Genomic DNA, 139,152 nt, shown 5'->3' on the forward strand with positions numbered 1-139,152 from the left:
AGCCTACCTAGGTAGATTATATAACACGAATTAGATAAAAGGTAGTAGCTAATTAAAATCCTTTTTATCTTAAGGATTAGCCTTTAATTTCTTCGTATTTATCTAAATATTATATAGATAGATACTATATATAAGACTAATCGGTAAGATAGGATAAATAAGAGAAAGATAAGAGGAAAGTAAGAGAAAGATAAGATAAAACTAATTAGATAACTAGGTATAATATACTAATAATTAATATTATTATATAAACCTTAATAAGTAAAACCTTCTATATAGCCTATTAATTTGTTAATAATAAGTAAGAATTGTTATCTCTAGATATTTTAAGCCCTTTAAATATAGCTTATATAGGTAAAGATTTAAGCCCTACGTATTATCTTCTCTAATAATACAGATACTCTTTTAAATATATATAGGGAGGTCTTTAAGGATTTAGCTTATATACTCTGTCTCTAGTATATTATAAAGAATATCGAGACTTGTATATAGTTAATAATCTTAAAGTAATGTTAGCATATATGAATGAGAAATACATCGGACCTTGAACAACGCGAACATATAATTCTAAGAAAGCTGAAGATGCCGCCTATAGTGCATTTTTGGCCTATTAGAATTATCATGTGACCGTTCCGTCCTTCGATCCACTACTTTAGTCCGACAAGTAATTACTCTTGTAAGACCCTAAGAAGACTATTAACGAATAGTAATCTATTAAGACTAAATTTATATAGATTATCCTTAAGGCTATTAAAGGATAGGATAAAAGTATAAAAGGCCTCTTTTATAGAAGCCCTTAGTAATATAATCTACTAATTAATAGTTAAATATATTAAAAAGTAGTAATTTAGTAAGAGAGCAAAGCAATTTATACGCTACTATCTTAATAGAATTCTCTATTATAATAAGCTTACTTCTTCTTGTATAGAAGGAGCCTACGTAAAGCTTAAGCGAGAAATTTGTACCTTAACTAGCGATATTCTTACAATAATATAAGTCGTTTCTCAAGTTATTTCCTATACAAATTTGTAGGCTTTTAACTTAATCTAGGATAAAATATACTATTTCCCTATCTCGCTTTAAGTTTTAATTTTATATAATCTCCTTAGTCGAATCTTACGAAGCGTAATTCGAAAGGTTTATAATATATAGGGGGAATTTAGCTAAGTAAGGAAGCTACTACCCTCTTATACCTAGTACTACTAGAAATCTCTTAGTCTTCTATACAATTATATAATAAAGGATCTAATAGATCGTGGCTAATCTCTTCTTCTATCCTATTTTAACTAACAATACTAGCTAATCCTACTAAATCGGGTAATTCAGACGAATTAGTAGTAAATCAGGCGAATAGGAAGGGTTCGGATTAATAAGCCTATATAGGTAAAGAGGGTTAGACAGCCGAAACTGTAGGAGACTATAAAGCGTTAGTAACGATAAGGGGGGAAGTATTTTACCGGTCGGAAATCTAGGGCAAAGCGAAGCTAAGGTACCTAGGTTTCTATAGATAAAACTATAGGAATTATAGTACTACTGCCTTTAAAGAGAACCGATATATCGACAAGGCGGATACTATCAAACTAGGAGACAAAACTCCGGTAAGGGCGTAGGGCTAGCCGCGGTCGGAAGGCTAAGAAATTAGTGATAGCAGAGAAGGAATTAAACAGAAGGGCACGGCAGGCTACTAAGTAGCAAATTGGCCTAGTTAGTTAGTAGATAGATTGAATCAGATTGTTATGTAGGTTATATGATTATAGTAGGGCTAGTAGGGGGTTATGTAATAGGCCTAGTAGTAGAAGATAGAATAGAAGAAGGAAAGGGTGCGTGTGTGTAAGAAGAAAGAGGGTGGTTAAATTAGTAATTATAAGGGTATGAAATGCTTAGTGAGAATCAGGCAGAAATCAGGCTTTATATCGTGCCGCCAGACTTTTCGTATTGTACCAACAGCCTTACCCTAAAAGAAACACTTAACAAAACTAGATACTACACAGCTATTAAGGACTGCGTTGTATAGTAGGAGATATGACGTTCCTAATTTATATCTAGTATTGAATTCCTAAAAGCTTTCCGTGACCGATATACGAAGACTGCCTAAAAGATAGTTACTCTACTATTTCTAATCGCTAGTGTGCTCCTCTATAAAATCCGCGAAGATATTCCTATTATAATCGTAGCGAGGTATATAAATAATAATAGAAACTATATAAACCCAGAGGATTTCAAAGATATAGACTTATATAAGCTCTTTAACAAACTCGAGAATAAACTTAAATTAGCAGAACTCTACTCAATTACTACTATATCGATTAATAAAGCTTTAACTAGTAATCTAAATCTAAATACTAGTAATACTAGTAATCTAGGCTAATTTAACAACAGCGAATACTATCCCTTAAAGAATATACCCCTAAGGGGAAAAGGTGCTAATATCGGAAAATAGATCGAGGAATAGAAGAATAGCGAACCTTAAACTACACTAAATAGCTATTACACCTTTTGTAGTAGGCTATATATAGTTCGTGTGTGTGTATATATATCTATTGGATATCGAGCTCTAGATTAGAAGCTGGTAAAGGGAATATAGGTTAGTTACCTATAGAAGCACCGTGATAATATAAATAGCCTAAAACCTAATAATTAGTACCTTATCTACGATAATCGAATTCGAAAAGATAGTACTTTAAAGCTATACCCGAATATAAGCGCTACAAGCACGAATCTAACTACTTCAACTAATATTCTACTATTGCCTACTCCTATAATAGCTCCGAAACTATCTACTATAGTATTAACCTAACTATCTATAACACTACTATAGTTACTATTAATTTCTACTACTCTACTAGAACTAACTAATCAGAATTTATTAGCTATAGTAATTTATAAAGATAATCTTTACCCTTAATACTTAGATATAATAGGTTTTGCTTTGATAATATTAGAAGAATCCTATATTTCTATAAACGATTGCCTTATAATAACGATAATTAACGATAATAATTAGTTTAACGACGACTAGATATTATAATTAAAAGATTATAATTTTGAATAAGGAAGAATTCCCTAAATAGTTATATATATAGGTAGTGTAGACTAGAATATACCGATTCTACTTTTAATAGCTACTGTTACGCGTTCTCGAGGCGAATAGATAGTTAATTTAGGTGCTTCGCGTAAAATCTATATAGATAGCTGTCGACATGAGTGGGTGCATAAGCCCATGCTATCGAACTTGACAGAATGCGACGGAACGTCCACGTGACGACGATCTTCAACGATTGACATCAACAGATTGCACACATGACGAAAGAGCTTCAACACTCTATTTCTTCTGATTTCTATGAGATTCTAGTCTGACGTATTGCCTTGATTTCATGAAGTTATAAATATTGCCTGTTTTCCATAGCTAGTTGAATCAAGTTTAATGATTGTGATGAAGTTGGAGAATTCTTCGGGATCCCCTCGAGGGAGATCCCTATCGGATCTCCATCAATATTAATACTAATTAAGGTACTATAACTAAATACATTAATATATCAAAGTAATTACCCTACATCTTTAGACTACTATAAGACTAATTATATTACTAAAAGCAAGGATTTAGTATTTTTGACTATCTCTACCTACTTTAGAAACCTAAATTAATCCATTACTAATTTAATCATCTTCTCGTGAATCTTTATTTTTAGAAAATTAGAATATTTTAAATATTTTATTTTTACTAATTTAATAAACTTATCTAGCTATTCTATTAGCTTTATTACCCTTAATTAAATAACTTCGACCTTATACGGAGGTCCCCGTCAAAAGAAATAAGCAGCGTATTGACCAGCAATATTTTACTACTAGTCTTTTACTAAGCGAATACACACAATCTCTCTTATTCTCTCTTATCTCACTGCTTCTCTTCTTCTTCTTCTACTACTACTACTACTACTACTACTACTACTACTACTACTACTACTACTACTACTACTACTACTACTACTACTACTACTACTATACGTTAATAATATGGCAAAGCAATACACAATTGCTAAGCGCGCAACGGTAGTTGCCTTGAAAGCCTACACTACTAAATCGCCTACCGAGATCGCTATCCTAACAGAGCTATCCGTCCCCTCTGTGAATCAAATCTATACAGAAGCAATCAAGCGAGGATTCGATCCTTATCGTACGGTGGTTGATAACCAATTCGTTGAAGATAAGCCTCGTTCTGGTAGGCCTACTAAGCAAGATCCTTCTACGATTGATATTATCCTATCGAAGGTACGCCTAGATCGATACGGTCGAGAAAAGACGTGCGCTGATCTAGCTAGCGATCTTAGCAAGCTAGGAATTAATATCTCTGCTTCTACGGTTCGCTGTATACAAAAAAAGCTAGCTTTTAGAAGACGAAGCCGACGAGGAAGCCTAGATTAACGAAGAAGATACGTACTAAGCGTCTAGCTTAGTATCTTATATATAAGCACTAGACTATAGAACATTAGAAAAACGTTATCTCCTCTGATGAAATATTAGTGATTCTTTTACACCGACGTAGTAGTTATCGAATCTAGCGAACTAAAGATAAGCGTTTCCTTCAATCTTGTATTCGCGAACGATAGAAAGGAGCTTCTGAATTTATGTTCTAGGGATACTTTTCTTATAATAAGAAAGGTCCCTCTTATTGTTAGCTTCCTGAAACTACGCAGGATAAGCGCGATTCAGAGCAGGAGATCAAGGAAATAAATAAAGAGATTAAACCGTCCCTACGCGAGTAGTAGGAAATTAAGACTGGTGTACAGCGTATAAATCTTCGTCGATAGCCTGCTAGTAAATAGCCTATATAGAGATTTAATAAGCGAAACGGTAAACTTTCGCGAGGATCTAAGGGTAGGATTGATTAGTATCGCTATCAAAAACTTATTATTTTACCGAAGCTTCTTCCTTTCGCTAAGGAATACGCTATTCAACAACCGAATACAATTGTGTAAGAAGATAAAGCCCTAGCGTATAATTATTATATTCAACAGTGTATATTTAACGCAGCGCAGGTACAAAGATTACTTTAGTGCCCTAATTCGCCTGATTTTAATGCGATTAAGCCTGCGTAGCTTTGGATAAAGCGGAGGACTACACGCAAGGGAGCACCTAAATCGTAGCAGGAGGCGGTTACTGTATAGCAGGTAGCTTAGCGAGAACTACTGCAGGAGAAGATCTAGCAGTGGATTAAGCGTATTCCTTAGCATATAGAGCAGATTATACAGCTCGAAGGGGGAAACGAATATAAAGAGGGCGGGGAGAAGAAGTAGCAGGAGAGCGAGCAGGGTGATTGGGAGGATATGTAAGGTAGTAGGGATTGGAAACCTGTAATACAGTATTTTAAGTATTGCTGGTCAATGCGCTGCTTATTTCTTTTGACGTGGACCTCTGTATAGTTTGTAGATTACTACTAAATACGCTAGCAAAATAATTGTTCAGTGAAGTTATACGTAAGATCCTAACTTACTAATTCTAAGTATTAAAAGTTCAACTACACTAATTGTCGGACTAGAATAGTGGATCGAAGGACGGAACGGTCACATGATATATCTAATAGGCCAAAAATGCACTCTAGGCGGCAGATCCAGCTTTCTTAGATATATACGTTCGCGTTGTTCAGGGTCCGATGTATTTCTCATTCTTATATACTGACACTAATTACCCTAAGTATATTTCTAAGAAGATTATTATTATTAATTAAATCCCTAATTCTATACCTTATTTAATCACTAATTAGTTGTTCGATTTAAGAAATATCTTCTATTAACCTAATTATAATTATTATAATATAACTAATATAATAAAACTAGGGTAACCCTGTTGGCACGACCTCAAAACCCTGGCGGTACGACCTTTTACCTGATTTCTGCCTGATTTTTGCTAAGCCTTACATACCTTACAATTACCAATTCAACCATCCTCTTTCTTCTTACACACACATATCCTTTAGCCTACCCGCAGGCCTTAGCCTTGGCATCCCCCATCAAAAAAATCCAGGCTTAACCTAACCCTATAGGTTAAGGGTCTTCCACGTGATAATTCTAGGATATTATATGACATTTAGGTAGAACTAGCTATCAGATTAAAAGATATAAAAGATCCGACCGAAAAATATCAAGATTTCGGGTACTTAGGGGGGTGCGAAAAAAATCGTGTATCCCCCTACTCCCCGGTGCATTGCCTGAATATATTTAAGGTCATATGATTATAGTAGTAGGAGGTTATGTGATAGGCCTAGTAGAAGAAGATAGAAGAGAAGAAAGAAAGGATGCGTGTGTGTATAAGACGAAAGAGGGTGGTTAAATTAGTAATTGTAAGGTATGTAAGGCTTAGCAAAAATCAGGCAGAAATCAGGTAAAAGGTCGTACCGCCAGTAAATCGAGGTTATGCCAACAGACTTACCCTATATAATCCCTACACTTTTCAAAGCAAGATTATACTAATAAACAACTAACAATTAGATAAGCTACGCATATTACTCTTTGATAGGTATATTACGTACTTATCTGGTAAATTCCTTGAGTACTATAGGTAAGCTAGAATCTTACCCTTCTGCTTTATTTCGTACGCTCTGTATCTCGTCTAGCCTCTAGATAGTGATATATTCCTTATATATAAGACTAAATTTAGAAGCTAGAATCGTATAGTATCTTAATAGGGTAGAGATCTAACTAATAAAGCAGTATTCCTACGAGGGATTCGTGAAATTTATAACAAGGCCTTTATATTAAAAATTATTCGTAGGAGCTTTAGAAAGCAAGGGATTTACCTATTTAATCCTAATTTAGTAGTAAAGCTACTTACTAAGCGAGAGGAGAGGGAATTCGTACTACTTACAGGCTTCGATAAAATCTTTAGTAATAATACGCACAGGACTAAGCTATAGCCTCTGTAGGGTAATCGGGATATCTTACCTATTCTATTATTAAGCTCGATTAAGGAACCGGAAACCCTAAGAAGTGTTAAAAAAAGCTAGCAGAAGCTACGAAAGGCTATAGAAAGCCTACTAGATCGACCTAGTAGAGTTAAGAAGGTAGAACGGCGCTAGATACGCTTAGAAACGAAGACTGTTACTAAATTCGAGGAGGTTATTACTAAGGATAATCTCCTTACTAAGTCTACTAAGGTCCGCAGCGAGTACATAAATACTAATCGTATTAAGCGGCAGATTACTAAGGTTAAGGTTTTCACTACTAAGGATAGTAATTCGCGTATCGCTATACGTACTAAAACAGAGAATCAGCAGTAGGTGTAGCAGGTACGCAGGGAGAATACGAAGAAGCTTGCTAAAGAAGAGGCTACAGTAGCGAAATTAGCCGAATTGAGGAGAAAAGCTCTTACTAACAGTGATATTAATCGTCTATTTAAGCCTTTTGATCTCTTTTTTGAAGATAGAGAAGGGGATAGCTCACTAAGGGTATAAATAGTTAGTGCATAGGGGGATTAGCTCTCCAGGCGCGCGAGTAGTATACGCGATATTCGCGCGCCAAAGCAAAAGTCTTTTGACAGCGCCCACGGCACTGCTGGCACAGGAAGCGAAGAGAGGGAGAGAGGGAGACTGAGTCAATTGGTCTATCTAGAACATGGAGACGAAGACGACTAGGAAAAGGAAGAAGAAGCAGAAGGGAACAGAACAGGGTCTATAAGGCCCTAAAGCACAAATAAAAGGAACAGGCCTAGTCCTGACAGGAAAACCCCGGCCTGCTTCATGCAGGGCCAAAGGAGACGACAAACCCTGCAAACCCTCGAGGTTAAAGGGATCGAGTCATCATCTTTGATTTTTATTGCTTTTATAGGCTTCTAGATCGTTGCTAATTCAATCCTTATTATCTATATACGAATTGCTTATGGTGGTGGCGGATAATTTGGGTGCGAAGGTGGTAAATGGGGGGATTTTTGGCGTTGGAACTTGGACTACCCAAACCCGGTAGGGGTTGGGTGGTCAGTGCCACGAGTATCTGGCAGTAGTAGATAGGAAGTTGAAATATCAAAGTTTTTGACAAGTGGGGTGGTTTTTGATAAATGGGTGGACCCTCGTTAGCGAGGGTCCGTAATTTTGGTAAAATGTAGGGGCCGGTTAATCCAAACCAAACGAATTTGTCCTCGAAATCACTACGACACGAACACACATTTAAGATGGCCTTAGGAATCTTCAATCTTCTTCTTAGCTCTTTTTTAGTTATAACTCCCTTTTGCGACGATACTCGTTTGGACACCTATATTTACTAAAACTGTGGACATTCGAAGTGGGTGCGGCACCTACGCCACTCGGGTATTACGCTAAAGATCAACCCTTAAATATCTCCAAGCTCCCCTCTTCTCATCTACCTTTCCCAGCCCAAAGTTTCTTCAGTTACAACATAGATTCTTTCGAGAAACTGCCCCCTGAAGTCATTCAACAGATTCTCGCCAATATCGGTGATTTTGCAGGCATTGAAAACAGCCTGTTGGCATCTCGACGACTCAATACCGTCTTCCAGGCCTAGCCTACCCGTATTATACAAGAGCTGATCCTCTTAAATCCGATTACTTGTATACCAGAAATACAAAAGCTATGCTATAACATCGGGCACCTCAGTATCTCTTCACTGCAATGCCCGGATCTTAAGCACTATCACTAGATATACGAGGATCCGTTAACTTTAGGGTACACAGAATCACGGTATATACTTAAGATAGGCGCGCAGATCCAGCGGCTAGCGTGCAAATGTCTCTCTATTATGCGAGAAGGTCTCATCAAAACTCTTGATAATATCCCCGCGGATTTAATAAGTAGACCTCCACTCCAAATCCAAAATACCAGCCAACCCTTCACCTAGACAGAAGAGTATCGCATATACTAGGCTCTCTAGCATCTGTATCACTACTCCTACCTACGCAAAGCAGCAACCCAGCGATAGAACTAGACAAATCCTTAATCCGCGAACTAGACGTATATAACACCTAGAGCGAAATCGACTATCGCACAGCCGAAAGACTCTAGACAGTATCCGCTGTCCTTTTAGATCTAGGTCTAACCCTGAAATAGCTGCCTAATAACCTAGAAGCAGAAGAAGAACCCGCCTAAACTATCTAGCCCGCTCCGGAAGAAATATCAATACCTTTCTTCCTATTATTTAACCTACTACCTACACAGTCACAAGATAGCAGCCTCTAAGCTACGCTAGATCCTCCCGAGAACACAGAGTTAATATCCGCCTAGATACTCGCGCCGAGACACTGTGCCTCGTATTACTAGCACGTCGCACACCTCTATCTTAGTGGTATAATTCTCACGCGGACCGTGCCTGTATGCTATTCGCTAACGAACATAAAACCGTAGCGACGACTCGGTTGGGTTATCTGGGATAGGTAGCGTATGTATTCTATTAGATTGAGTAATATCGCTCGAAAAAAAAAAATCCCCCTTCCGGATGGCGGTTTCCTTAAACCGGAGCCGCGGAATCCGAGGGATCGGAAACCGGGGATTGATTATGTGGCTGGGAGGAGAAGCCTTGAGGGGACTTTTGGAGACTGGGGATAGGGTTGATGGGATGTTTTGAGGGATTTTGAGGGATTTTGGGGGGGGGGGGGGGATATAGAAGTCATAATCCTCCAGGTTTGATCTTGATATCAACGTGGAACCTTCGAGCTATATGATCTCAATATCCATGGATATTCAAGTACTACCTACGACCCAACTCTCCGTTAAGTATGTGTACGGTTACGAAACAATATAGTTCCACAGGCCGTAAAGTTGTCCGCGTGGACTTGTGGGTTCTTGTATTTCGCCATTTGGCTTTCATTTTATGTAGCACTAGATGTTGTTATATATATGATTTCAAGATCATACAGAAGGATATAACGCCTTTATTTTCTCTATGCCTGCTTCCTTTCACAATGTTTACTATACGACATCTCTTTCTCCGACTCAACGATCGCAAGCAACGGGACCTAAAAAAGCGGTTCAACTCTCTCGATATTGATTAGATGGCAGTTGAGAAACAGTTACTTGTGTGGGGTAAGCTTTATACCCGGGGTAAGGAATTGAGACTCGTGATTGTCTTCCACTATATAGAGGACGGACCTTTCTAGGAGCGAGAAACGGGGGAAGTCGTCTGTCACTAAGAAGATGCTCAGTAAGTGAGACACACAACTTGATACCGAAGAGTACGTATCTAGGCTACAGTCGATCTAGCGGGCTGTCTACAGCTTAATGCGTTCCCCTTCCCTACCCTGCCACCTAGGCCCGCATTGCTAGCAGGATCCTAATAGGAAGAAACACTATTAACTAAGTGAAACGCCTGATTGCTTACGTTGAAGGTAGCAGCGTTTTGGAGTGCTAAGATAATGGTCCTGACACTATTCGTGAAGAGCTCTATATAGAGGAGCAGCACAGGCTAGAATCTTCGCAGTCTAAGAGCAATAAAGGAGCCGTCTCCGGAAGGTGCCCGCCGATCAATATCAACTTTATAGGAACACAACCTTCTCTATAGCTAGCAGCGGTTACTCCTTGTTATGCAATAACAATAAAATGTGCGCTACTATATATATTGGCTCCTGGGTTATATCCGCTGATCGCGGATATAGTGGTCTTTTTGGCCTAAGTGTATGATCATGTGACCCAGGCATGTATCGTAACACTCCTATAGCGGCGTCCGTCCTACCACCCCTAAAAAATAGGCAAGAAATTGATCAGCTCATAATCGACGGACCCCGAGATATAGCTGTGAGAGACTATAGTGTATAACAAGAAACAAACGTCATTAATAAAACCCTTAAGGCCCAATTTCGGCTGCCTTATAATAACACGCTTACTAACGGCTTAGATCTTAAACAGATCTATAAGGATTATGATACAGGATTCTTCATCGAAAAAGGAGTTGCGGTAGGTATCACACGCCGGTTCGTAGGCGATATTAGTAGATAGGTAAGGGATATAAAGGATTAACTACGCAGGTTTACAGTACGAATACGTAGCAGGCGTTATGTTATTAAACGTAGATTTCGTATTTAATAGCCCGCTATTGATTTATTGCGATTCAGTGCTATCTAAAAAAATATAAAATATAATACTAGCTCTTCTGCCCTATATCCCTAGGTTATCTTTAAGTATAATATTATACTGTTACTTAATAATATTTTCTATAACTACGCTAGTATACCGGAAATAACCGATTACACTCCGTTCTCGAGATCCGATAGCTTTAATATATCCCTCGAGGGATATATCGAATCCTTAATCAGGGCTTTGTTTAAATTTTGCTAGTACCGCCGAATATATACCTTTAGCTTAGAGAAAAACTCCTCTATAGGATTAAGATTAGGTGAGTAAGACAGCAGATACAGCAGTTTCACACTAGTATCTGCATATATCCCTTTTATTCGATTAGAGTAGTAAAAAGAGGCGTTATCTATAATAATTACAGACTTCGGTTTAGGCTATTTCCTATAGTGCTTAAGAAGCTGCTGAATAAAATCCTCGAAAACGGCTGTATTAGTCGAGCCTTAGAATACTCGGGACAGGATAACACCGTCTTGTGCGTATACTAGTAAGATCTGCTATCGCTGGTTACGATAGAATTTAGATACTTACAATAGCGTTAGACCTAATAGAGACTAGCCGGTGCGTCTGAACCCGATTCGTTTATCGCATCTAGACTTATCCACGAACACTAGATAATACGACTTAAAGTTAGATAGATTATACAGGTAGAAATCTCGTAGATCAGCGTTTTGTTCCTTTGCTCTCTGTCGAGCTACCTTTTTCGACTACCTGACCGAAGCAAGAGCCTGCTTAAGACTCGAGCTTGTTACCTAAACACGAAACTTACCCTAGAGGAAAAGCACTATCTTATCTATATATAATTCAGGCTTCTCGAGAAGGTAGTTACACAAAGTCTAGATTATTGGGGGCGTAGTGCTTCGTCGCCGGCTGACACGAGTTAAAGAAGCTCTGACATTTCCGAAAAGGCGAAGATTATTACGAATATTAATAATAGAGCGCTCGCTACACTTAGCGGCTTCGGCTATCTGTGATATAGTCAGGGATCCGCTATGTATTATATAACGAATTATGTCCAGCTTGGATAGGGGTAATCGAGGCGCTATTTTGGTAGGGGGGGTAGAAGGGGGCAGAGAGTGTCGTTAACGCGCTGTGGGGGTATATCCTCTATGCTTACCCCGCTTACCCTGCTTACCCCTCTGCTTAGTGGGCAGATAAAATATTTATCTTGAAAGTCCTAGGGGATTCTGGGGTATTAGGAAATACACGTAACTTAAGGTCCTTTTTGGTTCCTAGGAAGGTGCTGGTATTTACTCTATCAGAAAACTTCGGGCGTTGATCAGTGCTAACACTGAGTATTAAATGGCTATATCTAACCTCAAGAAGGCAAGCTTACAGTACAGCTTTTGATAAAGAGGGAAAACGGTATCTTTGAAATGACGTAAATGCTATTTAACCCCTAGATAGGGGATTGTTTTCTGAGAGTGCGAGGAATATGACACGACCTGATGAATAACCAATTGCTACCTTGCCTGCAGATATACCGAATGAAAAAGGATTGGATAGTCGATACTCTGGAGGCAACTACAACAGGATTGATCTATTAAAGGTTATCCAGGAGAAGTCGTTACTTAAGCTAAATCTATATATTTCTGGCAAGGTAAAGCCACTAGCGTCGGGCACTATAGGCTCAGTCGACCCTAGATTTAAGGTGCTAAATATTGTAAAAAGATAGGTGGGCGTGCTTTTATTAAATTAGAGGAAATGACGAGAGTCAATACTAAGGGTAGACACGCATTAGCCGGTGGCCGCATCCCAGATCCTGATAGTCTTATCATTCGACGCTAATGCGAGTCGGCTTCTATCTAGCGACTAGGCAATCGAGTTAACCTAGTTACTATGCCCCTCGAGGGTAGACGCGCACTAGCCGGTGGCCGGATCCTAGATCCTAATAGTTGTATTAGTCGACTCTGATACGAGTCGGCTTCTATCTAGCGACTAGGCAATCGAGTTAACCTAGTTACTATGCCCCTCGAGGGTAGACGCGCACTAGCCGGTGGCCGGATCCTAGATCCTAATAGTTGTATTAGTCGACGCTGATACAAGTCGACTTCTATCTACCGACTAGGCAATTGACCTGACCTCGTTACTATACCCCTTAAGTGTTTAAAGATATAAACTCTAGCTTTTATCCACTACTAGGCTGTTTAAAATCTAACCTAGTTTCTCGTTCTGATAAGACGTCCTCGTAGTACTTAGAGTTAGGCTAAAGACGAGTCCTGAACAGTATACTTAAAGGGGGCTGTTTTCGATCGTACGTCTGTAGTATCGAATAAATCGGGACGTATCTGTTACGCGTTGCCGACTGGTCACTGTGAGTTAGAATGTCCACGGGTTATACTTGCCTGATTCCAACTGCGGGTTCCAAGAGTATCTCGCAACCGTACCGATGCTATGCAAAGCCTTACGTCGGGTTCGGGTCCTGTTGAGTATCTTGCAGAACGTGCCAGAAGTGCGCGCCAAGTAAGTCAATCACTAAGTGTTGCCACTAGGTGAATCCCCTACTTGTAGGTTGGGTTGTCTTAAAGGTGAACTGTGAAGTGCAAAGTACTGAAGGTAGTAACCAAGTAACAATGTGAGATTGATCGCGAAGAACTAAATACATGGTGCTGAATGAGTGTCCTTATATTTCCAGTCCATCCGATCCCCAGCTATGACGGGTCATAGCCTTAGCTATGCTCGGGTCAGACCCTCGAGTATGATCCGATCATATAACGTGATACTTCCCTCATACCCTGGGATATGATGGGTCACGTGATCGTTGGGCTTCCTGATAACGTAACAATTGTGCCTTGTAACGTTATCCAATCCCAATCCTTGCTGACTGATCCAAGTTGATTGGATGTCAGTGTTTCCTTCCCCCGCATTAGCGCTGTTGCGTGAGAGTCTCGTAACAGTATCTTAAACTCGGCCTAGCAGGTACTGTAACACTCCTTTTTTCTATAAAGTATCCGGTTAAAATTAAGAGACTTTCGGAATTTAAATAAACACTTATATAGAGTAAGCCCTCTAGCTTTAGTATAGCGGTTATTCCTTCTGGTATATATCCCAAAATACTGAGGCTTTCGAGCTAATAAAGATATTTCTGCTGTAGAAACCTTTCTATACAGCCTCTATTATTAAGGGTATAATACTCGTCTTTACTACACTAACCTTCTAGGAGGTAGTTAACCTAATATATATAGGGTCGGGTTAATGGCACTACATGAACGTTACTCGCACTACAAACTAAACCACTTTCGGACGACCGCCAATCCACCCGCAAAAGGTACTTGCTACCTTTGCATAAACTCTGCCAATCCCTTATGTATACATACTGCTATGCATAAGCGTCTCCTGCGGTTACTTTAGAATGTCACCTTGACCTTAACCGTGTGGTTTTTGCAACCCGCGGTAATAAGGTTATTAGTGTTGCTATAACAAATAGTGCTGCATAGTAACACCCCTTCTACCCCAAACCCCTTAGCTTATAAACTCGGATTTCCCTATTTCCCTCCATCTTTTCTCCTTCTATCTAAATCGCTCAAATCCGTAGAGTTTATGAAGTAGGTACGATTTCCTAATTAGGAAGCTGAAATACTAAGGAACAGGTCGATTTCACTGGCTCTTTCGCCCTCCCTTTATACCCTTCACGCCCTTTACACCCTTTATACCCTTTGCAGCGCCCTTCGCCCTATTTACACGCCTAATATAATCCGTTTTATTCCTTACAATCTCGAATCCAGAGGGATCCCGCTTCTTGGACCGGGATAACTGCGTTGACCGGCGGGTTACTGCTTTATGACAGGTATTGGCGATTTTCTGGCGGGCAGCGGCAATAGCGGCCTCTTTCGCTGCTACTACCTTAGGATCCTTTCGAGCGTGATTAGCTGCTCTAGCAGGCCGACCACTTACTTTGATATTCGCAGGGTTATTGATCCGAAGCACTTGCTTCAAGTAAAGTGGCTAGTAATCATCTTTAGTCGATGTTAGCAACTACTACTGCTGATAGAACTGCGACCTTATAAGAGGCTTATTGCCTTTTAGGGCTACTAAAATCTCGTGAATACAGGGTAATCCGAGCGCCTACCGATAGTAGTAGGTGCAATCCACTACTATTAATTTATTCGCCTAGTATATAACTAGCTGCCGAGCAACGAGCTGTAATATATACAGGGCTACTTAACCTAATACTAACCGGAATAAGGGAATAAGGAGGTTATTAGGGAGCTTTTGATAGTCTTCCGCGAGCGATTAGTTGATTTTAATATAGCGCTCCTTAGCTGCGGTTCGAACCGTATATATAACACTTAATAAATCACTAACTGAGGTTTTGGTGAATTTTTTGAGATATGTATAGGCCCCCTCGACCCGGGAGGATAAGGTTTCTTCGAAGTGGAGCTTTTGGTTAGTGTAGTAACGGAGAAATCGCTGCTTTATACTATCCTTTATCTACTAATTAGTGATGTATTGAATTGCTTCTGCAAAAACCTTGTGTTTGAATTCCTTTTTAAAGCTCTTTTAACAAGCCTCTATCTTATATACTGTAGGTATAAAGATAACTTAATTAAAAAGCTCTTTCGCGGATTACTAACGCGTATTTGTTTCTAGTTAAACGTCGCCCTCTATCTTAAGATAGACTAGTATATACTACTAGATTATTAGCTGTAATCGCTTCTTAATATTTATCTAAATATACTATATATATAGTAAAGCTCTTGTATCGGGTATAATAGTATTAAGGGTAGCTAATAAGCTTTCCGTATTATCGGAGAATATAGTGGTAGGAAGGGGGATCGAACAGGAATATAGGAAATTATATAGCTTCTCTAATACCTAGCGGTAAGAGCCCTCCTTTTTATTAGAAACAAAAGCAACAGTAATATAGAAAGTGCCTCTATTCGCTGATCTTCCGACGATATTAACTATAGGTATCCGAAAGCGATTAGTCTTATAGGTAATATTAATCTATAGTAGAGAAGGGTATCAAGCTAGTAGGTTAAGGCCGGATTAAGAGACGTAGATAACACTCCGAATACGCTATTGACTGCCCGCCTCTGTATCCTAATCGAGTTCCTAACTATCTAGGCCTAAAAGAAGAGCTGCTATAGGTGAGTAGCCCTTAAGTAACTCCCTCCTCGCACGATAACAAAGGTTGCGGATATTTCTTCTGTTAAGGCAAATTAGAGCGCGGTAAGGGTTAATTAGGTCGGCACTAGATTTGCAACTAGCTCCTTCGTCGAGGGCTTTCGCCTTACGTAAAATATCGAGTATTTCTAGGTTAGTACGACCCTCTATAAATAGGCGAACTACCCGGTCTCTAAGACCTTTAAGCTAATAGCGGCGGTATATTAGATACGTAGATAGTTCAGAGGCTATATAGCTACTATAAGAGCCCTCCCTGACCTTAAGGAGCTAGCCGCCCTACACTTTAGATAGATATACAGCGAAGTAGCAGCTGCAGCGGCGAGAGGTAAAAGATCGCCTGCTAGATAGAGGTTTATCGTGCTTTACGGGTAGGCCGCTGCGATCGTAATATAGGTAGGCCGATTAGTCGTTCGAATTCTTTACAGTAATAGCGTATCCCTGTAGGGCGGCGTATCGATTGAGGAGAGCGCGGGCTTCCTGACTAGTAGGTACCGGGATTAGCTAGTTAGTCGGGGGCGGTAGGAGGCCACTAGGTAGTAGAAGGGTTAAGGCGATTGGAAGGAGGGTAGGGTCGGGCAGAAGAAGGGCTATATTAAGCACGGATTTGAGCGATTTGGATAGCTTCGAGGGCCTGAGGAGGAGGATATTAGTAAGGATTCGGCTGCTTCAGGGGCCTCTAGGGGCCCCTGAAGATATAGCTGCTCTAGAAAGCAGTAAACTATAGCTGTTGCCGAATAAATAGTGATGGTATACGGAATGTAGCGATTTAGGAATGTTGGAATGTTAGAATGTTGTAGAATTATACTCCGTACGGCGGTTGTTATGGCAACACTAACGAAATCACGCGGTTAAGGTCGAGGTGATATTCTAAAGTAACCGCAGGAGACGCTTACGCATAGTAGTATGTATATATAAGGGCTTGGCAGAGTTTATGCAAAGGTAGCAAGTACCTTTTGCGGGTGGAGTGGCGGTCGTCCGAAAGTGGTTTAGTTTGTAGTGCGAGTAACGTTCATGTAGTGCCATTAACCCGACCCTATATATACGCGTATTTTATAGCTAATAGAGGATTCGAACGTAGGTGTGTGACTTCCTCGGTCGGAATTCTAGCAAACCTTATATTAAGGATATTATGCTAAAGTGTCTTGAATATAGTTTGTAGAGATCGTAAGAAAATTGTAAGATATTTCGCTTCTTAGTCCTCCGGAAATATCTCGATTCGCGCCTTTTCTAGCAGAAACTCCTTTACAGATTAATAGACGAAAACAATAACGTCCTTACGCTAAGTAAGGAACGAGCTACAAATTGCGATAATCTCCAGTAAAGCTTTATCGTTATCGGAGAGATCATTAGGTATTTCAACTAGGGCAGTTAATTCGTTAAGAGTAATAGGCCGATACGCAATTGATATAACAGCCAGTATTCGCTTATAGAGCTCAGTATCTTCCGACTTTCTAAACTGATCAATCATTCGACTGTATAAAGTATCTAGTCCAGACAGGAACTCCTTAAGCTTCTTTAGGATATACCTCCGTGATACTTCCGGTCTAGCAAGAGCTTCACAAACGAGGGCTACCCAGAGGAAAGTGCCTTATGAGTGTGACAATAAATAACCGTAAACATCATCGCGGAGTCATTATACTTTTTAACTTCTGCCAATTAATTAACCTTATACCGAATGAACTGTAGCACAGCGTTAGATACGGATATCTCGTTTAACTCTAACAAGATAGGCGCTATCTGAGTTGTAGTATTCAGACGCTCTTCGATACTAGGCTAGTTGCGGCTCGAGACAATCTACTTTACGTATAAGTAGGTGGATAATTCCTGGACAACTAAGCCCAGAAGGAGAGGGAGGTTTGTTGTTGTTATGATATACCCTAGCATGAGGTTATCCCTAAGTTTTAGTGCCTTAGGCTTCCCGGACCTAATAAGCCGGCAGGCTTTCTGTAGAGGTTCGCTAGGGCTTCGTTATTAGTACGTGTACGAACTCCTGCAGGGAACACCCTTAACAGAGGTTATATAAGCCTTGTGTTTCACCCCGCTCCTATTTCTCTACTAAGGATATATCTCCTTCCTGTTTAAGCGATAGGACTATATATAAATTAACCTATATTAAAGAGGTTTTACAATCCTTAAGAAACAGATTTTAGCTATCTTACACAATTAACTTAGTCCCTCTCTCCTACCTAATTGATAGGCCTCTATCCTAACTTATAGAGTATATCCTTATAATTTCTGTTTCTTCTTCTTCGATTACCTAGGAGAAATAGCACTAAGGACCCGTTCTACTCCCTCTACCGAAGGGGCACCGAACCCTCCCTGTATCGTAGAAGAAATTCTAATTACAATCGACTAGGGTTTAACCTTAACCGATCTTAATACTAACCTTATAGCTACTTAAGCTACTATAGAAAAGCTATAGAGGCTTAAAGAGTTATAAGACTAAGCCGAAACGCTTAGATTATAGCTTATAGGACAAAACCTAGACGAAACTCTATTAAACCTATACTAGGACCCCTACGAATTATTAGGAAAGGGTTAGGATATTAAGCTTAAAAATATTCTTATATTTACTCTTAACTTTTTATTATAATAATAAGAAGAATAGCTCCTAGACCTTTAATAGTAATTCGAAGGAGATTTAAGGCGCTATTATAATAGTTAGACTTAAATCCTTAGAGTATTAAGTTATATAGATATAACCTATTAGTAGAGATAGTACTAATATATTAACAAAAAGGTACTAATTATTAATTAAAACCTTAAAGAAGATTAGCCCTACTTTAAGGATTAGACCTTAACCCTTATTAAGAATATAATTAGTCTTTAATTTAAAGTAATAAGCTAGCTTAAAAGAGCCTACTAGCTAAAAGATAAGGACTTATAAGAGTTTTATACCTATCTAGATACCTTAGAATATTACTTCTTAAGGGTAGCTAAGAAAGAGAGAGCTCTTTCCTTCTTTACAAAACTTCTATATAATCTTTAAAATAATATCTACTACTATATTATAAAACTCTTAGGGACCTATAAGAAGATAATTAATATTATATATTACTTCTAGGACTTATAATAATTAGAGACGAATTAAAAGCGAAAGTATATATAGACTATAGATAAACCCTTACGAAAGAGGAATTTAATTAAGAGAACTTAAGATAATAAAAGATCTTAAAAGCCTTAAGCTAATAAGAATATATTAATAAAGAACTACTTAAACCTTATTAAAAAGGATAGGAAATATAACTAATACTTTAATTATAAGAGCTAAAAGTATTGATTTAATAAATACCCTAATCCGCTAAAGGATAAATCTACTACTACTATATAATCTACTATATAAGGAAATAATAGCGAGATAGATTAAATCCTATAGATTTATCTCTCCCTATAATAGGAATCTAAACTTAGTTCTTGTCGGATTTACGCTGTGTGCATAAACCCTGAGGCGTGTGCTTGTAGGCGCACACAGGTCGATCGAATGCCACGATTATGGAAGAGAGACGAAAGTGCAATAGAGGTGGGTCGGCAGCGAACAGGTTGAACAGTGGAAGGTCAACACAGTTTAATCAGAATTGCCTTGAGCTCTATTCGTGATTGGAAATGGTGTCAAACTTATTCAATTAACTAGGGAAACAGACAGTATTTATAACTTTGGGTACATAGCAGAATGTCACAGGAAAAGAGTCATGAAAGTCCGAAATAACATGGGGGCATACGAGAGTGTTAGGAAACTCGTTGCTTTTTCCATTTGATGCAGTAGTTGATAATTAGCATCGTATATCATGAAGCGGTGTATATAGATGCAGATTTATGCATCCGATTGCATTAGCGCGCGTATGCATGCACACGCTCGCTTATTGCGGGGATACGCACACACACACATGTTGACAATTACTACTCTTAATAAAGAGGAAACTATATAAATCCTTAATAATATCGATATATAATTAGATTAGATATAGTAAGATCTAAGGGGTAAAAGCACTACTACTACTAAATTAAACCCTACTATATCCTTATAACCTTCTAAAACCTTATATTTGCCTTACTTTTAACTTATTTCTAATCAAAACGATACTATTTTAAGTAATTATAACGAAATCCTTAGAGATTAACTAATAACTCCTCTACTTAATCTAAATTTAGATAAATCTTCTAATAATTCAGACTAATCTAGCTAATTAGACTAAATATAGCTATTTATACTAATTAATAATACTAACTTCGATAGCTCTAACTATAAACCCTTCTCTATATTAAAGCGACTGTAATCTGATTTAGATACTAGCTAAGGCGTAGATAAGGTTAAAAACCCTTAAATTAACCTTACTTTACTTATATAGGCCTTCCTACTAGATTAAAGTAAGTAACTAAAGGTACTAATTTTATTAATTCCCCTATTACCCTTTAGCTATTATTAACTAGTTAGCTACCCTTTCGAAAGTTAATTTCGTTAAGCTATATAGATCGAATTTAATAAGCTTCTAGATATATATATATATATATTTAAACTAATTAATATAAACCTTATTATATAAGTATATTAGATAAATTATAAAGATATTAATTAATTAGATTACCCTTACTACTAATTAATCTTAATAAGATAGGTATTTACTTATAAATCAGATAAATTAGGTTACCTTATATAATTTAAAGTACGCTTATATATATAAGGTAATACCTAAATCCTTAATAATTAAGATCCTTATACTAGTACCCTTATTATTAGAACCTTTTATACGCTTATCGCGATTATTATATAATATAACCTCGAAACCTTTTAGATAGATATAGTTAATATATTCTTAAATAGCTTACTAAAAGAGGAAGTCTACTACTAATACCTACCTAGCTTAGGCTATAAGAAATCAATAATTATTTACCTATATAAAGTAGTATATAGTCTATAAATCGCTAGTAAGAGATAAGAAGATAATATTAAAGAGATACTTCTCTTACTTAGATTTTAATTATACCCTAATAAACCTACCCTTTATATTAATAATCGTATAGTTATTATAGTATTCGTTAATAATTTCCTTACTACCTATTATCGAAGTAAGAGTATATACACTTAATAAATTAAAGACCTTCTCTTATAATAATTTAAAATAAAAGACTATAGCGAATTAACCTAATTTATTAGTATTTAAATTATACAAAGCTAATTAAAACAAAAGACCTAGCTTAATTAAGTAATATATATTAAAAAAATAGTGTCGGATTTACGGGGTCAGCATAAATCCTTCGGCGTGCACAAGCAAGCGAGTGTGCACGGTTGGTCAAATCAGTATACGATTGGCGAAGAATCGTATAGGTCAGGTCGTCGTACGATTCGGCTCAGAATCGGAAGTTAACTTATAATAGAAGAATGCTCCAACTTCATCACAATCATTAAACTTGATTCAACTAGCTATGGAAAACAGGCAATATTTATAACTTCATGAAATCAAGGCAATACGTCAGACTAGAATCTCATAGAAATCAGAAGAAATAGAGTGTTGAAGCTCTTTCGTCATGTGTGTAAGTTGTTGATGTCAATCGTTGAAGATCGTCGTCACGTGGACGTTCCGTCGCATTCTGTCAAGTTCGATAGCTCTTATGGGCTTATGCACCCACTCATGTCGACAAATAGCTACTAGATTTAACCTACTAAATAGTAAACCTATTAAAATACTACTATTAATTACCTAAAGGCTTAATCTAATACTATTAGGACTAATTAATCTAAAGATTATTAAGCTTTATTAATAAGAATATAGATTAACCTTATTCCTTACTATTTAGACCTAGCCGGACACTATATTTACTAACTAACTACTAGCGAAATTACTTATTTACTATAATAAATAGCACTTAAAAGCTATTAATTATCTAATTTCCTACCTATATTAGACGAAATACCTTTCTCTCTATTTTAATAGCGAAATAAGAGCTTCTATCTTTACTATTACCTTAGATATAAGCTTTACTAATAATCCTAATTAAAAGAGCTCCAAAGGATTTATCTTTTACCTATTTAGAGGCCTAGTTAAGTGGAAATTACGTAAGTAAAAGACTATTACTGTGAAAGGCTGAAGCAAGACTTGATTCAATCTAACTAGGCCAACATGCTGCTTACAAAAAGCTTGGAGAAGAGAAGGAGTGGATCAAGCGGAACAACAATAGAAGTAAGCAGACAGGGCGGTGGCAGAACGGAACGTGCGGGGAAGGCTATGTGGCAGGGCCACATAGTAAGAAGCGGGTCTAACCCGTGACATTACCCCCTCCTAGGTCAGAAGGGTGATCTGAGTCGTAACCGTCTGAATTCCAAAACGGCGACGAATCGGGGTCGTTTCGGGACTGGTCCGTTGCTGAATCTAAACTGAGGGATTTAGACCGTTTATTCGCGGCAAGTCGAAAAGGACACGCAGATATCCAGTGACTACATGCACCGCAGTAGTAGCAAAGCCCGTGCTTCGCGCGCTCGGCGATATTAGCGGGGTTATTAAAGCCTAGTGGGAGTGGCGGTTTTGATAGGCGCACGCGGTTTAATTTCACTCGAACTGGTGATGATTGGGCGGCGTTTATACGAACTGGGTCAAGGTCCATTAGGTCTAGCTGGCTTTGGCGAGTCTGAGTCTGGCGAGTTTGGTTCTGGCTAGTCTGGTTCTGGCTAGTCTGGTTCTGGCTAGTCTGGTTCTGGCGTTGGGTGACCGGGCGCTGCTGGCGGCGGTCATGACGTTGGAGTAGTTCTATATAATCATCGTATTCGAGATCGAATAGAGTGTCATACGACTGCTCAAGAATCTGGCGTAACGCGGGGCGTAGTCCGCGGTGTAGCGTAATCGTACGAAGTAGATCCTGCTGGTGAACCTTAGCTTCGTGCGATAGACGTTCGAATCGGGCGAGGTAGGCAACTAGGCTTTCGTCGTCTTTCTGGCGGATATTGGCGAATCGGAGAACTGCATCTTGTTTCTCACGAGGATTATGACAAAGACGTTCGAAATACTGGAAGACTGCTTCGGGTGTCGGGTTGGTTTCGCGAAGATGTAAGACTGAGGCTTGCTGGGGTGGCTCAAGGCGATCGTATACGTAGTCGAATGCTTGTTGACCGGCTAAGCCGTCCGACCGTAGCTTTGCTTGAACAGCTGGAAGCCACGTCTTTAGACTAAATGGTCGGCCGTCGAATCTAGGCGGGTCTGGTAGTCTGAAATGCGAGCGAGTAGGCGCGAGGGTCTCTAGCTGGCGTTGCTGGTCGACGAGTTGTTGCTGGAGTTGCTGAATTAAAGCAAAAAGGGGCTGGTTCTGGTCCATTTCGGCGGGGAATCGGGGGTCTGGCTAGGGGAAAACGAAATTCTGGCTGGCTGGCTAGTACGACTCGATCACGAGAAGGAAGCTTTTTGTATGTGAAAGGCTGAAGCAAGACTTGATTCAATCTAACTAGGCCAACATGCTGCTTACAAAAAGCTTGGAGAAGAGAAGGAGTGGATCAAGCGGAACAACAATAGAAGTAAGCAGACAGGGCGGTGGCAGAACGGAACGTGCGGGGAAGGCTATGTGGCAGGGGCCACATAGTAAGAAGCGGGTCTAACCCGTGACAATTACTATATTAATAATAGAAGCCGAATTACTTACGATTAGCTACGTAGCTAAGTAGCTATACTAGATTAAGCGCCTATTCTCCTTTATCTAATTTAACCCTAACTAGTTAAATACAATTTAATATAATAATAAGTAAACTATTGATCTACTTATGTCACGGGTTAGACCCGCTTCTTACTATGTGGCCCTGCCACATAGCCTTCCCCGCACGTTCCGTTCTGCCACCGCCCTGTCTGCTTACTTCTATTGTTGTTCCGCTTGATCCACTCCTTCTCTTCTCCAAGCTTTTTGTAAACAGCATGTTGGCCTAGTTAGATTGAATCTAAGTCTTGCTTCAGCCTTTCACATACAAAAAGCTTCCTTCTCGTGATCGAGTCGTACTAGCCAGCCAGCCAGAATTTCGTTTTCCCCTAGCCAGACCCCCGATTCCCCGCCGAAATGGACCAGAACCAGCCCCTTTTTTGCTTTAATTCAGCAACTCCAGCAACAACTCGTCGACCAGCAACGCCAGCTAGAGACCCTCGCGCCTACTCGCTCGCATTTCAGACTACCAGACCCGCCTAGATTCGACGGCCGACCATTTAGTCTAAAGACGTGGCTTCCAGCTATTCAAGCAAAGCTACGGTCGGACGGCTTAGCCGGTCAACAAGCATTCGACTACGTATACGATCGCCTTGAGCCACCCCAGCAAGCCTCAGTCTTACATCTTCGCGAAACCAACCCGACACCCGAAGCAGTCTTCCAGTATTTCGAACGTCTTTGTCATAATCCTCGTGAGAAACAAGATGCAGTTCTCCGATTCGCCAATATCCGCCAGAAAGACGACGAAAGCCTAGTTGCCTACCTCGCCCGATTCGAACGTCTATCGCACGAAGCCAAGGTTCACCAGCAGGATCTACTTCGTACGATTACGCTACACCGCGGACTACGCCCCGCGTTACGCCAGATTCTTGAGCAGTCGTATGACACTCTATTCGATCTCGAATACGATGATTATATAGAACTACTCCAACGTCATGACCGCCGCCAGCAGCGCCCGGTCACCCAACGCCAGAACCAGACTAGCCAGAACCAGACTAGCCAGAACCAGACTAGCCAGAACCAAACTCGCCAGACTCAGACTCGCCAAAGCCAGCTAGACCTAATGGACCTTGACCCAGTTCGTATAAACGCCGCCCAATCATCACCAGTTCGAGTGAAATCAAACCGCGTGCGCCTATCAAAACCGCCACTCCCACTAGGCTTTAATAACCCCGCTAATATCGCCGAGCGCGCGAAGCACGGGCTTTGCTACTACTGCGGTGCATGTAGTCACTGGATATCTGCGTGTCCTTTTCGACTTGCCGCGAATAAACGGTCTAAATCCCTCAGTTTAGATTCAGCAACGGACCAGTCCCGAAACGACCCCGATTCGTCGCCGTTTTGGAATTCAGACGGTTACGACTCAGATCACCCTTCTGACCTAGGAGGGGGGTAATGTCACGGGTTAGACCCGCTTCTTACTATGTGGCCCTGCCACATAGCCTTCCCCGCACGTTCCGTTCTGCCACCGCCCTGTCTGCTTACTTCTATTGTTGTTCCGCTTGATCCACTCCTTCTCTTCTCCAAGCTTTTTGTAAACAGCATGTTGGCCTAGTTAGATTGAATCTAAGTCTTGCTTCAGCCTTTCACAACTTATATAAGAGAAATCCTCCTTCTAAACTAAGCTTCGTTACGTAGATATTTATTAGCTTTAGATTTAATAGGAAGTTTAAGCGAAACAGCTATGAGTTAAATAGATTAAATTAGCTAAAATACTAGCTAATAGACTTACTAAGCGCTTTCCTGCCGAAAAATATACTGTTTTCGTTTAATAGCTAGGTATAGAAATCCTCCCTTTTCGCTAGAAGGATCCCTTTATCCCTATACACTGCTTTATAATATACGATACTAATTATTAACTACTATATTAAATAGAAAAAGCAGTAACTTTCCTAATACTTTCGTATACCCCTATATTATTTCGGATTTTTATTAGTCTTTTCCTGTGATATTCTGCTATATACCTAAAGTTATAAATACTACCTGTTTCCCTAGTTAAATTGAATAAGTTTAATACTATTTTCACTTACGAATAGAGCTTAAGGTAATTCTAATTAAACTATATTGACCCTCTACTATTTAACCTGTTCGCTGCCGACCTATCTCTATTGCACTTTCGTCTCTTTTCTATAATCGTGGTATTCGATCGACCTATATACGCCTATAAGCACACTACACTAGGGTTTATATATACAGCGTAAATCCGATAAGATAGCTAAGAGATAGGTAAAGGAAGGGAAACGTGATTAGTAGAGTATCTAGTAGTAGATATTTTATCCTATTTAATTAAATAAATACCTAATTTTATATTTAATCGGTATATTAGTATACTATCTTTCTCCTCTAGCGTATAATCTCTACTATTTAGATAGATTCTAGCGCTTATAGCTTATTCTGTAGAAATTAGGTTATTATAGAATTTAGGGTAATATATAATATACTTTAAGAGAAAACTAGTTCTATTAGGAGATTATATTAGCTTTAAGATAAGCTCTCTATATCCGAGGATAATAATCTTAGTATTTCTTACTATAACAGAGGAAACAACTAGCCTATAGTTTAATAGTAGATCTCTATTGTTTGTAATATAGATAGATACTCTAGTATTATAACACTAGGTATTATTCTTCTTAGCTAGGATCTAAATTATACTTATAGCTTTCTTATTATTAGCTCGGAAGAGGTCTTTAGCTTACTATTTCGGGATATAAGTAGAGAAAATATCCCTAGTTATTGTTTCTTTATCTAGTAGAGCTTACTCTAGCTTACGCTTATATATATTCTTCTAGTTACCTAATCTAACTAGCTTTTAATATCTTTTAACTATATAATCTATAATAGGGTAAAGGATATATAAGGTTGTATTGTCTCCTAACATAGAACTAAATATATAGTATATTACCGAGAGTAGGATCACGTGCGCAGGAGTAGTATATCACGTATATAGAAGTAGTATATGTCGACATGAATGGGTGCATAAGCCCCCAAGAGAGTGGGTGCATAAGTCCATGCTATCGAACTTGACAGAATGCGACGGAACGTCCACGTGACAACGATCTTCAACGATTGACATCGACAGATTGCACACATGACGAAAGAGCTTCAACACTCTACATTTCTCCTGATTTCCATGAGATTCTAGTCTGACGTATTGCCTCGATTTCATGAAGTTATAAATACTGCCTGTTTTCCATAGCTAGTTGAATCAAGTTTAATGATTGTGATGAAGTTGGAGCATTCTTCTATCATAAGTTAACTTCCGATTCTGAGCCGAATCGTACGACGACCTGACCTATACGATTCTTCGCCAATCGTATACTGATTTGACCAACCGTGCACACTCGCTTGCTTGTGCACGACAGAAGGATTTATGCTGACCCTGTAAATCCGACAGTATATTACGTACACAGAAGTAGCAGAAAGGAGGAGACCGCTTACTACTATCCGGCCTTAGCTAAGTAGAAACCTTAGGAAAAAGGTTCCGGGGTCCCGGGATCTTATCCTCCCCTACTAAACTTGATTTCGCCCCGAGATTGTATATCCGTATAAAGGAGCGCGTAGCCGGTAGTATCTATCTATAAATAGAAACAAAGTAACTAGATATATAAAAGAAAAGGAGGCAAAGCCTAAAACTTATAGCTCTCTATAAAAGAATAGCAGAAATTAAAGGACTTCTAAATATAGAAGGGGCCGGGCGTAGTTAGCTATAGCTATAACTTTAGGTAGGTATAACTAATATATAAAGGAAGTAGCCGAATTTAGTAAACAAAGAATTAATAAAAGAATTAATATAATATAAATAGACACGTTTCCTCTCTCTTAAGTAATTTCTTCCTACTTCACTATCCCTCGAAACTATAACTTCTTACTCTCTCTTATATCTGTAAGATCCTACTCCTAAAATAGGTAAGAAAGCTCTAAGATCTTAATAAAGCTTCTAAACTAACACGTATAATAGTAACTACTCGCTCTTAAACTAGAAGTCCTAAGAAGGGACTCTTATAAACTAATTCCTTACTCCTAAGCGTCTTTCTGTCTATTAAAGTAAGCCCTTATACTTATCCCTCCTTAACCCTTAACACTATAATAGCTTGTCCGGTTCCTTTTGCCCTTAGCCTTAACAGAAACTCTAAACGTTAAGTTATTACTAGAAAGCGTAATAGTACTACTACTACTACTTATACTTAAAAGCGTAAGGCTATTAAAGTAGTAGGTAGTAATAGAAATAATAGTAGTAGTACTATAAAGGTAGCTAAAGCTATAACTTAAACTAACGCCCTAAAGATAGTAGGTAATAGTAGTACAAAAACGATATGTGCTAAGACGGCTGATTCTGGCCCTGTTGGGGCTACTTCGGATTCCAAGAATATCTCTTGATCGTACCATTGCTAGACAAAGCCTTACTGCGGGTTTGGGTCCTGTTGAGTATCTTGCAGAACGTGCCAGAGTGCGCGCCAAATAAGTCAGTCACTAAGTATTGGTACTTAAGTGGGCTCCTCTTCTTGTAGGTTGGATTGTCTTAAAGGTGAACTACGAAGTGCATATTTGTGTCCTCGATTATCCGCCATGTGTCAATCCCATCCATTATTTGAACCTCCCTCATACGTCTCCGCCCTATATAAGGGAATCCTTAGCACTCCCACGGACCATATTGGCGCGCTCGAAGAGGAAGCGACCTGCAGTCAATTGTGCCAGTTAGTGACTAGTTATTAACCTGTCAGAAATCTGACGCTAAAAGGTGCTAACGCTGAAAGGCGCTATATCATTCATCTGCCGGATATACTCGCTCCATCAATAGTTCTACCCATCCCGAGGCTTTCCTTCAAACCATGGTTAGAACTTTGGCCAGCATTAACGCCAGGATTATTGAACTAATATTCAACGGTCATATTTTGCCCTTACAAGTCGGTTCAAGAATCATAGTAGTGTATTCTTAGAGGAACAGCGATGCGGCGGGCTACCGTTATGCCATAGAGGTGGCCCAGTGGAGGTGTCCCAATAAGATGTCGTTTGTGGAGGGTTGGTAATCCGGACACGCTTGATGCGCGCTAGATGCAAGGGCTGGCGAGTGAAGGGAGAGAGAAGTTCTCTTCGGCCCTTCAATACGAACAAGCCTGGACTGATTGGTGTCTAAGCAGGAATTGAAAAAATGGATAGCATTGGCAAAGAGGCCATGAGGCGAGGTCCATGCCACTCGTCTCGCCACCGTTGTACTGGCACCTCTTGGCGTCGTCCAAGTCGAAGCACAGCTGCCATTTGTATTCGATCTGTTGTCTTATCCATTGACCTTCAAATACAATAGTAAATCTTTGCTTTACTGGAGTACTGGACTCTTCGCTGGCCAATAACTGAAATAGTAACTGTGCGAATGGAATAAATTTTCCTGATTTTCTAGACGAATGTTAGAGTATCAGGCAGTATTAAGACAGATCCGATGCAAAATAGCCGAGGATCTGAGGGAGTAGTTCACAATACCTTAGTGTTCTCATTGCATTCCTTAGTCCGCACCATGCAGTCAGGGAGACGCTTTACAGCAGATATTATAGCCTCATGCGTCAAAAGCTCTTTCATAATTCTGTAAAGCCGTCGTACCCTCGATTAGAAAACTGCACGTCCCTGAACCAAGTCAAGAAGATGACTTTCCCACTTGTAATCGCCATTCCGGTAATTTATACACCCCCCAGGTAGTACCCCTCTCTCCTTGATCCTGGAATTTGCCAATGTAAATTGTTTCGCCTCGCCGGTGCGCTGACACTCGTTGAGGCCGATGTGTGAGATCTCTAAGATCTGATACACGGTGAGCACGAGGCCTGCTGACCCCCGTGGTGGAACTATCGCTATAGAAGCAAAGCCCAGACGACGTGTCATCGGATGTATCCTCCAGCCATCGCCATCCACTTTTGCTATCTTGCTCGTGGTGAAGGTGGGAATGGAAATGGTCATTTCCGCAAGGCTTAGTTAACTATGTGAATCTTGACCAATGATACGGGTGAGTATTTGAAAGTGTGATGGCGAGTCATTGGCTGCATTAGTGGTAACTTTCTGGGTGTACTGTAAGAGTACCCTTATTTGACTGAGGCTGAATGGGGAGTGGACACCGACAAGGGTTAGACGAACCTGTCCTGGCAGCATCCCATTCCGGTGGAACAAGCGGCATCAATGTGCTACATATTGAGTCAAGAGAGAACCAACCAAAATCCATGACACGGCGACTCTAGGCAAGATTAAGTGGCAAGTAGCAAGGTTCTTTCGTGCAGCGAAAATTACCTTGCTTCACATTGAATAACCTACCTCTTAACATTGACTTTGATGACATGATTCTTCCCAATAATGTTGAACCCGAATAGTCTATTGGGCAATGTTACAGGACTGAAATTTGTGCGTCAAATGCAATGGCGGACGACAGAGGAGTATTCTATTTAGGGGACATAAGCCCATAACCTCAAGAGTTTCATAAGTGCTAAACCTGCCTCTGGTGAGAAGACACAACTTGTCCGCAGCTGGTGGTTTATATGAGGGGAAAACCGGACCGAATACAGAAAGATTACACTATAGGTGTTGCCCGATTTGGACCAGCCGTGCCGGTCAGAGGGCAGCTCACCACACGATTCATGGCTGTGGTTGCCTCCCATTTGGCTCTTATGCCCAGCCAGACTGCAACTAAGCAGCGTAATATCACTTTGCTGTCTTAAATGATTGCCTGTGCCCTGCGACGCATCCTACCTAACATTTCAACTGTCAGAGGCGCGAAGCACAGTCATCGGCCCCATCACACCCCTGTGACGTGCGAATTGAATACTTGTGGGCGAAGATCGTGGTGGATACTAGACAAGGATAAGCAGTCAAGAAGCGGTAGAGATCAAACGCACCCAAGTGTGACATTATTTGAAGGACAATCTCTGGGGGTTTTTTTGTCCAACATAAATTCAGAAGCAAAAAGTAGACAGACAAACTTAGGCTGAATGGATAGTAAGCAGACCTCAAGATGATGACACACGGGCGAATTTGATGGCGACTGTGGAGAGCAAAGTACTCAAGGTAGTAACCAAGTAACAATGCGAGATTGATCGCGAAGAACTAAATACATGATGCTAAGTGAGTGTTTAAATATCCAGTCCTTCTTGGTGTTGGTGAATTGGTACTAGGCCGCTTCCTTGGCCTGTTGGATGAAAGTTCGTTCCCAGCCACTCCTTGGTGCGCAGGAATCCACCTAAGCTCTACTCGGACGCCATTGGCTGCATGTCACTTGATCAAGCCCAGACAGCCTTCCAGGTAGACCTGTCCTGACGACATACGTGGCTGACAGAGCGCCTTCAATGCCGCTTGGCTTTCCGCGAAATTGACGATGCCGTTTCTGGCCTGTTCTGTCCTAGCTATCCTAGACTTACTCATAATATCAACAAAAAGCTGGGTGCAACGCCAGTGGATGGCTTTCTAGGCAGCAACTCAATGTAAAGCCAAGGTGAGAGAAGCGAATTTTGAGTTAACTTGCATCCTTTTTTTTTCTTTCGTACAATTTATCGCACATACAAAGATACTTGCCAGTTAATCATCGATTTGCCCAGGACTGTCAACGTTAACGACTTTATCATAATTGGCACTCTGCCATTGAGGCTAGTGTATATCCCTAACCGGGATTGGACTTATGTGGTGGCCTTTATCACCCAAACAGCCTTGTTCTTTAAACTCATCTCATGGAAAACCAATCCTGCCTCTCATTTCATGTGTGTTACATCATTAAACAGCACAAATGAAGTCATTTGATCCCTCATTCCCAGTTTCTCTAATTTTCACTTCTTCCTCTGAATGCAGTTTGGTTCAAAAGCTCACCGGGAATTTTGTCCGAAACAAGACGTGAGCAAAGTTTCCTAACCTAAACAAAAGTCTGGCGAATCCAGATCCCATTTTCAATGGCAAGATCCACGAATTTGAAACCAAGCAAAGCATACTGCAAGAAATTAATGGCGGTCCTTCCAAATTGCGAGTCGCAATCAAAAATGATTGATCGAGGTAGGGCCTCGCCGTCACGAAAGGAGTTATAGTGACGTAGAAGTATGCCTCGACGAATGTGCGAACAAATATCAGAGCTTAGGCACACAGCTTCAAGAAAAGGAAGAATGGGATTCAAGGTTGGCATCAGAAAGCCTGACGAGACTAATAAAGTATCTACAATCCGGAGGGTCAATTAATCTAACTATCTGGGTGAGAGAAGACTCTCAATATGATTGATTCTAGTAACTCCTACTCCCCATTGAGAGACTACCAGAGTGTGTTATTGACAGAAGCTTCGGCATTCACTTCTATGAAGTAGGATCAAAGATCTTGTGAGGCAGCTCTGGACGATATGTTCTAGGCGTGGAAGAACGTGCGCATGACAGCCAATGTTAAACCAACTCAGTTCAATCAAGCTCGAAGATTGTCTATCCTTGTCCGACTTTATGAACAAAATACACCAAGTCAAGGCTGACCTCAGAACGGTCAAATACAATATGGCCGACGACATGTTCGCTGACGCTTTACTTCCCGGTCGCCCTCCATATTAACGTACATTTAAAGATAAGTATAATAGGGTTCGCTTAATATAGGTTACCTTTATGAGTGTCTATATTTGAGGAAGCCTAATAACTTTAACTGAATGAGAGGAGGGCCCGAGATAAGGCTAGGAAGGATGCAAACAGTAATGTGACTACTATTGGAAAATTAAGTTTCTCTAAGCTGGTTTTGGGAGCCTTCTTGACAGGCACTTCCTGTACAGCAGATACATGGCTAGCCGACACTGGAGCAAATATGTACATCGTCAGTGTCATCAAGTGGTTCAAGGACAATACTTTCATTTAATGAATTCAAATATCAACACCGCAGATGGATCTAATACCCTTGAAATTAAAGAGTGGAGGAACTGTTCAGCTCATTCTTAAGAGCCTCGATGAATTCCCAGTTAGAGTGCCTATGCTCCTCGAGCTCAGTGCAAGCTATTCTCAGGCGTCTTGTCTTGTTTATTCGGAAAGCAAAGGCCACAGGCGTCTATAACGGCAATCACATGACCTGGGTTAATAATTATGGACACCCTATCGGAAACGCCGTCATTGAAGAGGGTCTATATCGCCTGGACGCCAACAAGATTTCCTATACTCCCTAGTAAATCTGACACAGTCGAGTGCTGTTGCAGCCACAGTTGACTTCGATGACCCTCTGGGCTGCTTAATGTTGTCCACCTGCTCCTAATTTGGGCTCCATTGACCTGAAAAATAAATGTCTGTGGGAGAGAAATCCATCGTGAGATGGTGTCTTTGCCTTAAAATCTTTCCCTCCGGCCCCATGAGCCACGGCGGATAGACGTAGGGTCGGTGAGTGGATTGCATTTTTTTAGTAGGTGGTGATCGTATGGTCTTGGTCAAAAATATTGCTGCGGTCGATTAACAAGGAAGGTAAGTAAAGGCTGGTGGTTTTTACCTGGGTGAATGAAGATTGGGTCAGGAACCACTGTCTCAAACAAGCCGGGCCAGCGATAAGCCCCCGGTCTTGCATTCGATTGTTATATGCTTTTGCAGGAGGCTTCCAACTGTTAGCATCAAGTTTTTTTTTCATTATCACTATCGTAAGCATAGAACGGTGAGGGTAACACGCTGAAGGCATGGGTGTCGAGACAACACGTTTTTTTAAGCGTGCGGTCTGACCGAATGGGTGTAGTTCACCAGCAGCTTGAAGTCACATTCTTGCCCATATTGGGGCATCCCGCACGACATAGAAAGTTAACTTGATCCATAAGTTATCCGTACACCCATCCAAAATTGCGTCTATCCGCCTACCTACTTCAACCATGTGTTACGAGGCAGACTGTCAGCAAACTGTGGAGGATTAAGACAGCCAACCAAGCACCTTTAAACAGGAACATCTGCAGGAGTTGTGTGTATTCAGTCTTATCAAAAAAGATATATATCACATGGAAGGTGTGTGTAGAAGCAAGTGGGGACGGCTTGAAAATGGTTCTCACTCGTTTCATGATTTACCACAAATTGCTGACATGGCCCCGAGGAGAGGCAAATAAATTCTAATACTGATGGGCCACCAATGCCTTGATAGCCCTTTCTTGGACGATATCGTGGGTTCAGCTTGCGCTCCCACAATATCAGAGATAACCAGATAGTGATTCCTCTCCCGCCTTTCTCATCTTTTAAGGGGATGGATCCGGTAAATTGAAGTTGGTTGGACAGGCAGAAGTCCCCTTCTGAAAGATGTACCAAGTGCTACTCAGGCTGAGCCGTGAAATCCATGCCGCCTGGAGTGAAATCCGCCTGGTATTAATAAAAATGTTTGATGTTTGATTTAACTATAAGGTAATTCAAGAAACTCCATTGAAAATGAGAGCAAAGGACAGCCAGAAGTTGATTGTCCACCACATTGAAAGAAAAGCTTTCAGACCCTAGGTGATGTATGACAGGAGAATTTTTCTCGCGTTATGAGGAAGTCATCATTTCCCTCGGTCAGTTGAGGGTATTCCGTCGCTATCTGAGACAACAGATTGGGTAAGAAATTCTTGGTAAGTGTGGGAATCCAGTAGCTCACAGCCTCTCGCGCAAGAATAGAACAGATTTCTTCCAATTCTTTCTTCTTGACGGTTGTCCAATCATCAGTGAAACCACAGGTGCCCATGTAAAGACCCCTACTACTAGCCTGAGCCCGCGCAAAGAATATAGAGAGGTGACAAACCCCGGAGAAAAACCCTTGTTGTCCGAAGGTACCGGGATAATTTCCTATGCGCAAGAGAACTTCTGCCCACTCCTTTTCGGCATCTGTGAAACGCTCCTGTAGAAGCAAGACTCGTGCAGACGCGACAAGTAATCGTACGCGCATCCACCGGTCCACAATATCCAGATCTGAGACAGCTTCAAATTCTTGAAGTTCATTTTTCAAGTTCTCAATATCACCTAAAATTTGGTCATATTTGTGTTTGGAGATGTCTGTTGTCACTTGAGCATGTATGGCTTCGGCAATTTTGACATCAATCAGGGATATTTCCAAGCGTCTACGAGCTCTGGAAAATCGGCGATGTTCACAAAGAGAAATGGTCTTGATTTCCAGCTCAATCTTCGAACGTGCAAGCTCTGAACGGCCTTCTACACAGAGAAGATCAGCCAATCGGCAGATGATTTGGAAGCGATTGGGGTCGATCCCATTTTTTTCACTTTGAGAAAGGACAGGATAATAACCCATTAGGAGGACAGTGGCTTCCTCCAGATGGCCAATGGACTGATGGAGTTTAGAGACCGTGGACAACCTTTGAACAGCGATAGACAACTCCAAGGGCGAACTTTCCGTCGTCTGAATCGGCCATAAGTTATTTAAGACAACCATCTCTCGCATGGCTCGAGCAGAGTGTCCAAGTTGTATGAGATTTTCCAAATGAGACAGCAGTATCAAACGTTTGAGTGTGCGCATTCGCGCAGAGTCCACTTCAATGTATTGAGACCAATTTTGAAAGAAAGCAACCAACTTTTCGGAGAGAGAGAAATCCCCTTGTAATCGTGCAATCTGACTTCGCCGGAGAATAATGGAAACTTGTAAATGGCAGGGAATCTGATCGCCAAGAAGCTTGACGGCATTGTCGAGTAATTCCATATGGAGAAGTGAGGAGCCCAGTCGGGCTCTTGCAATGAGGACCTCAGCTAACTCGAGCTTTGTCGAATTTGACAGCGGTAGCTTATTTGGCTTGCGTACGTTGTACAACTGATCAACAATAGGAGTGAGAACCCTGCCATCTTTCCAGAAACTATCAAAATATTCCGTGTTAGCTAGGAGGTTTTTGATAGAACAAAGACTGACACGGTATAATCACCTTCGATCAAGAATAGGGTCGCGAGGAAAAACATGACACACAACTTTCAGGGCGAGAATCGACCAAGGGTGACAGTTTCCCGAGGTAAGAAGTAAGGGATCCATTTGGTGGGCCTGGGCTGTGATGCAATATGACTTTCCGGAACCAATCTCGTAATCTTCGAGACGGATCCACGAGAAGGAGAGTAATTCCCGTATCATCTCATCAAAGCACTTAGGCTCCGAAAGCCCACTGAGTAGGCCAGTAGATTCCACATCGAACGACGCGCGAATTGGAACTCCATATTCGTTCCAACGCCATTGAGGACAACCCAATCTTTCGAACAATAGTTGTGGTACCCCATACTTCCCAAAAGCAGCCAGAAAGTTCAACAATTGTAAAGCCGGAGCGGATGGAGGAGGAACATCTTCAGGAGGTGCGGTAGAGCACGGTGTCCCGAAGGGCTGTTCGATTCGCCTCCTCTTTGCACTGCGATCTGATCCAGGTGTGTTAACATCACGTTCCTCGGTCGCAACATCGTTCAAAAGGGCTATATCTTTCATCCCAGATATGTAAGAATTGCCGGTGAGAGTCGAAGAGCTTTCTGATACTAAAATTGTCGATCAAGGTTAGTTAGATCCATACGCCACAGAAGATCGTTTACCAGCAAATCGTAAATAGCAAACTCACATAAAAGTCTTGCCTCGATTTCCAGTGGTTCACAACGCAGCGAGTCTTTGTGCCGAATGGAATATATCAAGATGGATATTAAATTTTCCGAAGAAGTAGTTTTCAGCGACTTTGCGGGGTAACTACAGATCACGAGCAGAGCATGTGCCGGCCCGACATAGTTAGTTATGAGCCAAAGTATTGAGTCAACTTGATGGGCTCTGTTGGTGTAATGATTTGTTATTGGTTGCAGGTTGTGAATGCCCTTCTTAATATACGTTCGTATAGATGTGGCGGTCGCCTTTCCCAGCATTGTAATGCGGTTTTTGTTGGAGCCAATCCACGAGGACAGCTGCGGCCCCGCCGCGGTGATTTTTTTGGCTGTTTCATCGAGAGTTTCTAGAAACTCCACAGTTTCCTTTGAAAATATCTTTGTCTCTCCAGCAGCGATTAATTCGCAACTGTTTCCGGCCTCGCATGAGGATTCGCCTGTCTGGCTGGTGTCGTTCTTCAGCAAGCCTAGAGCATACTCCTGTAGTACATGCAGTAGGTTTTGAATCTCCACTAGTTGCTTGCGGGATAACTCGAGCTTGTCACAAGCAAGAAAAGACGAGAAAGTGAATGACCTTTCCTCATTTAGATGGATCACAATATCCATGGTGCTCATTGGATCCACAGATGACAGTTGATCCATGAAAGAGGGCTGCAAGTGAAAGAGGGCTGCAAGTGAAAGAGGGCTGCAAGTGAAAGAGGGTTGTAAATGAAGGGGGGTTGTAAATCAAGGGGGGTTGCAAATCAAGGGGGGTTGCAAATCAAGGGGGGTTGCAAACCAAGGGGGGTTGCAAACCAAGGGGGGTTGCAAACCAAGGGGGGTTGCAAATCAAGGGGGGTTGCAAACCAAGGGGGGTTGCAAACCAAGGGGGGCTGCAAGTGAAGGGGTGCCTTACGTGTACGAAAGCGTGGTCTGTGTCATGCCAAGGCTTTTATCTTAGCGTTACTTTCCATAAATTCCTCACATACGGTGGACACCCCTAGGACCCACATTGCCTTGATTATATAATATTCTGCGGGCCGTAACTCCTCCTCTAGTACTTCACGATATCGATGTCAGTCTCAGAAACCTTAGCCAAGTAAACCCGATAGGCTCTGTTAAGCGGAAAAATAGATGGATGATGGAAAATATATAACATATAACGCTGTATACATCTGTGGGTGATCCTATCTCCGAAATATTGAAAGTGGTATGTCCCATTCTAGGCGGTCTGGATGTGGGTCCCGAGGGGTGTCCAAACTTTTGCGTAGTCACAGTACATACAGTGAGTGGCCTTTCAGACGGTACTTTCGATTACACGTGAAAAACTGCCCTCAGGTCCCATACATGGCTGCGCGATGATACTTCAAATAGGTTACGTTACGTACGTACGTAAGTCCTGGCCAAGCGGATCACCAGACCACGGATCACATGGCGCTAGTCCTCGGTGTTACCATAAAATACAGCATAATTCTGAGGTGCCAGACTTGTCAGAGCAAGTACAGTATGCATGTCTCGGCAAATAGATAAAGCGGAACAAAATGGTTAATAGAACCAAAAAGTACATCCTACGATAAGGTACCGCTCAGTACGATGTATTTATCTGGATTATCAATCACGCCCGAAATAATTTTTCAGTTTATAAAAACATCTAGAAGGATATCATTAATCAACGCCGAGGTACCACAAGATCATACAATCAACCTTTAGCGTTGATATTTGAAGTCATGGGATATCGAATTTAGTATGGTATTTGGGTGTGTTAAAGCTACGAGCTTGCAGTGAGTTACATAATGTCGCTGTATGTTTCACTTTACTGCATATCCATGCACAAGAGGATTTGGTGATGCTCGGTTACATTGCATGGGCGTATGGGGCGGCAGAAGAATTAGTGGCGGTGGAAGACGGCAAAGGCGCTTAGTTAATTGCAGGCCCAGCCCACCTGTTGAGTTATCAGACAAGCGTCACATTCCATATTTTAGTACGGCTACTCTTTTTGATGTGGCTATCATGCAAAATATTATCTGTAATTCTTTTCCGGCTTGATTTTAAATATAAATCGTAGTCGCTTTGTCTCCCAATCTGTTTAAGCGTTGAGATTGTTTCAGCGACTCTTCGGGATCGTTACGTATGAGATCCAAGGCTCCCAATAGGTCCTTGCTCAAAGAAGAAATGCCATCCTTCTGGTGACCTGAAAGCATAAGTGGAGTGGCATCACAGTGGGGTAACCAGGGGCCATGCCATTTTATTGGATGGTATTGGATCAACCGGCTCCACATTGAGACTCAAGAGGACTGCGCCAAGATAGGCCGTGTAAATGATATCCGTGCCCAGCCTCTTTGTACGCCCCATCACCTTCGGGGGTTGGGGCTTCTATGCGAAAAGTTAATCTACCCGAAAAATCAATCCCCCCATCTTCACAGAGTCAATTGACTGCTCATCAACCACCAACCATTGAAATATGCCTAAATTTGATGAGAATCAGCTCCAAAAAGCCGTTTCTGCCGCTAAAGAGCAGGGAAACCCGAATTTGGCCAAAATTGCGCGTGATTTTGGCGTTGCCCGCCACCTGCTCCAAACGCGTCTTGCCGGTCGCGCTCCTCACTCGGCGCGTTCCCCGACTGGCACTAAGTTATCATTGCTCCAGGAGTAAGCTGTGCTTCAATGGGTGGTACGGCTAGACGAATTGAACGTTTCGCCTACCCACGAGATGATTCGGGGGTGTGCAGATGGGGTTTTGAAGAGGAACACGTCTGAGGGTAGCGACCCACCTCGAGTCGGCCGCTGCTGGTCTTATAATTTTATCAACCGACAATGCAAAAAACACCATCAATCAGGATTGGGTCTTCAAAAACCACGAACCCTGGAGAAGAAGCGTATAGACACTGCGATTTTAGTGATATTATCAATTGGTTTGATCGTCTTAAGGTTGTGATTGAACAATATAATATCCAACCTATGAATATATACAATATGGATGAAACCGGGTTTCCCTTGGGCAGGGCTCATCACAGGCTGTAGTAACAGTTTATAAGGAAAAGCGTTCCCCTACAGCTATTGGCGAGAACGTTACTGCTATTGAATGCATCGCAGCTGATGGGTTTATTATGGACCCCTTCTTTATCCTTAAGGGAGATCATCATCTCGAGCGATGGTACGAACGCGCTGATGATAACTACTGGTTCGCTACGTCGAAAAATGGCTGGACTACAGATGAAATTGCATTTAATTGGATTTTACTCTTTCACTGCGCCACATATTATCGAGTATCGGTTTCGAAAGCTGAGAAACGACTTCTTTTATTCGACAATCATGGCTCGCATTTGACTCGGGAATGGCTTGAATTTTGCGATGAGCATGGTATATTATGCTTCCCGTTTCCTCCTCACACAACGGATATACTACAGCCGCTTGATGGGAATCTCTATTCCTAGTTATGAAGCACCTTTTCAGGAAGTATAATAACGAAATTATGCGCTGGGGTGGTACGGCTACGGACAAGGCTGGTTTCCTGGCCTTTATACCGGAGGTCCGCAATAGGACGTTTACCCCTGAGACGATTATTCACTCCTTCCGCGACCGAGGAATATGGCCATTTAACCCTAGTATTGTTGTTGATCCGTTAATCGCTAAGGAGCCAGAGCTCCCACCGCTCCAAGTCTTTAGTGGAGATCCAGACGGGGAGGAGGCGGAAGCAAGGTCTAGTGATACTGAGGAACTAAGTACGCCTACAGTTCCTACAACGATTCGGACTGTTAAGCGTCGCACTGGGCGTCTTCTTTCTCAGGCAGAGAAATTAGGTATTGAGGCGAGTCATCAGAGGTTTATAGCTAGTCTTGAGAAGGCATGCAATGATATCATCCAGAAGACCGAGCTGTGGATGATAGCCGAATCGAACCTTGCGCGAAAGGCTGAGGTTTTGGGCAATTTATCAACTAATCGGTCGAAGAAGAGGCTTTCTGCGACTGGTCTAGTGCGAGGAAAGGATGCAAAACGGTCAATTTTGAGAGGAGGCTCAAAAATGAGGAGAAGGCTCGGAGGAAGGCTATGGCAACCCTCGGAGTTCTTGGTGATGAGCAACCGCAGCAACACTAGGGAAATTTAATATTGCGTGTCTTAGTACTAAATTGTATACAGAATGCAAATATTTCATTTATGAATTGTTATTATCTAATGGGGGTAGGTAAGAAACCGAATATTCGTGGTGAAGATGGGAGAATTGATTTTTCGGGTAGATTAACTTTTCACTAAGAGGCCCCAACCCCGAAGGGGGTGGGGCGTACAAAGAGGCCGGGTATACGAGAAGTCTCAGCAACCCCCTTTCAATTGCAACTCCTCTGTAGCATTCTGCTTTTGGAGGGAACTAAAGGGTCACGAAATTTTGGATATGCAAATATTCCACTGGTCTTCACGGGTTATTCAGAGCTTAGACAAGTTCTGAAAGCCTGTCAAGTAGAATCAAATGGGACACGGTCAGGTCCAGACCAGAAGGCAGGCTAATGAAGTTAATCTCCATAGCACATTCTTAACTAAAGAGGAACGTGAGTTACTTCAGGTCTGGAAAATGGCGAAAGCTGTTCTCAAGCAGTCACGTTCTTCGTCACCATCTCCATCACATACAGTAAGAGCATTCGCAGTACTTCCACTCTACCTGCAGGTCAGTCAGATCATCAGAGATGCGCAAGAACATGCACAAGCCTCTTTGAGACGCATTGTACGTACAGTAACGTATATATACCGTAGCGAGCGGAATAACCGTGCTGAAATATTGCAGAGGTACTTCCCTCAAATACCAGGGAATATCCATCGTACTCCGCAGTTCAGCTCATCAAATTCAACAGGCATTAATTTTGCCATGTGATTTTTGATGCTGTTTGATCAATATCAAAAACGAGTCCAACAAGATGGGCTGTAATAAGGGCGAAACTTGCCCCTCAAAACGCTGCTGGGTAAGGAATGCGCAACTTGTACGTTTTAGGCCGCTCCTGCTGCTTGCTACTCCATCTCCAGTAGGAAGTATGCAGAGAATACATATTCCCTCAATAGAATGTAACCGGCCCCTTACAAATATTACATATTTGTAAGGGGCCGGTTAATTAGCTCTCTTTGTGACAAGATCTGCAGTCAACAAGCCGAGGATCAATTCTCTCCTCCTTACAGAAACGACAGTAACTATTGCTGATATTGCGGCATTGTTCCTGGCGCGCTCCTACATTGAACAGGGAGAGCGTGGATGCATGCAAATCGGTAAGGCATTAGTATAATCCCCAAAGATCTAAGGAGGAAACGGCGGAAAGAGCGCGTTCTAGTTGTGTAGGTTCTCTGCTACGGTTAGTAACCTCACGAATGCATAGCCCAATGTGGAGTCAGCACCATTCTTTCAGAGTATGTGGAAATCAGACCATTGCCTGTTAATACATACCCAGAGAATGCTTGTGTATTCACAAATTTCGCCCATTGCCGTTGGAAGCCGAAGTCGTCATGAGCAGGGTTGTCCTTGACAGGAAGCACAGGTATTTGAGAACGGCTAAGCAAAGACATTAGACAATCAAGTTTTTATTAGTGAACTCAGGCAGTCAAGAGGAGCAAGAAGAGTACAGGTTGGCCATAAAGGGTCACCTGTCGCTGTGATGGAAGACCATAGCTTCAGATAGGGCCCATCCACGCTCCACCTATAGGGAGGCAACATGTCTCTATGTAATGGTTTCTACGAACAGAGGGAAGACGGGAGGGACAAAATGGAGACTTGACTGCGCGTGAGATGACGTGCTACAGGCAGAGGCAAGCAACTGATTCTGGCGAGGCAGTTGTAGGAGGAAGGGGCCATCAGAATGTCGCTGTTTATATCACGTGAGGCTATATGCATTGTGAGGCAACTCCAATAAATCTACTCCCTATATTGAATGATTTCAGGTCTGTCCGTTTATCATTCCCATCAATCTAGCGACATTTCATACGCATGGAGCTAAGAAGGACCGAGAGATAGACTTCATTGAATTCGCGCCTATAGTGCTTTGCGAGAGGGTAGTTCCGCGAGGACCTTTTTAAGCTAAGCAATTAAACATTGTCAAAGCGAGCTGAATCGGTATAGACTAGTATGCATTTAGACGAATGAGAGCTATCGGAATCATACAGAAAAGATTGATTGAAGAAAGGAAAGGACTCGAACGAATGGAAAAGGGGCCCAGGTTGAGCTGTCCCCAGGCGGTGTAACTGAGTATTCGAGTGACCGTACCGATGTCGAAGGGTTACCCGCATATTACATACAAAACGTAAGGAAAATTGTGTGACACATGGACCAATCCCATGTCACTGTAATGTTCATCTCCAATTTTCACGACAAACATCCTCTGTGTATGTCTTTGTTTCAATCACATCGAGGAAGCCACCCACCAGATGAATACTGCCAGTGACAAAGGCCATAACGGGCACTCCACCCTGCTGAACGGAGTTACGTTCCGCCAGGTCCCGCACGAAGTCAACAGCCTCTTCGATAGTGCTGAATACTTGGGTCTCGGTATTGTGATCAATCTCATTCCAGGCGGCTGCAAGACACTTCTGTACGCGGAGCAACTCGACATCATCAGCATTTGTGTTCATGCTAACAAAATCGGGACGGACGCCAGCCAGCTTGTATGTGATATTTGTGCAGAACAGTGCGTGTGTAAAAGGCATGTCGGATTCCAATGCAGCGGCAAGGGTCTCATGAAGGGCACGAGCCAATGCCGGGCTGTCCCGGGTTTGTTGGTTAAAAATCAAGATTCGCAGCTTGTTCATGCCAAAGTCACTCGATGAATCGGCATCGATATGCGAGGCAAACCACTGGCCAGCCAGGTGGATGCTCTCCAGCGTGTGTGCTCCATCAATATACCAAGCCACATTCTTCTCAGACCGAGTCTCACAGCGGCCACCCAGCCGAGTCTCCTCGAGCCCGGTTTTAAATTTAGCAGGGAGGGAGTCGGCCATAATATTGTCAGAAATTTCCGGCACACCAGCCCTTCTCAAGAACTCGTTAGCTACGGCAACTGCAACAGAGGCATTAGTATATTGGAAGTCGCCATTCAGTCCTAGTTTCACTTGGCGGAGTTCAGGATGCTCGACTACCACATCCAACTTAATGCCTTTAGCAGCAGCGCGCTCAGCCAACACTCGCTGCGCATTTGGGTCCTGCGGTGCTGTGAAAGCCCGAGCCGAAGATTTCATAATACCACCCTTGTGCCACGCAATATCCTCGATCGTAGGACCCAGCATGAGAGTGTGGTCAATTCCAAGACTAGTGATAGCGGTCACCTTGGGTTGCTCAATCACATTCGTACAATCGTATTCTCCTCCAACACCACACTCAACTATCGTAGCATCAACGCCTTCCCTCAAGTACGTGTGGAATGCCATCAGTGTGAGATAACGGAAGTATCGCGGCTTGGCGCTAAGAGGATCTTCACCAGCAGCCTTAGCTGCATCTTCCAAAAGATCCCATACTTCAAAGAAATACTGCGCGAATTGTTTTTCGGAAAGCGGCACATTATCGATCTTGATGCGCTCGCGGACGAAGAGGAGATGAGGGGAAGTATAGAGGCCGACTTTATGGAGGCGCGGGGAGGATTGACCTGGCTCTGACCTGGTGTACTGAGATAGGATGCTCGAGATGAATGCGGAAGTTGAGCCTTTGCCCTTTGTGCCCGCGATGTGGACCAGGTTTAACAAATCTAAATCGGAGGGCTGCACAAAATTGAGTCCAACATTAGCACAGTTTATACAGTATAGGGCCTAAGTTTTGCAAACCTTGTGTCCAATGCGACGAAGCCACTCAACTGTCTCTGGGAGGGAGCGCATATTCATATCCTTCCGTGGTGTAGTTTTTCTGAGCTCCTGCACGGTCGCAGAGCTCGTCTGTAGTGAATTGAGCTTTGCAATAGCAGCCTAAGCACAATCGCGTGAGCTTTTCCGATCGACACGGTGTGCAACCTGCACTGAGCTGGGAAAATACATACCTCGTAGGAGCGAGCCATAACAGGCGAGCGCGTCAATTCGCGCCGTTGCGGACCGGACCTCTGCAGAGACCTCCAAGCCCTTCTCATGGACAAGTGATACCCTTGTTTGAAATTTTAATTGAGCATGCGGGCACGACAAGGTTTCACGGAAGTTTTTAGTTCTACAGCTTCTCCAGGAAATGGTAGCGACGAATCTGATGATGTTGGTTACACCTCGCCAAAACCCGGATACCCCTCTCTCTCATCACCTGGACTAGCCTCTGATTAGTCAGACGATTTCTGTCCGCTCCTTTGCAACGCCAAGAGGGATGGTTTCCCCAAGGATCAGTGGGCCAGAACAATTATGATTTACACGAACCACTTAGTAAAAGGAACAGCGGTTAGACTACGAACAGGATCAGCATTCGCTGTTCCCCCGACAATGCTACGACGCCCGCCGGTGAATGAGAGAGAAGAGTCTGCGACAATTCTCGCCTATTATATGAGCTCTCAACGCTTGCCTTCAAAGGTTCCATGGCCGACCAAAGTGAAGACCCACTTCGAGGACGGCGGGAGCTCAAAAGGTATATTTTGTTGAGGTTTCAGCAGTCTTCAATGCCGCTGAGGCCTTGGTAGATAGTAGGTAGTCCTCCCTGAGGCACACTAGCCTTATACGGTTACGTGGATCTTCGGGATGTGTGTATAGCACACTCCCACTCAAGGGTTATCTTAGTCTTAGATATCTTCAATATTATCCAATCGCCGGTATATGCTATCGCTCCTCCTAGATCCTATCTCCTCATCTCAACATATGTTCCCGCATCTAACGTGCAGCCATTCGAACCCGCTCCAGATTGAGATAGATACTTTGGAAGACATTGGAAGGCAACGCCAGCAAAGGCGACCGACGTAGTAAGCTCAATTAATATAAGATTCAATAATCTCCAATACTGGGCAACTTTCACCCAAATTATGTTGATCTGTTTGCTTCCTTCATCGCAAATCGTGTTTGTGTGGCAAATTGTGCTAAGCTTCCATGGTCCCCGACCAGCCGTTTCCTACGACACCAAGCATATATTTCTTGGTAAACAGATCATCCCAATCGATTTGTACCGGGTATTATATTTTTTATGCAATGTCCAAAATCAATGTTTGTTCACGCATGAAATTCTTAGGGTACCTGCCTGTTTATAGAGGATTGTAATGTAAGGGATTCTAATTATAGAATTTCCTGGCCATGTTCCATACAGTCGACGAGATCGAGATCATAGGGTACATTTGGCATTTCAAAGTCTAATAAACAAATTAAAATTGTCTTAGGAAGGACGGAGCAACATAAGGTCTTAATTACATAAATAAAGATCAAAGAAGCTTCGGCAGTCTTGAAGGCTGCTGGAAACTCGGCAAGACACTCATTCTCGTTCTCAGAAAGAGGGCTTCGCTGTGTCCCAAGTCTCAGGTGAGTTGTCTATATGGCTGAAGATTTCTCGTGACGGAACCCTGATATACAAGCGCGCTGTCTCGCTCGCGGATCTTCGATATGTCGCTAGGGTAGTCCTCGTACTCTCACATTATCTTCGTCCACTGCGATTTGGGTGATCGGGTTTCGCCCCCTCCCCCAGACAGAAGGCCTGAATCCCCCATTTTTTCTCCGTATAGAGTCACAGTAATCTCCAAATGTTACACCGTCACCCATCCGTATATATATATATCTATCTTGTAATCAACAACCAGCGTCCAATAAAAGTACTCACAAGCATTCCGACTTTGTATTTCCACGAATCTACAAATGATCATTATCGGCCCTCCCAACCGGCCTTTCTTCCGTTAGAGCCTTGGCATTATTTCGAATGATGCGATATGCGTTATACAGCCCAGAGTTAGTCCATTTTGCTTTTATTAATTGATGGAATTCTGCAATTAAGTCGCTCCGAAGTCCCTGACACTCTCGCTTCAATCGATCAAGGCCCTGGTCAGGTTGTACGGTTCTCTTTTGGGGCTCTGTGAGATTCTGAGGTGCGGATGCATCCCGTATGAGGCTTGAGTTGCAAGCAAGCTTGAGCAAGGCATTTTGGGACAGGGCTTCCCATGGAGGAAGATTGGGGATCATCACTCACAGAGACATAGCGAATGTGCTGCCACGCGCATGGCCCATAATGACGTTCCTTGACTGTTCGTCCACATTTCCTAGAGTGGTGACGTCAGTTTATAATATTCACATTGAAGTTGAGCTCAATTTGCCTTCACTTGAATTACTAGCAGCCCCGTTCCGGTATTTGTGTAGGGTTCCTATTTTCTTTGAACCCAGCTGAAGCATTTGTAGACTTCTTATATTCTAGCGCCGTATCATAAGTCAATGCGCGTCGTGGATCCGTGATCCAAGAGCCCTCATTACTCTTCATAGCTCTTCTAAAGATTGGTATTCCTTTGGCACTTTCTTTGATGTGAATAGGGGTAAAGGGGTGCTGAGCCGGTGTTCCGGTCCCTTGGTGAGGGTCCAAATATCTCGGGGACATCTAATACACTCACTGGCGAATGTATTATCGACAAGGGATGTCCTGGACGACATAAAGACCCAGGTTGTTGTTCCATTCCGTATAGATGAAAACAGGCCTTGCTTTATTAGAATAGAACGTACATATATCATATAGATTTAAATACTTACGGTACGCCTTTGTTCCCTTTGCCTTTGTTAAGTCTGTGTGCAACTCTCACGAGGAGAACGTGGCACGTAAGATCCTCGGGGTGCTTCACCACATATAATTCAATATCCTTCCATTTTAAGGAATTGTCGACCCTCATTTAGCCGAAAGATTCGACTAGTGTTCCAGAGAACTCATCATTCTAACTGGGCTTGCCAGCCAAAATCAGAGAATGCAATACTGCACACAGCAAGCAGGTGAAGGGTCGAGTAAAGAAGGTCGTCAATGTTGACTGACGGCTGAATTTTACCCTGCGGACCAAAGTCGTACTCGTCAGTAAGCGTGATGCATACAAGCTTCAATAGTAAGTATTTGAAGTGGATTCAAGCTGGTACATACCATAGTCATAACTCGGCGAAGATCATAAGGAAATCCGCAGTGCATTTGTTCACCCCCGTTCATTCTGAAAACCTCCGCAAAAAGGGGAAGCCAGAACGGTATTCCACATTGTGATTGTCCAGATACCATCGAAGAAATCCTTCAATAGCCCTGAAAGTGATATTCTTGAGCCAATATTGAGTACCACGGGGGTTCAGTTCTTGCCTAAAACTAGCATCACATGTGAGTGGCCTGAAAAGAACCAGATGGGACAAAGTAGGTTTACTAACCTTCCAAATTTGTGGTCTATGTCTTTAATTTATAGCTTTGTTGTATCAGCATGATCGCTGTTGACTTGTGTCTGGCTGCTGAACGAGTAAGCTTGGCTTGAGTTTTCTTTTGAAATCATGGACCAACAAAATTTCGTCAAGTATGGAAAAAATATATCTCGCAGAGAACAGATAGACTTGAGGTTTATATTCAAAAGATCCTTTAAGGCTTATCTATACCTTTGCTGTGCGATTTACGAGCTGGGGCTGTCTCTGCGGTGTACACATTTCTCATGGGAAATTACGCTAAGACTCATCTGGCTACGGCAGCCCCTAATTGCTGCCGTAGATGGGACCTCTAATAGACAATGAGCACCACTGCCGGTCGGTGGTCATAAAACGACCTGTTGTGCCGCCAGGCACTTGCTGTTCAGGAATGAAGTCGCAACATCGGAAATAACTGCTACTCGATGTATGAGAAAAAAATGTTCATTGAATATCAACTTGGACTTCACGTTGTGTATATACCCTCATGTTTTCCCTCGAGAAGAACGGTTAAGCTTCCTTTTACAATACAACACAAATTGTATCATCGGGATTCCAATGCATGGGCATTGGATATGGGGCTCGAAGATATTACAAAGAGAGCAGGACATAAAAGTAAAGATTTCAAGGCTGGGTCTGTCTGAGGAACCAGTTGGACTCGCCCCACAAGGGCAGGAAGATCAAGACGCCTGCTCCGCCCAATCTTTCGGCAAGACAAAGATATTGCCGGCCCTTACGCGAATAATTTCGTCACTTGTTCTTGCGAGGTCTCCGACGGACCGGTCCACTTGTTCCTGCGTCGCAAGATGAGAGAAGAGAATGCGGGTATGGCAGCCCCTTCGAGGAATCTATGCGCCGTGTGGTCGGGTTCTGCAAGGAAGAAGGCTTTTGTGGACCGCCAATTTCCAGATAGTCTCGATCGGCATAGCCTCTTATGTCTTGGCCGCCAAGTTGTTCCGACAGTTCGAGATCGCTCGATTTCTGGTCCCCCTCACTGACGGGCGGCGGCGGCGTCGTTGACCTCTGGGAAAGCGATCTCGCAAGGCCTGCCTCCAGCCGCCTGGAATACCGTAAAAAAAAATTCCCATAGCAGGTTCGCGAACTGCATTCCGTTCAGTCGCCTCACTCTCAAAGTTCAGATGCACTTCCCCCTGAACGAGGCCCCAACTCTTCATTCTGGATCCAGTCATCCACATTGTTGCTATCTCTCTGCATTCAAACCGTATTGGTGAGTGAAGGAGAATTTTCCTTAACGGCCCATGAACGCACATTCATCCTGGTGAGCAAAGGCGAGGCTCCTGGGATGATGATGCCTGATCGTGGAAGAAGAATTGCAGTGCGGTAGTGCATGTGCCTTGGCGGACCTGGCAGACAGTGGCCCCGAGGACGCGTCTAGACATGACGGCGCTTATGGATCATGAAGTTCGGGAGGAGGTTGGCATCGTGTGAGACCGGTTGGGTAGAGGGACGCTACCAGGCATCTTGGATTGGACTTTTCAGTTCTTCTAGTGAAACTGGAAACGGGGAGCATTATGGCTGGAAAGAACCTGTGATCGGGAATATAGTTTCATCACCGGCATGGCAGGGCATAGCCTTTGTGTGATGCTGGTTGGAGAGGCGAAATCTTTCCTGACAAGGTTTTACGAGCAACCATTAACAGACCCCTTGCAAATATTACATTCGGAACCTGCCCATTCAAATGCTATCGCGGCTTCAGGAACTACAATAGGCGATCGCAGACCTGGAAGGCTCACATCAAGGCCTGCAGATATTCCTTCAAAGTGATGACAGAAAGGCCCCGCTACCTCGTCACGAATTTTCAACAATGTATATGTCTAATCTCCCCACTTTTCCTCGTTTCGCCGATTCCTTTCCTAATTCAATCAAGCTCTCACAACCTATGTGGCTATTGCAACATGTTCCCCCAAGTTCGGGCCAAGGCTAATCCCACATGGGATGTGGATAGGTAAGTGCCCGCACTAGGTGCATTATTAAAAGGCGACGGGGTCAAAATAAACTTTGAGAATACCAATGCAACGAAAATGATAACAGATAATCAAGGGAAGCCAAAACACTAACCTGTATGTAATTGTTAGTGACGCGCCGCGTCGCATGTGCCAAGGATGCGAAGATACATCGCTTCTTCGGTGATTTTTATGTTATACGCTGTTAATTGGCGCAGTGTTAGTGATATAAATATTCGACGAAATACAGGTGCGGCTGGGCATGTTCACCTTAATTCTCAGTGATACTGGAGCGATGCTTGATTGATGAGACGACAATGGATATGAGGTGGAGTAGTTTTGGGCTAGAATGGCAGAATAGGTTACTGTAGTCCACCGAGGACTTTACTATGGGGTGGACATACAGAACTTGTGAACTAGTTGACACTTCAGGAGAGACTAGTATAGTAGGTACCATCCATGTCGACCGCTATCTTGACTGTCCCTGTCTAGAAAATGAATTCAGCCACGCATCTATGGCCTGCTCTTTTCTGCTTTTATAGTATAGGTCTCGTCGACATGTGTGTGTGCGATACCCCACACTAAGCTTGCACATAAGGCATACGCCGGGCCAGTCAGATTGATATCTGATAGACGGAACGGCTACATGATGATCATTGACTGTCACATCAGATGGGAAAAGCAATGAGTTTCCTGACTCGTATGCCCACCATGATTATCTCGGGATTCACTAAGTTCTGTATGATATTTTGCCATGTTATAGAAAGATGAAATACTGTCTGTCTTCCAAGTTCAACACCTTTGACCACTCTGTCATAACACAAGCCTCACACGCGATGTCTTGGACAGGGCTTTGATGCAAAAAGTAATAACGGGGAACAGATTTCGGGGTTTGCAGAGTAACTCACAGCAGCAGAGCATCGTCCTGGCATCTAACTACCGAGAACCCGAAAAGAGTCCCAAAGAGCAAGTGTCAATACAGTAAAAAGTAGTATTCATGAAGTACAGGAATATAGGATCTCAAATACGAAACCGATTCAAGAATAGAACAAGATTCCCCGAAGTTGGTTTGGGACAGCATTCAAAGATCAAGCAAGAAACAAAGGAAATGGTCAGACGTGAAGACGGAGTTAAGGAAGAGGAAACGCTGTACCTTTATTGTTTCTCTGGATTTGGTGCTTTGCCGGATGCGTTCATGATGTTGAACCAGTGATTCTAATACATGATACCAAGATCGAACCAACGACCACTTGAAGTAAATAGGTAGTATTAATCCTCTTTCTGGCTCCTCGGTGAATCAGAACTGAGAATATATCATGAGAGCATCACTACAAAAATTGGAGGCATGAATTCACCATATACGTGCTCAAATTTATATTATGAACAACAAAGTTGCGCTGTAAAATTTTTACCATGAACACTCGAAAGCCATGGGAAGGCAGGTATGGTAGTCGAATGCGGCCACTGTCGGGTCGTGTCAGCGGATTCAAGTTTCTGAATGTAGGGCCAAATTGAGTTCAGCCGATGCATCAAGAATCTAATATGTGCAAGACGGGGGCTAAAACTTACTTGGACTGGGATCACAGCACGTCGTTAACGGAAATACTATTGGAGCGAGATGTGAATGGGAATTAAATACTCTATGAAGTCATTCGCTTACGGTACTTGTGCTATACATGTCAAAAGGAAAGCTTGCCATAGTCGACTTTCTGAGTTTTGCATCCACCAGCGTCTTTAACTTCCAGAATGATTCACATATTCACAGGACGGAGAGAAATAGGTCAAGACCTTTGCCACCTGCCCAACTAGTCAAGGGCGCCTGGCTGCGCGAGCAGCTTCAATGAGACACGGTTCAATAGCATGCAATTTGGCCTCCGATGGTGCATGGCCAAAAAAGTTGACGGGGGAGTAGGATTGGTTCCAAAGTTGATCACGAATTAAAGCTTCTTCAAGTTGGCATTGGAACCGAAGATTCTTCGGAGGTTTTGACTAAAGATGGTCAACACATCTACGACAGAGCTCGGCTTGGAATCGGCAGCTCTGTGGCGCATCTGGTCAGCATCCGATTGAACAATTGATAACCCGGAGCCTAGGAGCCGCTGTGGTGGGGTGACGTGCCCTTCTAATGTAATAATGTAATAGGATATTATACGACGGTTATAAGGAAGGAACATATGAAAGAGTAGAAGATTGAAATTCCTCAAGTCTTCAATGGTAAATGACGCCGCCAAGCGTAGAATAGCAAGTAAACTCTTCCTCCAAAACAACAACCAACCCAATCTTTGGTGACATCAAACGTTACCCATATGACATTGCAAAAAAAACATCCGCACACGCTTCTTGCACAACGATCCGTGGAAACTCTGCTTTTATGGCCAGGGAAATCTGTCGGTCCACAAGGTTGTTGAACTTCTTGCGTCTTCAACTTGATCTTTCCGATTGGTTCACCAATTCCGTTCTTGTGTATGCGAAAGGATGCTCCCCTAACAAAGCTAACCCAGCACAATCTTTCGATATGGATCTCAGGCATTTAAGCAAAGAGATCACTTACGAGCCCGGCAGTGTTGAAAAGGATCCCCTAGTCTTTGATCAAGCGTCATAGCGTCATAGGCCAATTCGTGTATTTGAGCGAGACACATTTCGTAGTAACGGGATCGCGCCACCAAACTTTTCATCTTGAGAGCTCGATCCTGTTCTTCATTATTCATTTCATTAAAGCCCGCTAGACTCGGTAGGCCATCCCCAAACTGATAGAAAGTCGGAGTACCCAAGAATTCAGGAAAACGGGCCTGTAAAAAAAGAGGCAATACTTGGGAAGAGCGCCAGCCAGTTATACCCTGAATACGCGTGGGGTCATCTGGTGAAACGATAATGTTCTTGAGGTGTAAAGCAGGATGCCATAGCACTGGTCTTGATACCTTTTGAGCACGATCTTCCGATGACAACGTGGTAATGATGTTTGAAACACTCTGCGGCAGAAGACGGCGTTGACTAAGACACAGAGATCCGTGACCTTTGCTTTCCGCGTCTGTACTTTCATTCGTATTCAGATCTTGTTGGATGAACGACAGTGCAAAACCCTTTAAAGTTTCACCTAAAATCGTGTCAACTATTGTTCAAAGGAAGAAAGCAGAATTAAAGGTGACAGACATGGCTCTGCGTCCACAGTTTTGCCAACGCAGAACAGGTGGTCACGATCTAACGTGTCCGAGATAGAGATTTTCTTGAGATCGGCGGGGTAAAACTCCCGTAAGTAAAGAGCTCCATATGCGGGGAAATCCAGTCTTGCAAGGGCCCTTTCAATTTGGACAATCCGTTCAATGATATGGTATTGATCCAAGGGCTGTAAGCTATCCCACGACTTTGAGAGGGTAACACCAGGGACCTTCTCCGTAATTATGTATTCCGCACCAATCTCATTTGTCGGTTCTGAGCTCCAAGCGACGACTTTTGGAACTGGAACAGCTGTGTAAAGACGCACTGGACGGATGTTAGCCTGCGGGACAACACTTATAGGTAAGACCTACAAAATTCCATAGTCGCCACTTCAGAAGCTGTGGTGTAAAAGGCGAGCCCAGAATGCGGAGAGGGTATTTTGGCTATGAGTTCGCGCCCATCATCCATTGCGAGGCGGAAAAGTCGGTTTGAGTTGTCTTTCAGTTCATTGCAGCTAATGCACGTCGATTTTCCATCCAGTGAGGCTGCCAAATGACGCAGTTTGGGAATAAGAATCTCATAGCCTTCGTCGGCTAGGCGTTGTTCAGGCATCTCTGGTTCGTTATCTTCAATTCTTCTATGCTTGGTCAAAGAAAGGGACGTTGTTGAGCGTGGATGTAGTGAACCCCAGCGGGTCGAAAATCGGTGGCGTGACGAGGGGAGAGTTGAAATCACTGAGTGCCAACGAATCGCAATAGGCCGAGTCTGCCTCAGCATGTCTTGCCCGCCTGAATTGACGGTTGAGGGTAATAACGTGTAAAGATTAGATATCAATACCCAATCGACACGTTGCACATAGTTGCGCTGAGATTCGAGTGAAGCCGTCAAGAACCGTAGATGATAGTCTTCCTCGTGGCGGGGCTTGTGGATGTGTACAAGCCGGAATGGTGTAACGTAATTCCGGGTAGGTCCGCTCCAACACCCCCTCCCCCACTTTGCAAGTCATCCAACCAAGAATCCAATGAGCTCTGCAGACATCTTGATCCGGCTGAATGCAGAAAGGCCATTCATTCTCTTTCTCGTTTTCCCTTGCCTGTGATAAGCCTGAATTCTCTCGCGAGCAACTAGTGAAGATTCGAATCCTACTGTATGTATTGCAAAAACACGCTCTAGGCATGCTCAAGCTCGACCACAGCAAGACGGGCTAACCCTCATACAAGACTGAACTGCGTCACCAGAGAGACGGAGATATCCTCAGGGAAAACCGCAAATTTTCTCAGTCTCTAGAGGACACAGCCAAATAGATCACCGCGGCGAGGCCACAGTTGTCCGCGCGGCTTAACACCGACCGCCACCGCAAATTGCTCTTGAAAAGCACTTTTGCCCCATCTCTCGAGACGTATATCAAGGGAGGTTCTCACAGGTTGAAACCGATATTGAGTCATCGTTCGTCGAAGGTAGGAAGCCTTGGAGAATGGCCTCTGATTCTAGAGTATTGATATGCGTACGTCCGTTTTGAGCAAGGCCATTGTGGCAGCCTTGCTAGGATGAAGGTGGTGAGAACGGGCCAGCCAGCAGTCTAATGTAGACTGGGATGAGAAGAGGAAGAGCCCCTGGTATATTTGCAGGCATCTGCGAAGAGCTGCGTGATAGTGTGGTGGCAGGGGCCTATCAGGAGTACGCCGCTAAGAAGAGACAAGGAGTTCCTGCACCGTTTCAAATCTGCACGTACCTCGCAGGGGATACAGCGGCGCTCGCTACTCTCATGTGGGAAAGTGGTTTGGAAGGAAAGAGACTGTATCCTTATTCTTCTTAGCCGAGCAACTCTTAACAGAAGGCCCCGCTCAGGCCAGCTGCAGCGTCCAATGTGGCGCGGCACAAGGTTTCTACTGATAGATGAGCTTCTATTGCGATAGAGTCTACATGGATACCTAGGACAGTAACACAAGTTCCTTCCTGATATTGCGAGGGAAGGTAGATTGTCGGTGATCCTATTGTAAACCTTACCGAAGTCGCCTGTATTATGGTCGGACAAAAAGGGAGCAATTACGAGGAAGGTCCTATCTGACGCTTCGGTCTACGACCGCAGCAACAGGTGGTCCATTATGGCAAAACTACTCTCTTCTCACTCCTTATGACTGTGTTAGGTCACCGATAGAAAGATATTCACGAGGGGAGTGATGAGGGCTTAGTAGACTAGGCTATTGTAGGGGCGTGATCAGGGTGGGAAGGCGTTTTATGGGTTTTGGCATTCATAGACCGGACAAAGCCGTGATCCCTATTTCCCGCTGTAAAAGCCACTGTGTACAATTCCCAGCCGTCCCGAACAGCCGGCCGTTTCACAACCGATTGTGTCAACGGACATTCAACAATTTAATTAAACATGGCAAATTTACTTAAATTTATCCAGTGACCGATCTCCTTGCATCTACTACACCTAGGCGCAGCCCTGGTAACCGGCCTATCTACCTAAACAGGCAATTCGGCCTGAAATTGCCGCATGCGATTCTACTACCTGATCACCTACAGTAACCATTGTTGAAAGCAGACTTACCCTTCAGCCTTTGCTCATGCCTTTTCAACTTCAACACCCGCCTCTGATATGTCTACCCCCTCGAGTTTTTTTTTACTATTGTGACACCCAGCACTTGCTGCTCAGGAATGAAGCCGCAATATCGGGAATAATTCCTGGTCTATGTATGAGAAGAAGCAAGTTCATTTTCTAGGATATTTCGAATTTACCAACTGTCGGCCGATTAAGGCTTCACATGTTTCAGATCAAGCGTGCATATCAAACTATCCAGGACCGGCGAATTAAGGAATTTCGCCAAATCCGAATCAACAGCTTTGTCTCACGTCCGCGCATTTGGGAGCGACTGATTCTAGTCGATCTGAAACCATCCACATTCACCCAGTACCAGCAGGTATGGCAGCGTCTGATCTGTTCTGCCTACCGCAGTAGTCACTCGGATCAAAAGCTCATCTTGGGCCACCAGTTGACGACCATTCAATTTGCCAAGTAAGACCTGCTGGAGGATCTTGGGATGCAGCTGTTGGTAGAGTCATCTTAAGCAGTCTGGGATTGGCTAGATAGTGCCTGTCTTGTACTTCTGATTGCTTGGCTCGTTCAACCACTCAAGGAAGACCTATTTGAGAGCACTGTTATAGCCTTCCTTGCTGTTATTGGTGTGGATGTCGAGCGTCAGGCATTTCTGGAACCATATGGCTAAACCCGCTTTCTATCGGCCCTTGTAAAGATAGCCCAGATGCTGGTGGTGGAGCAGGTAGTCTAGATTACCGATGGCATCCCTATGGCACACCCATCAGATGCGCTGGATGATATGCGCAAGCGATTCCTGTTGTATGTTGTTCAAGCACCCTCCAGCTGGATTAGTCGTCTGGGCGCGTGTGACAAAAAGGTCTAGAACAATAAGACTAGCCTGGGTGATATCTATTGGAGTGATGACCAGCAGACCTTAAGCTATAAGGGGCTACACTTATCCATGAAGGATTTTCAGCGCTTTGCCCGGACTCAGCTGACATCGGGTCAATCTGATCTAGCGATTTTTTTATTTCATGAAGATGAGTCTCTTCAGCCCTTCACTCTACACTTCAGCCTGTTTTCTCAGTCTTACTCTTGATTCCGGAAAGCTCCTTTGCCTGCTCTCCGCCTATCAACCAGTCAGTCCCAAGGTGCTAGTTTCACTGATCTTTCTACAGGCAAATAAGCCTTCACGAGATCCACAGAATGGGATGTATGGCATTAACGATTAAAGCAAAACACTCATTTATTCGCAAGAAACGGTCAGATGCTCACATCCAGTGGCAGCTCATGAAATATCGCACCCTTCGCAGAAGCTCAACAAGACCTATTGGCTTGTAAGCCAAAGCTCATTCTGCAGTGACTGAGCGGTCATTCGATTTTTTGGATCTATCGTCATCATGGACCGAAGCAGCAAGAGAAAGTTGTGCTTTTCCTTCCCACTCAGACACTGAATCCACCTGTCGAGGCTAGCCGGCGGACGTTCAATGGGGTCTCTGATTTGCAGGCTTTCATTGAATAGCCTCTGTACAATCTCTGGGCTTCCTTTCTCCAGGAGATGAGAAGGGAATGGACCAAACAGGGCGTCAATTTCCTCAATGTGATGTTTAATGTGATAAATACCACCAGTCGCGGTAGCTCGGCCGGAAAACATTTGCACCGTATCGAGGAGCTCGGGGAGCAGAGCGCCTAGGTTCCATATATCAACTTCCTTGCCCCATGGTGCTTGCAATAAGACTTCGGGAGCTCGAAGAAGTCTTGGCTGTATGATTTCTGTCAAGTGGCGTGATTCCCAGCTCGCCGTCCCCCAGTCACCAAGGACGACTTGAATTTCAGAGAAGTCGTTGCGATCATCGAAATTGAGCTCCCCGAGACTATTTCCTGGGTTTTGAAGATGCTCCTCGATGATAGACTCATCTCTGATTTTTACCATGATATTGTCTTGTTTTATATCTAAAGGTAGGAAGGTATTAACAGTGTCCGTCTGACTTATCGGATGTTCTTACCGGTGTGGATAATTCCCAATGAATGAGCATATTCCAACGCAGAAAGTAACTGTTTCGCTATCCGTTTCATGATGGAGGCAGGGATTCTAGCATCCTCAAAGAAGAGACAAAAATCTTTGATGTTTTCCGCCGTAGGCTTCAGGACGAGACATAGATGGTGGTTGTAAATGAAATGATCGAGAAGACGAGTGATATGCTGGTAACCAGTATGGTCTGGATTGCCTTCGCTAAGACGTTTCAAGATATCCAGCTCGAAGGTCTCATTTTCGCCACCGTCACAATGTTCACGAAGAATTTTGACCGCGCTGTAGGATCCCAGTCTACAAGGAGATACGATCAGAGAGGACCTTCAAATTCATCTTAACAACTTACATCTTATCCCTAGCCAACCAAACAGTCGAGTATTGACCTGATCCGAGTTGTTTGGTGATTTCATATCTATTGTTTAAAATCTGACCGACCGAAACCGGGTGGGCGCTTTCCATTTTGAATTCGGGTGGGATCTGAAAAGGCAGGCCCTTGGTCTGCCTTTTAAGCTCCCGCTGTGTTTGTCATGTTTGCTTGTCTGGCGTGTAAGGTGTAAGCCCATCGGTCACCGCCTTTGCTTGAGGGGGACTTGAATTTCGCTAGCCGATAGGCTTTGGAGGATTTGTGTTTCAACGGATATTGTAGTGGCTGCCTCGCTTGCCCCGGCCGGTAAGATAAATTGGGGTTTTCAAACATACAGTACTCCGTACTGTAAAACGCAACAATCAACTATTCCGCGCTGTAAGCAATGCTCAAAAAAGTACGAGGCCAAAGCGCGCCACTAGACAGGTATAATAAGCTCGTACAGTCCCAATGCCTACTTGTGTATGTACCAACAAATCTTGCTTATAAGGGAACTTCCCAAAAATTTCCATCATTATGCCCATTGAAAAGATCTCTTATGCCAAAGGTCACCAAAAAAGCGACTCTGCAGATAAGGCAGTCAAGGAGCATGGTAAAGGGTTGGAGAATAGGGGAGCGTATGAGGCGTACATCCGATCAGCACCCACGTAAGCCAAACTGCAACGTGATTGTATCTTAGCAAACTCTAACAGGGTTAGGGGAACCTGGCATTCGAATGACAACGACCCCAAAGAGCATTTGACGGTTGACTATAAGAAGGAGGATGGAGCACATGTGACTACACACCATGTGTACAGACCCGAAAGTAACAAGTAGGGTCTGATTTCTCAAGATTGCAACTTTTCAACGGTCTCTCCTCATATGGGAAGTTATTATGGGTTTCAACCACTCGATACCAGTGTGCTCAAGTGGAGAGATCGCATGGGCATATTTAAGCTAGACCTGAGTCTAGACGCTGTCAACGAATGGATAATAGCCAAATTGGACTTAGTTCACCAAACCTCCACGCTTCAATATCAAACCTTGCACGAATGGCTTGTGTATCTCCTTGGCTGATTCGGTCGATTAATTTCGGGAGAGGAGGATATAGGTGCGCAGTGGAAGCGAACATCGCTTCAACATGGATGAGGCGATCTAGTCAAGCAGATGTCCAACCGTTGTTTGTCGATTAATAGGTCTAAACTGCTGCTGCTCATCGGGGGCAGGCGTAGGTTGACACAACTCGGGGCGAGTGCAAGGATTCTTCACTGATAGCCCTTGTACGACACTGGCAGACACAGCGGTAGGATTCGCTTTCAAAGATAAATCGTTGGAAATCCACATTGCGGTGGTCGTTTCGGGACACATAGGCTTCATAGACTACACATAGTTGTCATTCTGATGCTGAGCGAGGTCAACTAGATATCTCATGGGAGTTCTTGGATAAGGCCTATTATTGCAGCTTCCGAAAAACTATTATTGTTGACTCGGGAGCTTCAGAACCTGCCAACAGATTAAGAAGCAGTCGATTATCTTGTTCAGATGTTGGGTTGATACATATGGATAGACTACTACAACAACGAGGGAAGTCACCAGAATTACTGTGGAACTACCCATTGCGCCTCACTGAAGAGAAGATCGGTTAAGGGGTGTAAAAAGCTTACATTGGAATGAGTTATGGCGTTGCTCCATAACTAGTCAATTCAATTACAAAGCACGATTTCGCAGATCCAGAGCCTGGCTCCTCGAACATTTCATTCTCCACCCGCGCATTTTATCAGTGATCGCGATAGGAGTCGAGTAGTCCCAAAATGACGATATTTGGAGGTTGTGGGCATACGGCCTGAAGTTGTCTTACCAAAAACAGGTCTCACCCTTCCAAATTTAGGTCCCCTTTCTTCCTCTACAAATGGTAGTTATCTCTCTACCAAGAGGATACATCCTTATTACTCCAAAGGATAAGTGGTTGTGAATCATGTTGCGTTTGACCGAACTGTAAGGGATATCTCAGAGAAGACAGTAGCAGTTCTCTCAATGAAAGTACACACAAAAGTCTACGTAAAATTGGGTAAATATGGAGTATATCCACGGATGCGTAGTATAAAACAGTATAGCTATGCTTTTCATTTCAGTAATGACCCGCATTATTTCACTTTTTGGGTGGAGAGTTCCAAAGTTCTCTTGAGATTGAGCGGGTGCGGCAGGAAGCGGTTGCAGAGGGATTGACGTTATTTACAACATGGTGATTTGAGCACTCCCGCAGCTCCTCTAAGTGACTTTGAAGAACTTCAACCTTGCCTCCCTTTTACCGCCCTGACTGACCCAGCCCATTTGTCTGCTTATTTTCCTGGTACTCATCAGCATCCAAAGATGTCGTTCAACATCTTCAACCTCCTATCGCACGCAATGTAATGTGACAATTGCACCGTGAGGGGAGGTATGGACCACGGAAATACCCACAGAGATCGGATAAGAACAGAACTGGGCGATCAAACCCTAGCATACCGATCATTTAAGGGTAATGTTTTAGCAGCGAAATGGGGATAAAAAATCACCTAGGAACCAAGTCCATGTAGAGGCTAAGGACAATGACAGTTCGGAAAGGACGAGCTACAAATAGCTGGTATCAACAAGGAACTTTCTACTATTCATTCAACGTTCAGAAACAACAACACCATCCATATATCTGCGAGCTCCAAAGACAAGGTCGACCTGAAACCTCGTCGATATCTGCACACTTTTCCCGGCTTTCAAGGCAGTACTCCATCTTGGTGTCCTTCGGAGATACACTACCCACGAGGGTATTGTGAGAATGTTGCTCACGTACGGTCTTGGTATGTGGCGGCTCCATGTTTTTGATTCTTTCATCCCATGTTCCCGTTTCAGCCAGGCGTTCAAGAGTGTAACAAACACATAAATCGATGTACTTCTCAGCGAGTTGTGTGTTATCCCATAATACTGCACATTTAGCAGCACGGGCTAAAGGATATAGTCCTGGTTTAGGAATATTGAGTTGTTGCTCCCAATTTGCGATGGATCTCAGGCGCTGCTTGATTTCGGGAGTTAATCTGGCAGATTCGGCTCCAGTCTGTACCGCATCCATTGATAGGTAATTTTGCATATCGCAAAAGTGCTACAGATTCAGTCAAAATTTGCCATATCTGGAACGGAGCGTGGAAATTACCTTTGCCAGTTCAAAAACTTGCTCTACATTCAAAATTTGTGTGTCCAGGCACTCCATCACCGACCTTGTCAAATTTATTTCACGCTGCTGGAGGGTTTGCAAATCCTGTCCTTTTTCGAGGAACGAGCTGACCTTGAGCTTTCGGTATAGATGATGATCAACTTTGGTTATTCTCTCGGCAAGAGCTCGAGGTTCAAGTGACAGATATTCGTCCAGAAATGTGGTACTAGAATCGAAGGGCTTGTCCCACATGTTGGAAGCGTCTGAGATGTAAGCCTTGAGGCGCACTGCCAGCACCTTTTTGCGTCGGAGCAAGATATTATGGGGTACGTATTCGTGAAGCTGATCTCTCAAGGGATTGGTAATAAAGTGACGAAGATCTTCAACCAGGTCTCTCTTTCTTGTATGCTTGTTAACCACATAGTCACATGCGTCTTGAACCACGGTGCGTATGAATGGATCAGCACCAATCGTTTTGTCCTCCAGGTGCTTATGTATGTCAGTTAATATCCAAGAGCGAAGAAACAGACAGAAACACACCTCTTTCATCAAGCTTAAGTGCCCTCCGGACTTCATGCTATAGGGCCGTTTCACGTAAAAGCTGCATATTTGCGAATACAGAAGCTCATATTCCTCGAGGAAGTCTCGCAAAGTGGGCGTAACTTGACCGCGGGATAGCTCTACTAATGCTTCGAATGGAATGAGCCCAACTTTATTCAGGCTTTGGTATATCAAACTCTTGACGACCATTCCCCAGTTATCGTCCCGAATCTGATTCGGATCAAAAGTCCAGCCCTTAAAGAGCGCGCCTTCTAAGCCAGGCGCCCTCCTCAACCCCGGTCTTCGAAATAAATAATGGCTCCAATTGCCATTGAAGAGCTCCGAAAGAAGACCCTCCATCTTTTTGCTGCTTGTGGTGGGAGTGGAAGGATCAATTTCGGTTGAAATATCGCTCCGGAACGAAGCAGAATGGATATGAACTAGTTCCCATGCTATTAGCCTAGGCTGTCGATTTATATCAAAAGGCGATGAAATTTGGAAAGCCTACCTGATCTGGAACAATCCACGGAGGCGTTGAGTATGCTCGCTTCCATATTTGTATATTCGGTGTCATCAAGAGGAGAAGGGATACTTCCGTTATATACATGATTCCGGCGACTCTTGCTAGTGTTCAGCCCCCATTTCTCGTAGTCCTGGGTAGTGAATATTGATGCCCCTCAAGCATGGCGTTAAAGGCGATGGGCGTGTTCGATAGTTTCCATATCGAGTCGCTGGCTAGTAACCTAGCCAATAGTACGGGGCTGTGAATCTTCACTAATGCGTGTGCGGCCGAACCACAGGTTTTAGCTAAATTCGGATCATGTAGCCATGATTGGTTGGTCAAAAGCTCTAGCGTCCTGCGCTTTCATAACATCATGTGCACCTCTGAGGATGATTGATAATCAGTGGTTCGCTTCCTGCCTTATAGCGTAGACTTTGATTTACCGAAATTAGGATCGTTGTGTGACTGCTCCACAGCGTCAATCACAAATTACACGTGCGAGTGGAGGAGAGGGACTACAGAAGACAAGACAGGTATCATTTCGCGAAACTGGTGTATGTTACAATCTTTGGCCAGAGTGCGTTGATACCAGAGCGTGAACTGGCCACAATCGGCCCCACCGATACATAAGCTTTGCAACCCCCCTTGGTTTGCAACCCCCCTTGGTTTGCAACCCCCCTTGGTTTGCAACCCCCCTTGGTTTGCAACCCCCCTTGGTTTGCAACCCCCCTTGGTTTGCAACCCCCCTTGGTTTGCAACCCCCCTTGGTTTGCAACCCCCCTTGGTTTGCAACCCCCCTTGGTTTGCAACCCCCTTGGTTTGCAACCCCCCTTGGTTTGCAACCCCCCTTGGTTTGCAACCCCCCTCAACCGGGGATTTCCCCGGATTACAGTATCATAGCTAGAAACCTAGATATTACGTAGACTGCATAGCAGCTGGCGAGTCAAGGCCTCCAAACGCCTGATTGCTAAGGCTGCAAACCTAGGCTCAGCGACCCCTGACGGAATAACAGTGGATACTCCGAACAAGGAGATAATTACCTAGTTAACTAACTTAGTTAACTTAATCCCACATGAATTAATCATAATTATGCCCGCATAAATTGCCAGAAAGGGGCTTTATAGCAATTCAAACTGGGATCTTGAACTGCAAATCCGGTAGAAGCCTCAACATACCAATAGATCGCTGGTCAGCTTGGATTATAATTTGCTGGAAGAAGCACGGAACGTCTTTTTTTAGAATCACAGGTGACAGGCCATCCCATGCTTCCAACCTGTTGTTTCTGCAGGTATAATATCGAGCCCTTTTCTACGTCTGCTCATCCCAGAAAGCGTAAGTGATCAGTGTATTGTAAATTTGTACTGTATATCCTTTGAGTTACCATTTTGTCTCGTTATATAAGCGCTTGCCTTCTGGGCCTTTCCCTGACCTTCGATGGGGTAAACCCCGATGCTTGTCCCATCTCTCCTCACATACTGCAACGGCCCCGGCCTCTTTACCTTGTAATCGTTCACCACCTCGGACAAAGTGCACATGGTGAATCCGAGTCGTGATTGAGCAGACTATACCAATAATGAGTGAGAATCCGTCCCTCTGCAGCCGAAAGAGCTATACCAAGACCATGTGAAAGAAAATGTGAGTAAGTCATGGAAGGGCCACTGGCTTATCCCCAAGTCCGCCCAATGGCACGTGATCTCTGCTGTTTCGTAAACTTCCAAAACCAGAGATTACCATCTCTTCTTTCTACACCCGTTGCCACTCTAAGCGCCTACAAATACTCCCCTATTGCTGAATTATTGCTCTGGACCCTGTCAATATTTTTGATCTGCGTCCTTTCTAGATACAGATTTACCAGCAGGTAAGCTCCTCGAGGTTTAAATATCAATCTATTAGCCTTATCAGCACATTTGATCTCCCGCTAAATCCTAGTTAACAAAATCCTAGAACCTACTGGTGAAGATGATACCCCCAATGGTTCAAGCATCTGAGGACAAGGGGCCATCTGAAACCGATCACATTCTTGCCGACGCATTGCGACTACTACATTTCCTCGATGATGAAGAACATTTCCGGAATTTGCAACCTGAAGAGAGGAAGCTGATCTGCATAAGTGTCCTCGACGAATACTCCGAGGAGTATGGTATGTGCTTCTCCTCTCAATAGATTCACTTGGCATCTTGGACTAATTCCTCCAAGGGCTCCACCGCAATCCGGGGGTGTGCACAACTGAGCACACAATGAGAGCGTTGACAGCAATTTCGATCCTGCGCGATGCTATGACGTTAAAATATGGAGAAGTGGATAATATTCAGGAAATGTATACAATTCCTACAACACAGATTTTTGGTAGATGACAGCGATTTATCCCACTCGAAGCATTACAGATCTTTATTCGTCTTTGACTACACTGATATGTTATAGTGAAATTATACAAGATTGATTGTTCCTGGCACTAGTCAATTATGTACAGGTTCATTTTCATCTCTAGTCTCCTAAACTTTGGCCTGTAATCAGCAACAAAAAACGTGCTTGAACCAAGCCCTGCTCTCGCAGAATAAACCACCATACAAGGAATATTTAGACCTTCTGATGAGGTTCCAGAAGTCAGGGTAAATGGACATCTTCTGGTCGGAAACTCTCTATCCAAATCAGTCAGCATATAGAAAAGGATAGGCGGGTAAACCCAGAGATGGCCAACAACTATCACGAGGATGGAGATGTAAGTGGCTGAAAAGATCGATGACCTTTCTTTTTGGCCTTCTCATTCATGTCAACAAGTAGTTCTAAAGAGCGACCCTGCTCCAAGTCCAGTAATACCTCGGATTTGTCCAAAGACGAACTTGTTTGCTGCTTCGACAAATTCTTTATTTTGGAATCTGGATCCGCAAAAATTGATAATTCGATGGACTCCTCGGGTAATCACGGATATGATCCGGCCATAGAGTACGTGGATAATTGCAATTGACTTGTAATTTTGTTACACGGCTAGCATTAGGGGTAACTCGGAAGGAAGGGGGCTCTGCGGTCATGACCACGGCTCAGCGCAAAGCAAAAGCACCGCGAATTTGGATATTCCACCTCCGCCGAGCTTATTACATTCGCCTCACCGCACCACTCACCACAGATGTCGGAATATGGACCATTTGGGTTCTATCCCTCACCCCTGATAGACGGGTATGCGACGCACGGTATGCCGGTACCGCCTCCCTACGTCTCATAGCAACTTTCGGTGGGATCGTAAGTCAACGCAACAACCACCACTCCACACAAGACAGCCTCCGAGCGAAATGAGAACCTCCGTCTTACCCCCTTCCAGCATGTCCCGGATTCAAAAAGCATTTACAAGAAGGCCAACGCAACGTAGAAAGATCACCGATAAAGACCGACGAAAGATCTGTTTATACCATGAAGAGAACAAATCAGTCAAGCAGGCTGACATTGGAGGTATGACCAGCCATACTACCCTCCGCACGCCTTCTTTGACATCGGAGTATATTGACTTGGATTTTTGGTAGTTATTCGGAGTGGAACGAAGGTAAGTCCTGCGGCCTTGCTCACAGTTTTTTATACTACAATTTGCCCTGACGTGTAGTCCCAGCACCGTTTCGAAGATTTTACGCCAGTAAGACAAGTACTGCGACCTCATCAAAGGGAACAAGTCTCCAGTCAAAGGGACCAAGGTGGCTCAGCGTCTGATATTGAGAAGGTCAATTGATTTAAGCAAGAAAGTAGCTTGTTATTGGCTGATATCTCCCAGAGTGCGATGATTGAACAGCCCCCTTCGGTCATTGGGCCACCCTTGGCAGCTAACAAGGAAGCCTATACAACGATAAAAGTAAATGACCCATCAAGCATGATTGAACCCAAATCCAACGGCTCGGACACAGAAGCGCAGTCAAGGAGACTCCCTTCGAAGGCAAAGGTCTGTGAAAATCCTACCAAGGATGAGACACGGCATGCCCTGGAGCGCGCCATAAGATATCTGGAGCATCAGCCTAATGGCGTCGCTGCCGATGAGTATCGAATTGTCGAGGGAATCATGAAGGGCCTACAGTAGTGATGCAAGTTCCCCGGTGGGAATAAGAGTGAGTTTGGAGCGTTGAAGGTAATAGTTGTGGCTATTCAATTACCTGGCGGATCCAAGCCCTGTGCTTGCTATTCCACGCCACCAAGCTCCCATATTCCACCCTCTTCATCCTGTTCCTCAATTCTCGGGCTTTCACGCAATAAGGTAATTTGGGTGAGTATATGTGACATCTATTCTTGTACACGTCGCAATCTCTGTTGAGGCTGGGGATAACTCGCATCCGATTTAGTGAAACGAAGCGTATTTTCGGATACCTGTTCCAAAGTAGCCTTTCCATGGGTGCGTACAGTAGCTCTCGAGACAAAAGCCCCCATGAAATCCGGGAAAGAACAAACGCCTGGGTGAGCTTGAGCGCCAAAGAACCGAGCCAAAAGTACGAAAGCCTGGCCCGGGTAGCAACCCCTTCCCTTCTGCTTGATATTATAAACTATTGGATGGTGCGTAAAGCAGGCAATCTTGATGAACCTTGGGATCTTCTCAGGTTGTTAGAATTATTCGGGGTCGTAGTACTGGTGTGGCTTTGTCCTTGTCCTTCGTAGGCGGCTGCGAATGGCTTGGGTGGACTCATAGAAAGGGACTGAATAATCCGATACATTGTTAGCTCAAGGTATTCAACAGCTAGCTTGACCATATAAAAAACACAGAGGAATAAAATTTCTCTACCTTGATGAAGGGCTAGCTTTACTTCTTGTCTGCTGACCCTAGGAGTGCCAGCTGGTGAGATTGCTTTTGAGACGCGATCAGTAGCATGGGGTGCGAGTGGGAAAAGTGAGAATGGGAAGGAGAGGAAAGAAAGTAATTTCACTCCCGGGCCGAACTTTTCTTACCCAATTTCTCCACAGGACGGGTCCTTCTTCGCCCGAAGGTAGTTCCGTCCACATATTCTTCTACAACCATCCACGCACAGAAGTCTTTGACAGGCCCAACCCCAACAGACCCGGTCTGTTCTCGCTCTTGCTGATTGAGCTAGGGCCCAGCAGGGCAACCCCTGGCCCCATCACGTACTTTCCAGCTTGGGATTGCACCTCACTTTAGTATCCTAGTCCTTCTTTCTCCGCTGCAACCCCCCTTTAATATTGTGCCTGTGACCCTCGATTACACCGATTCTCCCAAACGGCTGGCCAGTGCATTCTTATGGATGTAATCAAAGTGATCCTGGACCCTGGCATTCGGAGAGTGTGACCTTGCTGGGATGCGTGCATCAGTATTGCTATTTTGAATGGGGACGAGCTACTCCTCGTTTCAAACCCTCGAATTCAACCATTCTGCTCATATCTAACATCCTGCACCGCGGCACTAGTCCCTGATCTTGGCTGCGATCTTTACCTCGTCCTCCCCGACACCTCGCTAACAAGTGGACACGAGGACTGACCCTCTTATGCAGGTAAAGGGAGAGCGTGAACGAATTGGTGCTTCACCTAGAAGGCCATGGACTACTACGGTACCGAATCACAGGTAATAGTTCTCCATTTTACCTTATTTCCAGGTTAAACTAATCTGTGACGACATAGTTTCGCTTCTCTCAGATTACTTCCTCAAGTCCCGCTGTCGAAAATTACTCCCTACACCCGCCCTACCTTGGACACCTTGTGCATTATACTTCCTAATCTTCCATGAGCGGGTCTCCTCCCAGAGTGAGTCAGAGGACATACTTTCGCTCCATCTAGTTCACTTGAGGGGCACAGTAATGGAGTTTTTGTTGTTCTGGATTGAACTGCCAGATTTGTTGAATGTAATCTCCCAGTGAAATTGCTGGTCGTCAACATCTCTTCAAGTCTCCAAAAATCTACCAGAAACAGAAAGAATCAAGACAGAAATATTAAACCAAATTCTAGAGGCCAGTCCAGAACAATGATCGACGTCCCAGCAGGTATAGTGTATCTATCTTCCCAATTATACGTCAGATATCGAGTGTGCTTGTAACGCCCTGGACACTGACGGTTCCCGGAGATCCAGAGACGAACGGCGCTATCAATTTCATCCGGATAATGCAAAAAAGTCTGCAGGGGGCTTCACGTACCAGCTCAACGCACCGCCACTAGCTTAAAGCAGCACCTGACTTAACGATTGAAACTAAAGGTTTACGCAATAAGTTGCGCTGGAATTTACCCGATTATCACGTTGTTTTCCTCATAATTATGAATGCAATCCATTAGTTAAGGGGCTTCGCAATCCGTTGGTGAAAGCAGCTTTACATTTACTACGTGAGAAGTGTCAGCATACATTTTACTTGGCAATGGGGTTGGATTGGATGGCGTCTAAGGAAAGGTTGTATTTCCAAAAGTGCCTACCGAGAGACTGACTGATACAGTACTGTGGAACACGCTCCCCACGAGCCGCACTCCTGATGTTTATCTGAAGCGATATAAGGATATCCAGTCGATACAGGCCGAGGCTTAGAGAAGACAGGAGAGAGAGACAGGTGTCACAATCGTGCGATGAACATCTCATGGCATAAATTCTGCATGACAGATTCTGCATATATTGGAAGGGTATCAGTTACTGACTTCCTCGTACACACGCGACTCCTTGATCCATCAAATTTCCTAACTAGTACCCGCCACTGCTTTCACCCTGTTCAAGCCATAAAGGAATAAGTCCTTATATACAAGTTAGATGGGCACCAAAGTTCCTCTTTATGACTCCTTGAATCATCTCTGCTAGGCCTTCTTGCTGCAAACGCGCGAGGGATAGGCTTTGTCCGCGCATTTTAAGTTGAATATCCGAGTCCGATGCTTTTTCAACGTAAAGAACCCGATTGACGTCATTTTGCGGCCTTTCCCAACAGCGCAGAGAGTGGAATATGTGCTCCAGGATTGATAGTGTTTCACGCTGGATGACAAGACGCTTGGGGTGTTTAGCAATTGCTGGATACTTTGGATCCCACAAAATCATCTCCTTCAGTGCATCCTCGTTGATTGATAGAACATCGCTAACTTCATCTCGATTGAAAATAATCGATGAGTTTCCCTTCGGCATTTTGAGTTCAATGTCCCAGTTACGGTCGTTGAATAGCCATACATCAAGCCCAGAGACAGCATATGCGAGCGCAAACTTGATCAACCATTTGTTTGGGCCAGTAGTGCAGTTTTTGTGGTTCCAAAAGTAGAAATAGACATGACCGAGAGGTTTTGCGCCTAGAATGCATATCCCGCTCTCCTCTAAAAGCTCACGAAGCGAAGCAAGCTGGAGAGTATTGTCATCTTGCTCGACAGCACCTCCTGGAACTTCCAATACGAAAGGCCGTGAGGTGCCAGTGCCAGCCCGCTTTTGCATATGAACCCGCTTCGTTTCACAGCTGAAAAGAAGAGCTTCGACACACCTGCCTTCGATAGGAAAACCCAGATCTCGCAGTCTTCGGTGAATACCTTCCGCGAGGGTGTCAATATCGCTGATAGTAATTGTGTAAACTGTCTCGTGCTCGAAGATCACATCATGCAATTGCATGGAGGAAATTGGGACCACTTCAGAACAGCGGTGGATAGAATGTGGCGAGATTGCCATAATGGGTTGAGATATCAATCGAAGCGTCGAAAGAGAAGGGTAGATTGTAACTTGTGAATTCAATCTCCGAGGAAGCGAGTTCAATATTTAAAGTCATAATATTGCAACTGTGGACATCTAGGCTATCTGAATGACGCCAAGCTACGTACTCCAGTAGCACACCGCTCTTTCGCCATGTCATTGCGGCGACGCAGCGTCGTGTCATGTTGGCGTCTCAATAAGCGCTAGCTCTAATGCGCTAATTGGGTGGGTCTTTGTGCTTGGGTCGGTTCTCGCTCATTATATGAAAACAGAGTGTTATTCTCATTTGGAAGGAACCCTCCATAAGAAAGACCCAGGTATGGGCCAGGGCGATGCGAAGCTATGGTACAGATTAGGGAACAATTGACATAGCTGTGCCTATCTCTCTCTCTGTATCTGAGGGAAACTAGGAGGAGAGAAAACCAGTATCAGGACAAGTGACCTGTGCACGACAGAGCTGTGGCCTCTGGCGCTGTGACAAATCCACAAGCTGGGACTACAATGCCCGAGTGGCTGACAGGACGCCCTATCCTGGCAGGGCTTGTGGATTTTGGTGATCTGAATGAAATCTCACATGGAACCAACCAAGTGTGGGAACATGTAGCAATTCGGAGGTCATTTTCTCACCGATGTGGTCCAAGCCCAGGGTCTGAGATGCTGTTTGGTAATAAATTTGCCATAAAACTGCCATAGTGCCGTCCTCTCCGAAGCAATCCACATTAAGGCTGAATTTCAGTTTGGGATCCAGTACACAGCATTGATAGCCGACTGCTTCTGGAATTTAAAATGGCTTGTAAATAACTTACAGGGACTCGGTGTGTGTTTCACTGCACTCAGTCCCGGCTGATGGCTTATTATGTGATAAATAGGATTCCTGGAGGCCGATCGTGCAGACCTCTGCCACTCTGGAATGACTTCAACAACTGCTGGCTGGCACTTTTCCAGAAACAGTTGGATATGAAGCATGACTTAGCCGCAACCAGATATATGCCAACAAAGTATACTCCATTGACCTTGGACCGCATGGAAGCTATGGGCAACCAGCTCATCCAGCTTTGTGACCATTTAGAGCCACATGGACTGGTCGATTATTAGATGGGAATTCTGGAGGAAAAGATCCTTAGCAGTAGGTGTTTTTTGTTCAATGATACGTGTTTTTACCCTAAGCTTCTGGTTCTAACAAAGTGAGTCTTCAGTTCTTGGTCAATGATTGGATTCAATGGAACAACCACTTCGTCCGCAAACGAACGCCAGGATGGCTAGAAGGAGCTAACGGAGCCCTTAGCTCTTGCTCCCACATCCCACATAGAATATCTTGTATTCCTTTTGGAAATAATGATAAAAGTTCTTTTCAGCCAACACTCGGGAGTTTTGGGAATATGTTTCTGCAATTATGAGGGTCTGTCCGGGGGTCTGTCGATGGAAAATCCGATATAGAGGGTTCTTTTGATACGAATTTGTGGGCCGTTGTGCTATCGAAAAGATTGGATAAATAGTGTATTTCAGCTGAGGCAGACTTGTTCACTCGGTGGTAATTCAACGGATTCTTAAAGTGGCCGCTGGAGAATGCTAGCGCCGGGACCCAATCATTATGACTATAGCATGGTATAAACAGTTCCCTAGCTCCTCTCTCTCTCTTGGCACCAATGTCATCCCTTCTCTTTCTCAGGACCGAGCAACCTGAATTGATTGGTCTTTAATACTCCACACAAACAACATTACAACATGGATGGTCTTTTGGCACTACGGATTCTATAATCATGGGCTTGTGGAATATAGTGAGCTGCAAGCCACATCGCCAGGTGAGGATATGGTCAAGGAAGTGGTGCTATCATTCCGATCGCGGCCATGAAATGTCTGAGTCCATGCAGGATGGACCGGGGAATCGCGTGACGCATAGAATAAAAATTGAAACGTGGCATCCAAAACAGTGATGTATGACCTCATTTGTAATTGTTGCATTTCACGGAAACACCCTTCTGCCATGCCACAGTTTTTCAATGTAGCAAAAGATTTAATAAATGGCATCGGCTAAAAGCTATCAGTATAAGCGTTCATCTACCCCTGTCTTCTATTCTTTCTCTCATCTCTACCATCACTCTACTTGAAAGATCAAAATGGCGGATCCCACCAAATCTCCAGAGGATCCTCTCCAATGCCGTTTTCTCTTCGAGAGCCTCGAAAATTCACGATGGGAGGATATGATGTCTGCGATTGAGTCGGGTATATTCTCTAAATTCCGTGGTTCACACGAGGCACCCCATTATCTCTTTTAAAAAAAAATACAAAACGAGGATACATCACGTTTAATTAAAGCGGCAATCGACACGGCCTTCAGGAATCCGTTGCTACGACCAAAAATTGAGAGGGAATAAAATCTGTACCATGTTTATGATGCCAAACGCCATGAACACGAGATAAGAAGAGACGCCCCTATGATCTCGCCTCGTAGACAATCAAACATTGTCCGTCGTGTTTTAACGGCCCTCTGGATTATGACATGGTCCGGCCTTCTCATTTCCCAAAATGGCTATATCTTCTTTTGGCTTGCACTCGGGATTGGACGCAATGTCTTGATGCAACGACTGGTATCTTTAATGAATCCCCAATGTCTTCTTGAGCCCTTCTCAATGAGAGAAAAGGAAGAAGAGAGGTCTACAATATTCCAGATCTCCACGTTGGATCGGGAGTGCTGTGCCGTCTGCCGGGCACGACTTAAGTTATCGCCAATCAGTGCAACTGGTGTAGCTTCACTAGGGGGCAGGACATTGAGAACATATTTGAATTTGTCGATATGGATCTTGCAAACCAGCTGATAGAAGCGGGATTAGATACTGGGAAACCCGGCCCAGAAAATGCATCGGTTGGCTAAGAATCGCTCGTCGAGTCGACCCTGAGCCAATGTTGACCTGGCTATTGAGCCGCGGCCACCAGCCCCCTCCGAGATTCCTCACATATGCCGCAACATGCAATCTATTGCTACGACAAGGTGGCTCATGCATCATTCTTCATTCACTCAAGATTGGTGTGACGCTCTCGATGTGGCAGCGAAGAGCACAGATTACACTAGTGTGGAACTGATGACGATCATTCTATAGAAATCAGCAACAGAGTTGGGGACAAACGCAATCGTGTCTCAAAATGTGGATAAGAGATTGTCAACGGAGTGTGCCTGGAAAGAAATAGTCTCGAAAATATCTCGTTCCCCTCGAGTCATGCACTGCACTACTCTCGCCTTCCACACACTGTCCGTCTTGCTCGATCAACTAGGTGACCCTAGTATATACCCAAGTGTACATATCTCATTGTCATTCATCTGGAGACTTGCTCTCCACCCTCTCGCCATGCAATCAGTCGAAGCATTCATCCCGTGGGTCAGAATCGGGGAATTGCTCAACGCTCTCATCGACTCTTTCATCAAGGCCCTCGTTGAGTCCGACATCGACCCCGACAGCAAGTTCAACGAAATCGAAGACAGAAGAGGATATGTCGACACACCATCTACCGGAGGATTGCCTCATCCGCGGTCAATCCTGGAGCCAACTATACTACCCCGACAAATTTTTTGAAGGAGCCCCCTCGGAGGACGACAGACCGGTTATTGAACCGAGTACCACTCCCATCCCTCGCATGAAAAGATGCCTCTGGCTAGGCGTGCAAATAGCAACGGTTTTTCGCATTTTTTCTTTCGTTCTAGCGCTTGAATATGTTCTTGATAGAGATGGAGATATATAAAGGTGATCGATTTGACGTGCAGTTCCGTCGTTGGATAACATACGAAAATCGCAGGTTCAACATGACACCGGGCGCGCTTGGGAACGCACAGATTGCAGAATCTTGCGGAGGCCTTAATAGCAGCTCAACTTGATCTTTACATTTCACGACGATACTATGTGATATGTGGGCATACTGCAATTCTCAACGATCACTAGGGGTACAACGCATCCTGGGAAAGATTCAGCTTATTCCACAGACAGTAGCAAAGCCGACGTACTTCGATACTTTGACCATATGTTGGAATAGAAATAGATGAAGGAGAAAATTGTGACAGCTGTTGACTAAGCTCCAGTATAACATAACTAGCCCAATGGGTTTATCTATATTATACCTGGCCCTAGCGTACGTTTCAGAGTAATCCCAGTGATAGACCACACTGATGCTGCGCCGCGGTCTAGCCACATTCTGCCGGGTAACCTTACACAAACTCTTCACAAAATCTCAGTCCCTTCTGGGCCAAAGATGGGTTTCCGGCGTGTAGCGTACTGTAAGTCCAGGCTGAATGGGATGAAGGAGGTGTAAATATATCATCTTGAAACCATGTATCAAAATCTTGGAAATCCGCCAGTAGCAGTCTTACCGTATTGCGCTACATGTTCGAGAGTTCAATTAGAGAGGAAAGCACCCACGGATGCTGTACCCATGGATGCTCTACCCATCATATCATAAAGGCATCCCAAGTAGGCATCTGCTCTCCACTTAAAGTGTACAAACCGGAAGCTAACGAAGCAATTTGCGCGAATGGAAACCCATCGCTCCCAGGGCTATGAATACCATCAGTGAGAAAGTAACCGCAATTATGTTCCTGCGATACGTGGCGGATGCCCCTTGGACACTCTAACGACAGCAGAATTGCAATCGGGTGATCCGATAACCCTGGCCAATACGGAAAGTCGAAATAAGAACACCAAGTATCAGTTTAGGCTGACATAAATAACATACCCTTTTCTCGTTTCTCTTGTGCGGACTAACAAAAGATAAAAGAGATGACGCGGCGGGCAAAGCATACTTCGCTCGTCACAGGGTGCCTAAAAACCTTCCAGTTGACCAACACCACGACGTTTCAACCCAAGTTGAATAAACAAATAGCATGAAAGGCGTCAAGTAGACTTATGCTGATCCATTATGTGACGTAGATCTCACCACGTGGAATTCACTATTTGCAACCCCTGCAAATGTACTCAAAAAACCAATGTGAAGTTCTTTACGAATGAGATCAGGCCGACAGTGTCGACAGCGAATGCCGATGATATTTTGGCTTTTCTAAGCGCGTCCAGTCATTATCAGCGCCCGGTTTTGATGTAGAGTGGCTAATATATACATAGCACGAAGACAAGAGAACCAATTACCGCAACAACCTATTAACAGACGAGCATTTTGACTCGCCAGATGAGGTCCGCGGACAGTCGCCAAACCCGATCAAAGCAGAGCGCGCGTATAGCATTCCTATCACCACGCCGGACTCCTCGCGTTGGGCCAACCATATCCACAGCCGCATCTTGTACAAATATCTTTTCCTGGTGGAGATGTTATATTAGGCTGTCAACCATCTGTTTTATTCTTTTACCAAGGCGACGGCACAATTTTTGGTACCCTTTATTAGTTTGAACATAAGTCGATCTTCCGACGGATGTTCCCGATCTTAGAATCAGACTTTCAGGGTTATTTCCTAGGTAGTCACCCAGGGATCATAATCTTTTTCAACCGCATCTGCATATATAGAACGTGCTTCAATCTAGAACGCCTCGTTGTGTAGGATATTATCGGTATGCCAACAGAAGGCTACGCAGTCCCCACATGGTGAAAGTACATCAATGTGTTTATCAAATATTTCGCTCTAATTGCCTAACATTCAGGGAGCAGACATTTAAAACCGGGGGGCCTTACGCCCACTTCCCCTATAGTGTTTATCTTTCTACATATATCGAATCTGTCCTCTGTCCTGTCCCTGATAAAAATAGCACTGAAAAAGCACTGACATTTTTCCCTGAGCTGCATCCTTATCTGTGTGACGCGGGCCAGTCACCCAGGCGGTGTAAGCGCAATTTAGAAGATAGGGGTGCCCGGAGAAGAGGTGCCTTCGCGCGAGCAACCGCTCATTGAGGACTGTTCTTCCTCGGCCTCTTAAACCGGCGCAACCCACTGAGCGACTTGAAGATCAAGCATATGGCCACGGTGATTAAAGCGACAGGGCCAGCGCTTGACGGGTATACAGTTAGGCTTTTGACATAGATGCCCCATATAACATTTGATGGACCGGCAAGCCCCGGCTCGAGGGCAAGGGTGCAAACGGAGGATGTATCTGAGTACATCGACCATAGCTTCAGTGACTGTACTGTGATCGTAATGGCAGCTTAGGTCGTCACACTCCCCCGAGAGGTGATAACTGTTGCAAATCTTGTGCTCTCTAGCACGGCGGTGGAATTCATCCAAAACATCCGCAGACGGACAAGGACAATAAGTGTCGAGACGTTCGTTATCCTTATTGATGGCGATATATTTCTTGGCTTTGAGGCTCATTGGCGGCAGGTGATTGGAAAGAAACTCCATTGAGCGGCCTTCGATAGTTGGAGTAGACCACGGAGTAGACCACAACTGTTTCGGCGACTCATCCGCGGGCTTAGCGGATAAAATTTGACCCGGCATAACGTGCTGCTTGATGCAAGAACTACCGTACTTGCAGATACCCTAAAATAACGTCAGTGAGACTGGATCAATGTTTTCATAGTGTGAGAATCATGCCCTTTGGTAATGTCTACAGATCGGCTTGTTGCTGCCATTTATGGTTATGGTAGAAGCCATCTTGGTATTGGCGGTGGCAATTGGTTTGGTGCTAGCAACAGGTGTAGACTTGAACACAGACGGCAGCTCTCTGATCGGTAGACCCAGCTCTTCGAAGTCCCCGTGAAATGAAGCGGCCCTGATGAGGGTGATGCGATCCCCTCTACCTCTATATGGGGTCAACAGAGAGCCAAATCCAGAATCGTGACAGCCCGCAAAGTAGATATGTCGGCACTGATTGGAATCCGCAAAAAGTCGGAACATCTCTGGCTTGCGAAACAGCGATCAGTACTTGCTGAGAATGTTGGCTGATGCCAACTCGTTCGGTGGCCGTCAGAAACCCACCTCTGATTTTAAAATCGCTGCCCTCTTTCCTTTCAGCAGCATCGACAAAATCAAAGAGATCTTGAGCTCGGTTGAAAGCCGAGATGAAAGGTGCCAGAGATCGAGCTTCAGAAGCACATAGGCCTGTTCGGGCGAGAGTCCTGGACAATCCAAGCATATTACGTAGACACGGACCATAATCCGACACTGATCAGCCTGCATGCCCAGTGTGGAGTCCATGAGCTCCCTGACGGAGTCGCTCAGCTCACGAGCTGCTTCAATGCCACCTTCGGCACCGGCTTTGATAAAATGTTCTCGGAACTAGAACAACCAAAAATTTACAGGTTAGCTGGCAAAGTGATGGTCATTGGAGCCATTAAACGTTTCTTACGAGATATCCATCACCATCAACGAGCACCAGCACGAACGGGTTGCGATCCTATCCCGATGTCAGCCTTGGCATCTCCCGCCCGAGCCCAGAGTTTGAGCTTCGTACCTGACCACGAGCTTGTCTCTTGTATTTCTCACGGCCTTCCTTCACCTCTTCATAATCACTTTTGAGGGAGCTGTAGTCGTCCAGGAGGCGCTTGAATTGCTCCAGAACGTCCTGAAGAGATTTATGGTGCTTCGTATTTTCCTTTGACACGATTCCGAGGTGGTTGGTCAAGGATGCTATCTCCGAATTCTCCCGCATGTTGATTGAGTAATCAGGAAGGCATACGCCCATCCCACCGAGCAGCAGAGTTCCGCAAGGACCATGGACATTCAATCGAAACACAGAGCAGCGGAAATTCCTTGATTCTGAGGGGAGCTGATACGATGGGGAAAGTCAACTCCGTTGTCGCAGGGTGGGCGGTCAGAAGAATGCGTCAGGAAATGGCGATCAGCATCAACAGTACCTCCAAAGTTTCCGCGGTGATGAGGCTCAGTATTGTGACGGAGTACTCCGTACTTTCGCTGCCTTTTACATATCACCCATCGGATACGTACTGTATGTAACCTCCGAGTCAGGGGTATTCTCGACGGTATTTCAACCAGTAACAATGCTCTTTACTCCGTAGATCTTATCTCTATTTTCTCATTGGTGTTTTGTATACCTGTAGTAAACTGTATCCTTGGTATGTATGGTTTATACCTACTGTGTATGACAGCAAGGTGACGCGGTATTGTACGCAAGGATGGGGCTAATCCACCAAGGGGAACAATCCAAAAGATGATTTGATTAAAAAGATGCAATGAACGGATGATGCGAGGACTCGCTAACGTATTCAACCACCGAGTGGTCATTACGGCCAAACCACAATCGCCTTGTCCTCTTGACCGCGTAGGGTCACCATACAAAGGCCACAGTAGCACACGGTATACTCGCCACGAGACCGGTGGAGGTCAGTAAACATGTGCGATGATTATGAAAAATGAAAACCCCTTTGCCAGGCGACCGACCCACTCGTCTCTCCGGGACCTTGGAAGCTAATGGTGGATTTTGGCCGGCGACGGTTGCCACGTGATCAGGCGTTCCTCCCACGCTTCGGAGCCGGCGCGTTTGTTGGTTCCTGCTGCCCTGGCCGACAAGATCCAACTCCTGTTCCACGAGTGAGGCGCGCATTACTCAAGACAAAGGACGATATGGGTAGGAGCTGCGTTCAGTGCTCCTTCGCACGATGCTGCTGATGCATTCCGATCGAGCCACACTGGACCAATGGAGCCTTTTCGCGTGCGGCTCAACTGCATCGATCACTATCAAGCGACCGCATCAAAGCTGGACCCTCCGCTACCCTTTCGGGATGACGATTCCGACGAAGATGCTAGGCCCAAGGTGCCAGTGATCCGAGTATTCGGGGCGACCGAACGGGCCAACGAGTATGCGTCCATGTCCATGGCGCCTTCCCTTATCTGTACATCGAGTACAGTGGGTCCGTGGCTCCTGAAGCGGGTTCGTTGGATCAGTAGGTCTTGCGCATGCTCGACTGTTCCGTTCATTCACTCTTTCTCCAGCCAACTCGGCCATCCGTACTCTCCACATCTCGATCGATCATGCTCTGGCGGCTATTTTTCGCAGTAATTTTCATGACCGGAAGACCGCGTTTGTCGCACATCTCACTTTGGTCAAAGGATTCCCTTCTATGGATACCATGTCGGCTACCGGACCTTCTTCAAAGTCTATCTCCTCAATCCCGTCTATGTCACTCGACTAGCAGATCTGCTGCACGAAGGAGCCGTGCTGAAGCGACCGCTACAGCCATATGAGAGCCACCTCCAGTATATCCCGCAATGGATGTGTGACTACAACTTACACGGGAGTGTTTACATGGATTGTGGCAATGTCATGTTCCGACGGCCAGTGCCGGAATATTTGGAACTGAACAGTCTGGACCATCGACCGCTCCATTTGTCCCGAAAGCATTCTAGAGGACCCTACCCTTGCGAAGCAGAGTCATTGTCCCTTGGAGGCAGATGTGTGCGTACAAGACAACCTCAACCGACGTAATATCAAGGAGCGTGCACTGCACCACGACTTTACTGAATTCTTGCGACCGGCTGCCTTCAACGAGCGGTTGGTTCCGAGCCTGGCTGGTCTATGGCAGGACGAGACTCGGAGGCGCCAAAACGCATGGGAATCACCGATCCTGGCAGCACACTATTCAGCCGCGACGAATTAGTTTCGATGTCTGCTAATCCCCGAAACCAGTCTAAGCCAGGATGGTTCCACGAGGATGAGTTCCACGAGCTGGCTCTTCAAATCGCCGTAGAGGAGAAGAATACTTATGACGGGAAGGATGTCTCTTTTGAGACGTTTTTGGACGGACAGATTATACAAGATATTAAATCAGCCTTGAATAGCGTGGGAGATTTCTATCCGGACGGGTCTGACAACTCGACCCGACAAAATGATCACCACCTGCAGCAAGCACTGGATGAAGAACCGCCGCATTTTTCCGTCGATGAGCGGCTTGCACTTACTTCCCAGACTGGCGAGCAATGCTCTTTGGGCGTCGATGAACCGGACGGCATATCGACCGAATACCCGGTCGAAGAAGAACCACGACAGCTTCCACCGCCTACGAACGAAGCTATTGACGAGAGCTTCTACGATGGCGTATTCGACGAATATCCCCAGCCCGGCGAAGCCGCGGACTCTTGGCACATGGACGCCACCTTGTCCCGAATTTCGCTGGAGTTTCTCGTAAAGCGCCTTCCTACCTTTCAATTGATCTCGAACCTAGCAATGAATTGCTTGATGATGAACGAGGAAGCGCGGGATCTTGCAAAACGATCGCATCGTGAAACACTCGATCCTGACCCGTCACGACCAGTCAAAAAACGAAGAATTTCTGGGAATGCTGAAACGCCACATGCGCGAAAGGAGTTCAGTGAAAGTACCCAACCCGGAACTGTAAGAAGAACCAAATTGGGCCAGTACGAAGCTTCACCACCATCGTCGGCACCAAAGTCATCTGCCCCTCAGCAAACGATTCGCCCACGGGCGGCTTCGCAGATGACCAACGGTCGACTGAATTTTCCAGTCATCAAAGACCCGAATGACCCATTCAATATCCTACGATTCAGCCAAGGCGACGACAGTTCATCAAAGAATGGCCTCGGATCCTCCCAACCTGTGCCAAACTCATTTCCCTCTAGTTGTTCGACGAGGAGCACCCCGGGTGATGCCAGCGAAGCCGGTTTACCTTTCAACTTGATACGTCATTTGCCCTTGACGGTAGTAGAGAGAAGAGTTGCGCTTGATCCACATGTCGCCAAAGTCATCTCAAGACTCCATTACTCCTTCCTTTTCCGCCGTCTACCACCCTGTGTCTCTTCGAACCCCCTTCTCCCGGGACCACGGAAATTGAGACAACGATGAAAGACTACAGCCGTCCCCCTGTGGTCTACCAAGAAGCATACTATAGCACGGAGACGGGTGTGCCGGCAAGGCCTCGCCAGTATGCCGGTCGAGAGTTTCGATTAGAAAGCGATACAATACACTTCCTCCCTGACTTTGAACCGTCGGCAAATGCGCCGGCGATGTTTGGCAATCGGCTATCTTCGAGCTATTCGATCGAGAACAGCAGAAAAAGATCGACCAACAACTCCGCGAATCCTGCACCTCGAAAGAGTGGGAATTTGCACCTGTCCCGCCCATCTGAGCGGAAGTCGCCGATTAGTTTGAAAAGCTGGAAGAATCACGCCGATCCAGGACAAGCAGTACTATAACGAAAGGGCCCAGAAGCCCTGTCACAAATTGAAGGCCGACACGAAAGCACCCGTATGGTTGCAAATCTCAGGGGCGAAAACTACAAGTGTGGAGCACCAGACGCAGTACATGAGTACGATGAGCTTGGAAGTCCATGTCAAGACTCGTGGAGCTTTATTGGGGAACCCCGACGAGGACGAGATCTCTTGCATCTTCAGGTGCATTCAATCCGAAAACGAGGACATCGAGGTGAACAGTTATCTACCCGGTGTTCATGTGGAAATGATCTACCGGGGCGACAGTGAGGAACCGAAAGCGAGGATCTCTAAGGCTCTCAAAATAGAAGTTGAGCATGAGCCGACTGAACTGGACTTGATCAACCGACTAATTGATATTGTATTGTCCGGTACCATGACCCAGATATCATCACCGGTTACGAAGTGCACCTCACGTCCTGCGGATATGTGATTGAACCAGCTCGAAAGAAATACGACTTTGATCTGTGCGACGAGCTGGCGCGAGTCAAATCGCAGTCTCACGGCAACTTTGGGAAGGAGCCTGATTGGTGGGGGTTGGAACATGCTCGTCGATTCGAGTGACCGGCCCGGCACACGGTCAACATTTGGCGTGCCATGAGAGGCGAATTGAATCTCCTGAATCTCCTGCAGTATACCATGGAGAATGTAGCTTTTCATCTCCTGCAGCGTCGGATCCCTCACTGCTCAGCCAAGGATCTGACACAATGGTATCAAAGCGGAAAGCCACGCAGTATGCTGAAGGTTGTGGAATACTTCATATCTCGAGTCCAAATGAACCTGGAGATCCTCGACGCGAACGAGTTAATTCCGCGAACGAGTGAATAAGCGAGACTGCTGGGAATTGACTTCTACTCGGTTTTTGCACGAGGATCGCAATCCAAAGTGGAGTCGCTGATGTTTCGAATCGCCAAACCAGAGAATTTCTTGCTGGTATCTCCCAGCAGGAAGCAGGTGGGACAGCAGAATGTCTTGGATTGCCTGCCTCTGGTCATGGAACCACGGAGTGATTTCTACACCGGCCCGCTCGTGGTTCTGGACTTCCAGTCCTTCTACCCGAGCGTGATGTCCTTCTACCCGAGCGTGATGATCGCATATAATTACTGTTACACGACTTTCTTGGCCCGAGCGGTCCGGTGGCGCGGGCGAGACAAGATGGGCTTCTTGGATTATCAGCAACCGCCGCGGCTGTTGGAATTGCTAAAAGACAGTGTGAACATCGCACCGAATGGTATGATGTATGAGATTTCTGGCCATGAAGCCCCTTCTTGATTTCAGGGGCATAAAATCACATGTTCACGCAGCCTTGTTCGTCTCCTCCTTGTGCGTTTTTACGTCTCTTGGAGTTGCTTGATAGCGTGTTTCTGCAAAATTAACATATAAGCATCTGTATTGGGCGTGTACAACACGGAATAACTCACGAGGAGACTGGATTCCATCCCAAAAAGCGCTAGCTCAAACAATCGGTATTCCAACAGTGCTCCAAGTGATTGTGTATTTCGGCTAGTTCATCGCCGAAGGCAGTAGACACGGAAAAATCCCAGGTCGACGCCGCATTGCTCAAACTCTTGGTTCGGTTGATGATATCCGCTGTTTCATGTGATAATCTGTGGGTCATGGATCCCATGCCACAAGGACTATATGAGAGGCATTTCCAAGAGGGATTGTCCGTTATTGATATCTCTTCCGAGGAGTATCAGCCACACTACGATCCTCCTTTAGCTCCTTGGTCTTAAAGCTTTCTTTGCTTCGTGCTCTGCTCGCTTCCTAGTAAAATTCAAGATTCAGCATAAGTCTCAAATCGTCATCAGCTAAGCATACCTTCGTGGTATCCATAAGAGTACTGAAAAGAATTGATTCAGCGAAGACTTTGAGTACGAAACTTGAGTTTTTCAAATGGAAAGGACCAATAAACCAACTACTAGGAGTGGTACAGTCCATCACTGGCTGCCAGTTAGGTGTGCAACTCATTGCACGGGACAGAAATCAATAAGCGAAACAATACGAACGGTTATGAAGAGGCATGTGCCAATTGGATGATGATGATTGGTGGTAAAGGACTATCACATTGGCAATTATCGGGACTTGGACCACCATTCCACTACGTCTGCTGACAATTTCTGCAGCCCTTTATCCGACATGTATCCTGCGACCTGGACTTGGGAGCTGTTTCCATCACTTTTGTTGATCGCCACAAGCCTCTCTGAGACCTTTATTTGATAGTTGGTAGTTGCAGTATTCGCCCCTGCATTCTGTGGTATCTTGCCTTGGTTTGTTGAGTTCTTCAAGTCGGTGTTAACTGACTCCAAAATTCCGAGTAAAGAATCACAAAGTTCACGACAATATTTGAAAGTTGAAATGTTTTTTTTCGTGAGTTGATCCACATCAGTAGATGTCACCTTTGTAAGGTTTGTCTTGGCGTCACTCTCGAGGGCCTCAAAGTCTGCGATTGTATTTTCTATCAACTCTTTGACTTCGTTAGCCCCCAGACCCGTGATACATGAATCCTGACTTTAAAATCGAAAATATCAGTTAGTAGTCATTCTCTTATTCGTGAAAGCGTAGACTTACAGTGTCTGAGTTTCAATTGCTGCGTCAAGAACCGATTTATAGCCGTTGAAGATCAGTCTCAAATTCTCAATCTGACTCTGTCGGTTGTTTATCAAAATTCTTCATTGATGTTTAATGAATGAGCTTTCTCCATCAGTCATCGATTGAATGGTCTGTAAGACTACCCGAGAGAGCCAATCGCAGGTCTCCTGTAACCTTTGCAACGGAGGATCGAGCCTGGGAATGATGGCATCAGAGGCGACTCCCACAGTCTTCCCCAACCGCTGTAAAGTCGCCTTTACAGACTCGACCTCCTCAATCAGGTCGCGTAAAGATTTTTGTTTCGTTGGAACGGCTTTTAAAGTCCTCAGAAGACCATCATTGGCCAGGGTTGCTGAGGCTACAGTGCCACTTAACGTGTTGGAAGAGTTGGTGTGACAGGCCATAGATTAGGAAGTAAGTGTCACATAGGAGCTGGCTTCCAAAAACCACAAGGGTTCACCTCTTTAAAAAGGAGCCATAAATTGGTCAAGGTTACTTCCCCACCAGGCTTGGAGATCGGATATGTGCCTAGCAAATAAATCCGGGCCTACATGCGCTGGAAAAAAGGGAGGTCGACGTCAGGCGACAGATGGTTGCCTGCACAACTGGATAGAAACAACTAACTACGAATTCCAAAACTGACTAAACTGACGCAATTTGGACGGCAAAGTGTTACACAACGAAATCATGTACCTTTGTGCAGGGTTTGTTAGGTCAAGTCCTCGTCCTATTCCTGCTTTGGTCGAAGAGAAACAAATCCAAATTCATCAACATGAGTCGGAAAATTGTGTACCCTTTGCGCACTGGGATTGCTCGATAGGGCCCGTATGCGTATGGAATTGACGTCTGGGAGGCCAGCAGGCCCGGCTATTTCAGTGGTATCGATAGGATCATCGTCGATATCGTTGCCCGACCGGCTCAAATCAACATCATCGGGGTCGAGTTGGAAGAGTCTCAAAAGACGGTCTTGCACATCCTCGGTGCTGCCTAGCGCACCACTAAGCATCGTTTGCGGATTCAACCCAACTTCTTGAATCCACACCCGAAAGCCATGGAACTTGGGATGGCACAGCCCATAATAATATGGCAGGGCATTCGATGGGATTCGCGTGCGCACCCTGTGGAAGTGGCTTATCCACGACTTGGCAGCGTATCGGAAGAACTCACCAATGTTTCCTGTGGGAGGCTGTCCTCGTTCGCCGGATTTTGAATTTTTTGCCAGGCAATAAAGGTATGTCACGCACACTTCCAGTAGGAGAGCGTGCGACACAGAGAATGAGAAGGTGTGCTGCCATACAGAGCCTTCTTCCACGATACACTGGTGACCACTGTTGGAATAGTCATTGAATGGACTGAGCGGTAAGCCTTCGGCCATGGCGTGGTTATCAGTATCGTTAATGGTGTTCCCAGAAAATACTGGAGCCTCTTCGCCAAGCTCAATCTCGAAAAGACCACTCATTTCCTCCGACCCCTGGAGATTTGGCGACCTTGCATCGCAAGTTGGCGTGGTAGCAGCATTTCGATACTGTGCGGTTGGCCTCAGCAGAAATTCTCGTGCAGTTTCATGGACAAAGTAAACCCTCTCCTTGATAATTCGCACGAAATGTCCACCGAGAGCCTTGACATGGTTTTCGAGTGGATAAACCAAGTCGGAGTTAACATTGTCAAACGTTTGAAGGCTAGGTCGTGTAGAGGACTCAGACACAGCGAATGTGTCATGATCGGGATGAACGGCCAATGCAACGCTGAGTTCAGCCACTGTGAGGGGTCGGATTGCTGCAATCATAATCTGTAGCATCTTTCTCGCTTTTTTAGGATCTTTCCGTGCTTTGAGCAGCTCAGTATAGATGGCATCGACGCTGCGGCTCTGGAGAATGGCACGTAGATCTCTCTGAGACGCTCCTGCCTCAGTTCGCTCTTGCAGTAACCTGATGATTAGTGTTGTCCACAGAAAGGTCCTGTCGGCGCGATCGATGAGCTCGGCCATAATATCTGTCAATAATTTTTCAGGAAACCCTTGAACCACGAGGCCATTAATAGCAGCTTTAACAACCAACTCGATGTCCCTGGTAATTGCCTCCGTTTCATCCTCTCCCCGGAGCCGAATCATCGAGCAAAATGGCCCAGAAGTTTCTCCAGATTGAGGACTCCTTGATTGACCCAGCTTGACTTGGTTCTGGGCTTTGTTGAAGGCAACCTTTATGGAATTGTCAGGTCGACTTGTGATCAAGATCTTGATTAAGATCTTGGCCACTGGTCCGTCTCCCCAGGTAACAAATGAATCCAACATGAGTCGTATCAGTTGTTCTCGAGAAACAGGTTCGCATTCATCAAGGGCATCAATAAAGCACAGGGTGGGTTTTGCGTGACTATCACTAACCGACCGGGTGAAGATCTCCCATAAGGTGGCCAAATTATCCAGGCTGTGCCCACTTGTCAGGTGCTTGCTGGCATGTTTTGCCAGACTTCCTTGTGCTTTGTAAAGCTGATGCAATATTGCCTGCATTGCATAAATGGCATTGCTCTGTTCCTTATCGTCTCTTTTGAAAAAGAAAAAACACAAGTTCTGTGATGACAATTCGCTGTCTGCCTGCCGATGATAGTCCACCAAATAGGAGGTGAGAACGGATTTGCCACATCCAGGGTGGGCAGATATCCAAATAAATGACGATGGGGTTTGCAACCACTGTTCGTATGCACGATGCTGAAAGATCCACGTACATGTTCCTTCTATGGGGCACAGGTTTCGACCCTTATGATCTTCGTAATTAGACGTCCACAAATCCGAAAGCAATTTTTCTTTTCCCATTTGCTCATTTCCCGAAGGACCTTGCAAACAATGTTAGCCCAGACACTGGAAGGTCACGGATAAATGCCTCACCATGCACATATTTTCGGGCCATATTCGAAAGGTTCACCCACACAGGTTGGTATCTCTCCTCGTTTTCGTCAGAGAATTTGCAAATACTGCGATGATCGCCATTCATCGGGAGGGCAGTTTCGTTAGACCATTGTAAGATCGCAGAGTGGTTTTCGACAACCTAAAATCTAAGCACTTTGTAGAAACTAAGCCAACACTGTCCTGCACTCACCCGACAATTCAACCTCTTCATCATATCGGTTTCATAGAAGCTATAAATCTCCAGGTCCTTCCCACGTTCCACGAAGGACTTGGATATGCTGGCCAAGATGCGGGAGTTGCTTTCCAAGTCTCTAGACAGCCTCGAATTGGTGGTTGTACCAAGTGTGCCAAATCGGATGATATTGCTGAGCACAGTACCCCAGCTGGCAAGATCAGACCCTTGATGGGGTGTGCCAAAGAAAATCACTCCGACGACCTTCTGCAGCAGTGGTCGATACCTTGCCTTTTCAAATGCCCGATTGAGTGTCTGTTTGAAAACAATTCCGCCTAGACTATGACAGATGAATATGATCGGCCGACCTGGTTCCTCCTGGCGCTGCCTTCTAATGAACAAGTCCTCCAGGAGCTGATCCGCGAACAAGGAAATGTCCCCGGCAGATTTACTCATCTGCACTGCTGAATTGTAACCAAATGACATGATTCGAGCGTTCGGGATCTGTTTCGGGAGGAGATCTTTCAGCCAATTGACCTCTCGCCCGTCAGATACGGGTGTTGCCCACGTCTGGAAATAGTGGCCATTTAAACCATGGATCGCAACAATGTCAACGACAGCGGCGGTATCGGGTTCTTGGTCAGCAAAGATAAACATGCCAAACTTCTTGCTCTTGGGCGCCGCTCGCCGTCGTGGCATGAACTGTCGCAACATTATTGACACTCAATATGCTGTGACAAGGAGAGACTAAATGTAAAAGTGGGCTAGATTTGAATATGTTGATAGACACATCAACATCTGTTTCACGGCTAGGACCTTTGGGTCGACAGACTTAGTACGAAGGCTTCAGCTCGTAACCCCTCTCCGACCTGAGTGCCCAAGGACCCCAGGCTTCGGAGGGATGTTGTCCCGTACCGAACACCGTCACGTGGCTGCGACACACTCCTCCTCACCAACAGGGCCCAAATTGTACTGTATTAAATTCTAAGATCAGACCCTTATTCCAGGTACTGCGCCTAGGACAAGGGATAACTTCCCTCCCGGCTGCTGCCGACATCTGCCCGGCAAACACGCCCTTACTTGCCTCTACGTGAAAACAAACTTGTCACAGCTTTGTTAACTAACCTGTTTGCCCTCTACAAGCTGCACTACAGGAGATAACCACGACAACCACTGCTACAATAGAGCTCTCGAGGGCCAAAACATTTTCAGCCCAATACAGTAATTGTACTGACGATCCCTAAGAACTACAATTTTCTGTGACAATGCAAACAAGTCCAACACCAGTGCTGACGAGAGACTTAAGAATCAGGCAAGTTGTTCCTTGTTGAAACAGTACCAGCAGTGGAGAGTGGAGAACGGAGATACTATAGTTAGTTAGTTAGACCCGCATGTATTAGTCGTTATTGTGCCCATCAATTGCCAGTTAGGGGACTTACAGCAATTCAGACTTGTTGATATCTTGATATCCGATCGATACACGATATGATTGAGTAAACAGTATTTCCGACTGTCATTTCCCTCTTGCCACTCATGTGTCCTAAGTGACAATCTGAGAGGCTTACTGGACACCAGGCATTGCAAATAGTGGCTTGCCGTATTCCCTTACCTGTGGACTACTGATGAACCTGCTTATTATAATCCTCAGCTCGTTAACCACAGTTCTCTCGACTTGACGCGGTGTACTGTAACGCCTTTGGTGGAAGCTACCACCAACAACTCATGACCATGTTATTAGTTTCCTCAGTAGAATCTTCTGCTTGGAGAGGATGGCTTCCTTCAACGATGATGATACTAACTGACCTGAACTGCTTGATCTATGGGAACCAACTTCCTCGTATGCGCCCACCACCGGATCCATAGATCGAGATCGCGAATGGACGCCATAAGTAATCTGCCCTTCACCCGATCTCAAGGAAGTAGTTGGTGGATAATCAGCTTCCTTGCATCAACATCCGTCCGATCACCCAATGTTTTAACCCACGTTGAACGTACAGATAGAAGCGCTTGGGATGAACAAGCCGGAAGTCCAGATCATGTCCACTACTAGTCTATCAGATCGAGTGAAGGCTAAAATTGAAAAATCAAGTTATGGTTAAAATACAACATAAGACTGACTCAACCGCCATCTCGTAAGTGGTTTTGGTTGATTCCAAAGGTGTTGTGTTATGCGAACTGACCTAGTTGACGAAGTAGGCAACAGATCGATATCCATCGGCACGGCGGGCCTCTAGCTTGCTATTATTGGCATTGTCGCATGCTGCATTATTGCTAGCTCTGGCAAAGCACGCTAGGCCAAGTAGAAAAAGAATAATAGGCCTCATAATGAACGAAATGGAAATTGATCTCAGAGGAAGGCGGTTAGGTAGAACAGCAAATGTGAAGTGGTACAGCAGAACAGAAGGAGGAACAGTATTTATAATGTAAAGGCATCCACCTCTTACGAACGGGCCAGACCGAAAGCATGCTGTCCCCAGCCTGACCCCGTGATAATCTGAAACATGGCGGCGAGTGGGGACTGAAAGCCATTGAGTGAACCAAAAAGGTGTCGCAGGATTGCTGCTGTAGAGGTTTCCAACCTAGACCAGACCAGGGGAGCTACTATTTTGTCACGGCCGAAAACATAATTTCTAGGTATTGCAGGTTCCTGTCTCTACAAATATACAGTACTGTAGTATGTGTATATTTGTAAGGCATCTTATAATGAGTCTTAGAATAAGACAAATGATTAAGAAGAACAGGCTATCTACATTCCGGGACTTGATCCTCTACTGCATGTAACTACTTCATGAACGCTTGGGTTCCATCACAAGGGATAAACTGCTCTATTGGTTCTCCTGTCATCTGTACTGAACATTTCGAAAGTTGACTGCTCTACCATTCTTGCGAAGCTCACTCAAAATCGGGAATGACTTGTATAACCGAGACATGAAGGTGAGTCTAATCCTGAGCCTGGTCCTCTGTCTGCCATTTTCGTTTTCGACTGACGCAGTTAGACCGCGTTTCTTCAATGGAATGCGCATCAAAGAAGTGGCGACGAAGGTTCGTAACGTTGGTATAGTCCTTTCTCAACAAGGATGTGGACAGAAGAAGACTGTTGATGTTCCCAAAGCGTCAAGATGTTGGTCAATGTGATTAAGGAGTGTTGCCTTAGCCACCCACTGTTGAAATCTTTCGTCCGATTTTTTGTCTTCATCGCCCAGGCAAAATGGACAAAAGCCAGGGGCAACAAGCGTATAACGGAATGTTAACATCCCACATCGAGGCTGGAGATTATTAATGCGGCTTTGGCAGTGGCCAATCCAGGCTTGCTCATCGCAGTACATTTCCGCGCAGAGATAGCAGAACAGCACAAAGTTCCGCTGGACACGCCTATGGGCGCGCTTCTCGTTCCTATATCGTTGTTGGTATTGTGGCCCACCTAGTGATTGTCTTCGGCACTGCAAGATATGTTTGCCTTCCCTTGAAATGGTATTCTACTTTGGTTAGTCCGGGAATCTTCAACAAGCGACAGAGGATACGTACTGTGACATAAGCTTGGAACATATCGGACATCGATTTTCCTCAGGTAAAAGACCGGGATAGTAAACGACACGTTCCGTGGATGTGAAAAGCGCAACTATATCCTCTAGGCATTGTTGGCTGATAACGCTATCCAATGAAGTTTCCGTGAAGAGGGATTCTCTGAGACGAGCATGCTCTGGTAGATACTTCTGATATATGTTGAATAAAGACGTTCCGTCGCGTTCCGTGAATTCGTTTCCGGAGACGTATTCGTCGTACGCCGAATGCCACCAATCTTGGATGAATGCCTTCTTCCAAGCTTCTAGACATTTGGCTTTCCTGTTATAGAGCTGTGTGCGTTCAACAGCAAGTTGTTCATTTAGCTGGGGCTTTCCAGCAATCTGTGCAGTCAGGAAAGCAATTCTCCATTTCATAGCCTTGATGTCATCTCTCTCTTCAAATGCTGTGATAGCAGCTGCATCTAATCTCTGGGGAGCATTAGGATCTCTGTGGTGAGCCATGCTCTGCTCCATGTTGCGACACTCATAGTCAGGTTCCAAGTCATAGAATAAGGCCTGAATATCCAAAGACTTGAGCACAGATTGGTATTTAATATGCGTGTCATGGTTTTGATGGTCAAGAGCCTGGCCACGGGTCGCTTCCGACGCCTTGGCTTAATGAGGTCAGTGTAGATTCTGTAAGAAAACTGAAAATGACTTACGGTCAATGCAGTTTGCAACACCAGCACGAATTCCGTGTACGCGCAGTTGGTCCTTGAAGCCTTCACGCTGAGCTAGACTCCCAAAGTTGTAGTGCATAGAGGAGAAGGACAATGCTTTGTTTTGCTGAGGTCCTTCCGGAGTTACCATCCTAAAGAAAGGAAGATCTTTTATATTCTCATTCCATTCAAGCGTGTATGATTCTCTCCACTTTGGCGGTCTCACGGCGAGAACGTCGGTCACCGTACTGAGCCCCTTGTAAGCGCCGTCAGCTACGCCATGCACTATCACCCAGAAAACAAAGCTCATCCCAATCAATATAGCTATAGTTCTATGAAACGGTGGTGTCTTTTCATAGGGAAATTTAAAGGCGTGGATGCCAATTCCATGGCTCAAAATGATGCATTCAAGATTTGGTCTGTTTAAGGTGAATGGTCCTTTTCGAAGGTAACGCCAATTTTCTATCCTTCTACGTTAGCTGTTAATGTTTCCCTTACTTTACATTCTATCAAAACTTCAGACTCCCAGACGAGGTGATGCCAGAGCGTCGCCCATTTTTGGACTTTGGTGGGGAGGCCACTTGTGGCACATCCCACTTTCAGGATGTCAGGATACGGCTTTCAGGATGTCGACTTTCAAAGACTGCTGAAACGATTGTCAAGCAGGCCAAGAAATAAGCTCATGTCAACGAAAGATCTCCTATTGTTCAGGCTTGACTACATGAATTACACCGTAAATGCCTTCAAAACGCGACAAATTTGTAATAGGATTTGCGGGTGGTAAGCAGCGACGTAAGCTCGAGTTTGCTTTCAATATCTTGTCAGTTTTCTATTTTTCCTCTCTTTTTTTCTTTGTTTACGGTATTACATAAATGGAAATAGTTTAATTATTGGTAAATATCTGCACAGAGAGCATCATACGTCCATTTTTCCAATTACTGGGAGAACTTCCTGTTCTGTTTCGTTGCAACAATACCCTTGTCAGAGATTAGACTTTTCGTCGCAAAACGAGCTCTAAGAGATGACTTGGAGGGAGACGATAGGGCGGGGGAAGCATACAGCAGCAGGAAGGGGTAATTTAATAACACCGTTCCAAACGTGACAAACTATTGAGAAGGGTCGCAAAATCAATAACGTCAATCCCTCCGCAACCGCTTCCCGCCGCACCCGCTCAACCGCAAGATACCTTGGAAACAAAGACCCCAAATGTGAATAATGTGGGCGATAATTGCAATAAAACCAGAGTTATATCGCTTGAAACTACCCATTCATCGATATAGTTCATTTTGACCCTAAATTACGTCGGGTTTTGTGTATATTCATTGCGAGAATTGCTACCGTCTGCTTTGAGATATCTCCTGCAATTCGGCCAAACCCAACAAGGCTCACAACCACGTATCCTTTGGAAGAATAAGAAGCTATTCCTTAGTAGATAGACAAATTATAACAAAGTCTACGAAGAACTTAGTCTTCTCCTTACGTGTTATATTTGAAAAAACCATTCATATGGTCATTCGTGAAACTACGAGGATACATTATTTGCTTACTTAATGTGATATGTAAAATTACAATACACACTGTCCTGTAAATAATCTGTCCTGTAAAAAACCGAAGTCCAAATTTGACCTTCCTCTAGTCACGTGCTTTGCTGGTCTTAGTCCCAAAATGATATCATTAGGAATCTGGCAGTCTTATTCACACACCGAACATCCTGAATCGCCGCAACCTGGTAGAAGACACCAATTCATGACAGTGCAAGATCACTGTAAAACTCGATAGGAGCCTTATTATCCAGCCAAGCTGACAGGTGTACGGGTATAGCGAGCATTCTACAGATCCAGTCTCTCGTGATCTCACATAAAGCCCAACCCCCATGATAGATCCTCCATCCTCCCGGCTCCTGGATATCCATCGTGCGATTGTCGTCATCCTGAAACTGAGTGGCGCAGGTGAGTATATTGAGAGGGTCATTAGGGACTGGGAGCAATTAGATATTAGGGAAGATGGGTCAACAAATTTGGGTTCCCTGGCGGGCCTACGGCTTGGTGCATTAATCGCACTCATCTTTGTGCTATTTACATAACGTTTGCGAGCGATCAGGGTAAATAACGTCATACATACACGTATACTGTTACATTTACGTTGTCACTGATTGATGTCACCTATTGGCGCTTGTTCGTCCAAACGTAAGCTATAGCAGGCATATACTCCTATTAATTTCTTTTTTATCCGTGAGAAGGTATCAAACGGTTGTATCCGGCTTTCTCATCATCTAAGGAAATATGTTAAAAGCATCTTACATTCCAGAATACGCGACTAACGTGGAATGATACCGGAATGTGAGCCCTGGATAGCCATCGCGCTCGTCGTTGTTATTTAAAAATTGTACGTCTTCATGTGTTGCTACTGGACTCTCGGTTGTAACAAAAATATTCTATGCTGATCAATCATGCCTTTGCCGACCACTTCCTTAGAAACGTCCAGGAATCCGCCCGAGGGCACACTGATCAATGCGCTTGACTATGTGACAGGAGAGCACCCACTCCTACCTGAATCTACGGATTTAGTTCTTCGCGATGCGGAATCTTTCAAAAAGCAGGTTATGCAACACGAAAAGTTTTGGTGGGACGTTTTCGTCTGTATGCAGCAACGCGTGCAGGCCAGCACTGGCTCAGAACCTACCGAAGCACACCCAGCTTTTACCAGCGATACCTCTCCACATGAAGAGAGCTCGACCGAGAAGATAAATCAAAGGGTACTCGGCAGTGAACTCGGTAAGATCGGCAATAAGGAAAATCCAAGTCTCAGGCCAACCGCCAACCCATCTGCGAGAGGCACTTTTCCCGACATGAAGCCTGAGGCTTCTAAATCGAGGTTTACTCATGGTCAAAGCATCCCCGATCATGCACGGCTCCTTCAGGACTTCTCGGAGTTCCAGCAGCGGTTACAACTACTGCTGCGGAGATTGGATGAGCAAGAAGAAACAACGAGATTGTGGAAGAGTCGGGCCGAAGACAATTTTTGCAAGCTCACCGTGCTTGGAAAGGCTGCCCTTGATGCCATTAGTGATGCGGAAAAAGCCACACAGCTCAGGGAGCTTTTGGCAGAAAGCGGGGCTGCGCGTCCTGCGATCCCGCCTTACCCTATTCCCGGTCACCTCCTAGGACTCCCAGGATTTATCAGCAGTTTGCTATTCCCGTACTGTATCTAACGACTACGGTCATGGTTTATGAAAGAACCACATGAGCCCTTCTTTTGCAGAGTTGTTTAGCGAGAACCTTTGAAAATCATTGTTATATCTCCGATTTTTTTTAGCCTGTTTCACATCGGAGTCCACTAGCAACTCTTCAAATACTGTGTAGGCTTGCTCTGAAACCTTCCCCCTTGGTTGTCAATTTGTTTTGTGAATTGATGATCTATGGAAATACCCACAAGCGTCCAAGAGCATTCTCGGCACAATATTAGAAATTCGTAGGGCATACATTTAAAAGTAACCTAACTTGCAAAAGCCGAAAAGACACGACATATCAAAAACTAATAACTGAACAGTACTCCTTGAAGCCCCAGCTTTGTATTTCATCTTCAGCCCTTCGTACATCATCACTGCAAGACCTTTTTGGTCTGCGCCCACTGCTGGAATTGGTCTTGCGCTTTCCAGCCTGAGAGGCCTTTGACCCGCCAATAGGAACTGCATCCACTACCGTATACTGTAAGTAGTTTGGCCTTTTGGTATTATTTACATGTCATACATCTGTTGCAAGCCATTGTTGAAACAACTTGAACCCTTCCGTCAGAGTATCCTCAGAATCCGTCAAGCCTGACTCAACCCATTGATTGGCTTCCTTCAACCTAGGTAGCTTCTCTTCAACGCAGGCCATTATTTTGGCTCGCATCTTCAACGAAGCTTTCTGGTTTATGATGGAGTATAACTTGATTGCCAAAAATCCCGTCAGTCCCAAAGCACAAATGCCAGCCAGCAAAGGGTTTGTCGCAACCAGTGCGCCACCTGCTGCTTCAAAACCGATGCCACCAGCGCTAACAGTAAGACTGGCGGCCCCGACGCCAGCACCAGCACCCAAGATACCTGTGACTTGACCTAAATCTGAAAGTATATGAATGGCAGATTGTAATGAACTCGCTATAGTGGACGGTGCGAGCATATGAGATTCGATTGTGATTTGGAGATCGCGTCTCCGGCGACATAGCAGGTGATAGATACGGGGAAGCTTTTTGTCCGAGGCCCCAGATATATCAAGAAGATGAATGAAAAGCATTGCGACGTCATGGCAGTTCCACCACAGTGGGTTGTAATAGGGCTTCTTTTGACGCGGCCAGTCATTCTGCCAACAGTTCCAAAGGATGACGTTGACTGTACCGTGTTAATACCTCTACAGTATAAACAAATTTCAGGATCATAGCTTCTAGGCTATGTTTCCTCGTTGGAGAGTTTTGAAACGAAAAAACTCACATTGATTTGTAACATCATTCAATTCCTGGTTCGTCCATCCGGTTTCTTCAATCGCCACGATCCTCTTAATGTCAACTTCGTCCCATCTGTTGTTACTGATTTGATTTTCGATCTTCCCAAAGTGTTCAAAAAAATGAGCTTTCTTGAACTTTTGTAGGAAGTTTAGCCGCGGATCGTCCCAAACGAATGCAGGTATGAGCGCTGCTGCGACATGGTATCGAAAATCAGGCAAGCTGCAAAGTCCTGGCTGCACACGTCGAGTATTAAATCCCGTCTCGTTCCATCCCTGACTTGGGGGAACGTCCATGGGCTGAGAGGGTCCAAGTAGGTCGGTGCGAGAGGCGACGAGGAAGAGTCGATACTTTGCCGATCTGCTTGATCTATGTTTGTTAATATGCAGTGGTTCACTGACGGGAAAATCTCACTCCAACCTTTCTTTTTTTGCCATCTTTCTCGACTTGGTGGTTACGAAACCGCTTGAGCCTAGGCTCAGTAGAAAGAGGATGGCCCCTCAGTGAAAGAAGAAGCGGGGAACGGATCGACAAAAATACAATCAGCCCTTGTAAGATAGGCATCCATTACCATTCTCTAAATCACATGGTAATGCCCAATACATACTAGTGTCGCTTGGCGCTTGAGACAGGAAAATCCATCAACAAACGTTGAGTCTTATTGCTATTTTCCCTCTAATTCAGAGCCCAGTCAGAACTTCGGCCGCAAGCACTCCATGGTTAAAGATACTGACCGATCTTACTGGTATATTTCCCATTCGTTTGATCATGTAAAGCCGTAAGGGTTATACAATGCGTACCGAAACTTGAGTGCGACTACCTAAGTACATATAATTACACGGGTGAATGATCATTGGAAATGCCAAATATGCCCTGTAATTTCTTTGACTGTTTGGAATATGTAGTGCGTAGTCAATCGCAATCTAAGAATAGCAAAATAAACGCGGCCTGTCAAAAGCTAATAACCGAGCAGTACTCTTGAAAGCCCCAGCTTTGTATTTCATCTTCAGCCCTTCGTACATCATCACTGCAAGACCTTTTTGGTCTGCGCCCACTGCTGGAATTGGTCTTGCGCTTTCCAGCCTGAGAGGCCTTTCTTGCCTCAAGGTTGCGCTGGGCCTCAATTATATCCTCGTAGCTCATGACTTTAGCATTGCCCACCTTGCGTGCTGGTTTCGATGTTCGACTTCGTTTTTCATTATTCTGTGCCAACAGTCGCTCATCGTCATTACAAAGAAGTGCACAGTCCGCAAATGCCTTCTCCGCAGCGTGAGCAAGACGGTTGACGAGAAACTTAGAATCCTCGTCCCACCCACGAGCTTCTTTTTGCACCTTACGACCCAGTGATTGTAGACCGTCAGCCGTGATGGGTGTTTGTGGTTTTTGGAGCAGCTCTGCACTGGCAGGGTAATGGGCTACCTTAGCAATATTCCCCCTGTTGGAGCCACTGGCTCCTGGCGGCGGCTGAATGTCCTTCAATACCAGGTCAGGGTTCCAAGGAAATGATACAGTTTTAGACCAGCCCGCGTTGATGTTACGGGGCGTTATGGCGGAGTTTCGCGCCCGGCTATAAAGGGAAGTGAAATGCTCCAACCGCACAGCATTAGCTCCACCCCGATAGAAGAGCTCTACTTGTTCCCGATAGGCAGTCTTCAGTGCACTGAACACGCCCACATCACATGGCTGAAGCTTATGCGAAGTATGCGAAGGAAGTCGGCAGGGAATGATGTTATTTGCTAGACAAAACTTCAAGACCTCGAGGGACTCATGCGTAGCAAACCCGTCGTTGATCAAAAGGCGCGGCCGCTTACCAGCACGAGCTTTGGTTTGAGGGTCAAAGACATGCTGGATCCAGTACAGGTTGATGGAGCTGTCTGTGTATCCGTTCTTTGAACAGGCGAAATGCCATCCGGGAGTGGGATAAGTGGTCCAATTACTACGGTGGGTAGAAGCAGGCCAAACGACCAGGGGATTCAGAGACCTACCATCTGCCGACAGGCACTCAACGGCAGTAACCATTTTCCGTTTTACAGCAGCACCGCGATATTTACACATCTCCTCCCGCCCAACTAACACCTTGAGAGCACCCAAAACGCTCAGGAGGACGCCTGTCTCGTCCATGTCATAAACATTCTCAGCGAGGATCGCCGGATTGTCCAGCTCCGTCTTGATGACGCGAAACCAATCCTGCACCTTGTCGTAGATGTTGTGATCATGTCTCTTCCAATCTATTGCTTTAGTGTCCTCGATGTCAGCTCTGGGTGACGGGTGTAAAATGCTTGTGGCCAGTTCTTCCCTGGTGGGCGAGTGTCTTCATTGGCGACCGGGATTGGCATCTGTGATGAGCGTCGGCGGGCGATCTCCCACGCCAGAGCACGTAAGAATTTGACCGGGAGGGGGTAACCATTCTTCGATAACCTAAGAACGTATTCCAGCGATGACTTTTCTTCCTGCGGAGTAAGGTATTGCTGTTCCACAGCTCGCTCCTTTTTGGAAATCCTACCATGGTCACGATCGCGTAACGTAGAGCTTGGAATACCGCTAGACTTCGATAGGGCTGAGTAATTTTTGGGCTGGTCAGACCGTTCGTTTAGGGCGAGCACAGTTGTTGCTGGGTCGTTGTGCTCGTTTATCGGATTCAGAGTGTTTGGGTGTGACAGGAAAAAGTAAAACTGGCTCTGGAGGTGGGCAACACGATTGACCCGAGAGGCATGTGGGCAGGAATCTCTAAAATTAGAATTCCTTACATTACATGCTCAGTACGCTTTGTATGTAATGGGCTGTACAAAAACCATCCTTCATAAGCAGCCATGTACCTTAAGACTTTTTCGTGCGAACAAACAATGAAATTCTTTCAGATGTGGACAGTGTGTAGAGTATATAATTTCTACAATTGTTAATCGGAGGTATCCGATTACCAAGAACTATAACCTTAATTTCGTAAACAACGACTGGTTAGGGACCATGGAAGCTTAGCACAACAATTTGCCACAGAAACCTTGTTAGCAACAGAAGTCTATTTGCGATGAAATATGCCAACAGATCAACGTAATTTTAGGTGAAACTTGAACACGCTATAATGAAGATATTAAATTTTTTGTTCAAATTGAGCTTCATGATCTGCCACCCGTTGGTTGACTTTGCTGGCATTGTCTTCCAAAGTACCTCAATCCCAAGCGGTTACGAGGGGACACGGTTGCGGTGGGACGCACGTTACTTCATGATTAACCAATACACCTACGAGGTCGTCTGTGTAGTTTATTTAGACAAATTTTCACACTAATATCTGGTGATGCCCTCTACATGTTCGCCATTATATAGCGGTCTGCTACGAAGTTGAAATCACTGAAATCACCGAAATAGACACTGCCACTACTTAGTCGGCTTTGTCTGTGATCTACCTCAAATCGCGAGTCCCTTCGAGACGTGGCCTTACCAAAGCTCCAATTAACCAGGGTCAAATATAGGGTCAGGTTAATGGCACTACATGAACGTTACTCGCACTACATACTAAACCTTTTTGGGTCAGTACCCGCCTTGGCAACTTTTCACCACCAAAAAGGTACATCCGAACCTAAAAAAACCTACGGTCTACCAAGGCTTCTGTCTAGATATTTCTATGAATAATAAGCCCTTTTTTGCGGTCGCTCTTAGGGTCAGTATCTACTTCGAGCACGTCACTATATGTTTACCTATTATTCGATAATTATTATGGCTATTTATCATAAGAACCAGAGGAATATGACTACACATAAAGACAGCGATATTTCTGTAGGTCTTAAATGTACCTTTTGCTGGTGGGGCGGACGTTAACCGGAAAGGGCCTAGTTTGTAGTGCGAGTAACGTTCATGTAGTGCCATTAACCTCACCCCAAATATATATGGGGAGGAATCATGGAAATGAACAAGGCAGTCTTTGTGGGAGGTGCGACGAGCACAAGTTCAGAAACCGAGTTTGGGCTTATTTGTCGTCATTGGCATTGTGTTAAAGTATTGGAGCTGATGAATGTTACTTTGCTTTATTCGATCTAACTACTGTACATCACCAGCTTGGTATTTCTGTCGTGCGATACGGCGGTTGACTAGTCTCTAGGTCAAATACAGTAATCTTTACTCCCCCAGAAGATCATTCATCTGTGAAACCAAACTTCAACTATCTTGCATATTTCTTCGGTCGGGCCTTTCAGTAATCCCTTTGCATTGCAGTCAGTACATCTGGCGCAATAGTGACGATGGTCCAGCAACATGAAGTATATTTTGTTGGATTTCGAGGCAAGAATGGCATCGACATAACAGCTGCGTCTGGGGAATTTTAACTTTATTGTCCTTTCAATCTTTTTACTAAGATCAGAAGAAATCATAATCACCACCTGAATCCATAAACAAGTGTACAGTACCAACCATTAATGCCTTCCATATCCAGAAACACAGAGATACTATTCAACCCCCTAATCATATGATGCTCTAATCCAGATATGGCTATAACGGTATCTAAAAGGTGTTTCGGATTCGTACGGTAATATACAAAACGAGTGGACAACTTGATTACTCTATGACGATGAAGCCGATGACGAGCATAGCTTGGCCCAATCTCGGATCTCACGAAGCTATTATACCTTGGTATCTTGTTTAAAATGCAGGTTCAAACGACCGCGTACAGCGGTGTCCGGAACAGTACCTAAGTCAACCAGATCACTTTTGTTCACAACTGTCTTGCGGGTCCTCCCTCCCGCTTAGTCGCAAGCAACAGCTTCGTTAGCGCCTCGTGGCCCGACAAGGTGGCCACTGGCGACGGCGTCAACCATGAGCCCGTTAAGTTGACATCCACCCGTCCAGTCGCTAGCAACAGCTTTACCACGCCCACATGACCCTTCCGAGCGGCCCATAACAACGGCGTGCGACCGCAGGAGTCTCTAGAGTCGACATCCACCTTTCCGGTCGCAAGCAACAGCCTCACCACTCCCTCGTGGCCATTCCTGGCAGCGCGAGACAACGGGGTGATGTTGAAGTCGTCCTTTGTGTCGGCATCCACCCTCCCAGTCGCTAGCAACAGCTTCACCACCCCCTCATTGCCGTATAAAGCGGCCCATAACAATGGAGTGTTATCGTCAGAATCTCTGGAGTTAACATCTGCCTTTGCGGTTGCTAGCAACAGCCTCACCACCCCTTCGTGTTCACCGGACGCAGCTTCTGATAACGGCGTGCGACCGCAGGAGTTTCTAGAGTCGATACCCACCCTCCCAGTCGCTAGTAACAGCTTCACCACTCCCTCGTGGCCATTCCTGGCAGCACGAGACAACGGACTGCAACCTTGCAAGTCCTTTGAGTCGACATCCACCCTCCCAGTCGCTAGTAACAGCTTCACCACTCCCTCGTGACCATTCCGGGCAGCGCGAGATAACGGACTGCAACCTTCAGAGTCCTTTGAGTCAAGATCCACCCTCCCAGTCGCTAGTAATAGCCTCACCACTCCCTCGTGACCATTCCGGGCAGCGCGAGATAACGGACTGCAACCTTCCGAGTCCTTTGAGTCGATATCCACCCTCCCAGTCGCTATTAATAGGCTCACCACCCCTTCATGGCCACCGAATGCAGCTTCTGATAACGGTGTGATGTTAATGCCATCCTTTACATCGACATCCACCCTCCCAGTCGCTAGTAACAGCCTCACTACCCCCTCGTGGCCATTCCCGGCAGCGCGAGACAACGGGGTGATGTTGAAGTCGTCCTTTGTGTCGGCATCCACCCTCCCAGTCGCTAGTAACAGCCTAACTACCCCCTCGTGGCCATTCACGGCAGCGCAAGACAACGGTGTTCTGCCGTCGCTATCGATCACATTAACATCTGCCCTTTCCGAAACACATTTTTGAGCCGTCGCCTCGCTACCCTGTAGGGCTGCCCATAATAGAGCCGAACTTCCAGAATTCAGCAAATTGCGTCGATATAAGTACGGATTCAGTAGAGAATAAGTATAGTAGTTGGCTTTCGCCAGTGAGTTAATATCTTTCTCGGCATCCAGAAAATCTGCAATGAGAAGGAGTAATTCGGAAGGCACACTGAGCAGAGACATTTTCTTGCTCTATCTCGAGGCTTTGGACACGCTCTTCTTTTGCTATCTGCAGAATTGTAGAATCTGAGCAGCTAGCAAGAGGTCGTCAGTTCATTTCTCTTCCTAATTCCGTAGCATTCTTATCATTACATTGTCTATGGGGGCCATGTAATTTACACCCTATTCATATTTGGCATAGGGCATTATGTGAATCGGGGTGGAAAGACCACTTTGTTGTTCCCGAAATGGAATGCTATAACGGACGCCACGATACCGTCTTCGCTGACTTGACGGAGTAAAATCTCTCTATGAGATGCGCCACGGTCCACCGATTCACTTTGGTGTAATTTTGCATTCTTGGATTGCAATGCTTCCATCAAAGGAAAAATCCGACTTGACTGAATTGAAGGATTTAAAATTCGACCATAATGTCTGGATTGTGTAAGCCTATCCGAAAGACCGGGCTGATGAGGCCGCATCAAGTCGGACCAGTTTCTGTACTTTGATATAGATCTTAGATTCTCAAACCTAATAAACGGGAAATATTCATATACACCTTGAAAGCTACTCAGAGTTCAAGACGTTCGCGTGGGAAATGGGGAAAGAAAAAAGAAACAAAAAACTAAAATAATCAGCCGCTACGAATAGAAATTTTATTTCTCTAACGGTCCAGTTATGACTATCAACTTCCTGTCCAGTGCTTCGTCACAACTAGTCAAAATTTAGGGGGTGTTGACAGAATTCTGTTTTGCTCCATTGACCACAACGAGACTCGGACGGGAACGGCCCCTTCTCATTCTACATATTCTCATGCTTTGCTTGCAGTCTCCTTCGTACTTCGATCACTCTGACTAAGTCTGGTATCATGGGGTCATGCCCAAAAGCCACACTTGACCAGATGGTCTCTATCATTGCAGTTCTGTTTTCTGTAGCTACACTGATCTGCTTGACCATCGTATTTGTTGGATGCACATCGCCATTCTCTCCTTTTAATCTGTACTTCATGAAGGTGATAAGGAGCCGCCTACGCAACACCGAATAGAATAACGCTGACTGAGATCTATAGGTTGACCTGTCCGATTTTGCACAGATAAGCACTCTTCATACCCGCGGTTCACAGGAATTGACTCATAAAGACCATACAACAGTCACGGTACAGGTAGGAGATGCGGAAAGCGGTAAGCAGCACGAGACTGCCTTCTTAGATCATGTAGCTAGACCAAGACGGAGCTATCTCGATACGCTACTCACAGACGTAAAGGGGGAATTGCCCGCTTACTACCACATTGGCCTTCTGGGTTATTGTGAAGGCCAAAATGGTACGATATCGCGCTGTACAAATCCCGAAATTTCATTTTCATTCAGTCTGTGGGCGACATTCTCTACTTACGCCGCCAAATTGGCTGCATGGTTAGGAAATGGCAAACAGAGCTTCCTTTCCGGAAATGTACATCACTCCTATGCAATCATCTGCCTGTACACTTCGGGCTTCGTCACAGCATTCTTGACTTTGGCTGCGAGTATCAATCGCGTCTTTTTCTCCAAAGTCGGTGGTTTTCTTCTGGTGTTCTCTGTGGTAAGCTTTCTCCTATTCCAGTAACCGTATTAACGCTGACCAGACATAAATCACAACTGTACTGTTGACTGTGGCGACCTCTTGGGTAATCAGCTTCTATAGCTCCTATACAGAAGAGGTCAACCAAATTTAAGGAGAGTATGGTGCCCGGGCAAGTCTTGGCACTCACAGCATTGCATCCACATGCCTGGCAGTGACATTCTCTCTAGCATCAGTCTGCTTGGCTGTTTTGCGGACCAAGATTTAACCCGGTGGCAGCGTATTCAATCGTTTGATAAATTTCATCCTTCGGTTTGATTTTTTTTCCTTTGGCTCCTTATGTCTTCTTTTTTTTGTGTCTAACTAGCTACAGAGGCATCAAGACCAGAATATGACTAGTATCTGCTATCGCTTCTATCCAAATGGTATCGCATGCCCTTTTCCTGACAGTTGTTCTACTACCAGTTAGGATACCACTGATTTAGATGGGTTATGTTTAGTCCTCGTCTACGTGGGGTACGTATTCCTAAAGTACAAAGTATACTATCCGTCAGTTGCTTTTCATTTGAGTTCCTTTCGTGGACTGACTAGAACAAAAGTTTGGATACAATTTGGCTAAGGCGCTTCAATCTGCTCTCAGCTGCTTCAGGATGATACTTTCACCTCGGGCCCTGCACAGTCAGAATGGACCTGATTACCAACGCGTTTGGCATCAAGCCTATATGTTCCCCTGAAAATAATCAATTCCCTTACGTTGGTCAAGCAGTGACCACCTTTTGGAACTGGGTTTTATTCAGTCTCAACGGTAGAACAAATACAAAGCCACATCGCTGCCACAAACTACAAAGAAACCCGATTTAGCCAGTAAGGGGCCTTCTGTTTGATAGTCCATGACTTTTTGGGGATACTACCGTGTTTTAAATGAAGCTAAATGGCAGAGTAAGAGAGAGCTTCTCTCGTATACAGAAACAGATTAAAGGTCAAGTAATAACACTCCATTTTTGATCATTTCATCTTTACTATTCGGAAGGTTCCCAATACCCTAGTATCGACACAATTTCATTACGTGTCTGAAGACTAATCCTTATCATTTCAATCGTGTAATGGGATCGATAAGGCGAGATCCTGGCACTAGTAGTTTATCTAGACAATCATGCCCATTTTAGCTTTCTTCCGCCACTTGCAATATTGATCGTGTCAAAAGGAATGTTCTAATCTGTGAACAACGTTAAACATATCATGCATTGTATCGAAATTGAACAACTTGACAGTGAATCCTAGCTCAAGGTATTGGTAGTATCATCCGCCGTATATCGCGAATGTGCACCACGGGCACTTTACACCTTGCGAAAATATGAGTTGGCGATCCTGAAACCTTATAATCTTTTGCGATCTGGTGTGGCTTCAAGGGTCCACGCTTCGCCGTTGTAACAGCCTAGCTTATTGAGAGTTTTCTTTGTAAGTGATCCGGCCATAAGAAAAAAACAGATAATTAACTGAATGTCAGGGGAGCTTCAAAGATTGACTCATGAGGGTAATAGATAATTTGCGGTTGATGTAAGAAGTACCTCTACAATATTTCGCCACGGTTACTCCGTTCGCCACGGTATATATACGTTAGTCAGTCCCTTAAACTCACCTGAAATCTATGCTACTATTTGCTCTTTACTTATGGTTAAATCAGTTCCCAAAACTCCCCTGGTATGTTGGCTTGTGACAACGGCCAACCGTGGGCCCTTGAAACCCCCTGGATCGCGAATATGCTATCCATACGTCGTTAACGTTACAAAATGCCTCAGTACATTCCTTTCTATTCTTCATTAGAATGGCGAGTCCGGGTCCTATCCACAATTCCGTCTGCCTACTAGAACTACTGGCCATTACTGTCCTAGCTTACTCCGACGTACTCCTACTGCGATCTTCATGCCCGTCATGCCTAAGTCACGTAACGTGCGTCCCGCCTCGACCGTGTCCCGTCGCACCGGCTCAGGATTGAGGCACTTTGAAAGACAAAGCCGGCAAAGTCACCAAGTGGTGTCAGGCCATTAAGCTCAATACGAATATCCTTCACGGCGACCAGTTGATTGAAGGCGCCAATTGAAATCATATCTCCACCTCATTGGAGTTCGATATCTATTTCCATCAGAGCTGCACCACTATGGACTCATTATATCTCACCAGAGTGACGTTCATAATAAATACCTTTAAATGACCCATGCGCTCGTTTGCGAGATGTCAGTACAGACAGGTCCACGGGCGGGGTTGGCGTGAACTAAGGCAAAAAAGAGAATGACAGCAAACTCTCAAGAGAGCCGCAGCCATGCTATTGACACTCCATTGCACTAAATGCAATGTTATTATTAGCGCATGGCCTTCCGCTGATGTGAAAATGGAAATTTCAAATTTAGTCACCAGCCCGGGTATGGCACCAGCCCGGGTATGGGTTGGATTTGGGGGGAACGAGAAAAAGATGATTCCTAACATATTCTAGATTTGTCACTGTGTTATCAACATTTAGCACGCATATGCAGCAAAGAAATGTAGTGGAAGTCAAAATTATACATTAATGTAGAAATGGAAGCGATACCGTGCTGGATTTCAAGGAAGCCCAAGGGCTAGCACTGTAGAGCATCAAACATTATTAGGCATGGCTTTGTATAGCAGGTGCGTAGCGGCCATTCTCCAGTGCATAATTATTAAGCAAGATTTACTGGCAGAATTTACGACCAAGTCACGTTTCTCCACAATTAAACTATGTACTTTCGAAGTAGCCACATAATCTCTCATAAGGGCTTATCAAATTCACGTTTACAATAATCTATCTAACTCATAAGGGCTTAGTTATGAGGCAGAATTAAGGCTAGCTTAGGAGGGGGGAAGGGGGTGGAAAAGGGAAGAAATAATCCTTAACGGAGGTAGAGGAGGCCAAGTATTAAGGAGAGAGAATGATCACATGACTAAGATTCAGGGATTTTCACGTGATTTTGCCTAAAAGGTAAGGTATCAGTAGAAGGGCGGACCCAGAGGCGGTCAATCATATACATGATTTAGCACCAGTCTTGCTTAATAATTATGCACTGGAGAATGGCCGCTACGCACCGCCGTATTGGTTCTCCATACCACCGCTACAACTTCAACACTGCCTGGCTCAGGCAAGTATTTAGGCACATTGAAGTCCGACAGGTACTAACACCGCGCCCAGAAAGTTTGCCAGGAGTACGGTGCCGCTTTTGAGTCCCCGATATCGAGAAGCCATCCTTTAAGAACTTATCTTCCAAGAATTATAGGAAATCTGCACTGTGGATTAGACAAAGCATCCTAGATAATTTTGTCGTATTGTGTGGACCTCTTCCTTCGCGTATTAAGGACACCTCTTAGCAAATTGACTTCAGATGCAAGGGCCTTTGTTCGGTCGTTTATAGCTTGCTTTATATTATCACAAAAAGGTAGCCCCCTCCCCCCGTCAATGGCCCCTCCTCTTTCAAGGCAATTTTGACTGACCATGGGAAAGTTATAAGTCGCAATGCTATAAAAACGGGCTATCTAGAACATTGCACAAGGAAACACAGAATAAGTCTGGAAGAATGGGAGGTCACCATACTCGAAAATCTTGACTGGAACCTACAGATGTCTACTTGGTTTGAAGCGATGGCAAATGTCACAGAGCAGGGGGTAGAACCCGTTGATAGGGAGAGTCAGGAGTCGTGTAAAGAATACAGGGGGTTATATTTTCCAAGAATACCCAGAAACGTGCCATCATGTATTCCTTGTATTATCAATATGACTGACACATCAATGCCCCACGTTATAATTGCCCCCTAATGAAGAATTTCTTACCTTCTCTCCACACTTATGCATGGCGCCTACCACAGTCCCTGATTATAATGCGCTCCTCGGAATTCCCCTGTCTGCGGATTCGGTTATTATCAAGTTGACATACAAAGGATTGGCCTCGGCTAAGCATCCAGACCGTCGAAGGGACGAGCCTAATGCGATGGCTGAATTCAAGTGGTCAGCTTGAGTACTAGCATTCCAAACTTCTGTTATCACTGATGCTATGATGAGCTTCAGGAAGCATACGAGCGCCTTTATTATGTCGACAAGCGCCGAGAATACGACAGGATATATTAATCAGAAATACGTCCTACTGAAATTAAAAATCGAAGCATAGCAGAGCTGGACAAACAGCTTCGAGAGCTCGAGGATAAGCGCGAGGGGCCGAGTTTTGATTAACGAACGTCAAAGAAGAGCCGGTTAGACTATACGCACAGAGAGATAGTCTAAAAAGACAAACAGAACGTATGGTGAGGGAAAAGGCTACCAAGGAGACGTGATGGCTATACTAATGCTCTTTTCTGCCAGGTAAAGCGACAGAATTTGCAAACCGGCAACAACAACTGTCTAGCATAGTTACTGTACCAGGGTAGAAGTATTGTAAAACAGAATCTTATTCTCTGGGCCGGAAATATGGAAGTCCAGGTCTCTTTAAGATGCTCTCCAAACGCTTCCTCGCCTATGTAGCTGGCTTCACGCCTTTCACTTTTATCCTCACCTTAAGCTTCTCTTCTCTCATAGTATAGCAGCATTTATTTTCACAAGAACGCTTTCTTCATCCAAATCACTTGAGCGGAATATGGGTTCTGTCAGCCCACCACAACAATCACAGGGATGTTGACTCTTCGCTCATTGAAAACCCTCTTTCTATAAAAGTGTGTAATCTTACGAAAAAGTATTCTAATCATTGGTTTTGATATCTCATTGGAAGAGCAATTCCTTTTCAACATCTCAGTATTCAAGGGTGGTGTACCACGCCGCCTCAGGAACCGTAGTGATCATATCTTAGGCCTGGTAAAAAATTCGATCAAGAACACGGCCAAGTAGTACCAAAATTCGGCTAATTTGTGAACTGCTTGATGCAAATTTTGAAAGTTTGGGTCTATATCGTCCTGTTCCACGGTAGTTATACATACACTGGCTTCTCTAGTAGTGCGAGGGCCGATATTTTCCTTGTTTGACGAATAAAGCTGAGGAGTCTTCCAAATTTTGTCAACTTCTGCACACAACAAGAACAAACCTACTTACCTCAAGTATCACCTCGCTGCTCTGTATCGGAGGCAAGTGAGTTTCCACGGAGGAGGTCAATCCAGGGTTAGACCGTGTTCGCGGCATTACGCGAATATGAGGTCCAAGCTTTACTTATTTTCGCGGTAGAGCTGCGAGCATCAAGGACATATAAGTAGCAATTCAAAGCTTGATGCCCATTTATTTTCAGAAATCCGGATTGGATGCAGTCTTAGTCTCTTTTTTACTGTGCCTGTATTTGGACAAAGGCAATCGATTGATTGAATTCAAATTTATTTTTATTCGATAAATCTTCTGGGCAGCCCAGTGCTACGCGGCACCGCCGGAATGGAGAACACAAAGGTTGTCCCTAAGCGAACTTGAAGCCAACGGGTGCCCTTCAGACTACCACAATTTCGCAAAATACAGTACTAGTATACGCATAGCTAATCGTTATACGAGTTTGGTCCAACTCACCTTCAACTCTGGGAGTACGTAGTGATATCGAGTCTGGAAGTAAGAACTGTGTTCTATAGCTTCCAGGGGTACATTAGATGTAAATCTGTGTACTGTGGGAAGGAGACCTGCGGATGGCCATGAACGTAATATTCACGCCTAGGGCGTTGGCAACGGCAGCATGTGCGTCTGGGGGTAATCTGTTTTCGAAATCCCCTGTATGTATTCAAGAAATGATTAGTTACTTACCGCTATTACCAAATACTCGCTAATTTAGCAATAAATCGATTTTGTTCCATTCTCTGCACTAAATTATTTCCCGACTTGGTAAGGCTACTTCGTTTTATATGTTCAACTCCAACACACCGTATACGGCTTAGTGTCCTCTACGCAGTGTCTGGAAGGTAATCTGTTTTTGAAAGCTGCTGACTGTATTATGACCTGGAAAAGGACAATTAGTGCCATTCACGGAGTCCCGACCGGTCGTAAATTACTTAAATTACCTTTGGAGCCAGCTAAGTTAATCACATCGCGTGGCTGAGTCACGTCTTACGCGCCACGAACGCGTTGGCACATTGTACATGGGGGGAAGGGGTGTGGGGGTGAGTTTACGAGTAAGTAAATATTCTAATGTTACAATACTCCTAGCCAGAGCCATACCTATCTTGAGTTTTTCAATCTCTCGTACTCACTGCGCTATCTCTTCTTTGACCAAAGATACGGCTTCTTATGATGCATGGACCTGATCTCGTAAAAGGTCATCATCAGAGTGTGTAGTTGTTTGACATGTCACTACTCTCTTGTCCAACCCATAGAGGGGGAGTTGAATAATTCCCCAGGTCGCGCTGTATTCTTAGCTGGGATGTTCAGGAAGCTTATCGAACGCATCCGAGTTTCAAGTAACTCTTATGCTACTTATCCTATGGTATAGAACAACATAGACCTAAAGTCTCGCTTCCGTTAATATTTCCAAGCAGAAGTGGCAAACGCAAATTGAGCTACCCTGTGAAATCGGAGGATCGTTATAATAGGAATATACATGAGAGAATATCGATTACCTGATAATTTGTCACCAGCTGGCTTCAACAGTTCCACTCCTTTCAGCTAATGCATTGGCCCAACAGGTCAATGATGATAAATTATTTGAAAGCTTGCTACTCATCAGTATCTTCTCAGATGGCACAACTGTAGCTGCTGTGTGAGACGAGACGGCGGTATCCAACCCTAAAAAGGGAAGCACGACCATCATCAAAGAGGAGGAAGAAAAAAAGGCCGCAGTACAAAGAGCAAAGCAAACGAAACTTCTTCAATTTTCATGCCTTCTCTTTCACTCCCGCCTCCTGCATTACCGTCAAGCAGGATGGCAATGGCATCTGTTCCTCGTCGTCGAGCTTCATCTCCGGAACCCTCAATTGCGAGCCAAGAATTTGGAAATCATTCCCTCGGGCCGCAGTTTCTGCGAAATCTTTTCCAGGCGGGCAAGGTACGCAAAACTCTTCTCTCGTTCGGTGAGTTAGAGAAGTGGCGTCAAGATAATGAGTACATCCTCGACGGCTATCGTCCAGCGTCAGGCTCCGCTCTAGATTCATTTCGCAGTTGGTTATACATTCACAATGAGTCGGTGAACATATATTCTCACCTAATACCAGCTGTCGCCTTTCTCCTTGGCGAGTGGTACATCCCAGGGTATCTTACAACAAGATACCATAACATTACGGGCAACGATTCCTTCATTTTCACCTTCTTCTTCTTGAGTGCGGTCATCTGTCTGGGGCTGTCAACGACGTACCACACCATGATGAACCACTCCTACAAAGTTGAACAATTTTGCCTGCGTCTTGATCTGGTAGGCATAGTAGTCCTGATGTTAGGTGACTTTGTATCGGGAATCTATATGGTCTTCTGGTGTGAACCATTACAACGCAACATCTACTGGTCCATGGTGAGCTAATAGAGATGCAGCCATTCTTTAACCTTATATCCCATACTCACTTTGACAGACTGGAATTCTAGGATTGCTTACCATCTACATAATGGTCAATCCGAAATTTCAGGGCCCGGCATTTCGGGAGTTCCGGGCGCTTACGTTCGTGACAACTGGTCTTTCTGGCTTTGCACCATTAATTCATGGCATCAAGATGTTTGGTGTTTCACAAATGATGAAACAATCAGGATTGCCCTATTATTTGATCGAAGGAGGCCTACTTCTATCCGGGGCTTGGATTTATGTAGTATGCCTCCAACTTCGCACATGATGGAGACTGATTCTAACTACTACGATTCGACAGAATAAGTTTCCGGAGAGATGGTACCCAGGTAAATTCAATATATACGGCTCATCCCATCAACTCTTCCACATCCTGGTGGTTTTCGCTGTTGTTGCTCAATTGACAGGGATATTGTGGGCTTTCGACTATAACTACACCAATCGAACGTGCGTTTAGAACTCCTCAAGAACAACATTGCCACAATCACAGCACCACCCAGGGTTGGTCTCTCAGCCCTGCAAGATAGACATAGACGCCGAACGGCAAAAACTACCACACTAGTTTGGAAAGCAATAGCTCCTAGCTGAGAGCTGGATGCCCTACTTGCATTTTATGGAGGAGGATATCTCCGACAACGCTGTATTGTACTGTACAGTCCCAGTACATCATTTCAATGGTTCCTTCTCCCATGAATCGTAAGAAATAGCAAGAAACGTCAGCATGGGCAAAATAGACACCCATTTCTCTTGTTTTCTCATCCGGTATACACTTTCTTGCTGAAATAATTACCCCGCCTTACCTTATTTACAATAAATCAGAAATTAGCATGAGGTGTCTCCAATGTAAGAGCTGTTTATTCGCAAACCAATACCGTGATTATTCCCTTGGAGACTTGGAACCTACTTTTTGATATCTTCCGTCTTGTCACAACTTTGGTATTGATCTTCACCCGATACGAACCTCTACTATTTCATGAAAGTGAAACGACCTAGTTGTTGTCGGAAATATATTTATTTGATAACGCAGCTTGAAACGACCGACTTTGCACGGCTAGAAATTTTTCATCATCGACGGCTCAAAATAGCCGAGATGGAAACGTATCTCTCCCGTGCCACTCTAGATTGACAAACCGTGACAGACATCGCTGAAGATGTCCGCGAAACATCGAGCTTGGCGGAGCTTGCCATTGTCAACATCTACGAAGATCCTGGAGTTCCGGGCAGATCTCAATGCCAAACAAAGCTTGATCATAAACATCACTAGCGTCCACATGCGGCCATAGCAAAGTGATGAGATTCCACTCCGAAAGTCCCCTACATCTAGCTACAAGATACGGTACTGCTGATGTGGGTGAAGGACGTGTACACTAGCCTGGACAATACAAACCGTAAACGGCCTCTTTCCTAGCAGCTTACTATGGGCACATATCTATGGCAAAGTTTCTCATTAATGGAACGGACGTAAATGTCACTTCAATGATAAAATATGGCTTCAACCCGCTGTGTTGGCAGCGACCATCAAGGCCACCGCGCAATGGCGGCACTTATTTATCTTGTCAACTCAAGTATGCTTTCTGTCAAAATGAAACCGGTCTTCTCATCAGCACTTTCCTGAACCGCCTAGAGCTGTAGCTCAGTTCTGCAATCAATATACAGCCCCTGTCGACAGGTAATACGATTTCAAACAGTCGGGAACATGCAGCATCTTGAAATAAGAGAGGCGGTAAAGTAGTTCACGGGCTGACCACTCGCACCAAAGACTCTACTCACTTTGCTCTACTATTCAACTATCTTTGCTTTTTGAAGTCATTTGGGAATAGAATTTCGACACTTTACAATTAAGTACTACTTAGAATTTACGTTTGAGACATAGGGTATATATTTTCATCCATACCTGAAGTGATCTTCCCAGCTACTTCAGTCATTGTATAAACTGGTATCCTTTTCATATTAATTATACCTGTAAAAATATGAATTTGTAATTTATCGAATTTAGTACATATTTGTTGTTTGGGTGAGGCTCGCCCGTGTGAACGGTCCGCTACTGGTTATGATACGGCACTTGGGCCGTTCCATAGTACTCCGGTCTCGGACTGTACAATTCGTGCCAAAATCTGGCACAGGGGAATGAGGTGAAGTAGTATATACGCCTATGTAGAGAATAGCGCTTAGTAGACCTGATCGGTAGCTAGCTGGCCAAAATAAAGCACTGGTTTTGTTGGACAATTTGTTTTCGCAGTCACTGATATTTCGAGCAAATTTCGTGCAAGCAACAACGTAGCATCGACCATACAACGCGCCAGCAGCCCCTCTGACTTCTTATGGAATGTGAAGAAAGGAGCGTATCTTGGTGGTAGCTCCAGCTTGGGGGAAGACATGCTGTTGCGACCATCAGACCCACTAGTAATGTGCTTTGCCTGCCTTATCAGTTGAATGATGACTTTTGGGAAGGGAATGCAAAATAGAAGATAGTGCCCACAGCGATGAGATAATAGAGGATGCAATTGGCTCAGCTGGGTGCTGTACCTTCATTGGTCGGATAACTGGAAATGACACGACCACTAAGACTAGAAAGGTTTCGATTTCTGAATGCGCGACGTTTAGAACTTTTCCGAGAGTGTTTTGAACCTCTCGCGTGTGGTGACCAAGTACGAATGGGAGCTCCCCGAAAGAGTATCTTCCACAGTGTCATGTTGCCGCATACAAGGTTTCTGGAGCTCAAATCGATATTTTCATGTGCTTCTTTAATGGTCGTTGGAGAACCCAAAAATAGACAGTGTTCACATCCTTTTCTGATAACTGTAGTGGGGAACGGGTCTCTGTGCCCATCTAAATTAGGAACCTAACTTACATGTCCTCGTTCATAATTCTATCGGCACCGTTTTGTTGGCACATGTATCGATTTAGAATCTGAGTTCATAAGGAAAACTGATCTGCACAACCTAAGGCACATTTCGGGCCCTCGTTGACTGCCAATTTTTCACGCGTTTCCATGTCCGTGGCACGGACTTGCCTTGGCGTAAGTTGTCAAGATTAATCTAAGGCCACTAGATCAGCATCAGTCGTCTTCCTATAGATGGTGGAAAGATTTGACCTGATTAAAGCGAGATGACTCTGCAATGGGACGGGACCTGCAATTCTTGGTACTTGATTGAGCCCCAGCACCCAGTGCCTAGAGCGAAGCAAATACCAATCATTTTAACAAGAGTTGAACGGCGTGTTTTATTTTATACCTATGAGCGAAGTCCCAGAAGCATTCTAGATAGAAGGGATGAAAACCTTGAACTAAAAATTCGCTGGTGGTGCATGGAAAAAAATCTTGCGTACGAGTGACATGAACGGAGGCAAACCGCCCCACTTCACCGATGCCATCCACATCCATTACGAATGAATATCCCTGACACAGAGCTCATTGTGCTGAGCTCGATATAGTGACTGGTATGTACCAGAAATAGAGACAGGAGACGGTGCCTAGCAATGCCGACCCAATTAGGTACTGACTCAAAGATAAACAATGCGCTTTCAACCTTACAACCAGGAGAAGGGACACTACAATAGCCATTATCATGTCCTTTTGTTTTTCAATTCTCTCCAAAACCTCAGCAGATGGCTACAAATTGTCTATCTCCTAGCTTAACCTCCTAAAGTATATATCCCCTGGAGAGCGGAGTACCGTAGCAAAATATTGCAAAAGTACTTCTTTAAATGAGTAATGACTGGAGAATACCCATCTTTTGGCTGACAAGCACTATTGGTAGGCAAGCTTTGAACATGAAAAAGAGTATCGCGTTGAAACGTAACTGTGCCTTTGCTGCTGTGTCAGGGATCTATAATGCGTTCAGCCCAGTACAGTAGTTTTCGAATTCAGTTTGACTTCACACTCTTTTGACTAGATTCCCGGAAAAGCCCAGGAAGGGACACGCCGTTGTCAACGTTGGAGACTCGTTACGCTTTGCTTCGGGTCACAACCTGTTCTCGTGTATCCACCAAGTTGTTCCAATCAGCAAGACTGAAGGTCGATACAGTGTCGCCTTCTTCCTTCGGGCAGAGGACGACGCAACATTTGTGGACAGTCAGGGGAAACAAAAAACTTTTAAGGAATTGCATGATGAGAAGTTTGAGCAATTTGTACTTCCTCATGCAGAACAGACGCTATCTGTCGTGTGTGGGGAAATGGAAGGATGAACGGGCCTTACTACGCTGGCAATCTTAAAGCTAGTAAAGACCGCCGACCGAACTCTTGGTCTCATATACCGTTTCTTCAATTCTATTCTTCCTATTTCTGACATCTCCTTTGCCTGTGAGGGTTGGCTACACCCGACAATCAAACCTGTAGTGAGCATTATTTAGCTGCTGGGGATGACTGGCCCACTAATGATATTCTTGAATTTCCGAGCTCTCTCGGAACATAGTATTATCACTTCCTTCACTAGCGAGGGTAAAGCCCACCCAATGGGAAAATCCAGACACCCTTTCCTCAAGTTTTCCTGATGAATTCGAATAATGGGTCAAAACACGTACTGTCGGCGAGCCGATAAGGCCAGTGTAACTGAGTTCATTCTCCCACCCGCTATCCCTAGCATCCTAGCATTGTCCTTGGGAACAGGTCTGCTTAGCCAGGAATGACAGCATTCATCAAAATACCACTGCACCAAACAGTTGCCAGGATCAAGCAATGTATCCGAATCTGCTTACGCAAACACCATATCCGCAAAAACAGCCTTTTAGCATTGAGACAGATAGCTGGGGGGCATCTGCATGGGATCGCCCACAAATCACAGGACGTTGATGAATATCGATTTAGACAAGTTCAATAGATGGTTTTGAATAGAAAATTAATGCAGAGAGCAGTGCTAGTTCTACAGTACCGTACGGAATCCATGGTGCCGAATTTCCAGTCAGTACACATTATAGCTTTGAGAAAGGGGTTTCCAGACGTTTTACCATTGCTGGTATACTCGTATGATCAATCCGATTCAGACTGCCTTGTGGTCGGGTAACTTCTCTCTAATTCCTCTTTCTCATCCACCGTCAATTCACTTTTGGCATGACGAATCCTCACGAATCCCAAAACAATCAAAAGACCAAGAACATAAAGTCCCGTCTGGAACCCAAACACCATTTTATAACTCTTCCACTTGCCGAGACTCTTTGTCTGTGTTTCAATAATATCCGCAAACCCCAGCATAACCGCAATCCCCAGGTGCATGGTGCAATAAATCAACGCACCAGCCAGGCCCTGCTTGGCTTTCGGCATGCTCGTCGTGATGAATATATTGGCAAGATTAAAACTAATGTCGACGGCGATGGTACCGCAAATCATCGCGGGGAACACATAGGCCCAGTAGTTCCCGCCGATAGGGATGATAGCAAATAACAGCCCTAAGCCGACATATCCAAGACACGAGATAATTATCAGTACTGTACCGGATACTTTGTGGAGAAAGAAGCCTCCTGTGACTGAGAGGATGAGGCCACCAACTGCCATAGGGGAGGTCCAGGCGACGACTTGGAGAGGGGTGGCGCTCATGAAAGCTGACATGCTGCATGGATTAGCAATGACCAGGGTGAATAAGCCATTGAAGGGGGCCACTCACTACAAGACTCCGTATAGAAGGAAAATGCCCACACTTCCGTAAAGACAGAGCAATGCCAGTATCAAAGGCGTCATAAACTTGACCCGGAAAATGTCACCAGGAAGCAAAGGGTTATCAATCACCCACGCTTCCAGGTACACCATGACGCCCAGCAAGGTGGCACCTATCGAGAAAAGGACCGGGATATAAGGAGTCCTCCAACCATGCGGGGCGTACGAGCTATCCGCAATAGCGAAAACAAAGACCGCCGCTCCTGAGATGGACAAGAAAAAACCAACCCAATCCATCCGTATTCCAAGCTCTCGTTTCTCGGCATAATCACGGTGGATATAAAAAAGCGACGGAACCGCCATCACCGCCGATAAGACGGCACCAATGAAGAAATACCATCTCCAAGTTAGGTACTGGGCACATATTCCAGAGACCAAAAATCCGGCAAAAAAGCCCAACGCCGCACATGCACCGTAAATACTAAACACCAAGTTCTTCCGGGGCCCTGGGCGGTATCTACTTCCCAGAATCATCAATCCAGATGGGAGCAGGGCTCCGAGAGCCAGCCCTTGCAGGGCTCGACAGGCAACCAATGTCAACCATGTCTGAGACACACCGCAGAGAATTGACGAAATGGTAAGCCATATGGCGCCCGCGTTATAGACGATGTAGCCACCGTACATGTCGATCAAGCGGCCAAAGATGAGAAGTGTTGAGGTGACAGTAAGAGAGAGGGCGGTTGTGGTCCATATTGTCGAGGCATCCGGTATATCTAGTTCTTTTACAAGAGTTGGGAGAAGAATGTTGGACCCTGATATGAAGAATTCCTGTCGAGGTAGTACGTTAGCTCGTTCCACTCGTTGAGTGCGGAGTAGCGACTCACTGCTAGGATTTGGGACATCACAATCGAAAAACAAAAGGCTAGCTCAGGCCAGAGCCCTGGAAAGGCTTTGGGACGCTCTTTTCCCAGCTTTTCCAGATCAAGTATACTTGACGTTGCAACTGGCTGCTCTTCGGATGTCATCATGCTGAAGTCAGTGGTTGAAATTGGCCCATTGAAACTTGACTGCATTGTGTTCTTGAAATCGACATACCAACGCTAGCCTAGCGGTTTTCTCCACGAGGGGGCCAACCCCCTTCTTATAAGATAAGGCCCTGCGTACCGTGGCAACCTTAATTGTTCGGCAGTCACAACTCATCTGCTCCCAGATTCCCGGATCGTGCCTCCCAGGAATCAATGAAAATTGTGGCCTTGCATGCGTCTAAAGTAAGTTAGTGACGGGCCCGTGATAGACTAATTATAACAGCCATAATGGTTCAATGATATATATTGCGATATTAATTCATGTCTCTTGCATGGTTTAATCTTGAACAATTTCCATCAATCTTCTATTCGTTGGATAATGACTGAATAAACCAACATCAGCCTAAATCACGGTTCAATCAGCTGCCACCGCCGAGGGAAGACAAGCCACGCCATGAGATGGGTGATTTCTTTGTATATAATGTATTACTTTTCGCGCTGGAAAATTGACTATAGATCTTGGAGCTGAAGGCAGCATTCGGAAAATCGTCCAATTACATGGATTTCGTGTTCCGCGAGCCTTTACTTCATGTACTGTCCGTGGACCGTCGGTCCATTTCGTCGTACTATTCGTCAAACCATTCGTGGCTGGTTTCATGGAGTGCAGGTCAAAAGAAATATCCCCTTAGATCCACATGGTGAGCATATTCCGCGTTGGTCTCTTTTTAATTCTATGTAGAGGGCCGTACTACAGGGAATTGTGTGAAGGGTGTAAAGTTGGTCATTGTTGCAGCTCGAACCAATAATTAGCCTTGGCAAGGCCAGATGATTACCAACGGTTCTTAAACAGGAACTAATTGTTTTAGCTTTTTTATCCGAGCGGCTCCCTATACGACATCATTTCATGACTCGCAGGCTATCCCGACCGAGTGAGCGCAGCGCAATAATTTTGATCATTCACTTTGTGTTCCTCCTTGATTCTTAGTCTTGTGATGCAAGGTGCACAGTAAGATCAGGGCTGATATGCTGAAGACGATTATTCTCTTTTCTCCTAATCAAGTTATTCCTGCACAAGTGGGCTGGGTGACCACCGTTGTGAGGTTAAGAAGAGCGAGAACAGACGAACCTATGGAGGGCATTTAATTGGGAACGGTTTATTTTTATGTATGTAACAGTACATGACCCTACTCCTCAATACTTCCATCAATGTCACTATACGATCCTGGAACAAATCCTTGATTACGGACTGATCTATATCAGGGCTAGCGTCTTCTGTAACTAACGTTTGAAAAAGCGTCTCTATTTCCAGATAGGGAAGGCAATAACGGGCGGCACTGTCCAACTCAAGAATAACATAACCATAGATTGCTAACATGACTAGCAGCTAGGGATGAGGGAGGGGTTGAGAAAAGATAACGTAATTTGTTTTCGTTCTCACACTGAAGTCAATGGCTCCGCTAAAGTTCAAGGCAAGCTGAAGTCGTTCAGTCTCTGTTGAAGCCCAGGAATCGGAATAATAGGGGATCTTGCTGCCGAGAGCTCGTACGGGGACTGCACAGATGACAGTCTTGTTGGGATACAATGTGATCGTGAACAAATCCCGTACCGTGGATACTTGATCGGTTCTAACTCATGCCATCGGCAGTACGCCCGAGAACGACGTTTTCCGCAATTCATACATCTTAAGTCCTCCCTCGGCTTTGTTTGCAAGCTCGTATAAGGAGGAGGTTGCATCAAACTGCCCTGCTCGGGAGGCTCCGGATCATATGAGTCTACCATTGGAGAGGTTGCGTGTCGCGACCAACTGAGACGTAAGAGCATGAACCTTGCGGAGCGCCTTCAATCAACACACCTATCTGATAGTCGAAACCACACGCCGGTCATGAATCGCATGCCAGTTTCAGACTTTGTATTCTACGGACATGAAGTATGTGTTGCCACTTCTGATCGTCTTATAAGGTTGAAAATTAGATTAAACCAACGAACACCATAAATAGACTTGTGAACACAAATGCACCTATAACAGTAAAAGCAAACTAGTCTATCACGCTGTCGGCATTATTTTTAGCAACAAGAAAATGAGACTGGTCGCAAAGATGGTTACGGAAACTGTTCTATACCGATCTAGACGATTTGGAACCAAAATGAATTCACCCTGGTGGTATTTGCCTTGCAGTCATCTTTATTTAGTAACTCTCTGGGTCATGTAAGCATAGTGGGACAATCCAGGAATATCACGCTCTTGGAAAAATTAGAAGTTCGTGACGACAATAAATACATCTAAGGATCTTGTATTTATCTACATCCATAGTCCCACGGGGTGTTGACACAACGGAAGACTCCAATTTGACCACGATGACAGAGCTGTGCTGTGCGAGAGATTTTGTTGCAAAATACGTCCAGTTCACTCATAAATGTTCAAAGGGTATTATTCTAACATCAGTTACCCAGCGTTCTTCCACTCTACTGTGGTCCCTATGTCAGATTGCAAGTGGCGTCCAGTGACCGAGAATATACGGTGTCTAAAAGTCTTTTCTGTACCATGTCGTCGTACTTCTCAGCAATGCTTGAGGGGCCAATTCTAGAGACCCAACACAGTGTGTTCACTCTCCAAAAAGTTGAAGGCGTCGTTTCAGATCAGAGCTTAGAGGCTCTGATTCAGTGGTTGTACCTCCGTGCGGTAGTTTTCGCCGTGGATGACCCTACAGAGCAGATCTCCGCAGCAATAGAGCTAGCAAGGCTGGCCGATATGTGTCGTATCAGTGGGTTAGCAGCGCCCATGGCCGAGTATATCCAAAAGGTTGTTCTCAGTAACCCAAGCCCCGAGTCTGATCCTTATTGGCGGCACGCAGATACCAATACCCACTATATAACTTCCCAACACATTGCTTCCGCATGCACGCTACCACCAAAACACCCTGTTCGTCATGTCCTCGCTAAAGCGTCGGTGGAGGGATATCTTCGGCAACAAGATTACAAATTCTTTGAGGAGACCCAACTTTATCCCTCCTTTGGGGCTGACTTGCTCGCAGAAGTGAGCATGGCCCTCGGTGGCCTTATATCCAATAGCAATGTGGCTTTTGAGGATCCTATCAGTGGAGTCAGAGTGGAACTCAATACACGGAAATCAATACAATGGGGCACTGCTGATAATGGAATGACAAGTTAATGTTACGTCACCATAGTGATAATTAGATGAATTTCGTGCAGTACACGTTGTCCTTGTTGGAAAGCAGAATGCATTCATCCTCGCCAGAGGGTAAAGCATGGATGTGCGAAAATTTTTGACCCAATCATTTGTGAATTATTTTATGATAGAAAGACAATCTTACTGGCTCAACCGATTGAGAGACTCTACAAAGACAGGAAATTTGCACCTGAGTACTGATGTAAATGTGATCTTTAAGAAGTGGGACCAACAAATGTATAGTACTCTAGGTGCAGCAGCTCCACCTGCTTGGTCAATATCAGCAAGGAAGACGAATGACTCGTCTTGACCACTATGGCAGTTCCAACCAACGGTCGGCCCTGTAAGTTAAGTTGGTCTTCTCACAGAACAGTGAGAGCGCAACTACAACAAGACTAAATGAAGAAAAAGGCTTGCGCAGAGGAATTGCCCTGAGGAAATTGTCCGACATTCGTAAACAGCGTCTTTACATAATCATCCGCAGTGATCTAAAAATGGCGGTCCACAAAATACACCAAAGACAAAAATGGCCGTCAAGAGCAGATCCGGTATGAGACTCGATATTTGATTTTCTGGGAGCCTGGATTTCATATTCTAAGTTGGATATCAGTGGACTGTTTCCGCTGTAGACGGGTGACCTACTTACTGTATTCGAGGTTTATCGCGAATAACCCATGCCGCGCAGAATACTAAAATCATGGCCGATTGATGAAGACTTAAGCTTAAGTAATGATGACGATATATCAAAGTCGCTCTGGAGGCTTCCTTGTAGCAGCGACATATCGTCGGTTAAAGCGCACAATCGACGATGCCAGGTTCTTCCCATAGACCATGCTTCCACAGGCCTGCGAGAGCCGCCAAAGAGCGTGCGCCTTATGCTGTCCGTCAGTAATGGTCGAGTTGAAAACCTGGGCCAAGATGCAGGGTCAGACTTGCAAGAAATTTCGCGTCTAGCCGACCCGCAGAGCTTGCCAGGAGGACAAAACGACGTAGTAGCTACGACCTCCGGAGTTCTGATACGCGAGTCTCATGACGACGACGGGCCACCATTCCTTATGTTGCAAAGCGCCACCTCGTTGGATGAGCTTTTTGAGCGGGCTCGAGTTCACGGAGTGAACCTGTCAGACTATCCCACTGGGTTGTTTTTAACAAAATCTGTGCTCAAGAGGACGCACCCCGAACAGTGGGAATTGAGAGAGATGGGGATCTTATCCTCCTCTTCGGGGCAGACTCCATCGCCCGGATCGTGGGAGTATTTTGAGCACCTTGTATCAAATGACAGAAGAAGATCATTAGACTGGAATGTCCAAAGCTACTGCGACCATTACGCATACGAGTTGTTTATTTGTGCTTACATAACAGGGGCAATTCTCACACAGTGTCCAATGGCACCGTTATTTGACAGGAAACGGTATGATGTGCTGCTACTGGCTCCCATGGACCACCAAAACCCACAATGGAGCGCTATGCATCGTGGTCTTTGGCGGATCTGGAGCTTTTGCCGAATTTTCGGATCAGGTAAAGGGCGCGAGTGTGATCTCCAAGGTCAAAAAGCCTGGTTGGAGGGATGTGCCACCGATGGAAGCAACACATGTGCTCTTCGTCGGACCAGTTTTCAGAGTGAAGTCCTCGATAATCCTCCAGAATCATTCGGCTGGGGCAATCAGGGCGGATTATCGATTGACGAATTAAAAGACATGATGTTCTTTTGGCGCTGTCTACAGCGTCTACTACGAGATCGTGTAGAGAGAGATTCGGTTCCAGAATTTCTGTGCATTGGTCAAGGAACAAGTTTTGTTGAGGTAAACAAGACTGGTTGGAGGGTTACGGACCACGGAATAGACTCATTACTAGCCTTAGGGTTGGCCGCGAGCCACCTCCTTCTGTCGCCTCATGATTCACATCCTCTCGTAATCGCCTACAAACTACGTTGGACAACTAGCCCGGTGATACCAAACGAGACCTCTAGTTTTGCATTTTTATTGTATCCGTGCAGGGAGCGGCTAAGGGAACTTGAGAACATGGAGGAAACGTCGATATAGCTGAAATCTTTCTACAACAGTACAACTAGTAAATAGGAAACGGCAGCCTGCTTTCAAAATAGGGCTTGATTAGGCGCCTGGAGGCAGCATTACATTCACACCAGTACCAAGAAAGAGATATAGGTACTGGAAATTAATATTCTGAGTGGACTAAGGCCTTGTGGAGAGAATTCCTGGGCCGAAGACACTTCCATGTCCATTTCTGGATGTGTGGACACATTCATGACTATTTTTGGCTAAGTTGACCTACTGCTACTGGTGGTTATAAGCTGGACTACCTCAGGAGCTCTTATCACGGCATCGGATAGCCCTTGTAATTCACGATGATTTTTCAGAAGAACCTGCATGAAGATATATTGAAGACGCTAGGGGATTTTTCAAAATTGTCGTACTCAGATATGTTGAACTACCCACAACGCTTGGACGAGTGTTCCACACCTCAATTCTCGCGTGAAATATACCTGAATCTTCAAGGGTATATCCACCGCAATGAGATGCACTTTGTGAAGACACTTGAACGGTCTCCTGGTCTAAAGAAAACGCTGGAGGATTTACTCTGGCTACAAGGCGCCGTACTCGATACACCAAACTTACTGGACGGGGTGATTCATACCCCGAAGTCAAGTACGTCTGGGCCGACAATGAGCCTCTGTAAACTTTAGCCGAGGCAGAAGAATGTGCGTGGATTATCATTGAGGGACTGAAGGACCATGAGTTGAATGCGCTCGGGGGTTGAGTCTTCCTAGGTATGATTGCCAATGGTCAAGATAGGCTGAGGAGAAGTAGCGGACGTACGGCCCCTTGATATGTCTACGATGGTATTATGTAACGAAAAGAATTATGTGCCATGATAATATATATTTTCATTAAAATCTTTTTGGTCTGAAGTGTTAACCTAACGTACTGTGATCGGGCCTTGAGATTTCTCCACTACGGCCTCCGGACGATAGATTGAACCCATCACCTACCCAGGGCCAACGTACGGCCACATGGCCTTCCGGATTGTTATTTGCTCTATCAATAGACAGATCGAGTCCGAAAATTACTGACAGATATTTAAAGCCAGCCAAAAGCCCTTTCACGCTGACAATTGGGACCTTGCAAATACGAAACGGGTTGAAACACTTGAGAAGAAACGCAGGTTGCGACCATTGCACATGCCCCAATCCAGCCAGGAGATAAATTTCATGAAGTCCAGAAATATACACCATGTAGGAATTCCAGAAATAACAAGAGGAAAGGGAAGAAAAAGAAAGCGAAAAAGTCAAAAAGGTAATGCTTACATGCAAAAGGACATTGCTATTCAGTTTATTGAATTATATCAAGGCAACTGCCCCGGAGAAACTGCCAGGCTTCTTTCATTCACAGGAGAATTATCTGATTATAGGAGCAGTTCGTACATGACCAGATGGCAGTTCTATTGAGATCAATATGGGCTGCAATCATGGTAACAGTGGCTCTAGGTAGAAGTCCAAGTCCACTCATTGATAGGGATCATCAAACCTCCTCTTTGATTAGTCCTTCATCAACTGCAATCTGGACGGCTTACCCATCAGATGAAGCTTATACCACATCGGGCTTTGGAGCGTCCACTGAACCAAGTGGCTCCGGCGATACGTATGTGGGTAATGTAGGCAAGCTTTATGGAAGCAACATCATCATTATTCCGCTCGAACAAGCAAATAAATACGAATATGTCGCGAAGTTTACGGGTTCCACACCAGGGGAATGGAAAGTGGTTATCTGGAACAAAATAGGTCCCGACGGTAAAATGGACGGGTGGTATGGCAATGCCTGTTGTTCTTTCGCGCTCGCGGCCGGGCAAACGAAATACGTTGCCTTTGCCCCAAACTCCCAGGGTGGTTGGGCCATGACAAAAACGGCATCGATCCCCAAAGATCAAAACGGCGGCTATGCCTCTACTTGGGGGGAGTTCGATTTTGGCTCCGCCGAGAATGATGGCTGGTCTGGCTTCGACGTTTCTGCAATACAAGCTCAACATGCACACTTAGAAGTCCAGGGCATGCAAATCTGCTCCGCTCTTAACAAAGGTCTCTGCTCATACATTACAAAGGATGCAAAGGTTGTTCACAATGCCTACACTATATCCACCGCAGAGATTGGTGGCATTGGGGGCAACCTATTTCCTGGCCCAGTTCGGTTAGCGGTAGAAATTGGGTTTGGAGAGTGAGCTCTTCAGTGGCTACTGCGCGCTATTTGTCTACCATCTTCATATGATTTCAAATTGGAAATGTTTGCAACTATAGAATGCAAGAATCACAGCAAACCTTTCAAATTTGACCGTTGATTCTTTCGCCGTATGACCGCAATCGTAGCATGTGGGGCTAGGACACAGCCTCGGCGGGAATTTTTAAAGGAGAACCTGGACCCGAAAATACAAATTCGTAACTGGTCTCTTGCCTATTCTTCTCATTCCTTTGTAGGCTACGTTGATTCTGCCCGATCATCTGAATTCGGCTCGGGAACGTTCTACTTAGGTCTCCTAATGCCAAACGACCCAAAAGGCCACGCGAGAGCACTGAAAATGGTACGAAGAGCCCATGTTCTACGTCAACGTCGCTGATATCTTGAAGCAAAGACGCCACGACACAAAGAGGGCATCTGGATATTATAGACGAAGGGGGCTTGCAGACACCGACCCCCTGGTCGAGAATGAAGGTTTGTCAACCACGGTTCCCTTCTGTATCAGAGTCTGATAAGATTTATTCAACAAGGGAAGGTCATAATAAAGACGGAGCGAGGTTCGGGGCTCTTCAGCCCGCAGAGCAGTGCCCTCCATCATGAATACGAGCTATACCGACAATTGAGCCCAAGCCAAGGAGTCCCATCTGTTTATCAGCACGGTCATCGCCGGTCCAAGAGAGGAAACGCCTGCGGATGGCGATATTATCTGGTTATGGAGCGGCTGGGCCCTACTCTTCACCAAACTGTACGAGCTCGACTGGGAAGACCGCGACTGGCAAGCAGCGGGCTTTTTTTCTCGCTAGAGGAAATTGCGGACATTGGAAAGCAGATGATTTCTACACTGAAATTTATACACAGAAAAAACTTCATCCACGGAGACGTGCAACCGCGAAAAATTGCCTATGACCTGTCTTTCAAGCGCATACTTCTGATCGGGTTCGGGGCTGCTCAGAGCCTGGAACCGTTACCTTGCCAGCCAGGAGGCGCTAAAAGCTCACTTGTATTTGCAAGCCGCTTCCGTCAGCAAGGGGATCCTCTGTCGTGGAGAGATGATATGGAATCACTGGGATACGTCCTTGTATTTCTCTTTCGCGGGCAGCTTCCGTGGCAAGTGCATGGTATGGCAGGGGATTCAATCTTGTCAATGAAGTCTTCCCTCGCAACAGTGAACCTATGCAGTGGTTTGCAGCCACTGTGCGAGTATATGAACTCCGTCAAAGGCCTTGCATCCAACCAGATACCGGATTATGACAACCTCAGCCGCATATTGGGGTCTCTGGCTTCATGAAGTAATGGGAATGGTGGCTTGTATTTTTGGGCTGTTTTTTGGCCCAGAGGCTTGCTGACTCTGAAGGCAAAACTCTGGTTCCTTACTAAATGATGAACTATAGCTTCACACAAGCCACGGAAGGTCACTTGACCACTCCTTTACTACACGCTCGAGGGCTCACGATCATGGAATGTTTTATTCTGGATTTGAAGCTCTCTGAACAGGATAAGTTTTGATCGAAAGGTAATAGAATGAACACATTGTTATACTTTCCACCAATGTCACAGATGCTATATGAAATAGAACCGAAATCCAAGGTTCAGTCACGAGCGAGAATAAGTTCTGCATAAGTCTTGAATTCAATACTCTACTTCACAGAAACACAGAAACTTTGTGCGTGGTTCTACACACAGTACCTGCTTTTTAAATTACACAGCCATTGAAGGTAGCTAAACAAGGCAGTTTCTCACAAATGAGTGAATTTGGAGATAATTTGAAGATGGATAATAGAGGCAAATTTCAGAGTTAGGCCCTCTCCTTGATAATTGATGAATTTATTCATTGCAACTCATTGTGAAACGAATAAATTTGAATTAGATGGATCTTCTGAGGTGATTGCTATTTAATATCTGGTCAAAACCGTCTTACGGGGGACGGTTCGATTACTCCGGGGTTAAGGTAAGTAGGCACATTACGTATTGACCAACCGGCCCACGTAATCTCAACAGTTCATTGAGCGACAATTGTACAATTATGTATTGTTCAATGTGCCCTTCATGTATGAGGCTCTCAGCGAATGACCGATGAACGTATCTGGAGGGAGATATCGTGAAGTGTCCTGCTGTAGGAAGCCTCTCACTTAAAGGTATCCAATAGCTTGGCTGTGAACACTTTAGAGAAATATATTGAGGAAGGCTGAAAAAAAATGCCCACCTTTACCTCGATTGTGGAGGTCATCGGTTGGGTACTTGAAGTAGACAGACGTCAATCTCTGATATATGACTCTTCGTGAAATCAGATAAAACTCCATCCACCGACATGTGGACAAAACTTGAAATAAAAGTTGATACGGGTGAAATGCCCCATTTCTCCCTCTCAATTGAGAAGCAATAACCTGCTTCATGGCACTTGTCGGTCAAAGCTTAAGAATGCATCATTTCGTCATTCTGTGCCACAAATAGCCAAAACAACCCTAGCTTAGACAAGTAGAGAGGTATTTGTATCTCAATGGCCCACCAATTTAAAGGAAAAAAGCTGGTTTCTCACCTACGGCTTATGACAACTACGAAAAATTGTTCGCAGGCGACCGCAACTGGACTGACCCAATGGAAGGCTGCTCTCGAGATGCCAAGATGGTCAAGAGCGTAGAAGAAAGCGACAAAATGCGTCGGACATATTTCCTTTGGCATTGGCGAGTGATCAATTTCCTACCTCCAGTGTAAATATCCTGATGCTGCTGTAAAACGGAAAATGGTTACCGCCGTTGAGTGCCTGTCGGCAGATGGTAGGTCTCTGAATCCCCTGGTTGTTTGGCCTGCTTCTACCCACCGTAGTAATTGGACCACTTACCCCACTCCTGGATGGCATTTGCCTGCTCGAAGAACGGATACACAGACAGCTCCATCAACCTGTACTGGATCCAGCATGTCTTTCACCCTCAAACCAAGGATTGTGCTGGTAAGCGGCCGCGCCTTTTGATTAGCGACGGGTTTGCTGCGCATGAGTCCCTCAAGGTCTTGAAATATTGTCTTGCAAATAATATCATTCCCTGCCGAGTTCCCTCGCATACTTCGCATAAGCTTCAGCCGTGTGATGTGGGCGTGTTCAGTACTGAAGACTGCCTATCGGGAACAAGTAGAGCTCTTCTATCGGGGTGGAGCTAATGCTGTGCGGTTGGAGCATTTCACTTCCCTTTATAGCCGGGCACGAAACTCTGCTGTAATACCCCGTAACACCAACGCGGGCTGGTCTAAAACTGGATTATTTCCTTGGAACCCTGACCGGGTACTGAAGGATATTCAGCCGCCTCCAAGTCCCAGTTCCTCCAATAGGGGAATGTTGCTAAAGTAGCCCATCGCCCTGTCAGTGCAGACCTGCTACAAACACAACAAACACCCATCACGGCTGACGGTCTAAGATCGCTGTGTCGTAAGATGCAAAAAGAAGCTCGTGGGTGGGACGAAGACTCTAAGCTTCTCGTCAGCCGTCTTGCCCACGCAGCGGAGAAAGCATTCGCGGACCGTGCACTTCTTCGCAATGACAACGAGCGGCTGTTGGCACAGAACAACGAAAAGCGAAGTCGAACATCAAAGCTAGCACGCAAGGTAGGCAATGCTAAAGTTATGGGCTACGAAGATATCATCGAGGCCCAGCGCACCTTGAAGCAAAAAAAGCCACCCAGGCTGAAAAGCATAAGACCGATTCCAGCAGGGGACGCCAATCAAAGAGGGCTTGCGGCGGTGATGATGTACGAAGGGCTGAAGATGAAATACAAAGCTGAGACTTCAAAGAGTACTGTTCAGTTATTAGCTTTTGATACGTCGCCTTTCCTTTTGTCCTTGTCAGTTAGGTTTCTTTTAGATTGCGATTAATTGTGTGCATTACGTGTTTAGTACAGTGCAAGAGATTATAGAGCAATTTTCAAAGTATGAACAAAGCTAGCGTGTCTTAGTGAGGACGGAGCAACAGAAGCTCTCAATCACATGATAAACATCAAGAAACCTTCAGCGGTACCGAATACGGTTGAAACCTTAGCATTCCTCACGAGTCTGTAATTGTCTTTGTGTACCTATTCAAAGCTAGCATAAATCAAAGTGCGGCAAATAATTGTAAAGCCAGCCCAAAAAAGCTATTGACTTTGTCTTTGGACATGATGCAGTCCTGGCAAGGAGGCGAGCTGATCACCATAACCGCCTCGGTTAATGAAGACGGGGGTGGCGCATTAGCCATACTGATCAAGTCCTCCTGTCTGTCTTTTTGGTGATTTAGAACCTCCAGTTGGCTTTCTAACCGTAAAAACGCCCCGGCTTGGGAGGCAGCGATTAGCCGGTTTAGGGTTGTTTCAACAGATTCGAGCTCCAACCTCAATGTCCGGATTTGATCATGTTTACCGATGAGCATTTCATCCCCATCAAATACCTCGTTCTCTAGGACCTTCTTTCTCTTTCTGGAAGACGTAAATTGGCGTCCCGTTCGAGTCGTTGATAGGAACTCCTCAAGCTCATCGTCGATTAACTCAATCTCTGTCTCCAGTTCTGAGTCCGGCAGTACATCGCGTGGGAGGAATACATGACGATCAATGAAGTATGCAATCAACTGCTTTTCTGCATGACATGCATTGTATTGACCATCTCTACCCTGACCGTAGTTCAAAAGGCAAAAGATGACCCACGACTTCCGAGATGTAAAATACATCATCCGTCCACTGCCGGCCGTCGACCCTGAGAGACTGGAGAGAGGGATGTGACCATCCGCTCATAGCGCCAACGGAAGGAAGATTCCCGCCTCGTTCCAAGCGCGCCACCGTCTTAAGCGAGTTCTCTCGTCTGTTTCGGTGCTTGTCTTGAACAAGATCAATGGCCTGTCGGATTTAATTATCTCGAATACTTTTGTCTGCATTATTCTCGAGGAGGACCTTGACATTCTCGACCCACTAGAAGAGTGCTGCCTCCGTTATAGCAGTCCTTCCACTATTTGCAGCAGCATTTACTTCAGCCCCATGCTCAATGAGAAGCAATACCATCGTCGAGCTCTGCTTAGCTGCTGCGATGATTAGGTTTGTTCGGAGAGTATAAAAAGGCTATATGTATACTTGGAAAAGGTAATTGCGAGTAACGATGAAGTTATATGTATTTGACGGTGTATTTTAGGGTAAAGCATGGAAATACCAGTCTGAAAGACCTCAAATACGGGATTATATTCTTCCTTTACCTCTAGACATGTACATGCTAGAATTTTGACCGAATTGAATACCTGGTGGTTGAGATATAGAGGAATGCATATTCGATATCAAGTATGAAGAAATATCTATTCAACTTAAGTTTATCTGTCTGGAGCTGCGATGGAGCAAGCGGGAGAAGCTGACGGTCACCAACGCGATCACGAATTCAAATTCTTCCAAACTGTCTGCGGCTATATGTAAGACTGATCTAGCTATCTGGGGGAATAGTTGAGGCCTTCGTGGTAGTTAAGCACCATATTTGGACTTGGTGTATCAAAATATCTCCGGGATGGAGGTACATCGTACGGTCACAGTACATCGCCTGATACATGACCTCTTACAGGCCTTGAGAAATAAGTTCCACCAACTACCAACGTGAACGTAATGGACGCGGATTTTCAGACAATCCAATAAAGCAAGCTTTATATTTTATTGCTGCAGGATTTATGCTATGGCTGCTCAGCTTTGAAAATGGAGGAGAAAAGTCCACGCTTCGTCGGTGTAACAACCTAACTTCTTGAGGTTTTCTCTGTAACTGATCCGGCCATAGTGAAAGGCAGATGGTAAACTGAACGTCAGATGATTTTATGAATTATGAGAGTGAAAAATAATTTCCAGTTCATGTAAGAAGTACCTGCAATATTTCGCCACGGTTACTCCGTTGCTACGGTTTATATACGTTACTGGTTTGCATGGTCGACCGCTGTAATCGGAAAACATTGCTATTTTGTACTTTGGTGGGCTTGGCGATCATCACGTAAAATGTTGTAATGACACGTTGAAGTTCGCGAGGAATGGCCGTGGATAGGGATCCCGTTTTGCCATCAAGCAGGTACGTCTCAGGTCCATGCAAAAGGCCTTACGTGGTTCACATCGATTTGTGTCTGCAGTGCCCACCACGAATATCTGAACCCGGTCTCTGGTAGCAGGAAGAACAAGAGACCTGAAAATGAAGCACAGAGCGGTTGTTTGACGGCTGAGAAAATTACAAGCATTTCTGCCTCCAGTTGGTTTGAATTCCCACTGTAGATTTTTTATTTAATGACTTCGGAAATTGAAGTGGTCCAAACAGTAAGCTGGATGGTATCAAGATCAAAGATACTCGTCAGGATATTCTGGAGGCTTGTGATCAAGTCCATGGTATTGGAGAAGAGGATTCGGCCTATTGAGAGTTTATATCACAGGTAGTTCAGGTACCGACGGGGTGGTGAACGATGGATTTGTAGTGCCCTTTCTATACTTTATATCTCACAGTCAATCCAGCCTCACCATTGATCCTTCTCCAACGCAGGTCCTTGTTCTTCCTCAGGGAGAATACTCTGCTGGAGACGTCAGCCACCGAAATTCACTATCATGGGCTTGTTTACACTCACTTCCCAATCATCGGATGGAAAGACCGACTGGATAATGCGTACTTTGCCGCGAGAAAAGCGCACCACCGTGATGCGAACACCAAGTAGGCCCATTTTTCGGGCAACTTTAGACAGAAAATGTGCCATAATGAGACATTTAATCAGATTGTGAAAGCTGAAGCTTCGGAATACAGTAGAAGGCGGTTTCTCTTCAGCGTGATGGGGTGACGAGAAAGACGAATCCCCGGTCGGATAGGTTAGTAGTAAAGCCAAGTCCTTATAGTTTATTTCACCAGCTGCATAAGAATATATCAAGTAATTTTGACAGTATGTTGACAAATTTTCGAAGTAAGATTTTGGAAATGAACAACCTTTCGTGACTATTCTCCGTCGCCTGGATGTTGAATACGGAATATCGTTGACTACTATTCCTACAGTATCGCAGTCTATAACAGATCAGCACACCTGGTCCGGACAATCACTAGCAAACCCTCACGTGTCAGCTCTGATAGCTTCAATGACGAGGAACTCCGTTCATGAGCTCCAGCGCCCCTTTAATGCCATCAACAGCCAGCCACGGGCGTTTCTTACACTCCACGGCTGGAACTGAACCTTACCTAACTTAGAGAATTCCCCAGATGGTCAAACAATGATAGCCACGACTCCTTATGATTAAAAGAACTATCAGTAAATCACTGCAACACTTCAATTTTGGATGCAGTAACCGGTTTCCAGCAGATTTTCTCTAAGAGTCCTCGTAGTCCCTTATTAACATTGAGTCTCATCAGGGATGTAGATCTTGATTGATTAGAATAAAAGGGATATACTAATTGTTTTGGAAAGAATATAGCAGTCTTTGTGTGGGTTTCAAAAGACTCGAAAATCGAGCTTGTTGATCGGCTCAGATTCTGCATTATCCGCGTCACATGTATACGATCTTAACAGTTCATCTGGCTACACAGGCTGTAAGACTTGGTAATCTTGTGTCGCCCAACTCACTTTGGGCGAACCAAGTACATATTTTCTCAGCCAAGCAAGACAAATGGAAAAATTACTTGCAACTCTCACTTTATCAAGATTGTTTATCGGGATTATTTTCCAATGCGGGTTACGCGGTCCAATAACCACGTGAAAACAAATAGCCGTTATTTTCCATTCAATTCCCTCTCTACTCGTCCAACTTTCTTCATCCTTCATCCGTGGACAAAATGACTCGAGATCTCAATTGCCTTCAATACTCATTCGGCCGGGTCTTTGGCGACCCTTTACACCGCACTGAATGTATTTGGGCGCAATGTGACAACAGTGTCCCAAAATCGTTTCGGACCAACGCTGCCATTGTGTTAATGATTCAAAGACGGAACTCAACCGATTCCCTCGAGCGGGTTGTCCGCTCAGCAACACGAAATATGCTCTGCAAGAGTTGCAGGCAGGATTCGCAACGACATATCACTTGCGCGCGGGAGTTTTCAGCTTTGTTGTTGTCGCAGAACTACCACCCAGATTTGACAAACATTCACCACCCAAACATACACCACCCAAGCACACACCACCCCCAAACATACTACCCAAGTCCACAGACATGTGTTCCTTGCCATATCAAGGGAACAAATCAAGATCTGAAGATCTAGCCCATGGATATGACCATTGTCATCAATACTTGTCATGACATGAGTTCAACGAATTGCGCATAGACAACGCTGGATCGTTTTACGAAGAGCTGCACTGCGGTGCTAGACAAGGTAGAAAGATCATTGACTCGTACTGACTCAAAATGATTCGACATTGATAAAGCTACTCTCAAGTCCCAATTCATCATTCCGTAGGGTATCATCATCATCCTGACTCTGGAAAGTCTTCCAGGAAGGAGATAAACTCATGAAAAATAAAAAGATATCAAATAGGGACAGTATAGGTTGGCCTTGATTTAAATTAAAGCTGAAGCAAATCAAAGTCAGAAGGAATGAAACGGCACGGCCACATCTCTTCATACGAACACGCTTGAGTGAATGCTTTGAATGTGACACTACTAGACGATGGTATAGATGCGAATGTATATTTTATGTATTTTTCACCAAATTCTTATGTAGTGCCATTTACCGGACCCACAATTCCACGATATCGAGGTGATAGAATTTAGACATGACTGGCATGCCTCCACAGGAAGCGCTCAAAAGTCTTCCCTGCACCATTCAGCAGGTTCGTTAGTATGAAGAGACTGCAAAAAGCAACGCCAATCTGCTCCCTGTCTTCATCCTACCGGCATCTCCTATGATAGGTTACTTCTGACAGCGACTCAGTAGTGTATCATTCACAGCAGCTTCCATCCACTGAGAAATCGGTCAGGTGACTCTGAGTGGGATCTACCTGTCATAAAAGCCTTGCAAGACCCCAATATTATCATCCCTGGGGCAAAATATTTATAGGTTAGGCCGAGCCCTGCAAAAGTGAAATCGCAAAATTTTCTGGCGACTCAAGTTACCCAGCAAAAAGGAAGGCAAATCTACTGCCGTCACATTTCATGCGGCATTGACAACAGGCCTCCGCATAATGTGTTTGGGTATTTTTCCACCTGAGGTGAGTTTGGCACCTCCCGGATGGTTTGTGATCTCGCTTACACTATATTCTACAGTTATGGGAGCTAATTCTTTGCTACCTGGCACCAAGATCTTTGGTTAGAGTTTCAAAGGTCTCCTTATGCTTCTCACAAGTGGCGCAATCCCAAGGGCGGCGGCGCATTGGATATCATTTTTCCTCGCGCACTCCGTTCACGCTCAAGATGGTACTTTCGGATCCAGCCACTATGGAAAAGAACGAAAGCCTGGCACTTGCTTTGGCCCCTATTCCACTTGAACACTCAATGCTGAGTGCTCTTTGTTCCATGCCGGATGTGCCAGATACTCTTTCAGGTTACACTTTCCTCGATGTCCGTCGCGGCCTAAATACTGGCAAGTGGGATGATCTTTATAGTAAGATCATTCGGTTTGATGAATTCGACTTTCTCTATCTGCTCCTCTTTGACATCTACAAATGCAGACCTGATTCATTGATTTCAGTTGGGAATCTTTGTGGGGGCCGAATGCGCCTAATTCGTCTTTGGAAAAAGTGATTCGCAGAGAACGGGGCTCCTCACGAACATGACAGTGAGACATCATCGAAAATGCTGTTCACAAAACTCGTTTGGGCAGGTCCTAATTTCGATGTTGGATTTTTGGTCTCCGCAACCGAAAGTGGACCCTGTAAACAAGCTGGATCAGGGCCAAGTTCGCATGTCATACCAAGACCAAGCGCTGATACCAAATTCTACCGCGTGAAGATTGAAAAATGCTTGTACAAGATCATTATCTCTTAGGGCTGCTAGAAGACTTCAATCCTAATGACAGATGAGTTCAATTGCACATATTCAGATATCCATTTGCATACCCTTGTTGTAGAATTGTCCCCCCACCCCAAATATTTGCTCAACGGCTTACTGTCAAAAGCTAAATTTACATGTGTATCTCTCTGTAAATACTGAGAGTATACCAACACAGTCACATAGTTTCATGACACTTACGCTTAATGGGCATGGTCCGTAAGGTGTCATGTTGTAGAACCATCGTACTTGCCATGTGTTCTGGGTCGATCGTTTGACAGAGAATAACGTCAACGGGTGTGATAGAGAATTTCACTACCTGATATCCTCATTATCCCTTCATATTCAGTACTGTTTTGAGGGGGAATTAATTTTATTGGGCTGTATTGTTCTTACAACAATCCTAGCGATATGGCTAAAAGATGACCCAACCTAACCCCCGACTTGAATTTTGTGATATTAGGCTGCTGCTCAAAAGCAACGTAGCGGCTATCAGACTGCGGTCAATGTTGACCTTCCAATCCACCAAATCCATCATTTAGAAGTTTGGGGATACTTGAGTAAGAAAGGAAAGGAATCATTGTGCTAATTGTGCCTAGAAACCCGCATGAAATTTACACTACCACACAGATGAAAGGCAAAAATAGGCACCAAAGATAGATCGTTCCATATGTTGTGTAGAATGATATGACCAGTTAACATCGGGAGAATGTCTATTGTTGTTTTCCAACAATAAGGCGTCATTTGAAGTATCGCGTCACAGAGTAACAGACCCTTGACTACGTCACGCTCTGGTCGATACATACATTGAGCAAAACGGTAGCTTGGTTGCTTGAGTGGGCTACGTGAATTTGGGCTGCCATAACCTGGTTTTCCGGGTATCAGAGCCCCCCTCTTCTTCCAGCACAAATTGTTTGTTCTGGATCAAGGATGGTTCTTAATCTGTCGCCTTCGGTAACGATAGAAAACAGATTGAATTCCTTTGAAACCAGGTCGACGTCGACTTGTAAAGCGTTGATTAAAACGACGTAGCACCTCATCCCAGTCAAGGGAGAGATATTGCCGGTGATACGTGATGAACATAACCTCCTCGTCTAAGTATTTTCGATACGCTGAGAACGAAGTGTCACGTAGCGAGCGGCGCGTGTTCCGATGCTCCACACGGGCAGAAAAGGATGGGACTCCTTCAGAAGTTCGCTGGGTTTTGTGGAATGTATGGACATGGGATAGCTGCTTGTGCATGCCAGAAGGCCATTCAAGGTCCGTTGTGGGTTTCTGGGGCCAATCTCGGGCAGGATTGAGTACGGCATTGATTTTTAAATATTTGGTGTTAGGATGCGCCGATGCAGATGAAGTCATTGTACTAGCTTTAAAATGAAGGTGGTTAATGGATAAGTGTTGAGTATCTGTCTGACCTCTTATAGGACAGGTGGCTACACTAGTTCTATCAACCATTAGTGACCGTGCGACGTCACTCAGATCGGTAGAATTAACTGTTGAACTATAATTTACCGCTGGATTTGGATTGTAATCCTGGGTTGAACGGTCATCGTCCGTTCAAATTCCATGACAAGTCTCCGTATCTGCAGAATCCACAATTACAAATTGTGGATTCTTTTCTCGAGGAATCTGGGAAGGAAAAATCTCCCCGTTGGTCTGCGTGTGATGATTAATTACTGTTGAGTCATTCATTCAAAAATTCTACCTGATGTCGTTGTGTTCTCGACACGGTATTGAGCAGATCACACAGGTAGTCGTGATGGGAGAGTTGTGGTCAAATAGTATTCATCATTGGTCTCTTCTCCCTACCGCAGGCTTTTGGTGCCTGGCCGGTTCTTTCATTTCACGTGCAGCGCTTGTTACACCGACTCGTCTCAATTTGGCGCTACTTACTTGTCTAAACTAGCCTTATGACTACCGTTTCATACTCCGGTCGGGATGCAAAAGATATTTTTTGAGTCAAGCAGAACAAATTCAGAGTGATCAGAGACCAAGACACTAATAGCCGTCCTTTTTCCGGACGTGTATGACACAGGCGTGCGCTTCTATTTACTTGGATGATCAGGACTGAATTCAGCTGTCGTTGTGAACGGACCTGCCACTGCCCTAGCGTTAGATAGTGGAGTTAGGCTACTATAATTAGAAAACTCCGGCTCAGTTAATGATTGTCATTAAGCAGTGGTTCAGTGACTGTTAACTTCCCGGCTTGTACTGCATGCGAAAGCGCAGCTTGTCCGGCATAATCTCTCAAGTTAGGATCGGCAACAGGTTCTGTCGGCAGTAATTCCCCAAGCTTTGTCGTTAATACCAGTGCCGCATTTATATTAAGGGACCATGCAGTCCACGGCAATGCCAATCTCTGCTGACATGTCATCGCACGTGGGAGCGGTAAAGATATGAATTTAAAAGCTCGTGAAAACGGATGATATTTTGGACGAGCGCATCCAGATCTCAAGCACATAGAAAATATACCAATTAAGTGTTTGTATGGTAGGGTAAACAGCGTGAGCCTGGATCTAGACCGAGGAGGTTGCAAATGTACAATTGAGACATTCCCCGTTCTGCTTTACATGAAATCTGATTGTCTCTGTCACTTGCTAGTCCCCTCAAATTAATTAGACGTATGGAGGCTGTAATCAAGATCTTCAAGAATGATCCGTCCCCATTGTTCCAGCCTTTTCTATATCTCAATCGGAATTGTCCAAGAAAACACAAAACGCATTCTCGTCGCATCATGGCTCATAAATCTCCCATATTACAAGGCTCGTCAGTGTTCCATCGACGACAGGTATTGTCGATTGGGGTCTACTGTTGAGTGTTATTCTGAAGCAAGCTGTAAACGACAGAGCACAAAATCTTGAATGGGTTTTAAGTCAATTCGAGGCGTCCTTGTATGATGAGTTGACTCATCAATTTGTTCCCGCGTGAACAAACTTTGTTCCACTGACACGAGAGGAGAGCCCCCGCATTCGGATCCAAAAATTTTCTATGCCTTCCAGGTGCTCAAGGTGAGAATTCAACAGTGCAACTGTGTTATGCATGATATATATCTGAGCACGTAGATGCTGAATTTGTGCGTCCATTTCTTGTATTGATGTTCTCATAATGAATTCGCAAGATATAGGATTGATCCTTTCCACTCAGCTCAGGATATCGGATTTATATCAAATGCGATGCTCACTTTTGTTAGTCAAAAATGGAGAGCCTTATGCTGGGGAGGGATCGTTTTGCCGGGACGTATGTTGAAAGCTCCACACCCCTTTAACTCCTATAATTGATCTGGTCGAAATGAGGTGAGAAATTACTGCGTAGTGGATATGCTAATGGCTCACCGACGCCTTGCCTAGATTTGGATGTCCTGTCGCCTGGACAGTCTCATCAAACTTGTTGAAATATTTCCATATATGATCTCGAGTATTGAGACGAGGCCTAGTCACGACTTGATGGATCTTTCTTCCATCCTAACAGCAGATTTTTCATTTTCGGATGTTACTGCTGAGCGAAACGTCTTATTATTTTGGCGGGGCCAAAGGAGCGCTGCTTCCAATACGTATCACCTGTATTCAGTATCGCATTTACTGGGTCACTTTACCAAAAGCAATTCATAGAATGGTATTCGTTGAACCCTCGAGACTATCTGTCCAAGAATTTATTGCAACAGATACATTAGCTTATTCTGACGGGCACGTTTCATGGTGCAATCAATACCAAGCAAGCTTGAATGAATGTGGAGAACCTTCCAGCACATAAATACATTGGATCTGCCCTGTCCCTGGCTAAAATCATTTGATCTAATACAATTGCTACCCTAATCGACGACGGTGATCTCGACCTTACGGAGGATTTTAATAACTCAATGGCAATAGTATACCTAGTATACCAAATATGCGTCGGCCTCGTGGGAGCATTCTTGCTCCGCCAGATATTTACTTTGATGCGACAAGGCGCAGCGGCCGGTAAGTGAATTTGAGGCATCTCCGACAGGCATGTGCTCGCTAATAACTTATAGGCTCACGACATTTCATTGTCTAGCATCCAAAGAGTATCAGTCGCTGCGCTGTCATCCCATACTGGATGCTCTAGCGAGGCTATTATAAGTGGCCATCACCGTATGGATCTTGTCAACTCTCGTGATAGGCTTGTCACTCTGTTGACATATCCTAGGATCAAAATAGGAAGGGAGCGCTCTGGAAGGGGGAACCATGGCAAGCGGAGTTAGACGTATCACAGGCTCGCCCAAATCTATCGGCCAATTATTCATTCTTTTCTGTAAGCCGAGCACAATGCAATTCCAGGAGTCTGCCATACAATTACAGCGTTGGATGTACCAGTGTAGCCGATTACTTATATATGTCTTAATCATGGAAAACTTTCAATGTGAAAATTCTTCCGATATAAGCGCAGAAGCTGAATCTACCACAAATATCCTACATCAGGCTTGTTTTGAGAGCCTCGTCGTCACCAACGAGCCTTACGCACCGCAAATGACAGGTAAAGAAAAGGCTAGGATATATGAGGGAACGGATGGTTCATATCTTTCAGTCTTCTAGTGAGATCAAGAAATAGATAACACTCGAAAATACGTAACATCCACATAAAATGTAAATGAACCCTGTCTGTGGGTCGCCTGGAGGAGCCCCATAGTATGAGCACACCATCCCAACAAAAAGTTCTACAGCTGCCAAGACAAGGAATGAAAAGGACACTTGACGCAGCATCTGTGCACTCATACCTCTGTGTTCTTGAATGCGCTGAGCATAAAGCACAACCGTAGGCAGTGTTGCCGTGAACAATGAGATTGCAACAAAAGCCCGAGGCACAAGAGACCTGTCAAATTCTCTCATAAGAGGAAATATGACAGGCACGAAGGCAGCACAGAACAAAGCACATACAATGTGTCGTCCATGCTTATCTAATAATTTATTCTCTTCGCCTCCGCCAGGTAGCTGCAAATTTAGATCAAGGTCGTACTTATGCATCCGCAAGAGGAGTTAAAATTTCTCGAAATGCTTTTCACCTTCTGGTAGACTATATATGCCGGACGT

General features: G+C 44.8%; 30 protein-coding genes across 30 annotated transcripts; 14 read left to right on the plus strand and 16 right to left on the minus strand.

The window, feature by feature from the left end:
- Positions 1-9,903: 9,903 nt before the first annotated feature.
- On the plus strand, positions 9,904-10,275 carry N7473_013198 (uncharacterized protein; the record flags this gene model as incomplete). The annotated part of the gene is made up of 4 exons (XM_057159137.1): positions 9,904-9,968; positions 9,994-10,024; positions 10,082-10,142; positions 10,193-10,275. The coding sequence occupies 4 exons, from the start codon at positions 9,904-9,906 to the stop codon at positions 10,273-10,275; spliced, it is 240 nt and encodes a 79-aa protein (XP_057002187.1).
- A 7,199-nt stretch (positions 10,276-17,474) lies between these two features.
- Positions 17,475-17,815, minus strand: N7473_013199 (uncharacterized protein; the record flags this gene model as incomplete). The annotated part of the gene is made up of 2 exons (XM_057159138.1): positions 17,475-17,739; positions 17,769-17,815. The coding sequence occupies 2 exons, from the start codon at positions 17,813-17,815 to the stop codon at positions 17,475-17,477; spliced, it is 312 nt and encodes a 103-aa protein (XP_057002188.1).
- A 16,330-nt stretch (positions 17,816-34,145) lies between these two features.
- N7473_013200 (uncharacterized protein) lies at positions 34,146-37,117 on the minus strand. The gene is made up of 3 exons (XM_057159139.1): positions 36,372-37,117; positions 35,703-36,291; positions 34,146-35,636 (listed from the first exon to the last, which is right to left on the minus strand). Exons 1-3 carry the CDS (start codon positions 37,042-37,044, stop codon positions 34,283-34,285), a joined length of 2,616 nt encoding a protein of 871 aa, XP_057002189.1. The 5' UTR covers positions 37,045-37,117; the 3' UTR covers positions 34,146-34,282.
- A 2,078-nt stretch (positions 37,118-39,195) lies between these two features.
- On the plus strand, positions 39,196-39,815 carry N7473_013201 (uncharacterized protein; the record flags this gene model as incomplete). The annotated part of the gene is made up of 2 exons (XM_057159140.1): positions 39,196-39,312; positions 39,384-39,815. The coding sequence occupies 2 exons, from the start codon at positions 39,196-39,198 to the stop codon at positions 39,813-39,815; spliced, it is 549 nt and encodes a 182-aa protein (XP_057002190.1).
- Positions 39,816-39,853: 38 nt separating this feature from the next.
- Positions 39,854-40,486, plus strand: N7473_013202 (uncharacterized protein; the record flags this gene model as incomplete). Its single annotated transcript, XM_057159141.1, has 1 exon — positions 39,854-40,486. One exon carries the CDS (start codon positions 39,854-39,856, stop codon positions 40,484-40,486), a length of 633 nt encoding a protein of 210 aa, XP_057002191.1.
- A 2,216-nt stretch (positions 40,487-42,702) lies between these two features.
- On the minus strand, positions 42,703-44,459 carry N7473_013203 (Folylpolyglutamate synthase; the record flags this gene model as incomplete). Its single annotated transcript, XM_057159142.1, has 3 exons — positions 42,703-44,100; positions 44,164-44,301; positions 44,373-44,459. 3 exons carry the CDS (start codon positions 44,457-44,459, stop codon positions 42,703-42,705), a joined length of 1,623 nt encoding a protein of 540 aa, XP_057002192.1.
- Positions 44,460-46,606: 2,147 nt separating this feature from the next.
- Positions 46,607-47,153, minus strand: N7473_013204 (uncharacterized protein; the record flags this gene model as incomplete). The annotated part of the gene is given in 3 exon segments (XM_057159143.1): positions 46,607-46,867; positions 46,881-46,968; positions 47,017-47,153. The coding sequence occupies 3 exon segments, from the start codon at positions 47,151-47,153 to the stop codon at positions 46,607-46,609; spliced, it is 486 nt and encodes a 161-aa protein (XP_057002193.1).
- Positions 47,154-47,190: 37 nt separating this feature from the next.
- Positions 47,191-47,455, minus strand: N7473_013205 (uncharacterized protein; the record flags this gene model as incomplete). Its single annotated transcript, XM_057159144.1, has 2 exons — positions 47,191-47,349; positions 47,393-47,455. 2 exons carry the CDS (start codon positions 47,453-47,455, stop codon positions 47,191-47,193), a joined length of 222 nt encoding a protein of 73 aa, XP_057002194.1.
- Positions 47,456-51,586: 4,131 nt separating this feature from the next.
- N7473_013206 (uncharacterized protein) lies at positions 51,587-53,728 on the minus strand (the record flags this gene model as incomplete). The annotated part of the gene is made up of 4 exons (XM_057159145.1): positions 53,177-53,728; positions 52,800-53,129; positions 52,201-52,743; positions 51,587-51,771 (listed from the first exon to the last, which is right to left on the minus strand). The coding sequence occupies exons 1-4, from the start codon at positions 53,580-53,582 to the stop codon at positions 51,587-51,589; spliced, it is 1,464 nt and encodes a 487-aa protein (XP_057002195.1). The 5' UTR covers positions 53,583-53,728.
- A 2,768-nt stretch (positions 53,729-56,496) lies between these two features.
- N7473_013207 (serine-threonine protein kinase) lies at positions 56,497-57,842 on the minus strand. The gene is made up of 3 exons (XM_057159146.1): positions 57,726-57,842; positions 57,354-57,673; positions 56,497-57,300 (listed from the first exon to the last, which is right to left on the minus strand). The coding sequence occupies exons 1-3, from the start codon at positions 57,836-57,838 to the stop codon at positions 56,675-56,677; spliced, it is 1,059 nt and encodes a 352-aa protein (XP_057002196.1). The 5' UTR covers positions 57,839-57,842; the 3' UTR covers positions 56,497-56,674.
- Positions 57,843-58,032: 190 nt separating this feature from the next.
- Positions 58,033-58,770, plus strand: N7473_013208 (uncharacterized protein). The gene is made up of 2 exons (XM_057159147.1): positions 58,033-58,390; positions 58,442-58,770. The coding sequence occupies exons 1-2, from the start codon at positions 58,260-58,262 to the stop codon at positions 58,557-58,559; spliced, it is 249 nt and encodes an 82-aa protein (XP_057002197.1). The 5' UTR covers positions 58,033-58,259; the 3' UTR covers positions 58,560-58,770.
- Positions 58,771-60,374: 1,604 nt separating this feature from the next.
- On the minus strand, positions 60,375-61,806 carry N7473_013209 (uncharacterized protein; the record flags this gene model as incomplete). Its single annotated transcript, XM_057159148.1, has 4 exons — positions 60,375-60,434; positions 60,550-60,855; positions 60,907-61,395; positions 61,447-61,806. 4 exons carry the CDS (start codon positions 61,804-61,806, stop codon positions 60,375-60,377), a joined length of 1,215 nt encoding a protein of 404 aa, XP_057002198.1.
- A 2,113-nt stretch (positions 61,807-63,919) lies between these two features.
- On the plus strand, positions 63,920-64,302 carry N7473_013210 (uncharacterized protein; the record flags this gene model as incomplete). The annotated part of the gene is made up of 2 exons (XM_057159149.1): positions 63,920-64,088; positions 64,145-64,302. 2 exons carry the CDS (start codon positions 63,920-63,922, stop codon positions 64,300-64,302), a joined length of 327 nt encoding a protein of 108 aa, XP_057002199.1.
- Positions 64,303-64,975: 673 nt separating this feature from the next.
- On the plus strand, positions 64,976-65,312 carry N7473_013211 (uncharacterized protein; the record flags this gene model as incomplete). Its single annotated transcript, XM_057159150.1, has 2 exons — positions 64,976-65,185; positions 65,220-65,312. 2 exons carry the CDS (start codon positions 64,976-64,978, stop codon positions 65,310-65,312), a joined length of 303 nt encoding a protein of 100 aa, XP_057002200.1.
- A 489-nt stretch (positions 65,313-65,801) lies between these two features.
- On the plus strand, positions 65,802-66,005 carry N7473_013212 (uncharacterized protein; the record flags this gene model as incomplete). The annotated part of the gene is made up of 1 exon (XM_057159151.1): positions 65,802-66,005. The coding sequence occupies one exon, from the start codon at positions 65,802-65,804 to the stop codon at positions 66,003-66,005; it is 204 nt and encodes a 67-aa protein (XP_057002201.1).
- A 2,631-nt stretch (positions 66,006-68,636) lies between these two features.
- On the minus strand, positions 68,637-69,539 carry N7473_013213 (NUDIX hydrolase; the record flags this gene model as incomplete). The annotated part of the gene is made up of 1 exon (XM_057159152.1): positions 68,637-69,539. The coding sequence occupies one exon, from the start codon at positions 69,537-69,539 to the stop codon at positions 68,637-68,639; it is 903 nt and encodes a 300-aa protein (XP_057002202.1).
- A 3,365-nt stretch (positions 69,540-72,904) lies between these two features.
- N7473_013214 (uncharacterized protein) lies at positions 72,905-73,129 on the plus strand (the record flags this gene model as incomplete). Its single annotated transcript, XM_057159153.1, has 1 exon — positions 72,905-73,129. The coding sequence occupies one exon, from the start codon at positions 72,905-72,907 to the stop codon at positions 73,127-73,129; it is 225 nt and encodes a 74-aa protein (XP_057002203.1).
- Positions 73,130-75,461: 2,332 nt separating this feature from the next.
- On the minus strand, positions 75,462-77,136 carry N7473_013215 (Zinc finger CCCH-type; the record flags this gene model as incomplete). Its single annotated transcript, XM_057159154.1, has 6 exons — positions 75,462-76,025; positions 76,080-76,384; positions 76,464-76,586; positions 76,649-76,763; positions 76,834-76,881; positions 76,939-77,136. 6 exons carry the CDS (start codon positions 77,134-77,136, stop codon positions 75,462-75,464), a joined length of 1,353 nt encoding a protein of 450 aa, XP_057002204.1.
- Positions 77,137-79,020: 1,884 nt separating this feature from the next.
- On the plus strand, positions 79,021-80,304 carry N7473_013216 (C4-type zinc-finger of DNA polymerase delta; the record flags this gene model as incomplete). Its single annotated transcript, XM_057159155.1, has 1 exon — positions 79,021-80,304. One exon carries the CDS (start codon positions 79,021-79,023, stop codon positions 80,302-80,304), a length of 1,284 nt encoding a protein of 427 aa, XP_057002205.1.
- Positions 80,305-83,988: 3,684 nt separating this feature from the next.
- Positions 83,989-87,049, minus strand: N7473_013217 (esterase/lipase family protein; the record flags this gene model as incomplete). The annotated part of the gene is made up of 3 exons (XM_057159156.1): positions 83,989-86,090; positions 86,143-86,302; positions 86,354-87,049. 3 exons carry the CDS (start codon positions 87,047-87,049, stop codon positions 83,989-83,991), a joined length of 2,958 nt encoding a protein of 985 aa, XP_057002206.1.
- Positions 87,050-89,835: 2,786 nt separating this feature from the next.
- N7473_013218 (uncharacterized protein) lies at positions 89,836-90,888 on the minus strand (the record flags this gene model as incomplete). The annotated part of the gene is made up of 2 exons (XM_057159157.1): positions 89,836-90,512; positions 90,561-90,888. Coding segments are annotated over 2 exons (1,005 nt in total), but the record flags the coding sequence as incomplete, so codon positions are not given.
- Positions 90,889-93,006: 2,118 nt separating this feature from the next.
- Positions 93,007-93,768, plus strand: N7473_013219 (uncharacterized protein; the record flags this gene model as incomplete). Its single annotated transcript, XM_057159158.1, has 1 exon — positions 93,007-93,768. One exon carries the CDS (start codon positions 93,007-93,009, stop codon positions 93,766-93,768), a length of 762 nt encoding a protein of 253 aa, XP_057002208.1.
- A 532-nt stretch (positions 93,769-94,300) lies between these two features.
- Positions 94,301-95,473, minus strand: N7473_013220 (uncharacterized protein; the record flags this gene model as incomplete). The annotated part of the gene is made up of 3 exons (XM_057159159.1): positions 94,301-94,926; positions 95,026-95,405; positions 95,457-95,473. 3 exons carry the CDS (start codon positions 95,471-95,473, stop codon positions 94,301-94,303), a joined length of 1,023 nt encoding a protein of 340 aa, XP_057002209.1.
- Positions 95,474-99,738: 4,265 nt separating this feature from the next.
- N7473_013221 (ankyrin repeat domain-containing protein) lies at positions 99,739-101,106 on the minus strand (the record flags this gene model as incomplete). The annotated part of the gene is made up of 1 exon (XM_057159160.1): positions 99,739-101,106. One exon carries the CDS (start codon positions 101,104-101,106, stop codon positions 99,739-99,741), a length of 1,368 nt encoding a protein of 455 aa, XP_057002210.1.
- An 8,318-nt stretch (positions 101,107-109,424) lies between these two features.
- On the plus strand, positions 109,425-110,795 carry N7473_013222 (hemolysin III family protein). Its single transcript, XM_057159161.1, has 3 exons — positions 109,425-110,099; positions 110,158-110,388; positions 110,446-110,795. Exons 1-3 carry the CDS (start codon positions 109,473-109,475, stop codon positions 110,599-110,601), a joined length of 1,014 nt encoding a protein of 337 aa, XP_057002211.1. The 5' UTR covers positions 109,425-109,472; the 3' UTR covers positions 110,602-110,795.
- Positions 110,796-115,110: 4,315 nt separating this feature from the next.
- Positions 115,111-116,804, minus strand: N7473_013223 (uncharacterized protein; the record flags this gene model as incomplete). Its single annotated transcript, XM_057159162.1, has 3 exons — positions 115,111-115,687; positions 115,742-116,559; positions 116,616-116,804. 3 exons carry the CDS (start codon positions 116,802-116,804, stop codon positions 115,111-115,113), a joined length of 1,584 nt encoding a protein of 527 aa, XP_057002212.1.
- A 2,494-nt stretch (positions 116,805-119,298) lies between these two features.
- N7473_013224 (BTB/POZ domain-containing protein) lies at positions 119,299-119,925 on the plus strand (the record flags this gene model as incomplete). Its single annotated transcript, XM_057159163.1, has 1 exon — positions 119,299-119,925. The coding sequence occupies one exon, from the start codon at positions 119,299-119,301 to the stop codon at positions 119,923-119,925; it is 627 nt and encodes a 208-aa protein (XP_057002213.1).
- A 3,504-nt stretch (positions 119,926-123,429) lies between these two features.
- Positions 123,430-124,176, plus strand: N7473_013225 (uncharacterized protein; the record flags this gene model as incomplete). The annotated part of the gene is made up of 1 exon (XM_057159164.1): positions 123,430-124,176. The coding sequence occupies one exon, from the start codon at positions 123,430-123,432 to the stop codon at positions 124,174-124,176; it is 747 nt and encodes a 248-aa protein (XP_057002214.1).
- Positions 124,177-130,255: 6,079 nt separating this feature from the next.
- On the minus strand, positions 130,256-131,124 carry N7473_013226 (uncharacterized protein). The gene is made up of 2 exons (XM_057159165.1): positions 130,774-131,124; positions 130,256-130,719 (listed from the first exon to the last, which is right to left on the minus strand). The coding sequence occupies exons 1-2, from the start codon at positions 130,897-130,899 to the stop codon at positions 130,666-130,668; spliced, it is 180 nt and encodes a 59-aa protein (XP_057002215.1). The 5' UTR covers positions 130,900-131,124; the 3' UTR covers positions 130,256-130,665.
- A 6,410-nt stretch (positions 131,125-137,534) lies between these two features.
- On the plus strand, positions 137,535-138,348 carry N7473_013227 (uncharacterized protein). The gene is made up of 3 exons (XM_057159166.1): positions 137,535-138,063; positions 138,117-138,216; positions 138,272-138,348. Exons 1-2 carry the CDS (start codon positions 137,993-137,995, stop codon positions 138,202-138,204), a joined length of 159 nt encoding a protein of 52 aa, XP_057002216.1. The 5' UTR covers positions 137,535-137,992; the 3' UTR covers positions 138,205-138,216; positions 138,272-138,348.
- The last annotated feature ends 804 nt before the right edge of the window (positions 138,349-139,152 follow it).

Source organism: Penicillium subrubescens, assembly GCF_028828155.1.
Source record: "Penicillium subrubescens strain IBT 31985 chromosome Unknown utg000013l_segment0_segment0, whole genome shotgun sequence".
Classification (NCBI taxonomy): Eukaryota; Fungi; Ascomycota; class Eurotiomycetes; order Eurotiales; family Aspergillaceae; genus Penicillium; species Penicillium subrubescens.

Bases quoted from the DNA above. Each gene is read 5' to 3' on its own strand.
- N7473_013227 (XM_057159166.1), top strand. From the start codon at position 137,993: ATGCGTCGGCCTCGTGGGAGCATTCTTGCTCCGCCAGATATTTACTTT. The intron at 138,064-138,116 runs GTAAGTGAATTT...AATAACTTATAG, and splicing joins GCGACAAGGCGCAGCGGCCG to GCTCACGACATTTCATTGTC.
- N7473_013226 (XM_057159165.1), bottom strand. From the start codon at position 130,899: ATGGCACATTTTCTGTCTAAAGTTGCCCGAAAAATGGGCCTACTTGGT. The intron at 130,720-130,773 runs GTGAGTGTAAAC...CGTCTCCAGCAG, and splicing joins TTCCATCCGATGATTGGGAA to AGTATTCTCCCTGAGGAAGA.
- N7473_013222 (XM_057159161.1), top strand. From the start codon at position 109,473: ATGCCTTCTCTTTCACTCCCGCCTCCTGCATTACCGTCAAGCAGGATG. The intron at 110,100-110,157 runs GTGAGCTAATAG...TCACTTTGACAG, and splicing joins GCAACATCTACTGGTCCATG to ACTGGAATTCTAGGATTGCT. The intron at 110,389-110,445 runs GTATGCCTCCAA...ACGATTCGACAG, and splicing joins CCGGGGCTTGGATTTATGTA to AATAAGTTTCCGGAGAGATG.
- N7473_013208 (XM_057159147.1), top strand. From the start codon at position 58,260: ATGCCCATTGAAAAGATCTCTTATGCCAAAGGTCACCAAAAAAGCGAC. The intron at 58,391-58,441 runs GTAAGCCAAACT...TAACAGGGTTAG, and splicing joins TACATCCGATCAGCACCCAC to GGGAACCTGGCATTCGAATG.
- N7473_013200 (XM_057159139.1), bottom strand. From the start codon at position 37,044: ATGGATCAACTGTCATCTGTGGATCCAATGAGCACCATGGATATTGTG. The intron at 36,292-36,371 runs GTGAGTTTGCTA...CGACAATTTTAG, and splicing joins AATCGAGGCAAGACTTTTAT to TATCAGAAAGCTCTTCGACT. The intron at 35,637-35,702 runs GTGATTATACCG...ATATTTTGATAG, and splicing joins GACCCTATTCTTGATCGAAG to TTTCTGGAAAGATGGCAGGG.
- N7473_013207 (XM_057159146.1), bottom strand. From the start codon at position 57,838: ATGGAAAGCGCCCACCCGGTTTCGGTCGGTCAGATTTTAAACAATAGA. The intron at 57,674-57,725 runs GTAAGTTGTTAA...ATCTCCTTGTAG, and splicing joins TGGTTGGCTAGGGATAAGAT to ACTGGGATCCTACAGCGCGG. The intron at 57,301-57,353 runs GTAAGAACATCC...TCCTACCTTTAG, and splicing joins ATTGGGAATTATCCACACCG to ATATAAAACAAGACAATATC.